The sequence below is a fragment of the Kogia breviceps genome, chromosome 12 (genome assembly GCF_026419965.1).
Source record: "Kogia breviceps isolate mKogBre1 chromosome 12, mKogBre1 haplotype 1, whole genome shotgun sequence".
NCBI classification, from domain to species: Eukaryota; Metazoa; Chordata; class Mammalia; order Artiodactyla; family Physeteridae; genus Kogia; species Kogia breviceps.
In genome coordinates this window covers 62,341,565-62,463,460 of record NC_081321.1, presented here as the reverse complement: position 1 = coordinate 62,463,460, position 121,896 = coordinate 62,341,565, and the positions used below count along the sequence as shown (strand labels likewise).

Below are 121,896 nucleotides of genomic sequence, written 5' to 3'. Positions count from 1 at the left end.
TTTGTAAAGTAGAATAAAAGGATGTTATCTGCAGTGTAAGTACAGCACACTGTCAAATTCTTTTCCTTAAGGTGCATAGTAAATGTACAGATAGTCATAGGCAACTGTTTTGTAATGTATTACCTTTCTAATCCGTTATTCCTAACCTATTATAAACGTTTGCAGAGACAAAAGATTTGAATTTTTCTAATCTGTAAAATGATGCTAACTACAAGTAGGCATTCTAAATAAAATTTTCTAAAAGAGCAAACTGATCAAACGACTGAATATAACATGGCGACTAGATTATTTAGTCTTAATTATTTAATTAAAAATAATTTTGTGTGGGGGGTAGTTGGAAAGGATGGTGAAGGGCTTGGAAGGGATTTAACAGCTAGAATCCTTAATGTATGCTTTACGTGATGCTTCATATTCATTCCTGAATACTCATAATAACCTTCAGATGAGTGGAAGTTACATTTTATAGATGAAGATTCTGAGGCTCAGAGAAGTTAAACGATTCTAAAAGCTACATAGTAAGAGTGACAGAGAGCCCAAGTTTGAATCCATGTCTGACTTCAATGTCCATTATCTTTCCACTGTACACTTAAATAGAACTCTGACTTTACTTTAAATGTTTGTAATAATCCACTACTTGAATCGAGTAACCCCTTTGTGATGGGTAAGAACGAAAGAACCTTGGGAATTCCCTGGTGTCTAGTGGTTAGGACTCGGTTCTTTCACTGCTGGGGCCCTGGTTCAATCCCTGGTCGGGGAACTAAGATCCCACAAGCCGCGTGGTGCTGCCTGAAAAAAGAAAAAGAAACTTGCCATTACATAAGCATATGTACAAAACCCACATGAAAAAGTTTTTCCCCCCGCAAATCACCTATTAGTCCATACTGAGTCAAAATCACATGTCCCAATAAATCATTCCTCTTTAGTTTTCCTCTTTTCCTCCATCATCCTCCCCTCCCATATTTGCACCCCTCAGGATCCAGTTCCTTCTGGTTAATAGTGAGTTGGTTCTGTCTTACTGGGGGGAAGGGGAGGGCTGACAGGCTTCTTCTGTCCTGTGCATAGGAATAAGGGGTAGGGAAAACAGGCCCTCACTGTTCAACCTCAATGAAACATCTACAAGGTAAATAATTTTCTTACTAATGTTGACCACACTCTAATAGGTGTCCTGTATTGTTATGATAATCAACTCCTTTGCGTCTTACAAAATATCCCTTTCTTGTGGAGATAGTGGGCCCCTACAGTGGTGACACGTCACAGTAATTTGTTGAGTATGTTGTACTTGTTGAGTGCTTAGTATCTACGAGGCACCATGCAAAAACAAAAAAAAACAGCTTGTAAACATTCTCACCTTCCTTAAAACCTTGATTTTTTTTTTTTACATCTCTATTATCACCATTTTTTTTCAAGATGAGAAAAGCGGAGACAAACGAATGTCACATGGCACAGCAAACCCAGGTCTAAATATTAATCCTATGCTCTTAACCATTTCATCTTTAAGAGAGAGAGGGTATGTGTGTGTCAATGTATGAAACAGTATGTTGTTTCTGCTTAACAGTATGTTCTTTTTCTGCCGTCGGATTGTGTCCAATAATCTTGGGTCACTGTGTTTTTAAAGCATCCTATTGATTACCAGTGTGATTAAGTGTTCACATCTATCACCTCTAATAAAGAAAAATTAAACTGTGGTGATACCTAAGCCCAGGAAATGGGGCAAAGCCCCCAGCAGAAAGCATAAAGCCTGCAGCTCGTGACCGTGGCCAGGGCCTCCTCATCTGTCCTGCATCCCGAAAGAGAATCGCTGATGCAGAGTGTGGGCAGGATATGCACGAGTCCAAGGCAGAGGTTTTTGTCACGAAACTGAACTTTTGACGGCGGTCGGGAACGAACCGAGCTTTAGCCGCGGTGCCCAGTCCCTCCGCTCTCGTGCCGAGTTCCTGGGAGACGGAGGGATCTGGTGGCAGCTGAAGCCTCCAAGAGAGAGGAATGAATTCACCTAGGAGGGGGAGAAGGGCTTGCGGTTTCCTGTCCGGGGACAGCTCCCGAGAAGCCCCGACCTTTTTCCCATCTTCGCGGGCTTTCGGACCGCTAGCTCCTACTGGCAGAACTGCTGGGCTCTCCCGCTGAGCGGGCGGGAAGGCAGACCCTCGCCCAACCAAGAAACCGAGCAGCACCGACTTCCGGCCTCCTCCCCGCCTCTTCCGCTTCCGCCTGCGCCCCGCTCCTGGTCGGCGACCCGAAGCCGTCGGAAGCTGAAGGGCTATGGCCGCTGCGGGATCTGTGAGGGCGGCGTTGCAGGTGGCGGAAGTGCTAGAAACCGTCGTGAGCTGCAGCTTGGGGCCCGAAGGGCGGCAAGTTCTGTGTACCAAGCCCACTGGCGAGGTGCTGCTCAGCCGGGATGGCGGCCGCCTCCTGAAGGCGCTACACTTAGAGCATCCCATAGCCAGGTACTTGCGTGTCACGCTCCAGATCGTTGGAGCATCCTATAACCAGGTACTCAGGTCCCGCACTCCAGCCCTCAGGCCATCTCCCTGAACTTCTTGTCCCTGAGGTTATGCTCCTGGAAGAACTGACCTTGGACGAGACCAGTGTACGCTCAGTTAGAGCGCTGCCCGCTGCCCGAGGGAACATTCCCAGACATCGAATCATTAACAGCTGCCGAGAGCATGCCTCACTCCTTTCCTTCCTGCTCACCCCAACCCCTAGAATCTTGAAGTAGAACAAAGTAACTTAAAAAAGGAAGAAACTAAAACTAAGGGTATCACAGAGACAATATTCTCGTTTTATGCCTGTAGCTGTAAAAACATGGTTTCAACTTGATTTAGGCAGCCCTCTGAGAATCTGAGTTGCTTTATTTCTTTCTTGTACAGGATGATGGTGGCATGTGTTTCCAGTCATATAAGAAAAACAGGAGATGGTGCTAAAACATTTATTATCTATCTTTGCCATTTACTCAGAGAACTTCATGCAATCACAGACAAGGAAAAGGATTCTTTCTTTTCTGAAAATATTCAAACCCATGGAAGGCACTGGAAAAATTGTTGTCAGTGGAAATTTATTTCCCAAGCTCTTCTAACATTTCAGACACAAATATTAGACTACGTTATGGACCATTACTTAAGTAGACACTTTTTGTCCATCTTTTCTTCATCCACCAAAGAGAGACCATTGTGTAGGAGCTCTTTAGAGATGCTCTTAGGAGCATACTTTTGTGGAAGAGTGGGAAGAAATAATCACAACTTTGTATCACAGTTGATGTGTGACTACTTTTTCAAGTGTACAGCTTGTGAAAGTGGGTTTGAAGAAGTACTTGAGTTAGTGGATGACTGTTTTGTCGAGCTGAAAGTTGGTGTCACCGGCCTTCCTGTTTCCGATTCCAGAATCATAGCTGGGCTTGTGCTTCCCAGAGACTTTTCTGTGTACTGTCCAGCAGACGGTGACATAAGAATAGTGATAGTAATAGAAACCATTCAGCCTCTTTTTTCAACTTTTGGATCAGAGTTTATTCTAAATTCAGAAGCACAGTTTAGGACATCTCAGTTTTGGATTACAGAAAGGACAAAAGCAATAATGAAATATTTACAGAAGCAGAATGTAAAATTGCTCCTATCTGCTGTGAAACAACCAGACTTAGTAATTTATTGTGCAAGACTGAATGGCATATCGGTGGTGGAGTGTTTATCATCTGAAGAACTTTCTCTTATCCAGAGAGTCACTGGTCTCGCTCCCTTTGTTCTACCACAGGCCTCTTCTCAGTATGAACTCTCTAACACTGCTATGGTGAAATTTTGTAAGCCCTTTATTCTTAGATCCAAAAGGTATGTTCATCTTGGCTTGATTAGCACATGTTCGTTTATACCGCACTGTATAGTTCTTTGTGGTCCAGTGCAGGGTCTTGTTGAACAACATGAGGATGCTTTACATGGAGCATTTAAAATGCTTCGGCAATTATTTAAAGACCTTGATCTAAATTATGTGACACAAGCCGGTGACCAAAATTGTACTTCAAGTCCTCTTATTTATAAGAATAGAGAAAGTAATGACTTACCAGAAATTGTTAATGGCTCGATACAAAGGCCATATCAGGACACAGTTGTAAAGAACAAAGATGAACTGGCAAAAACTCAAACATATTTAAAAGCATATTCAAATTTGGTAGTTCCATGTGTAGAATTAGAAACAAATATATTGTGTTCAACACCAACAGTGACTCTAACCAGTGTGACATACCAGACAGATGCAACACTGAGATGTTTTTCTCCAGACAAAGCCAGGATAATGGATGACCACGAACCATTTATTGACAGTAATTCTGCTAACTCAACAACAGAAAATACTAGAAGAGAAATTTCTTATGAAAATTTACAGGTCACAAAAAATGCTAGAAAGGGGAGCATATTACCAGTGAGATATAAGTCACTAGAGATGTGTACTTCCCAGAGTTACTGTTTCTCGTCTGTACCAGCTGGTTGTGTTTTGCCAGTGGGTGGTAATTTTGAGATCTTGTTGCATTACTATCTTCTCAGCTATGCCAAAAAATGCCGGCAATCAGAAGAAACCATGGTTAGTATGATAATAGCTAATGCACTTTTAGGCGTTCCCAAAATCTTGTATAAGTCTAAGAAAGGAAATTACAGCTTTCCACAAATATATATAAGAGCTCTCCATGCACTGCAAACCAATCAACCCATGATAAGCAACCAGACAGGTTTGGAATCAGTTGCTGGTAAATACCAGTTACTAACTTCAGTTCTTCAGTGTTTGACAAACATTTTAACCATTGACTTGGTAATCAATATTAAGAGACAACCTCAGGAAATTTATGATCAAGATTCAGAAGAGGAACTATAAAATTGGAACCTTTTTATTAACCAAAGTTTTAATCCAACTCAAGCCATGAAGCAAGGCAGGCATGTGACCACTGATTTTCAAGTTAATTCAGTCTAGTTAGGAAAACAGCATAACTTAAAAAGTCTTTAGAAGTACACACGGGCTTCCCTGGTGGCGCAGTGGTTGAGAATCCGCCTGCCGATGCAGGAGACACGGGTTCGTGCCCTGGTCCGGGAGGATCCCACATGCCGCGAAGCAACTAAGCCCGTGAGCCATGGCCGCCGGGCCTGCGCATCCGGAGCCTGTGCTCCGCAATGGGAGAGGCCACAACAGTGAGAGGCCCCGCATACCGCAAAAAAAAAAAAAAAAAAAAAGAAGTACACAGGCCAGCACACATTAAGACACAAATATTAGAGGCTACATTATGGCACAGTTCTGAGGAGGAATCCTTCTGGATGGGTGAAGCCAAGATCTGAGTAAGTGTTATCTTATTTCCCCCCCAGTATCCCTTTGTCTCTGCTGTGTGTTAGTCTGTGCGTTTGGGGGAAGGTATTTCCTTATAGCTCCTTTTTACTTTTCTGTATCTTTTTTCACTCTTTATCCCTTCTCCCTTGCCTTTCTGTATCTAGTTAATAGAGTAATTTAATCTCAGATTTGGATGTGGTCTTCAAATGCCATCCTACTTTAATTGTTTATAATATAAAACATTATTTGCTTTATTTAAAATGATTTATTTTCCCTACTCATAATTTCTATAGCAATGAGTAAAAGGCTCATTTTCTTTTTCTCAAACAGTGTGTGAGTAAAATTAGTTTTTACTTTTTTGTGGCCCCTTGTTTAGAGCCTGGATAGATTTTTTTCCCCATTCATACACCAATGAGTATGTCACCATAAATATGGCTTTGTGCATTGTAAACTTATTTTCATTTCTTTAGTTGAAAGTTAATTCCAGAAAGTATATGAAATTCATACTATCATTTTCCCCTGTCCTCTAAGAGCTTGCAAAACTAATTCATGTATTTGCTGAGTTTTCTTGTATTTGGTGTATAGCCAGAGTTCAGTAGTAATGCAAGAAGGAGGGGATATGGGGATATACATATGCATATAGCTGATTCACTTTGTTATACAACAGAAACTAACACAACACTGTAAAGCAGTTATACTCCAATAAAGATGTTAAATAATAATAATAATAATTTGAGAATTACAGTTGGCTCTCCAATCCTTGGGTTCTCCATCTGTGGGTTCAACCAACTGTGGATTGAATATATCCAGGAAAAAAAATTCCAGAAAGTTCCAAAAAGCAAAACTTTAATTTGCCAGGTGCACTGGCAACTATTTATATAACATTTACATTGTATTAGGTATTATAAGTAATCTAGAGATGATTTAAAGTACACAAGACAATGTGCACAGGTTACATGCAAACACTGTGCCATTTTATATAAGGGGCTTGAGCACCCACAGATTTTGGTATCCTCAGGAGGGGGGGGGATGTTCTGGAACCAGTCCCCCTTGGATCCTGAGAGACGACTGTATTTATTTCTAATATGAATTTTTTAATGTTTATATTTTACCTTAAAGGTTTATAAATGCAAATAATACTGTGCACCTTGCTGTGAATAGGACAGTATCTTCTACTTTCAGTAGTTCTCTGTAACACCCCAGGCAGTGCTATGTTCATACCAAGTATTCGAAAGTGCTTGTTGAATAAAACTGTTATCTTTTTTTTTTTTTTTTTTTTTTTGCGGTACGCGGGCCTCTCACTGTTGTGGCCCCTCCCGCTGCGGAGCCCAGGCTCCGGACGCGCAGGCCCAGCGGCCATGGCTCACGGGCCCAGCCGCTCCGCGGCATGCGGGATCCTCCCGGACCAGGGCACGAACCCGTGTCCCCCGCATCGGCAGGCGGACTCCCAACCACTGCGCCACCAGGGAAGCCCTAAAACTGTTATCTTTAATCTGATCTAATTATGTGTTTCCAGTTTACTAATTCAGCAGATTCTTATTGAGTGCCTACTTATGTGCCAGATGCTGAATATACCATGATAAACAAATAGATATGGTTCCTACCTTCATGCACCTTTCCTCAAAGGTTAATGGGTAGTAGATAGTGACACCACTTGGATCAAGATTAAATTTAGGAAAACTGATTAAAATTTCGTTACAGTTAAACTTGAAAAAGCAATGACTAATAATGTATTTAAGAACTGTAGTATTCCATCATGCAGATCTCATGATCTTTTATATTAAATATATTTTCATTTTTGTAAGGTTTATGCCATATGTGATAATATTATTTCACTTCTGTGACTATGGAGAGAATGTATTAGCTCTATTTCTTTTACGGATTTCATATATAAACATACTGTAAAATTGTTGTATAATTTTTTCCATTCACTTTTTTAAATTGCCTGTCAGGTCACTTGATAGCTTTGCTTTATTTTGTTTTTGTTGTTTTAAATACTTCATCACTGAAGGCATTCAAAGACTTTTCCACGTATGCCTGTGCCTTGCATATGGTAGACATTTTATAACTGTAAATAATCACTAGCCCAGGAGCCACTTAGTAATCTGGGAGTGGGTCTTTTTGTGTTTGGCACCTCATCTAATATCTGGCACACGGTAGTAGCCAACAAATGTCTGTTGAGAAACTCTGGTCCTCATGGATGAGGTCCTAATTATTTCTATCAAACTTTCATGGAAAAGGATCTGTTTGCTGGGGAAAGAAGCAAAAATGTGGAAACAAATCTGCACAAAGCAGTCGTTTTTCTTTTAATTAAAAAAATCCTCAAAAATGGTGATAAAGCTTTCATGGGTCATCCTTGTCATTTACAGAATAACACTAGGGAGTTTATATTACTGGGTTAGATAAAAGAGCACTTCAAAAATGTAATTACGTTATACTTAAACCCACTTACACAAAGGATTTGAGGTGACCTGCAACAAAAAATAGATGAAATTAAAGTAAAATCTAAATAAAAATTAAAGAACTAAGAGCAAAAAAAATGTAAAAATGATTAAAAGTCAAGACCATGTTCCTGTTTTTATTCTGCATAATGAATAACCTCAAAATTTACTTGATTGGAATCACTGTATTATTACCGCTCATGGTTCTGAGAGTTGCCTGGATTTAGCTGAACGACCTTCCCTGTATTCTGTCGGGTGAGGCAGTCATGCAGGTCAGCTGAAGTTCAAGGGGAGGGAACACAGGCCCCACCGCTCAATGGAAAGTGTCAATGACACATTATAAGAAGAGCTTGTGGGATGAGATATATTGAGGCAGCTATCTTTGGAAAACAATCTGCAACACCATGGGAGAGAAAAGAGGACAGCTTCTCAGCTGAGGTTTTTATTATTGTTTTCTGAAGTTACATGTCAGTCCACCTCCCACAAACACATTTTCCCCAATAACTTTTATGAACTCCTTATTTATTTCTCACTGGGCCAGCACAAACCATTTTTATTCCCAAAACAATAGGCATTGAATAGTTGAATATCTCTGAACTGCTTTAGCCGGGGAGCTGTTTAACCATGTTACACTGGAAATGTTAGGGTATGCATGTTTTAGACTAAAAGGGACGGGGAAGAGGAATGCAATTTGAGCCTGAACTTTTTTTAAAAAATAAATTTACTTATTTATTTATTTATTTTTGGCTGCATTGGGTCTTTGTTGCTGTGCACGGGCTTTCTCTAGTTGCAGTGAGCAGGGGCTGCTCTTCGTTGCAGTGCATGGGCTTCGCATTGCGGTGGCTTCTCTTGTTGCAGAGCATGGGCTCTAGGCGCGCGGGCTTCAGTAGTTGTGACACGCAGGCTCAGTAGTTGTGGCTCGCGGGCTCTAGAGTGCAGGCTCAGTAGTTGTGGCGTCTGGGCTTAGTTGCTCTGCCCGTGGGATGCATGTGGGATCTTCCCGGACCAGGGCTCGAACCCATGTCTCCTGCATTGGCAGGCGATTCTTAACCACTGAGCCATCAAGGAAGTCCCGAGCCTGAACTTTTTTTTTTTTTTTTTGCGGTACGCAGTCCTCTCACTGTTGTGGCCTCTCTCGTTGCGGAGCACAGGCTCCGGACGCACAGGCCCCGGACTCATAGGCTCAGCGGCCATGCCCCACGGGCCCAGCCGCTCCACTGCGTGCGGGATCCTCCCGGAGAAGGACACGAACCCGTGTCCCCTGCATTGGCAGGCTGACTCTCAACCACTGTGCCACCAGGGAAGCCCTGAACTTTTATCAGAAATTACTCATCTCCTCCCAAAAGGAATAGAGTATGTTTTTCTTATCATCACAGCAGACAAAACAAAAACTACAGTTGGAGGAGGATATATATATATATGTATATCCTCCTCCAACTGTAGTTGGAAAATGTGTATATATATATATATATATATATATATATATATATATATACACTTTGCAGTTTTGTAAACAGCAAGAGATTGGTAGCAGCCTAAACTCTAGATGGATCCACAAACTGAATGGGATAGGGGTAGTGACTGGGGGGGAAACATGCATAGGGAAGAGGTGAAAAGGTGATTTCTCAGTGTATACCTTATGGCATTTTGATTTTTGAACCATTTGAATACTACTTATTCAAATGAGATAAAATTTTTTAAAATAGATTTAGAGCAAACACATAGAATGCACCCCAAATAGTAATAAAGTAGTAAGGATCCTTGCCTAAGGAAACACAAGATCAGAATGGAAGAAAAATGATGTGAGATACACAGTGATGGATCAGTACTTTTACAGTGGAAGAAAGGATACAGTCAAAAGAGGGAATATTCTCTTAACTATAATTGGCTAGGGGTTTTCTCAACAATTCTGGAAACATTCTCCCTTAGCAGGCTACTATGAGCCAAGGAAGTGCCAGCAAGCAGTGTGGCATTCATTTCCTCATGGAATTTTCAGTCCTGGGTCTGGCTTCCTCTTACACAGACTCACCGTCAGATTTTGTCAGCACATTGAGAATGGCTCTGTCTCAGGGTCTGAGTCAAACCAAACTTGTGAGCGTGATCAATTTATTTACAATAAGAACTGTTCCAGGAACTAGAATATTCCAAGTCCATCTGACCAGTCTTTCCTTTATGTATGGACCTGTTTTATTACTTCCTGTGGGAAGTAATAATCAGGTGGCTGCTCAGTAAGCATGGAATCAGAACAAGAGAAATCAAATTAACTCCTCCCAGCCAGTTATGCTCCAGTTCCCCAGTGCTCGGTCCTGGCCTTCTCTACACCTGCACTTGCTTCCTGTGGGATTCTATCCAGGTCTATAACTTGGGTGCCACTACATGCTGATGATTCCAAATTTTGTATTTCCAGCCAACCTCTTCTCTCAACTCCCAACTCATTTATCCAACTCCCAACCCAGTCTCCATGTGGATGCTTACCCTTAACATGTCCAAAACAGGATCTCTATTTCCCATCCCCTAAACCTGGCCTTTCCCCTGCTGTCCCATCTTACTTAATGGTATCACCAGTCTTCCACTCATTCAAAACAAAAACCTGGGCTTCCCTGGTGGCACAGTGGTTGAGAATCCGCCTGCCGATGCAGGGGACACGGGTTCGTGCCCCGGTCCGGGAAGATCCCACATGCCGCGGAGCGGCTGGGCCCGTGAGCCATGGCCGCTAGGCCTGCACGTCTGGAGCCTGTGCTCCGCAACGGGAGAGGCCACAGCAGTGACAACAGTGAGAGGCCCGCGTACCACAAAAAAAAAAAAAAAAAAACCTGAGAGACATCTTGCCTCCAGTCTTTCCTTCACATCCCACAGCCAATCAGCAAATCCTGCTGGCCCCACAAATAAAGTGGATTTCAAATCCACCCATTGCGCACAGTTGCCTTTCCAGCCCATGTCCCTTCATCTCTTACCTGCAGCAGCCACCTAATGGTCTTCTTCTCTGTCTTACCTTGTACTTTATCCTAGAGTGATTTTCTCCCAACTTCTTATTTCAAATGTTTAAACTCCACAAAAAAGTTGGGAAAAAAAGCACAACAAACGCCCACAAATCCTTCATCTAGATTCACCAATTACCATTTTACCCTTTGTGCATGCATGCATGTGCGTGCGTGTGTGCGCGCGCGCGCGCGCACACACACACACACACACACACACACACACTTTACTGAACCATTTGAAAGCAAGTTGTATCCCTAAATACCTCAGTAAGTATTTACCATGAAAAAGGACTTCCCCTACATGATTGATTCTTTTAAAAATGCAAATCCTGTCATGTCATTCCTCTGCTCAAAGTCTTCCAAAGGTTTTTCCTTCACACAGAATGAAATCCAAATTTATCATAGTCTACAGGGCTGTACATGATCTGTTCCCCTGCTTATCCCTAAAATCTCATCTGATACTCTCCCTCTAGCTTTCTCCCCACCAGTTACACTATCAGTCAGGACAAGTTATGCCATACTGAGGTAACAAATAACTCCAGATCTCAAGAGCCTCGACACAGTACAAATTGATTTCTTGCTCACATTCATGCCTATTTAAAGGTCAGACTTCTTGGGCTTCTGATCCCACACTGTTTTCTTCCTCACTCCTAATTCAGGGCTGCTGGAGCAGTCACTGTCTTGAGCGTTACCAATCATCACGCCAAAGAGAGAGAAAAAAGAGATCTAGAGGGTCTTGCGTTGGCTCTGTTCAGAACTGGCATGTGTCATTTTTGCTCATGACTCACTGTCCAGAATTCGTCACATTGTCCTACCCATCCACAAAAGAACCAGGTAGTGCAATTCTACCTTGTGCCTGGAATGAGAGAGAACCTAAACATTTGGCAAACAGCACTAATGAGTACCCAACTGGCCTTCTTTCTTTCCCTTGAACGCACAAGTTCATTCCATCCTCTGAGTTTTCCATTTCCTGTTCTGTCTGCATAAAAATCTTCCTCTGATCTTCATATGGCTCACTTCCTCACTTTATTCAGGTACTTCTGCTTTAATGTCACGTCCTTAGAGATAACTTTTCTTGACCTTTCAATCTAAAATAATACCATATTCCTTCCCCATGACCTCCCTTGTGTTCTATCTTCCTACCTTCTTAAGCTCTTTTTGAAGCACATATCTGATGTTATTAGTATGTGCGTTTATTTTTTGTATTGACTGCTTTCCCCACAAGAATGTAAACTCCATGAGGACTTTGACTTTTTCACTTCCATATTTCCAGCATGTGGGATAGTGCCTGGCCAAGTAGGCACTCGGTGAATGAATGAATGAGTGAATGAATGAATGAATAGGAATGGACCAATGGAAAGACTGACTAAGGCTCCCTTCTCCTGAGAGGTGATCACATAGATCCAACCAAAATTTGCCTCAGTGACTCCATTTTTGTTTGTTTCCAACACTACCTAAGCTCCAATGAACCCAGTTTTTTCTTAAAATACTAAATCACTGCAGAGTCCTACCAGCCTGGAAGCCATTCTGTTTCCTTCAGGTGACTTAGCATGTCCCTGTTCTAAACAATCATTTGTTCATTTTAAAGAGTAGCTCTCAGTAGGAAATTTCATTCCCAAGTCTGTGCCGAAAGCCTCCCTGTAGCCTTATGTAGACATGCTGTATTATGGTTGAATCGCATTTATGCTTAGGTTAATAATATGGTAAATATGCATAGTTCTTGCAGTCCCTGTCATTTACAACTCATTTTGATGTTTGTATTGATATTTAGCCCCAAGTAAAATCACCAATCACCAATGCCAGATCTTATTACAAATAAGATCTGGGTGAAAACCTCCCTGATTATAGCAACCAAGGTTCTTGTGCCCAGATTAAACACACCTAGTTAGTAATTGGCTGTGCTCCTTGAACTACTCGGGGAGGTTTCCATTATCTGTCCCCCACTATAGGGAAGTCCCTGCTGCAGCAACAGAAATGTCCATTTTCTTTAAAAAAGGGACCCCATGGTATATTTAGCCTTAATACATATTTCAAACGTACATTTGTGCAAAACTTCCTGGGCTTCACTTGTGTTTCTGTCACAATTTATACATCATTTTGTACTTAATAAACTCCCATACTGATCTCTTCTAATTTGTACTGTATGTCTTAAAATTTACATTAACTTGCAATATAATTAGTCTTAATAATTAGTTAGGGTTTCGTATACAATCCTCCAGATGGTAATGCCTACAAGATCATTATCAGATGATAACTTGGGCATAACTTGATAAGGAAGTTATTTAATGTGCTCTTTGAGAAGACTTTGTTGGTTATTGAGGGGGAAAAAGTGCATTTATATATTTCTCTTATTTGCAATATTTTACTCTAACCCTTTTGAGAAGTGAAAAAGGAGATATCATATATGTATCAGAAGAAACGAAATTAACTATATAGTGAAGACAAAATTGGGACAGTTTGAAGATTGTATTTCTGTTCTAAACTTTGAGGCATAGTGTAATAGAAAGAACATAGTATTTGAAGTCAAGCAGACCAGTATTGCCATCCTGGCTCTACCAGTTACTATTTGTGTAACTTTGGACAAGTTGCTAAATACCTCTTCTACCTCAATGTCCTCATCTATGAAGTAGTAATGACAGAACCTACCTCATATAACTTGTGGTGAAGATCAGTAAAGATATCTGATGAGAAGTGCCTTGCACAATGCCTGCCACATTATTAAGTAGGAGCTTAATAAATATTAGCTTTATTTCTTCCTTTGATTGCCATAAATTTTTTAAAAATATTTATTTATTTGGCCGCACTGGGTCTTAGTTACGGTACGCAGGATCTTTGTTGACACGTGCAGGATCTTTAGTTGTGGTATGCAGGATCTTTTAATTGCAGCATACAGAAATCTTTTATTTGCGGCATGCAGCCTCTTAGTTGTAGCAAGTGGGATCTAGTTCCCTGACCAGGGATCGAACCCAGGCCCCCTGTATTGGGAGCGCGGAGCCTTAACCACTGGACACCAGGGACGTCCCACCCATAAATTTTAAACTTTTCCCTCCTTCCTCCAGTTCTTCAGTTATACTTGATAACCTGTTCCCTACATGGAAAAACAGCAGAAACCTTTGGGACTCATGCCAGCATGGACCATGGATATCACAGATATAGTAGAAATTCACTGTGGCAGATTGTATTTTCTCCCATATTTCCCTTGCCATATTCTCTAAGTATATGACCTTGACGTTCCTCTGATGGAATGATAGAATCTAAGTCTCCTCTCCTTAAACCTGGATGAGGCCTTGTGACTGCCCTGCCCAGAAGACTATAATGAGTGACACTGTGTATGACCTCTTAGATTATAAAAGGCAACCTCCTGGTTCTCTTGAAACTCTTGCTCTTCGAACCCAACCACCAATGCTGTAAGGAAGCTCAAGCAGCCTGAGAAGAGCCAAGGCCCTAACCCACAGCTTTGGTGACGTTTCCAGCCAACAGTCAAGCATCAACTTTCGTCATATGAGTGAGCCTTTAAAAAAAAAAAAAAAAAAGAAAAATTATTATTTATTTATTTATTTAGGCTCCGGGTCTTAGTTGCAGCACATGGGATCTTCATTGCAGCATGCAGGATCTTTAGTTGTGACATGCGGACTTCTTAGTTGTGGCATGCAGATTCTTAGTTGCGGCACGCATGCAGAATCTAGTTCCCTGCAGGGATCAAACCCAGGCCCCCTGCGTTGGGAGCACGGAGTCTTAACCACTGGACCACCAAGGAAGTCCCCTGAGTGAGCCTTTGAAGTGGATCCTTCAGTATCCAGGGTTTGTTTACAGGTTTTCTTCATGTGAATCGTGCCTATTGCCAGCTGAGTTAGATAACATACCACAGGAAGAAAACTTTCCTGTTATATTTTAAGAATTTTATCTCAATTTACGAGTAAGTATATTATCAACTGGAAAGCACTGATAGAGCTACACATGTTGTCAACACTTTGACATTCTTCTGAATTGGTTTGTTAAATAGCTACTGTCTTCAGCCTCCCAAGTCTGCTACCCTCTCTCCCAAATCCCACCCTACCACCCTGGTCTCCTAATCCCTATCCTAGGCGCCCTTGGATTCAGGTTAATATCTGGTTCAGCAGGGGAGTTTGGTGGGATCTTGCCCCAGTTTTATGGTGTCCACTCTAATTGATTGGTAAAGTATTAACCATGCCACAGAGGTTGAAGTATTTTGAATATCACTCCTTAATGCAATAATATATATTAATGTGATCACACCATACATACTATTTTTTTTATTGGAGTATAGTTGATTTACAATGTTATATTAATTTCTGCTGTACAGCCAAGTGATTCAGTTATACATATATATACATTCTTTTTTTATATTCTTTTCCATTATGGTTTATCACAGGATATTGAATATAGTTCCCTGTGCTATACAGTACGACCTTGTTGTTTATCCATTCTATATATAATAGTCTGCTAACACCGAACTCCCACTCTGTCCCTCCCCCACCTGCCTCCCCCTTGGCAACCACGGGTCTGGTCTTTATGTTTGTAAGTCTGTTTCTATTTCGTAGATAGGTTCATTTGTGTCATGTTTTAGATTCCACATTTAAGTGATATCATATGATGTTTGTCTTTCTCTTTCTGGCTGACTTCACTCAGTATGATCATCTCTAGTTGCATTCCATGTTTCTGTAAGTAGAATTATTTCATTCTTTTTTATGGCTGAGTAGTATTCCATTGTATACATGTACCACATCTTCTTTATCCATTCATCTGTCAATGGACATTTGGGTTGTTTCCATGTCTTGGCTATTGTGAATTGTGCTGCTATGAGCACAGGGGTGTATACCTTTTTGAATTATAGTTTTGTCCGGATATATGCTGAGGTGTGGGATTGCTGGATCATATGGCAGCTCTATTTTTAGTTTTCTGAGGACCCTCCATACTGTTTTCCATAGTGGCTGTACCAGCTTACATTCCCACCAACAGTGTAGGAGGGTTCCCTTTTCTCCACACCCTCTCTAGCACTTCTTATTTGTAGACTTTTTAATGATGGCCATTCTGACCATTGTGAGGCAGTAGTTTTGATTTTCATTTCTCTAATAATTAGCCATGTTGAACATCTTTTCATGTGCTTGTTGACCATCTGTATACATACTATATTTAGTGGTTAGTTTTCTTTCCCTGTTTTACTTATCTCCCTGCTCTCTTCTCTACTTCTTTCACATTGTCTCCCAGATGCTTCCCCCCAAACCAGGTAATCCTATGAATCACCTACCAGGTATCCTTCCATATTTTTATATGCTGCTTATAATATCAAATAAAAATATATTCCTATTCATATCTGTACATTTGGATTGTTCTTGACCTTGGTTGAGATTTCTCGTGGCTTCTTGTCTCACTCACTACCCCTCCAGGGAGGCAAAGGGACTTACCTGATTGGTGAGTTTGGGTGGAGGAACTGCGTGTGCCTGGCTCAGCACTCCCTTTCTTTCTCTTCGTTAAGAGAAAGGAAGCAGGCTCAATAGCTCCCCACAGGCCCGGAACAGGAATCAGCACTGTTAGGAACCATGCCTGGGTCCATCTGTCTGATTCAAAGGTGGAGCATTCACCTGCCTGTTCCATTTAGCACTGTAGGCCCTAGGGTCCAGTATAGGCATCATAGGGAGTTACTGTGGTGTTTCTGTCTCCTTCAGCCTGACTCCCATGTATGCCTCCCAATGGGAGGGGAGTTATTAATTGGGTCTCCTAAAACTTGTTCCCTACCACAGACATTGCCAGCTTTTTATTGCCAGTGTCAGGTAAAGTAGCAACAATGACCAATTGAAACTGCCTGGTATCTTTATCGTTACCACCAGTGTACCAGTGCTTGCATGCTCACATGACTGAACCCTCTTCCCAGGATCCACTCATCCCATGAAGAAAGAAGCAGGCCCACAAAGAGAAATGGAAAGGCCAATGGCTCCACATCACAAACAGCTAAACTGTCCTTGGAAAGAAGGTATGTGAACTGGACAGGAGACTGAGATTTTAGTAATCAGCTCTCAAAGCAGTCACTGGAATGGGTTAATTTATCCAGAGAGACCCAAGTGCTGTTACTTGACATTATTAGATTTTTTCCTACTTCCAGGGTAAACTGAAGACTCTAAAAAAGTTATTTGGAGAACCAAAGTGTTCCATGTTCTTTGCCACTGAATAGAGATTCTTCCATTAAACCTACTCCACAGACATGAAGTTGGAATCATAGACAAGAGATGGAGAGAGAGCTATTCAGTTAGAGCTTGCCAAGGCCCAGCAATATTCCTGCTTTTGGGTGCTAGGAGACTCCCCTACTTAAATTAGCTCAAGGAGTCTAATATTCCTGAGGAGGGAACTAATGATAATGCTTAGTGGAGTGACTAGATGAAAGGACTGTTTTATTAATTTGATTAGGAAAATGGAAGGAACAGAAAGAGAAAGGGAATTGAGTCATTCCAGGGTGATGGGATGAAGATATTAGGTCTTATCGGCATAGACTGGAAGACTTCTGGGCACCAGGCATGTAAATAGCTTACGATAGCTAATTAAGGTTGTGTTTTTAAGATTGGTGCATTCTGTGTCCTGTTGAAGAAATCTTTGCCTACTCCAAGATTTTGGCCTTTGGAATAGTAACTAAGAAATCTCAGAGAAATAATGTGTTTCAGTAATTCCTTCATAAATATTAAATATAAATATTTGAATATATACATATATTAAAGATGTATAATATGTAATATTAAACACAAAAATATACTGAATATATTTTAAAATTGAGCAATCTAGTATAATGCATTCACACTCTGAAAACTCTTTTATAATACTATAATAATGAGCTAAAGAAAAAAGTTTTTGATCTCTAAAAAGTTACTTTTTTATCTCTTTTCTGCTTTATAACAAACTTGCTTCAATCTACTCTTCCAACAAAATGTCTTCACAGAAATTCTTTAAATAGTACAGACACTTCTTCATTAGAATTGCCTTTTTACCCAGCATTCTTTCAGAAATTCTTCCAGTCAGCAGCTTCTTTGGAAATCCAGAAAGCAACCTCCTGAAACTGTAACATGAACCAATCTGCAAAGATTTTATAATAGCACAGTCAAACGATTTTGCATTTGCCACACTAAGCATCTTTAGGAGGCAGCATGGTGTGGTACAGAGATCAGGGGCTTTAGAGCCCCACCACCTGTGTTTGGATCCTGGATCTGCCACTTACTAGTTACATCACCTTGAACAAATTACTTAAACTTGCTGTACTTTACTTCCCTCTTTTCTTTCAGTTATCTATTGTTGTGTGACAACCATATTATCCTCAAACTTAGTAACTTGAAACAGCATTTATTCTCTCATGTTGTTCCTTTGGGTCAGGAATCTGGGAGTGGGTTAGCTGGGTGCCTCTGGCTCAGGGTCTTTCATAAGGTTGTAGTGAAGATGTTGGCCAGGGCTGCAGTCACCTGAAGACTCACTGACTGGGGCTGAAGGGTCCACTTCACTCACTGACATGGCTGTTGGCAGAAGGCCTCAGTTCCTCACTGTGTGGGCCTCTCCATAGGGCTGCTGATGTGTCTGAATGACATGGCAGCTGGCTTCCCCCAGAGGGAGTGACTCCAGAGAGAGCATGGAGAAAGTGAAATGCCTTTTATGACACTGTCACTTCTGCTGTATTCTATTCATTAGAAGTGAGCCACTGAGTCAGCTTATGTTTAGTGGGAGAGGAATTAGGTTCCACCCTTTGGAGGGAAGAAAGTCAAAGACTTTTTGATTTAAGGTCATCACATTAGTAAAACAAATAATAATATTGATTTTATGGTACCTTTGAAAGAATCAAAAGTGAACGTCTAGAAGAGTGCTGGCTTCAAAGTGTGTACTCATTTACTTAGTCTTTATTGAGTATTTACTAATGTGCTGTATGCTCAGCATATGGTCATGAGCAAAACCCAGTCCCTGCCCTCATGGACTCACAGTTTAATGGGAAGATAGACATTAATCAAATAATACATAAACAAATGTAAAATCACTGCTTCACATGTGCACAATGCAATGCAGAGGGATTGAAACTAGATAGGAAAGACTTCTCTGAAGAAATGATGTTGAAGCTGAGATCTCAAGGATGAGTAGGAGTTGACTAGGTGCAGAAGAAAGAGAAGAGGGTTCTAGATAAAAGGAACGACGGGGTAAGATTAGTGGGTGGAAGCATGGAGAGGACAAGGCACTTGATGAGGTGGTGTGGCTGGGGCAGGGGAAGGGCTGTGTGCCAAGACGGGAGGTGACAGGGAGCCAGCCCCTACTCTGCTTATCTGTGTCTGACAAAAGAGGGGAAAATAAGTGTTTTATATATTTTTATGAGATCAGTGAGTGCCAGGGAGTAGAGCTAGGTGTAGGAGTTGAGTACAAAGGGGCATGAAGGAACTTTGGGGGATGATGGGCTGCTCTGTATCTTGATTGTGGTGCTGGTTGGAACTTACACAACTGTAGACTAAAGAGGGTAAATTTTACTGTATGTAAGTTATACCTCAGTATCCCTGAGTTTTAAAAAATGTCCTTTTTATTCAAGCACTGTTATGAAGGGATACCATAACATCGTGAATTTTCCTATAATATGGGTTTTGGATTTCTTCCAAACAGTATTAATTCCTGCAATATCAACAGAAGACTGCCACAATGAAGTTTAACCTACCTAGTGGTGCTGTAGCTAAAACCCCGCAGTCAGAATGAGGGGTGTGTGTGTTTTGGTGGAGGGGGACTGAACACATATCAAAGTAAACTAAATCTAGTACACTTTTTGACATTAAAAGTAACATGTTTTCACAGCTGTGTAAAGCATGAAGAGAAGAAAAATTTCAGAGGTAATAAATCAAGTTACTTTAATGTAAATGCTGATGTTTTTGTTTGCTCCGTTTTTATTTGAAAAAATGTTGCCGTATGAATACAGGTCTAAGATCAGCAATGATGCTTAACAATGGAATTTAAGAGACTGTTATTTTGTCACAAAGCTAATAACAGATATGAAGCAAAGCAAGTTTTCCTGGCTCAGAAGCTGATCTAGTGCCTATAATATTATCCTTATGCAAGACACTGAGGCCATTAAGCTTTTGTGAATTTTAAGATTCAAGAGTCTTGACATACACAATAACACTGTGTTCATTGCAGCACTGGACTTCACTTTCAACAGCTGAGCTCTTGAGATTTCCAGTGTAAACTATTGTTAATGAAAATGAAATGGGTAGAATTCCATTGTATAAATATACCCCAATTGATTTATTCATTGCAAAGCAATGGGAAGGCACAGCCTACCACATGCACACGACACTGTGGATGAATCACAGACAAAAGAAGCCAGCTACCAAATTGCATCCAGTGTGATTCCATTTATATAAAGTACAAAACCTGGCAAAACCAGTCAAGGCTGTTACAAGTCAGTACAGCAGTCCCCTTGCAGAGGAGTTGGGGGAACAACTGAAAGAGAACATGCTGTAGATTTCTTGGGAAGGATGATGTTTTTTTTTTTCTTTCTTTTTTTGAAGTATAGTTGATTACAATGTTGTATTAATTTCTGCTATACAGCAAAGTGATTCAGTTATACATATATATATATATACACACACACACATTCTTTTTTTAATATTCTTTTCCATTATGGTTTATCATAGGATACTGAATATAGTTCTCTGCGCTCTGCAGTGTAACCTTATTTATCCATTCCATATATAACACCTCACATCTGCTGACCCCAACCGCCCACTCCATCCCTCCCCTAACCTCCCCACCCTTGGCAACCACCAGTCTGTGGCCTCTCCCATTGCGGAGCACAGGCTCCAGACGCACAGGCTCAGCAGCCATGGCCCACGGGCCCAGCTGCTCCGCAGCATGTGGGATCCTACCGGACCGGGGCACGAACCCGTGTCCCCTGCATCAGCAGGCGGATTCTCAACCACTGCGCCACCAGGGAAGCCCCATTTGTGTCATATTTTAGATTCCACATATAAATGATATCTTATGTCATTTGTCTTTCTCTTTCTGTCTGACTTCACTCAGTATGATAATCTCTAGTTGCATCCATGTTTCTGCAAGTAGAATTATTTCATTCTTTTTATGGCTGAGTAGTATTCCATTGTATATATGTACCAAATCTTTTGTATCCATCATCTCTCGATGGACATTTAGGTTGTTTCCATATTTTGGCTTTTGTAAATAGTGCTGCTATGAACATAGTGATGCATGTATCTTTCTGAATTATAGTTTTGTCCAAATATATGCTGAGGTGTGGGACTGCTGGATCATATGGCAACTCTATTTTTAATTTTCTGAGGAACCTCCATACTGTTTTCCACCGTGGCTGCACCAACTTACATTCCCACCAACAGTGTAGGAAGGTTTGCTTTTCTCCACACCCTCTCCAGCATTTATTTGTAGACTTTTAAATGATAGCCATTCTGACTGGTGTGAAGTGGTACCTCACTGTAGTTTTCATTTGCATTTCTCTAATAATTAGTGATGTTGAGCATCTTTTCATGTGCCTGTTGTCCATCTGTATGCCTTCTTTGGAGAAATATCTGTTTTAGGTCTTCTGCCCATTTTTTGATTGGGTTGTTTGTTTTGTTGAGTTGTATGAGCTGTTTGTATATTTTGGAAATTAAGCCCTTGTGAGTCGCATTGTTTGCAAATATTTTCTCCCATTCTGTAGGTTGTCTTTTTGTTTTGTTTATGATTTCCTTTGCTGTGCAAAAGCTTGTAAGTTTGATTAGGTCCCATCTGTTTATTTTCATTTTTATTTCTATTGCCTTGGGAGACTGACCTAAGAAAACTTTGGTACAATTTATATCAGAGAATGTTTTGCCTCTTCTCTTCTAGGAGATTTATGGTGTCGTGCCTTATGTTTAAATCTTTAAGCCATTTTGAGTTTATTTTTGTGTATGCTGAAAGGGTATGTTCTAACTTCATTGATTCACATGCAGCTGTCCAACTTTCCCAACACCATTTGCTGAAGAGAGTGTCTTTTGGGGATGGATAATGTTCTATTTCTTGATCTGGGAGCTGGTTACACAGGCTGTTCAGTGTGATAGTCACTGAGCTGTACATTTATGATATGTGCATATTTATACATTGTTTTACTTCAATAAGAAAGATTTTTAAATTAAAAAAAAATATGGAACAACTATAGGAGATGTGTGCCCTAACACAGAAAATTAGAACATTAGACCACACTCACCATGATCATAGATTGTTGTAATAGAAGGCTGCAACACATGTGACCATGGAACCATCCTCCTGTCTGAGAAAACCCCCCTCGTTGAGCAGGTGGCTTCAGGAGGTGATGCTTAGGTAGGGGTTAAGAAGCAAAGGAGCACCAGATCAAGCCTAGGAATCAGTGAGGTGTCGCTCATAGCCCAGTCACCCTCACGTTCTCATTACAAGGTCTGGGATTTTACATACTAAATCCAGTTAAAACTTTTGAAATGACCCAGACATTAATGTGTGAAAATATTTGGGCACAGCATTTCTGTAGGACTTGGAAGTTGGAAAATCTGTTTTCTGGTATTTCTCATGACTTCACTACTTATAAGCAAATTTATCAAACAACTTTATTCAAGTCCCTTTTCCAGAAGTTGTGAGGGATAGAATGATATATGAGACACAGTCCATGACTTCAATAAGCTATTGATTTAATATGGAGATAGCCCAACCACGAAAAGATTAACCGAAAGTACACAGGCGTATACTGTAAGGATTGAATTGGGGGGAGCATTAATCAAAGGCAGCTATTGGCGTGTGAGGTAAATTTACTGTGTTCAGTGAAGGACAGAGAAAGCTTTTCAAAGGAGACAGAACTTGAGTTGGAATTTGAAGGAAGGAATTAAAGGAATAAAGTAGACCTGGAAATGTGGGGAGGAATTTCAGGAGAGAGATTAACAGTGTAAACAAAGATTCCAAGGAATCAGTACACAAAGGGGATTTAATTGGGATTGTCTTGTGGCTCAGTCTCTGAGAAGACATTCAAAAAAGAAATCCAGTGTTAAAAGTCATTCAAATTTTTACTGGAATCTTTCAGAGACTGTCCACAGAGATTCATCCAATTGGTAATCCTTAGCATCACTTCTTAAAATATCCCTTTCTACATTCCTTGAGGTCTAAAACCCCTCACATATTGCAGCTGTAACTAGACTAGGGGTTGGCAAACTTTTTCTATAAAAGGCCAGATAGTCTTTGTCACAACTACTCAACTCTGCAGTTGTTACACAAAAACAGCCATAGACAATGCGTAAATGATGGATGTGGCTGTGTTCTAATAAAATTTTATTATAACAGGTGGCAGGCTGGATTTGGCCCACAGGTCATACATACCTTGCTTACCCCTGAGCAAGACATCCAATACCCCACAAAGATGATTCCTCCTCACCTGTGTCCTTTTCATTTTTCTCACTCCCTCTATCCTTTTGCTTCTTCTTTCTACAATTAACTTTTATTCCTTCTGACACCAATTCCTGTTCCTGTGATGAGAATCCCAGAGCAATGGGTAGAGAGAACAGGAATCTCAGACATCCTGGGGAACTATGGACGGTTTCTAACCAGTGAGAGTGAGTCAATCCAAGTGATATTTTAAGAAAATTAATCTAGCAGCACTGTGTAGGATGGATTGTCATGGGTATAACAGAAAGCAGAGACCAATTAGGAGGTTATTGCAAAGAATGTGTGCAGTAGATGTGGAGTCTAAACTAGAACGTCAGCTAGGAGTGGGAAAAAAATGGATGGGTGTGGGACAAAGTACGATTCAAAGATTAACTGGAATTGGGACTTTCCTGGCCGTCCAGTGGTTAAGACTCTGCTTCCACTGCAGGGGGCACAGGTTTGATCCCGGGTTGGGGGAACTAAGATCCCGCATGCCACCCAGCACGGCCAAAAAAAAAAAATCTAATTGAAATTGACAACAGAGTAGATGCAGAGGAAGGAGTCAAAGATAAGTAAACAATTACTAAGATACAGAGGCTGAGTAAGTAGGAAGATATTTGTATCATTTTTGTCTACTTTTTAAATTTTCCTTCTCCTTGTCCCATAAATGTCAGTGTTCTTCAGGTTTCTTTCCTTTCCTTCTGTTCTCATCCCTTCACCTCCTACCTCATAAAATTTTCCTGGGTGGCTTGATTCAAATTTATAGCTTTGACCAAGACATCTCAGCTAATGATTTCCAAATCTGTTATCTGTAGTGTAAGTGTCTTTGGTGAAATGCAGACCCCCATTTGACGTTTCCAGGAAGACTCACAGACCCGCAGCTCGGGCTCCGGTTGAGGCTGGTTTTACCCTACTTTCAAGCCAGTAAATTAGCCTATTACTGTTGCATGGATGCAGGCAAAAGAAGTAAGGCTCTTGGTTCAGCGACAGAAGTTCTTATTCCTCACAGCACAACAAGCAGCATAAGCATCAGCATGTTGACGTCAGTTGCCCTTGGCACCCCAAGGCCCATAGGGTGAAACGGAGGGCCAGATGGAGGCTTGCACACACAGCGGATTGCGCTACAGGAAAGGGACACTGAGCTTGAGGAACCTGCTGTTTTATTGCAGGCGGTGAGCAAACCTGCTCCTTGTCCTGGAAAGAGTCCCTCAAGGTTACTCAGGGCAAAAACAAGCCTGAAAAATGACTCGGGTAAAGAGCAGTCAGGGCCTTGCATTCTTAGCATACTCTGCAAAACGTGTAGGAGTGGAAGAGACCCCATTGAAGATTGTTCTAGCAGTCTGAATGTCCAAAACGGAATTCACCAACTTCCTTAAGACTGCTTTTCTGTTTCCAGTCTAGGTGAAGGATACCATCTTCTACCACAGTCACCCAAAGCAAAACCTGACAGCTATCTCAGGCTTTACCCTATTACTTGCTCCCCTCATCCCAATTAACCACTGAATTAGTCTCCTGTAGCTGCTGTAACAAATTACCATAAACTGGGTGGCTTAGAACAACAGAAATGTGTCCTCTCACAGCTTTGGAGATCAGAAAGAAGTCTGAAATCCAGATATTGGCAGGGCTGTGCTCCCTCTGAAAACTCTAGGGGAGAATCTGTCATTTGCCTCTTCCAGCTGCTGGTGGCTCCAGGAGTTTCCTGGTTTGTGGCCATGTTACTCCAGTCTCTGCCTCCAGGCTCACATTGCCGCCTCCTCCTCTTCTATCTGCCAGATATCTGTCTGCCTCACTCAGCGAGGGCATTTGTCAGTGGATGTGGAGCCCATCCAGATAACCCAGGATAAATGCCACCTTGCAAAATCCTTAACTTAATTACAGTGTTTGCCTTGATACGATAATACTCACAGGTTCCGGGGATTAGAATGTGGACATATCTTCCTGGCTCAGTCCCTACAGTTACCATGTTCTCTAAAGGTTCTAGCTTAGTCATTTTTACATAATAATACAAGTTGGATTTAGGAGTTATTTGCATAGAAGTAATGGCTAAGCCATGAACATGCAGCTAGTAAATAGTTATTCCAGGTTCAAAGCCAGGCTGTATGACTCCGAAGTTCATGCTTTTAATCAGTAACAGGCACTGTCACCTTCTTGCCCTTTTTAAATGTTAATTTTGTCAAGTTGCAGAAGTCAACAGCTACGAAAGGAAGCATGGGCTCAAGTTGTACCCATATCCCCTCCGTCCCTGGGTCGGCAAGTGTTCTATGGACATAAGAAGGCTTTTGCACCACCACTGGCCCCCAAAGATTCCCCTACTGAAAAATCAATGTGGCACATGGATACCCTGCAACTGAGTAACCAAGAAGCCAAGTTCCCTTTCTTGCCAGTTGCCTTTGATTTGCACTTCAGTGCTCAGAGTTTCAGTCTGCGAAGTAAAAATGACCCTGACAATCATCTGCCTACCCGATGAGTTCTCTGATGGGGGTTGGTGCAATTTAGTGAGAATCAGCCCTGATGAGGGACATTCATAATCAGCTTCTCATTTTGCAGAGACTTTCTGCCCTACAGGCCTAATGAGAACATGGGAGCATAAATCCGTAAAACTTTGAAGCACTTTATATTTCATAAGCCCTTCGCTAAAATTAATTATCCAGTTAATCTCCAAGGATGATAACCAAATGATTTCTTTTAAAAATTATCATTACTTATTAACAGATTAGAAAGCTGGAAGCTGATGGAGATATTTTGCATACGTTTCCACAGGGGAAATTGGAGTCACTGAGGGACCAAATTCCAGTCCCTTCAAGGTCTTCCAGTAAAGCAACAGAATCCAAATGTACGGAGGTGGGACACTGGAATCTGCCCCGTCCCACTGTATGGAAATCACGAAGTCACTAAATCCCTGGAGGCTTCTATTTCTCTGTCAGCCACAACACTAGAGTTCTGCCCTTGCTTCTCTTGCTGAACTGAGAAAATGTTGAAGTCTTCATGGAAATTAAAACATTTTATTCTGGGAATGTTGATTGACTTGCATATGAAGTGAATTTAAAATAAATTTTAATTAAACAAGAATGCTTTTAAGTCAGGGATCCCTAAACTATGATTTATTATGTAACTGGCTTTGCTGGTGTTATGTTGTGGTTGAGAACAAAGGATGTGGAGCCAGATGGCAGGATTTGAGTCTCACTCACTACCCAGGTGACTCTGGGCAAGTTACCTGCCTCAGCTTCCGTTTCCATAACATGGCATCACGATGGTGTCATTTTGAGGACTGAATGTGTCAATACAGGTAAAAGTTCTTAGCCAGGTTCCAGTTACATGGTAGATGCCCAGTTAATGATTATATCTGCACAGCTCATTAAGGACTTGAGAATTTTATCACAACAAAAAGAGGACATGAGTGTGTCCCCTGTGTTTCTCTGTCTCCACAGCCTTTGACCAGATGGGTACTGACTGACTGTCCCGCAGACTTACAACCCCTTACATCCATTTTGCCCTTCTCCCACTCCTCTAAGTCTGTCTTTCCCCATCTCTCTGTTACTTTATCTCCCTCTCTTCTCTCTGCCTCCCCTTTTCATTCCGTCCCCCTCTTCCTGCATCTTCACCATCCAGGGCAATGAAAGATCCCACAATTGGCTGGGTCTGCTTGTGGGAACTATTTTTTTCCCATGAAGTATCAGAGAAAAACAGCCTGCCCTGTGAAGGTCTCTGAATCCACTCTCCTCACTGAACAGACTGTGTTTGTACCTCTGCCCCACTTTTTATATCTGCCTCTCTCTGACTCTCTTCTTGTCTTGGTCTGCATGTCTTTGTTTCTCTCTGTATCTGTCGACTCTTGCCGTGTGTGTGTGTGTGTGTGTGTGTGTGTGTGTGTGTGTGTGTGTGTGTGTCTCTGTCAGTTGTGTGGATCCCCTCAGCTGTGAGAGGTGAGCTCCCTGGGCCCTCTGAAGACCTGCTGGTGGGGAAGAAGAGGGGAAAAGATCTCATCCCTCCTCCTGCACTGGGACCTGATTGAGAGAACTGTTTTCTCCAATGAGAGTAACTATCAATACGACCTGGCAGGAGGTTCTGGAGCTCCAGGGAGTCGGGTCGCTCTGGATAGCCCCTGAAGTAGCAGGACTTTAAACAGTGTATCTCCAAACAGATGTCTAAGTAGAGCAGAGATGATGATTCTAATCAAGACAACTTACATGAAAGTTAACTGGGCACATATTTAATGATGCACATAATTATGATTGTGTTGCATGATAATTCATATAAATGGTAAGGGGCTCATGTAAATGACTGTAATTAGCATTGCTTTTTCCCAGCTAAGCCAAATTTTATTTCCCATTTCTACATTGCTAATTCACCAGCATCTGTAATCAGTGTCAATGTTGATAATTTCTTGATGTTACATACTGTGTACTCATCACATCCCATGAACATACTTAGATCCAGACACACAGATGCACATGGAAACACACACACACACGCACACACACAGACAAAGAGCGAGCCTAGACCCAACTCTCTAAAATGAGGATTCCCTTATCCCTAGTTCACTTACCCTCCTCTGCAGGGCAGAGGTTCGCTCTGTTCCACCCATGAATCCCACCCCTTTCCCCTCCTTCTGGGATCCTTGCGATCTCTTTGGAGAGGCCTGACCACTGGCTGAGGTGACCTGTGAGTTCCCTTCTAATCCTAAAATTCTATTTTAAAAATAGTAATGGGGGGGCGTTTAAAACATATGAGTAGGTTTTGGTACCTTCCTAGTATCACCATCATCTCCATCACAAAAAATTATAATTATTGAACATATTCCAGATACAATGATGTGCTCTTCATATGCACATTCCGTTTAAATTTTGAAGTAGATGTTCTTCATTTCCTGAATGAGAAAACTGGGGCTTATTGAGGTTAAGTATTTGCCCAAGGTCATGGAGCAAGTCAGTGGGAAGTCAGGGTTCAAACTCTGGGGATTTTGACTTTAAAGCTCATGGTGTGTAACCAACTTGTTCTAGCAAAATATAAATGATAAGGACAGATATTTCCTTCCCCTAAATCTTTATTTTTTTCATCAGTAACTATGTTCATAGGGCAGATCTGTCTTACTTTTATAGGAAAAAAAAGGCGCTCTGAAGAACTGAAAAGTTCCTTCCGTGGCCCTCAATGTCCTTGTCAACTGTAGCTTGTACCCCTGCTTGCACATGACCTCAGCCCCTCACCGTTCTCCCACTCCTCTTGGTAAAATCCAAATTGTCCAGACAATGGCTGCTAATTAGAATAATTCCTCCCTTTCCTGAGAACCATCTTTGAACAAATATTCTTGAAAATAGCTGAACTTCAGCTGACCCTGCCTGCTGAAGCCCTGTAAAAAATTCCACCCTCCTTCCCAAGTTAGAAGCTCCTTCTCCTGCCGGCAGTTTTGCAAAAAGACTTATGCTAATGCACTCTTGTTTTTTTCCACAAAGGGTATGAATAAGGGATGCTGAGATGCTAGCAGCCAGTCCACAACTTGTGGAGAAGCCAGCCTAACAGTGAAATTAACATAGGAACAGGTAAAGACATACGTTCTGGGAGAAGAGAGAGAGTGGTGGAGGCAGAGAAAGAGAGATATCCAGTGGTGTTCAGTTTTCCATTCTATTTCTCTGAGGCCAGCACAACATCTGTCATTTACCATTGTTTTTCTTTTATATAAGTGAATTAAACATATAGGGTCAAAAAACAAAACCAAAAAAAAAAAAAAAAAAAGAAGGATAATCACAGCAGTCCTCAAATTTAGCTGTGCAAACATATGATTTTATAACTATACTGAAATAAACTCAAATCTAGAGCCTCTCTGTCCAGGAATGAGGGTAAACATTATTTTTCCCTTTTTATTAGCTCATTCACCTAGTCTCTTCTGGGTAAATGCTCAGTCAGAAACTCAGGGTTCTCCCCTCACCCCTTGCCAGCCCCACTTTTGGAGATGAACTCAGTTGCTAGAGAATCAGGGTGCTAAAAGATAATTTTCAAAAATTATGACTCTCATACAAATATAAAATGTGTCAAAGATTTTATTTCACTCATTTTAATGAGGAAACCAGTGAGAAGCAAAAACTGGTTCAAAGGAAAAGCATGTATATAGGCAATCAGGAACACTGAGTTGAATTTGCTGATAGATACAAAACTGACATCTTCCATAGAGTGGAAATTGATTCACCTTCATTGGATAAAGTTCACTGGTATTTCTAAAAATTTAATTATTTGCATCACCATCAGCCTTTCACAATTTAACTTCAATTTCTACAGACTTGCAAAATAGGGTCAGTAAAAGACACAGATCCCTGTAGAATCTGATAATCCTGAAACGGTCCTTTCTCCAGAGATTTTTACCGATAATTCTGTGTGTATAGTCTGATCTGCCACCCAGGATCTACAGACTGGTTTAAATAGAAGTGAGATTTGAATAACTGAGCTTGAGAAACTTCCTGCCAAATATGACCTATAAATTGCTGCCGGACTAAAATTATTCTATTTTCATACAGTCCCCCAACCCAATTCATGGACATTGTGACAACACAATATCCATCTAAATTTTTAGTTTCTACCCTTAATTTTAATTAGGGCCGTTTATCTCACACATTAGGAAACCCTATCACAAGCCTTTGGCATCCCCACCTTGAGATGCATACGCAGATGGAGTGCTATCTCAGAAACTAGGGTTTCTGTAAGAGGAGGAAATAGGTTTAAGATTTCAAAATCAGATAAAACAGACCATTTGAGTATGGACTTGTAGCCCCAATTAGGAAAGCTTGAAAATCATGATGAAAAAACTTAAAAACCAGGTTTTTAAGGGTTTCCAGATAACCCTTGTTATCTGGCCTCCACTTGCCTCTTGGACACATTGTACTTCATTTGGATATTTCATCCTGGCTTTTTGCGTCAGGAGACAAGATGCACACTTTGGGTTTGGTAAGTGATCAAGAAATAAAAACACTCATGGTCTGGTGGGATTGCTTCTCAGAGCTAATAGTAGATTTATTTACTCCTCATTGGGAAAAAAAATATGGTTAAATAAGGCAAATTGAACACCTCACAAGCAAGTGGAATATCAGCCTCCTGGATATCTTCCCCCCTTTTTAATTGTGAGAGGGATGGAGACAAGAGCTGAGAGTCAGTGATTGCAAAGGCAAAGACAAAGGAAGGTTCATTTCAGGCCCAGATAATGGAGCACCAGATAAAATTCTGATCAAGGGAGTGAAGACTAGAGAAGTCATACAGATCTGCCCCGTGTTTTTCCTTTCATCTTGGTCTGAAATGGCCCTCTACAGTTTAAATACCAAAGTTAGTATTGTACCCACTAGTCCACTCTCTAGTTCATATACTAGGTACATTCTCTCATTCATCTCTTCATGTATATACTAAGCATATGCCAATTGTCATCTTGGTGTCCCTAAGTCCTCTAGTCTATGTATTTAGTTGCTTTCGTATTTACTGTTTAAACAAAAATGACTTGAGTACCTATCCAACATACTATGGAGAGTTCAGTGCCTTTCCCAAGATTTCTGCAAACCCCAAGGGGCTTCACTGCTGTGCTTGCTCCTTGCTCAGATTTCCTAGTCCTGCTAAACTGTCAGTCCACCTCACATTCCACTTCCTCTGGTTCTTGACCTTTCTCCATCCATTGGCACCTTACAAGGGAAAAAGCCACACATTTTTCTTTGATTTCCTCACTGATAAAACAAGTTCTTGTGGAGCAAACACTTACAAAAGTTTGAATTAACTTTTTAAATAGTTTTACAATGCTGGACAGTACAGCAAAAAATTTAAAACGAACCATGACTCTTCTTAAAACCCTTTGGACAAAAATAGATGAAGTAAATGTGGCAAAAAGTTGATAAAGTCTAAAACTAGATGGATCCATAGGGTTAATTTTTCCATTTTTGCTATTTTTTTTAATCTGTTACAAAGTTTTCATAACAAGAGTTTAAAAAAATACACTGGTCATGGGGCCACGGAAGATATTTTGCTGTCTGTGTCACTTAGGGTAAAGGCAGAGCTGCCATATCATTCTCCAAAGTACAGAGGCTGACGATGTAGACGTTTGTTTCACTCTTATGTAACAGATGACTCCTCACAGTCACACAGGGTTCCAGGCTCTTGTTTCATCTGTTTCCCTGCCTTCCCTTAGGGGCGACTTGTCCTTGACTGCACAGTCAAAGCTGGGCTGTAGACAAGTCTGTGTTACCATTCATAGATAAGACAGAGTAGAAATGCAGGGCAGTCACATTCTTTCTAAACAAGTGAACAAAAGCTGCATATGTCACTTCTACTCTCATTCCATAGTCAGAGGACCACACCTAGCCACAGGGGTGACTAGGAAGCACAGCTTCTAGCCAGGCAGTCATATGCACAGCTAAACTCTGTTCCTCCGGAAGAAGGGAAGATGGCTTTTGGCAGACACCTAGCAGACTCCCCAACACCATCTGCCTCCTTCTGCAGGATCCCTGGCCTCCCTCCATGGGATGCGGTTTCTCTGTTCCCTCATCCCTCTCTCATTCCCAGCTTTCCAACCTCTATGTTCTACCTGTTTGTTGTGGCTGAATTGTGTCCCCCACCAAAATTCATATGTTGAAGTCCTAACCCTGAGTAATCAATATATATTAAAAAAATCTGCACATATTTAATGTATATAATTTGATGGGTTTGAACATAAGCAAATATGCATGAAAGCATCACCACAATCCAGGTAATAAACATATCCATCACCTCCCAAAGTTTCCTCCTGTCTCTTTCCTTTTGTATGTGTATGTAGAACACTTAATCTGAGATCTACCCTCTCAACAAATTTTTCAGTGTGCATTACAGTATTGTTAACTACAGGCCCTATGTTGTACAGCAGATCTCTAGAATTTATTCATCTTGCATGACTGAAACTTTATACCCATTGAGCAACAACTCCCCATTTCCTCCTCCCCCCAACCCCTGGTACCATTCTATTCTCTGCTGCTATGAGCTTGAGATCATAATGAGATATCACTTCACACCTATTAGGATGGATATTATCAGAAACACAAAAGACAACAAGTGTTGATGAGGATGTGGAGAAGTTGAAACCCTTGTATGTTGTTGGTGGGAATGTAAAATGGTGCAGCTGTTATGGAAAACAACATGGAACCTCCTCAAAAAAATTAAAAATAGAACTACCATATGATCCAGCAATCTCACTTCTGAGTATATATCCAAAAGAATTAGCATCTGAATCTCAAAGAGATATCTGCACTCCCATGTTTATTGCAACATTATTCACAATATCCGAAATATAGAAACAATCTAAATGTCTATTGATGGATGAATAGATAAAATGTAGTGTACATGTACAATGGAATATTATTCAGCCTTTAAAAAGAAGGAAATTCTGGGAATTCCCTGGTGATCCAATGGTTAGGACTCTGTGCTTTCACTGCCGAGGGCCTGGCTTCAATCCCTGGTTGGGGAACTAAGATTCCACAAGCCGCGAGGTGCAGCCAAAAATTTTTTTTAGATAAATAAATAAGTAAATAAATAAAAAGAAGGAAATCCTATCACATGCAACAACCAAATCCAGGTTCATATGGATGAAACTGAAAGACCTCATGCAAGTGAAATAAGCCAGTCTCAGAAGGAGATAGGGTCTTTAAAGAGGTAATTAAGTTAAAATGAGGTCATTAAAGTGGGCCTGAACCCAATATGACTAGTGTCCTTATAAGAAGAGGAGATTAGGACACAAACACAAAGGAAAGACCGTGTGATGACAGAGGGAGAAAATGGCCATCTACAAGCCAAAGAGAGGCTTCAGAAGAAACCAACCCTGCTAACGTCTTGATCTTGAACTCCTAGCCTTCAGAATTGTGAGAAATTTAATTTCTGTTGTTTAAGGCACCGGGTCTCTTTTACTTTGTTATGACAGCCCTAGGAAACTAATACTCTGCTCCTTTTAATGTAAACAGTTTTATTCTCCACTTCACTGCTCTGAACCCACGAAAGCCTCCCTTGGTAAATCCTTACCCTCATTAAGGCTCTCTGCTCAACAAAAGGCCATTCTCTCGGGATATCTGCCTGTTAGTAGCACAGAATACCCATAGAAGCTGGGGAATTAGCCTTTCCTTGAACAAGATCAAACTCTTTGGCATATCGGTCTCCTTAAGTTGGAAGGGAGCAATATACAAGTCTATTCTTCCCTCATAAGAAATACGCTACCTCATAAGCTGGAGGCATCTACAGCGAGATTTTCTTTTGTTTGCTTGAAGCAACCGGTCTCCCCTTCCCACTTCATTCACATGCATTCATTCACCTAGTCTTAAGAGCCTCTGGGGTGCAGGCCACTGTGTGCAGACCAGCTCCAGCCCTCATGGGGCTTATTTCCTAGCAGAGAGACAGACATTAAAAGAGTAAACAGACCAATAAAATATAAGTTGCTCAGGGATGCATGTTGGATGTGAGAGGGAAAAAGGGATTCACGATGATTTCAAGGTTTGACCTGAGCAACTAAAAGGATGGAGTTGCCATTTATGGAGCTGAATAGGGGTGTGGGTCTCCATGCATTCTTCTGTGTGGAATTCAGTGCTCTCTACCGGGGGTCCTCATCTCTATTAGGAATTACTGCTGACAGGTGCAGGGCAGAAGAGAAGGGAACTAACATTTGTTGAGGCTTTAATATTTACCAGTCACTCTATCTGGTGCTTTATTCTACATTATCTCATTTCTTCTCTACCAAAAAACCTACTAATTTGTATTTTTCTATTTAAAAAAATTGGGGGTAGGAGATAAAGCAAATTGAGACCAAGTGGGATTAAGAAATGCTCCCCAGGTCCACCAAGTTGAAAGTAGCAGAGCCTCTCCAAACTTAGGAAGTCTGTTTGGCTCTCAGATATATGTATATTTATCCTATTTTTTGAGAAAAGTCCATGGGCCAGAAAGCTTGAAAGGCGCTGGGAAAGACAAAGGGGCCCAGAGGTAAAAAGATCATTGGGGAAAATGGGAGAAAGTCTCCAGTAAACCAAAAAAATTCTTCAAAACCAGTTCTTCTCAGGTTCAGTATCTGGACTGAGCCACATTCTTTGCCCAGCTCTGTATTTCAGTTTTCTGTGCCTTCATTGCCACAGCCCACCCCTCCCCCTCCCTCCTGCAAATCATTCTGAGACATCCACGAAGGGAAGTCCCAGCTACGGAGATAGGCAACTTTGCTACGAAGGCACCATTAACTCTTCATCTCTAAACCCTTCTACACTCCTAACATCTCTACCTAATTGTAAATTCAGTTTTCAGGTTAAACTCAGGTTCAGAACTTGTCAATTGTAAATTACCTCTCCTACTATTTCCCACTTCTACCATGGCATTATGATTTTTCCTATCAGCTGGGCTTGAAGCTTAGAAATCTTTTGTCTCACACCCATGCAGGTCTAAGATCTACCTCCTCAATATCTTACACAGCCCTTCCTATAATTGAAGGTTACTACCATCTTCTGTGACACGGGCCTTCATGACCTCCCGCTTGGATTTCATCAATAACCTCCTGTTTCCCATCCCATCTCGATCACTTTCTCTTTCAATCCACCCCATATCTCTCTGCCAGATTGATTTTTTTCTAAAGCTCAGCTCTGAAACTGTCAGTGTTTCCCTGTTGCTGCCAAAATAAATACAAATCCTCAGGTTCCCATTCAAGCCGCACCCAATTCCATTTCTCATCCCTGATCTTCCTATGAAGCATCTTCTATGGATAACTGCAGTAAAGTGCTTCTACACACTATTTCCCTCTGACTTTTCCATCTTCATCCCTTTGCCTCTGCTGTCATTTGAATCCTACATATCATCCAAGGCTTATTTCAAATCTTATCTGCTCCATAAAGTAACTTGCTGGTGACCCTTTCCTCGAGGGATCTCTTCTCAGCCTCTTATCATATAACTCTTTTGTGGCATTTATCTAGATACTTACAGGTTGGTTTTTTTTTTTTTTTTTCTCATGTAGTGGATATGAATTTACAACTTCAAATACTGATGATCAATAAATGGCAATTCAAAGATCATATTATATCTGACTGTAAAGTGCCAATACCTCCAGATTAGCAGAGAATTCCATCTTCCCTAGGTATGAATGAGAATTTGTGAAGCTCACATGGTATCCCACTGAGCTCATCATTTGGTTTCATTATCCAAGTCTTCACTCTTCCTTGAATGGAGCCTGCTGGCTGGGACATACCCTCTCTCCATGGTCTACTCTTCCCTTCTAAGCTCTGTCCTCCCATTTATGATGTGGTTGGAAGGAGCAGCAGTCTCCTGCTACCTATGGATCCAGCTGAATTCTATTTCCTTTCCACTTGAGGGATATTTTTCCCCTCTCTTGACCCTCAAAGACACTCCTTTTGTTCTGCCTCTCCTTAATGGATACCGAATATTTTCACAAGTCATACCACCTTTTACAAAAGACCGAAGGACAGATTGCCTTCCTGTATTTCAGCTTTCTGCCCTGAAACACAAACCTCCCTGAGGCAAAGGAGCACTCCTCTTAGCCTGGGGGAGGCTGCAAAGTCACACAAGTTCTTATCTCAATCAGGAATCCAGCTGCACTTGTCCACGTTTTCTGGTGACAGCAGTAGTCTTACTCATGTTTCTATCCTTTATAGCCTGTGCACATTGCAAAGGTATCTGGCTTAATAAACAGGCAGGACTCAAGAAAATTCAATCAGGAAATGTCCATTTTTTGTTTGTCTTGTATTTCCTCTCTTACTACCATCAAACATCCTATTGGTTCTCCTTTCTCTGCCTTTGGACAATATCTCAGGCAGATCCCTTAGCTTTACCTGTCACTTCCAAGTATTAGGACACTATTATTTCAGTAATTAGGAAATCCAGATCAATCTAATGTCAAACTTCTGCTCTCTGGGACTTCCCTGGTGGCGCAGTGGTTAAGAATCCTCCTGCCAATGCAGGGGACACGGGTTTGAGCCCTGGTCCGGGAGGATCCCACATGCCACAGAGCAACTAAGCCCATGCACCCCAATTACTGAGCCTGCGCTCTAGAGCCCATGCTCTGCAATGAGAGGCCACCTCAATGAGAAGTCCATGCACCGCGATGAAGAGTAGCCCCTTCTCGCAGCAACTAGAGAAAGCCCATGCACAGCAATGAAGACCCAAAGTAGCCAAAAATAAATAAATAAATAATTTATTTTTTAAAAAAAACAAAAAAAACCCTTCTGCTCTCTTCATCTAGTTCAAAGCTTCTTCCCTTTCCCCTGCCCATGCCCAGCCTATGCTCAGAACCCTGGATTTAGGGAAGGGACTGTGGTCTGTCCTTGCTTCATGTCCTCCCCAGGATGCTATTGACTCATCTGCATTTGGAGCAAAGGGTGGAGGGGACGAAGGATGATAGGAAAAGGGGCAAAATATTATTTCTCCAGCGCTGTTTGAATATCTCTCTTGGCTGTTGAATGCCTTTCCTCTCGTGGCAAAAAGCCCAAATGCTGGCTCAGTTTTCTTGTGAGGAACGTTTGTCAGTTCTTTGAAGGACACTCCCCATATGCCCACTTCCATAATCCCACTCTGCTCGATTCTCTGCTGCGTGTCATGCACTCGTTGGGTAGTTCCCACTCAGCTCTTCTGCTCCGCTGCTTTTCCTAGTATCCACTTGGCCCTCTAGAAAACATCATTCAGTCTTTCCTCACTTGTCCCCCTCCCCCTTGCTCCCACGGAAGCCTTGAAGATCAGGCCACTCTCCTCTCCCTGCCATCAGAGGCCAACAGGGGCCACCTCTTTCTTCATCAGGCACACGCCCAAACTCCTGTAGTCACATACAGGTTCTCAGCTCTGGTAGGAGAACTGGGGCACCTCATTGCGCATCTAGCTGGGGACTAGGTGAGCTGTCCCTTTCCCTTTGTGGCAGACACCATACTCTTGGTTCTGAGAGGTTCTCTGACTGCCTCCTTCACCTCACTGGAGGTAGAGGACTATTCCAGAGCCTATCCTCCTGACAAATCTATTCAAAGAAAGCCTCTTTCCTCCAACAAATCCCTAGCCTTCTCTTAGACAAGCCGGAGGTGGGTGTTAGGCTAAGGGCCACAAAAATCACATTTGGTCACTCTTAACAAATCCTGAATTTTTAGAACTTGTAGTACTCCTTAGCTATCGGTCTCAGCTCTGGATTTCAGCTGCAATTCTGAGGCAACAGAAATACCCGTTGAATTAAATAACCTTCAGACCCATTCATTTCTCTGGGTATATAAATGCAAAATAGTAATTTAAGAAAATGACTTGACAAAAAAAGGAAATGGCTTCATCCTTATAAACACATTCTGAGCACCAGTTGGATTAGGCAGGTTGTCTGTCTCCCATCCCCTTAGGATTGGAAAGGGGCCATTTGGGTGTCCTGCAGCCTCTTGAATAGCCTTTCTTTATCAATCATGGTAGACCTTTTCTCGATCATTTTAATTTACTACATGGAAAATGTTGGTATAAGTAATTACATTTTAACTACTTGGGGAACTTTTTCTTTTAATGTTTTTTAAAAGTTGCAGTCCTTGCACAAAAATTAAGCTGCTTCTTATATTCAAGTACTGGTCCACTGGTTTCTGCCTTTCTGAACCTAGAAAAATGACCATCACATTCACTGATTTCCTACCCCTCCATGGAAAAAAAATAGTAACACAGTGTTCTCAAAAAACTGTTTGCATGAGAGAAAATAGTCTTCAGATTCAGGGAGAGCCTTCCTTACCATCCAAGCAGCTTTTAGGCTTGGGGAGCCCATAAAAGGAGAGGTCACAGGGATGGGTGGACAGTTGGGGTAGGACCCAGAGACAGGCCCCGAAGGGGCTTGGAATTTCACCCTGTGACCTGGAGGAAGTGCTTGTGTTTGCATTTGTAACTTGTTTTTTTTTTTAATCATTAAAAAAGAATCTTAACTTTGTCTGTATTTCCTGGAACGTGACCTATGGACCATCTATATCAGAATCAGCTTGGAGAGCATGTTTAAATGCAGATGCCTGGATCCCACATAAGACTACAAATGAGGACCACAGCCTTGGGACCCTAGAATTTACATTTTCAATAAGCCACCTACCTCTCAAGTTTGAGACTCCCTGTAGGCTCTACTGCGCTCGTTGGCACAGACACTCTGAAGCAGCGTCAGGCTCAGGGCTATTCATTGTCTTGAAGCAGAACCACCAAAGCCCCCAGTTTCAACTTCCTCTCCTTCCTGACAACCTGTCTTCCCAAAATACAGTGTGCTTTGTCCCCTACTAGTCCCTGATTCTTTTTCTCTTTTTTCTTCATTTTCGTTTGTCTTCTACTTTGCCATTCTTATTCATTGAGATCGTTTTATTCCGTTAACCAGAGTCTTTAAGTTTCCATTTTTTAGGGAAATTTTGCAGTTTGTCTCTCATGTCTCTCTCTGAATGAGTTACACTCTGACCAAGGTTAACCTAAGATGTACTACACATCTGCAAAATTTAAGAATACTTTTGGCCCCAAACTTGAGATACAGTTTCCAAGTCCTACAACATCTTCTGGGAAATACCATCGCTTTATTTCAATGATTCCTTCCCCACTAGTTAGATAGACTTTTTGCTCTGCCTGCCTTCTTTCTCGGGAATAACATGATCATGGAAGAGACTTTGCTCTGCCTGCCTTCTTTCTCGGGAATAACATGATCATGGAAGAGCAGAACTAATGGGTAAGCTACCCCAAGTGTGTGTGTGTGAGGGGGCCCTGTCCATACAAAAAATTGGAGCCTTCCCAAATCAGCTTGTTGGCATCATTCTGTTGGACCAGTCTCTTGTGATCCCGTGAAAGAAGCATTTGCTCACCAAGCTGCCCTTCTGGCATTGAAGCCTAGTGAGAGCATTCCAGGACGTCCCCACAGACCTGAATCCAGGCTTACTGCCCAGATGGCATTGTACTTCAGCCTCCACCAGCTGAAACCCTGCAGGGCAAAGGAACCCAGAGCACCAAGACTGGGTGTGGTCCTCACTCAAATGTTACGGCCTGCTGCTTCTATGCTAATGCCAGATACTATAGAAATTATGTCTCTTCCCTTCCCTTCTTCCTTCTTTCCTTTCTTTCTGTTTCTGTCTTCATCTCTCACACACGGTCAGTTTCTGTTGTTCTCATGCAAAAAAGGTGCCTCATGCAGTTGCTAGCTCACATCACTCTTCTCTTTCTCACACACCCTCACATTTGCTTTTATGCTAGGTTTCATGAAGACCGGAGAGTGGTGGAAAAATGTGACAGAATAAAAAAGTTATGAGCTAATGAATGTAGTAAACTTGGGGAAACAGCAAGGCCTGTTCGTTCAGATTCCACTTAGTGTCTTAGAGATAAGGATGTTCCTTTCTTCTGGATTTAGGGATGGCACCTCTCATGTAGAGTTTTATGTCCTGCTTCAAGGGAAGGTCAAAAATCTTTCTTGCACATGCCGTATCTCAAATTCCTTCAGCTTAAAAATAGATGATATGTCAAGGTGTTATACGTTGAACCCAGTCGCAAGGGAGGAGGGAGTTTGTCTAGGGTCCTTAGGCTGTGAAAGGTAATTAGAGCTTCCTGGCTATGGAATTATATAGAATTTATTTGGGGGCAATTGTATAAGAAACAGGACACCTAAATGGAGGCAATTGTTCCATCAGGAAATGTAGATGCTGATGCAGGAATGCTGCCGGCAGCAGTGCACAGGAGTCGCGGCAGTGGGGACATTGCCAAACATACGGAGTGCGCTGGAGGACAAGATCATTCCAGTTTTCTATAGAAGCCCCCAGATTGGGGTATGCAAATTACAAAACTATGGAAAGAAGGATTTGAGTTCTCTTTTTCCCGGCTGAAAATTTCTTGTTTCAATGCTGATGACATAGGTCATCAGCTAGATCATTCCATAGAATAGCCAAAACCATCTGGACACAATCAGGGTGTTCCCCAAACTGCACTCTTGCAGCACGGACAGTATTCATGAGTCTTCTAATTGGCCGACCCTGCCTAAGGTGCAAATGCATATGAAATTATTAGCAATGGAAAAGCATAGATTACAGAGAATGTTTCCTTCTGAAGGGAATCGCTGATGGCACATCAATTTCTGATATCAGAGGCATGGAAATATGTCTCAGAATTTTTGAGTTAGTAGACTGAGGTCATTAGTTTTCGCCTCTCAGTCAGTGAAGTATTTTCTAGAGCATGTCAATAATAATAATAACCACTAAATAATAAGGAGGTGGGCTTCCCTGGTGGCGCAGTGGTTGAGAGTCCGCCTGCCGATGCAGGGGACACGGGTTCATGCCCCGGTCCGGGAGGATCCCACGTGCCGCGGAGTGGCTGGGCCCGTGAGCCATGCCCGCTGGGCCTGCGCGTCTGGAGCCTGTGCTCCGCAGGGGGAGAGGCCACAACAGCAAGAGGCCTGCGTACCGCAAAAAAAATAATAATAATAATAAGGAGGAGGTGATGGTACCTCATCTTTATGGAGCCCTTACTCTTAATTTACACTCTCTTATTTAATCCTCATATCATATCGGCAAGCTAGGTGGTATTTTCATCCCTCATTTCACCAAGAAGGAAACTGAAGCTGTTAAGTAAAGCAGTTTATCTCCAAGTCAATACCGTGAGTGAGTGGGAGAGCCACGGTTGATATTAAAATATTTAACCACAGGTGTGGCCAAGGCATGAGCCAATGAGAACAGACAGTGGTCCCTGGAGGTCCCCTACTGGGCCAGGAATTAACTCTTTAAGTAATTGGACCTGGGGGAGTGGGGCTGGGGGAAGGTTTCTGGGACACCCAGGTTTGCTGGGAGTGAGGATGGAGGGCACTTGGGTACTCAGGGAAGGAGTTATTTACCAGCCTTTTCACTAACTCTAAATGTCTTGGGAGATTACCTAGGATGGAGGAACAATGCTGGCAAGAAATCTCATTCCGTTCTTTGTTTATATCTGCTAGAGTAGTGATTCTTAAGTTTTTTTTTTTTTTTTTTGAGTCTGAGGGTCTGAGATCCTTCTAAGAATCTAACAAAAGGAACAGACTATCTTTCTAGAAAACACACATTGGTACGTGCACACATGCATGAAACACACATGAAACATAATTTTGAATTCAAAGAGCCCTAGAGTTAAGAATCAACCCTCCACATAGGTGCACCCATATATACTGACCCTCTTTTTGCCATTTTGCCACTCTACCCAGCCCCAGCCTGGGTGGAACAGCCTCAGGTCTATGTGACATAACAGCTAAGGAAGGCAGGAACAAAGGAGGAATGACAGGAAATCTGTTCTTCCTATCCCAAGTTGAATAACTGAACACAGTTTTCCATAGAAATATGTTTCTCTCTGTTGATCACTTTCTAGATTATCGTTAGGTCCATATTGCTGGTATCTTGTGAGTTAACAGGTTGTGAGTTTGCATGGGGACAGAACCACTCATTTTCTTTCTCTGGGAAAATGTATTTAATCTGTCCCAACCAAACAACCTCTGAATGAAACTTTGGAACTTCTACGTTGGGTTCTTAGTAAGTTGGGGTCAGACTGTGCTCCATTTGTGAAAGAGGAGAAAATATCTTATTAGCCGTGTAATTGGGCTGCAAGCCCAAAGACTTAAAAGGATGCACGTTATGGAAAGTACTATTTTTAATTTAAAAAATTGAAATATATACCACATGACGTTAGGACTCTGTGTTTTTAAACCCCTTCATGTCCTCTGTGACCTAATGCATCACCGTGGTGTTGGTAAGTGTAGGGAAGGCTGTGCTTTTTCCAGCTGGTAAGAATTTTTACATAGACACAGATTTTTTCTTAAAAAATCTTTTTGCAAGGCTGAATAACCAGCTATTTTAATGATCTAAACCACCTAAAATTTCAGTACTTTGGATTCGATTTTGATGCATAGTGTTCTGTAGAAATCACAAGCAAAAATGTATAATTCATGAATGATGTGGTACATTCATGATTTATTTACAGCCCAGAACTCCTGGTAATTCAGAGAACATCAAATACCCTACACCCCGGTCTCGCATTTAAAGCAGCATCTAGGGGGCTTCCCTGGTGGCGCAGTGGTTGAGAATCCGCCTGCCGATGCAGGGGACACGGGTTTGTGCCCCGGTCCAGGAAGATCCCACATGCCGCGGAGCGGCTGGGCCCGTGAGCCATGGCCGCTGAGCCTGCGCGTCCAGAGCCTGTGCTCCGCAACGGGAGAGGCCACAGCAGTGAGAGGCCCGCGTACCGCAAAAAAAAAAAAAAACAAAAAAACAAATAAAGCAGCATCTAGGAAAAAAAAGGACAAGACAGAACATAGGAGATGTACTGTTAACTTTATATAAGGCAATGAGTAAAACACCTAAATATTTGCCAAGAAATAAATTGAACAATGATAGAAATAAAACATGGCTTTGAGAAAACTAGAAGTATCAGGAGATTGACTATTGGTGCCATGAAAGAAGTTGTATATGCTATTATTTGTCACGGCCTTCTCTGTCTGCTTTTTCCTAATTAATTCTTTTTTTTAAAAATTAATTAATTTATTTATTTTGGCTGTGTTGGGTCTTCGTGGGCTTTCTCTAGTCGCCGTGAGCTGGGGCCACTCTTCATTGCGGTGTGCGGGCCTCTCACTATCGCGGCCTCTCTTGTTGCGGAGCACAAGGTCCAGACGCACAGGCTCAGCAGTTGTGGCTCACGGGCCTAGTTGCTCTGCGGCATGTGGGATCTTCCCAGACCAGGGCTCGAACCTGTGTCCCCTGCATTAGCAGGCAGATTCTCAACCACTGCGCCACCAGGGAAGCCCCCCTAATTAATTCTTCATCATATCTTGTGATTTTTTTCAGTCTTCCTGAGTATTCCTATTTCCTAATAAAATTTTAACTGCGGAAAAACCCTAAAATCCTTAGGACAGTTAGGAGAGGGACATAATTTTGTCAGTTTTCCAGCACAGTTACTAGTTCATTGTTTTGTGAAACATTCTGTTACATATCACAGGTCCCTGTCACCCCTTACCAGCACTGGCATCATCCTTAGCCCACAGATTCTCAGCTGGGAGGCTATTTCAGGCATGACTCCTCACTGGGTGGTGCGTTACATTAATCTGGAGTTACCCCGTTGATGATCAAACAAAGAGTTGTGGGGGTGGCTAGGTGGGAGTAAGGATGACAAAGTGTCCTCTTTTGGTAAAATTATATTTTCCTCTCCACAAAAAAGCGACTCTATTAAACTGGTAAAATGGTTAATAAAAAATTATTTTTAAATCCTCCGTGAGTTTTCATAAAATGCAACTCCACGTGCACTGGAGACCTCAAGGCTGAAGGACACTCTCCACCTGGCCCCAGGCCCAGGGGACAGTGTATGTCCCCTGAGCTGGGGCAGGGATCAGATGGGAGGCCTAGCTACCCAGGCCTGGACTGACCCTTTCGTCACAGTTGAGGCGAATTCTCAGTGGTGGACAAGTTTTGGTGAAAACGTGAGTGGTTATGAGGGTTCATTTTCCTAGGGGTCATCAAGTTCTACCTTCTCCAGAAACCCCCACCCCACCCTGTTACAGCACCTTTGTCTTTATTAACAATAAAACCCCAACTTTGACAAATCCCTGTTCCAGGGGGCGTTGTGGGGTTGGAATCCTCACCATGGGTCACCTCCTTCCACCTTTTGTACAGGTGGGATAGATGGAAATAATCACTCTCCCTGGGGGAGATACTTTGGCAGGTGGTCCTTGGCATGGATTTTAACTCTTTTTCTTCTCTTCAAATATAACTAATTCTTGTGGGAGTTTGTCTTAGTCAGCTCAGGCTGCTATAAAAGTTGCCATAGATTGAGTGGCTTATAAACAACAGACATTTATTTCTCACAGTTCTGAAGGCTGGGAAGTCCAAGATGAAGGTGCCAGCAGATTCAGTGTCTCATGAAGGCGACTCATCCTGCCTTGCAGGTGGTTGTCTTCATACTGTGTCCTCACATGGCAGAAAGAGGGATCGTCTCTCTCGTGGTGTCTCTTGTAAGGGCACTAATCCCATTCCTGAGGGCTCCACCCACATGACCTAGTACCTCCCAAAGGCCCCGCCTCCAATTACTACCGCATTGAGGATCAGGGCGTCAACATATGGACAGGGGAGGGGGCAGGGGGGATGCAAACATTCAATCCGTATCAGAGTTTATTCCTAAGTAAAAAACAAACAAAAGAAAAGAATAAAACAGGAACTTTGAAGAGCATAAGACACTCAGTGGGTTAAGGCCATGGGGAGAATGGGGGTCCTGGCTCCCCATTGCAATTTGACCACCCTACACATTCACCTTCAAACCTGCTGCATTGTTAGCTGTGGTTGCCCCAGGGACCTAATAATTTTAAGGCTTTGCAGGAGGCATATTAGCCCATATGGGCAAGCAGAGTAGCATTTAGGGTGACATGTGAGGCAGGACTCCTTTTTTATGTCCAATTTTGCTATTTCCAAGCCTGTTGTTAGAGCACGATAGGTGTGATGTCCACTACAGCAGGTACCAGGCTGAAGGCCTCTCAAGAGGATCATAAATGAAGACAGACTAGCTCCATTAAGTATGTTGGAAAATAAATTGTTCTTCTCCTACTTTTCCTCCCTTGGGTTTTTGAGTTAGTCTGTGTGATATTATTAGCATCTGTCTTACTTTCTCCTTTAGGACAAAGAATAAAGTCAGTTGCGTTAGAAGAAAGTATAAACATCTTGTCAAACAAAGAGGAAAGTCGGGTTATTTGGAATGTGCAGGCCCCAATTAAATAGGCAAAGGGGAAGCAGACCCCAAATCATAGAAGCAAGGGTTACAGAATAGAATAAATTTTTCAGTGGGGAAATCTTGGACTCTGTATGGACACTGTCCCATAAACATCTCCCACAACCCACACATACCACTGATCTAAATCCAATGGGCAACCTAGATTATGATGCTTCTAGGGAGACTGAATCTATAGACACAACATTAACAAATGACCTATGAACAGACAAAATCCTGTGGACCAGCTTTGCTGTGAGTAAGTCCATCTGAAACAGCAGTATCAGCAGGGATGGGGTCTCTGAGATCAACTGCCACTGCAAGGCTAGAAGTAGGGCATGGGGATGGGAGACTTTCTAAGAAATCTGCTTTTGCTAAGAAGGGGTCCTCATCTAAACCTCTCTCTAGAGCAAACTACCAGGATCAGAACCCATCTCCTGCCATGACCTGTAGTGACCAGTGGGCACTGGGATTGAGCCTAGAGCATATCAGCCTCTGAGGTAACCCAGAGTGTGGGCCAGAGAAAAACAGCTAAACAGGCTGTTTATTTCAAAATTATCAAATTGTCTAGTCTGCGTGATAAGTACGGTACAGTGAACAAGGGGATTCAGCCGGAGCTGGAATTGATCAGACATGATTTGCACACAATGGCATATAGGTTTTAACTGGCACAGTAAGCCCTCCTGGCTCATAGTTGCTCTCTGGAGTGTTGTGTTAAGGAGGATCCTGAGCCTGAATCTGAGCCCAGCAGGAAAGAGGACCATGATCAGTGGCAATATCTACCATGGACCAGGATTGGAAGAATAACGGTCATGCGCCATATATGTACCATCTCTTAACTACACACTGACAGTAATGCTCTGGGCCTAGAAAAGTAGGTTGGAATCTAGTCATGGAAAGCTTCAAATATCAGACTAAAGAGTCTGCCCTTTATTTTGCAGAACTTTGTGGTTCGTTTGGTCAGAGCAGTAGTTCTAAAAATATGGAATGTAAATGTCTTTAGCAGGATCCATTCTCTCCACCTGGCAGCAAGCCGCCACAGCTCCCTGTCATCCTAAACGTTCAGTCACATCTTACACTTAAATCACCTGAAGGTGTTTGAGTTTGCAGCCCTGTTGCAGGAATTAGAGAATCATCGATGGATTGTGAGCTGGACTGTGAGCTGAAAAATGACATGCACAGAACAGACTTTAGGAAGATTATTCTTGCAAAGATATAAAAAACGGATTGGAGGGAAGGAAAAAGTAGAAGTTGCAATACCAGTTAAGAAGTTCCTGGAACCCTTCACGTAAGTTACATAGACCTAAACTAGGACTATGGGAATAAAAAGAGTGAGCTAAGAGTTGTGCAGAAGTGATACCAAGGTGTAGACTGGGTATAGTAGGTGGAAAGAAGAGAGACTTCAAAATAATGTCAGAGTTTAAACCTGAAGGCCTGGGTGAAGACTGGTGATCCCATTAATAGATATAGGGAATTCAAATAGAGGAACAGCTTTAGGCTGGGATGTAGGAAGGAGATGAGCAGATGAATTGTAGAACCCAGTTTTTTTTCTGATGATGCTACTGTTATATGGACTCACAACACAGCCTTTTCCTGAGAAAACCTGTGAGTTAAACATGGTGTCTTGGGCTTCCCTGGTGGTGCAGTGGTTAAGAATACGCCTGCCAATGCAGGGGACACGGGTTTGAGCCCTGGTCCGGGAAGATCCCACATGCCGTGAAGCAACTAAGCCCATGCGCCACAACTACTGAGCCCGCGTGCCACAACTACTGAAGCCCATGTGCCTAGAGCCCGAGCTCTGCAACAAGAGAAGCCACCACAATGAGAAGCCCACGCACCGCAACCAAGAGTAGCCCCCGCTCACCTCAACTAGAGAAAGCTGCGCACAGCAACGAAGACCCAATGCAGCCAAAAATAAATTTATAAAAAACAAAACAAAAAAATGTGATGTCTTGTCCTATTTTTTCTAAGACTAATGGAGGGAGTCCAATTTGGACAGCTGGCTGGGATTAAAGGTTTAGCCAGCAGCCATGGAATAGAGCCAAATTAGCTGGGACAGAATCTGTGCCCTTGACCAGAGGAGCAAAGGACTAACTGGTAATCAGCTTCAGCCATTTCTGTTATACCATATAATCAGGTATCGGCTTCCTGTCCTCAGCTTCTTGCCAGCTGGATGGTCGCCTTGCTTTACTGCCTGGTACAGCTTTGGGTAGATGTCACACTGAACTTGTTTGATGCCTCACCTCTCTCGGTCAAGTGTTGGATTGATGGGGTGAGCACGATAGGGAGTGGTAAAGTATGGCTAGGCCAACAACAAGTGTGCGTACAGTTTTGCTGGATGCCTAGAATTGCACCTTGCCTGTCCATTGGGTCCAAGAGTCCTGCTTCATGATGCCAGATGTGGGGCTTGCTAGTGACACTTGCCGCACAGCCCCCACCCAACATCTTGTCATCGATATTTGATACCAAGACCCGTTCTCACCTGTTGAGTCCCGGTTCAGTTACCAATTAATTTCGTGGCTTGGTATAACCTTTTTGTTGTTTTTTCATGCTTGTATAGATTGACTGGGGCTCAAGTGAATGTCTCACAGGACCTTCACACGTCTGTGGATGGGGCTAGAATATCCAAGATGCTTCATTCACATGTCTGGTTCCTTGGCAGGGACAGCTGGAAGCTGGTCTCAGCTGGGCTACTGATGACTGGGTCTCTTCCTCTCACCATACAGTCTCCGGCCTCTCCACTTTTCATATGGCCTGCTCACATGGTCCCTCCAGCAGGTAGCTGAACATCTTACACGGTGCCCAGGGATTTCCAAAGCACAAAAGCAAAAGCTTCCATGCTTTCTGGTGACTTAAGCTCAGAACTGGCACAGTGTCACTTCTGCCTTGTTGTGTTAAACTGAATCATACAGCCAGCCTACGTTTAGAATGGGAAGGGACTTCTTAAGGATGTGAATATTGGGAGGTGCAATTCACTGCGGGGGGCGGACATCTGATGGCTTCACATCTGTCTCTGAATAAAATCCTCTACAGAGCTCTGGGAACTGTACCCAACACCCTCGGATCTCAACTCATCCTCTCTCCCTCTCTCCCCCACTTCTCTCTAGCTACACTGGCCCCTTGCTTTCCTTCAGCCTGGGAGAGGTGGGGGGAAAGGAGACATCAGGGAGGTGGTGGTGAGAACCTGAGTGGGTCTTGCCAGACATGTAGGAATCATTTAGGAAGACAATTAATGGTAAGGGAATCCCAAGAAAGGGTAGAACATTTAAGAGCACGGAGGATTTTGAAAATTGCCAATTGTGTGATTAGAACATAGAGTACAGGGAGATCAGCTAGGTGGTTTGTGACCACCTAGAGGGGTGGGATAGGGAGGGTGGGAGGGAGGGAGACGCAAGAGGGAAGAGATATGGAAACATATGTATAACTGATTAACTTTGTTGTAAAGCAGAAACTAACACACCATTGTAAAGCAATTATACAGCAATAAAGATGTTTAAAAAAAAAAGAACATAGAGTAGCTATTGGGGTATTACAGAAGATGAGGCCAAGAGACAAATTATGAAGGAAATTATGTGCCAAGCCAAAAAATTTCAGTTCAGTTCCCTAGATATTGAAGGGTTGTAAGCAGGAAAAGATTAGATTTGCATTTTAGAAAGATCACTCTTTGGCAGTTTGGAAGATGCAAAGTTCATGGGCCCATGAAAGATGATTAACTGACGATTTAGAAAATGGGTGGAGTAGAGATACTCATAATTGTCTTCTATCCAATCAGTGAATGAAAGATTCTTCGTAATATCCAGGCCCCATCTGCTCCTGTTGAGGTCCAGGAACTATCTCTTCATGCTCTTTCTCGTTAAATATGCTGTTCCCAGCTAATTTATATCTTCCACTGCAAGAAAAGCAACACAGTTATTACTCAAATGTGGCTTTCGTAAGCTATTTCTGTAGAAACAATATAGATCGTTTTGCTCCTGCAGTTCCCTAAAATCAGTTATTTCGCAGTGGTTGTGTCATTACTTCTGATGTGGCAACATCCATCATGCTGCCTGGCATACTGGCTTCCAGTGATCCTCTCGGAGGTGGTTATTCTCTCAGAGATCATTATCATTGATCATGATCACAAATGCAAGTCTTGTCCAGGGGATGCAGGAAAATGTGAACAATAATTCATTTTCTGCTCATGGTAAATTTATTGTTCAGGATTTTATACCTTAAATGTAAGATAGCTCATATTCCAACCGTGACTTCTTTTGAACTCTTTAGGCCATAATCACTGCATTCCTAGAATGTTATCTCTTTTAACATTGAACACACTCTCAACTTCCACACCATCACCTTCAGTGAGGATGGGAGAGGAGCCTGTGGATCTAATGGGAAGAGCACAGATCCATTTACTCAAGGAATGTCCATCCCTCATCTGGCAGGCCTGAAGACCTACCTGGGAGAACACGATGTCACCATATCAATCAGAGGAAAGACAGGGCATTTATCAGAAGGCCTGCTGCTGCTGCACAGCAATGATCTCAAAGGCCTTGGAGGAGACAGGTGTGGTCACTCCTGAGGACTCCCTGGTATGTGGTACGTTGCCTGCAGAAGGAGTGGGGTGACTGCCCTGGGTGCCAGCAGCAAAGGTTAGAGGTAAAGGATTCCTGCTACCACTGTCAATACCCTTGGGTGCTCGAGACCAGAGATGGCACTGTAGTTGGAGCATGGACACTCAAGAGCCAATGCACAGGCCTGCAGATGCAGCTCAAGTCCAAAGATGGGCAGTGGACTATCAGTTGTCCAAAGCCCTGATTTTTTCTTATGTCTTTTGTGAGTGTCAGTAACCCCAAATCAGAATGTCAGCACTACTCTGACAACCCAATCTTAAACTATCTTGTGAAATAAATACTGCATTGGCCAGTAGGAACAATCTGCTTGTCAGTCTGCACTCCTGGAACTGGGGCTTGGCTATGTGGTCCCAGAAAAACCCCATAGGGGCAAGCTCCAGAGTTCCTTGGGACAACTGGTTGACCACCCATACCAGGTAGAGTTTCAGAGAGCACTCTGAAGAGGAGAAACGGGCACCAGGAACCATGCAGGCTAGGAAGTAACTTGCCTGGATGGCACTGCTGGACCCAGCCAGTCCATGGCACTGAAGGGGACTTAGAAATGTTTTTTAAAAACTTATTTATTTTATTTATTTATTTATTGCTGTGTTGGGTCTTCGTTGCTGTGTGCGGGCTCTCTCCAACTGCAGGGAGCAGGGGCCACTCTTTGCTGCAGTGCGCAGGCCTCTCCTTGCAGCAGCCTCTCTTGTTGCGGAGCACGGGTTCTAGGCGTGCGGGCTTCAGTAGTTGTGGCACATGGGCTCTAGAGCACAGGCTCAGTAGTTGTGGCTCACGGGCTTAGTTGCTCTGTGGCATGTGGGATCCTCCCGGACCAGGGCTCGAACCCGTGTCCCCTGCATTGGCAGGCGGACTCTCACCCACTGCGCCACCAGGGAAGCCCTGGGACTTAGAAATTTTTGAGGAAAGCCCTCTAAAACATGAGGCCCACTTTGTGACAAGGTGCCCTGCTTGCCCATGTCTAAGGGTGGTGCTCACAGTTTAAGGGGCACTGGATTGAGTTGCTAGGGATTCATTTGAGAGACTCTTAGAAGAAGCTAAGGGAAATGATCCATAATAATGATTTCCAAACTCTTGTCCCCCCCTTCCCCTTCTCCTGAACATATATATATATATATATATATATATTTTTTTTTTTTTTTTTTTTTTTTTTTTCAAACAGCTCTTACACACCAGTATGTAAACAGATACAAGCCCACATCATGGTGGTTGAAGTGGGTCATAAGGGCTCAGAATCAGGGGTACTGAACTCAGGGCTGATGGCTGAGTTCAGTACCCCTACCCCAGAGACACCTCTGTCTCTATGGAACACTAGGAAAACGATAGGCCTCCATGGAACATAGTTTGAAAACCACACATCTAAAGACTGTGCACACAGCCTGGTGGTTTAAGTCTGAATTGCTGCTCACTCTACTGTTAGTATTGTAGCCATCCACTAATATTTCCCACGTGGTGTTTTCTAACTGGCTTTGGAAGTTTGTTGAACTCAAAGCCACTTTAACTTTTTCAGTTTTCCTTTTTCCTCAGGAATTCAGTTCAAATCTTTGTTAAATCTTATAGTTCTCCCCTGTTTCCAACTGCCCTACATAAGACTATAAGGAGATTTTAGGTAAGGGAGTTGTTGTTATTTATAGACAATTTATAATAACTCTCCCCAAAAGGAAATACCAAAAGGGTAAAATAATCTACCCAAATCTTTACAACCGAATGAATTGGAGTGAAACATAACGGTGAGTATCCATACTTGTGCTTGGTTCTATGTGAAGGACGGTGTCCTTGCAATTTCATTTAAGGCCCACTTGGAAATGATTTATTTTCACTGGAAAGTCATCCAATTTTTTTCTTCCAAAATCCCTTTATCAAATAGCTCCAGGAGGGTTTCACTGTTTTCTGGAGAAGAACAGTAAAGCTATTGTGCCTTAAACTGGAATGACTGACAGCAAAAGAGGCCGACCTTAGTGCCTTTGCACCACAGATAAAAGGGCTGCTTTGAAATTCTTGCCGACCAGTTGACAGTATTTTCATTATTTCTGGAAGCCTAACACTGGAAACCTTTTAAAGGAGCAGGACTTTGTGTCCCACACCCAGGGCAAGTTAGCTGAAATAGTGCACATTCTACCTCTCCTGAAGCTTCCAGAGGCTAAAGGCTGACGACCTACAAAAGTGACTTCACTGAAGATGTAGAAATGAAACCCAAACTGGTTGTAGGGATATCAGATCAAACCTGACCACTGAAGAAAATGTGGAACAACCGAGAGGAATCTCGATTTCAGGGGCCTGCAAGCTGAAGCCTGGCTAGAAATCGGGCAGAGGGTTGCAGTGAGTAGGAACCAGAGCAGGGGCAGGGTCTCTTCCACTGGTGGATGGAGTAAGTTAATGAAAGAGAAACTGCCTTTTGAACACTTTTCTCTTTGAGTGCTTGCAAAGTGAGCTCTGTTGTTTTAGTCCCACGTCTTACCGATCCTTGAAGTGGCGCCACTATGGAAGAATTGCTCAGACTTGCTGCTATTGTGCTCCTTCTCCCTCTACTGTCAACAGTGCCACCCGCAAGGTGCCTTCAAGTGGGGAAGGACACTTTATCAACCCACACATCTGAGCATCCATCAGGGCACAGCTCAGTGTCACCTCCTCTGAAGCCTCCTTGTTCCTTTTATTCAGAATTAAGCTATGCTACCACCATGAGCTTTAAATTTTAGCTTTACGCAGGATGCCTTGCACTTTATTATGTTGTGTAATTTAATGAGGTAATCCCAGTAGACACGAATCCTGTCTTATTTACACTCTGTTCTCTGTCACCATCCACATCACACTTATCTTTTCTGTATTTTCAGATCCTTGGATGTTAGTTGAGAATGCCACATGCTTGGTGGATTTAAAAACAAATAAACATCAGTTTATTGGCCATTGTGATGACACTTTTTGTTGAGTACCTCTCTATGTCTATTCCTCACTTTTCTATTGAGTCACCTGGCTTTTTCATATTGGTTTGTAGGGTTACATATTCCGGATAACAATCCTTTGTCAGTTGTGAGTATTGCAAATATCTTCTCCCACTCTGTGGCTTCTCTTTTCATTCTCTCAATGGTGTCTTTTGATGAAAAGAAATTCCTAATTTTATATAGTCCACTTCATCATTTTATTTACAGCTAGTGTGTCTCAAGAAATCTTTGCCTAGTCCCAAATCATAAGGGTAGTCTCCTAAATTTTCTTCTAGAAGCATTACTTTCCTTTTCATGTTAACTAGTCAATCAGTCGTGATCAACTTTTTCTAGACAGGTGTGTAAATATCTACAGCTCTCAAGGTCACCATCACTCAGCCTAGTTCTATCAATACTTACAAACACATAATAATGCCCTGTGTAAGTTCTCAAACATTTACCTCTAATACCTTAAAAGAGAATGTTAGTCAAGTTCATAAAGTTTTCTACACTTCACTTACTTCACTGGGGCCTTTCGAATACAGAGCTAGACTAAGAGAGGCAGAAAAGATGGTTTGTCAAAAAAAAAAAATTTGCTGTTAAACAGAGCCAGGTTTAAATCCCAGTGCAACTTCTTAGCTGTTTGTGACCTTGGGCAAATTACTTAATTGCTTTCAGCCTTGTTTTCCTGATCTGGAAGATGGGGATAGTAATAGCTAAGATGTTGGAATGTTTGCTACGTGCCAGAATCTATGCCAAGTGCTTCACCTGCGTGATCTCACGTAAGCCTCAAGGCAACCCTAATAGTTATGTGCAGTTAATATTGTACTATGTCCTCTTACTGATGATAAAAAAGCCAAACAGCAAGTCAGTGGTGGATCCATGATTTAAATATGGGTAGGCTGACCCCAGGGCTGACATATGTAAACACTGTGCATACTTCAATACTAAAAATCAAAAGCCCTGTTGTGACAATAAAATGAAATAAGCCATGTAGAGTGCTTAATTCAGTGTCTGGACCCTATTAAGTGCTTAATAAATATTAGAGTTTGTGAATACAATGATAATCAAGGAACTAATTTGTATTATCCCCATTCACAGGCACTTTGAAAGTTAGAGCTAGAATCCTCATTTGCTTTGGGAAGTGACACGAAGAAATCTTTTGAGTTACATGTGAGAATATCATGAACATCATATGTTGGTATGATTGAGGTTAGAAATACTTACTGATTACACAACCAGCATCATAATCTTAATGAATTGCTTAGTTTTCCTCCGTTCTGTCTTTCCTTCCTTTATTCTTACACTCAGCAAATATTTATTGAGTGTTTAGTATGTGCCAGGCCCATTCTAGGAGCCAGTAACACAGCAGTGAACACAACAATCAAATTCTCTGCCCTGTGAGCTTACATTCTGACTGGGGAAGATAGACAATAAATAAACAGGTAACTATGTAATATTTAGTAAGTGCTCTGAAGGTACATAATGCAGATTAAAATAATAGAGAGTGAAGAGGCAGGAGGCAAAGGAGATTCATTTATGAAAAGGGAGTCCATGGAAGGCTGCTTTGTTGAGGTAACATTTGAATAGACACCAAATGAAGTGAGGAGGAGAGCCACGAGGCTACTTGGGGACAGAGGATTGCAAGTGGAGGAAAGCAGTAGTTTCAAAGGCCCTGAGGTGGGAGTGTATTAGAAATATTCAAGGAATAGCAAGGAGGCCAGTGTGACTGGAGTAGAGTGAGCATGCGAGTAAATGAGACCAGAGAGGTATATTAGGCCAGATCATGGAAGGCCTTAGGGCCTTGGTAAGGGAGGGTATTAGTGAGGGTAGTTTTACATAATAGTTGAGAACATAGTTTCTGTCAGCAAATTCTCTTAAGTTCAAATGCTAGCTTTACTGTTTATGTGACCTTGAGCATTTTATGGTACCTCTTTGTGTCTCATCTGTACAGTTTCCTCATCTGTAAAACGGGTTTAACAATATTGAATTAAGCAAATTCTGGCAATTTTTTTGCATCTAGGTAAAGAGCTGAAATTAAAGCATTTCTCGGGCTTCCCTGGTGGCGCACTGATTGAGAGTCCGCCTGCCGATGCAGGGGACACAGGTTCGTGCCCCGATCCGGGAGGATCCCACATGCCGCAGAGCGGCTGGGCCCGTGAGCCATGGCCGCTGAGCCTGCGCATCCAGAGCCTGTGCTCCACAATGGGAGAGGCCACGACAGTGAGAGGCCCGCGTACTGCAAAATAAATAAATAAATAATAAAGCATTTCTCTTCTGAACTTGTAATTTGTGGAAGGTGTTAAGCCTTTACTTGCATAAATACCAAAAATGGATTTTGTATTAACTGTATAGAGGGTGGTGTTTCAGACTATTATCGTGAGATAATTGACAAAAGAGTATCAGTGGTAGTATTTCACTAATTGGTGATAGTACTAATCATTAATTACGGTGGCTAATCAATGATAATATTTCAATCAACAAATGACTTTTCATGTTACCAGTGAGTTTCCAGTGAGACTTGAGAATAGGTCTGAGTCTGAACGCCTATGAGACTACATATCAGAATGAACTTTCTCCCAGACTTATTCAGAGCCTTTCATTAAGATGGCTCAAGTAATGGATGTGAAGATGAATCTAGGCCATAAGGATATAGCCTATAAAGGAAGATAGGTTTTGTTAGTGTTCTAATATGCAATATAATTAGATTTCCAGTCTAGACTCTTCTGAAAACAACACAAGCAGCCAAGTACATCAGGTCAAGATTTTAATTCAGAAAGGGGGATGAGAATAAATATTTTGTAGGGTTGTTCTTCCTTATTAAAGAGTGACCTCTATTACAGAGTATGTGTTAAGATCTGATATATATTTGACAGTGCCGATGTCATCAGCGTCTTTGATTCGCTTCCCAAAGTGAAGAGAGAAACACAAGTGGAGAGGAAGTTGGGATTTATTTGGATTCCTTGCTTCCAAATGCAATATCTACTGCATTTACATCTCTTACTGCCTCAGTTAGCCATTAGCCCAAGATTATTTTTTTCCTCCAGGGTGGTAAGTAAGCAAATGGCTTGAGCAGCAACCTCTATGCTAATTCTGAGGTAGAGGCTGACTGTGATTATGAGAAATCTCGTTCCATTTTCATTCATTCAACCATCACTTTGTAAAACATCCACCATGCTGGCCCTGAGAATCTCAGAGTTCCAGCATCACTGCTACCTTTGCTCTTCCCTCAAGAACAAGATCAAGGGCAAGAAGAGTGACTGAGACAGGTTTCTTGAAAGTATAGTCTTTTTGAAAGGGTTTAAATTGGTCTGTTTTGGGGAAAATGTTCTGCTGACACTGATTCTTTAGATACTTTTCATCCCCTAAAGCCGGATAAGGTGGATCTAGGAGTTATGTCTATGGGATAACAGGTCAAAGAATAAAAATCAGGGATGCTGTTGACCAGGAGATATTCACAGCGCCTCTCACTACCCCCACATCCCCTTATTTCACCCCTAATAGTAAAGAGTCTGTTCATGCTGTTGGCTCTGGATATCTTTTCCTTGATAGGACCAGAGGCTAAGACAAAAGACCTAAGGGCTAAGACTAGTCTGGGCAAAAATACATTCAACCAAGTTATATGTGGTCTATGTTAGGTCACAAGGCTGTGCACTTGGGCTTGGGCTTCATTGACCAGCATCATTTTCTGTGCATTTATTTCACTCTAGAGCAGAATTCAGGTATGCAGATTTCCTTGGCCATCAATTGCTCCATCTCCCCGTGTTCCCAACAAGTGGCATAGATTTGATGAACCAAGAAAGCATATTCCCTGGGGACCAGCAGTTGGGGAGTAGAAGCCTGCAGAGAGTGAGGGAAGCTTTTGTAGGATTTGATATTAGCAGAAAAAGGGATTCCTTTGGGGTGCCAGCTTCACCAGGATTTAGAATGCTGGGCCAGCAAAGAACTGTGAGAGCCAAGGCCAAGTCGTCAGTCAGCTCTGCCCGATGGATCTGAAGGCTCTGACTTCCACTGCTCTGGAAACTCAGCCGAGGAAGTCATGCCAGGAGGATGAGATCACCGTCACCTTATTGCTGTCCCATATGTAACAAAATGGGGTGTCAGGGATAGTTCTCTTTCCAGAGAATACTCTGTCTTGTCGCTTAGTCAAACAAGGACAAGAACGTTTCAAAATGTGTGACATTTCACCAGGAGGCAGGTACAGGTCCACCGTTCTTCCTCTGCAATTACAAAATCCAAAGAGCTCTGAAAAACAGAACACTTTTTTATAAGGGCAGAGGCAAAACTGTCTTTGGTGGCAAAGACAGTTCTGATCATTATATGTGTCTCAGAGCTCCCACTCATCACTTATCATATCTGCTGTGTGCATTTTTGTTATTTTGAAATTTGGGTTTAATTTCACTCTTTGAAAAGAGTAGAAGCTGTCCTTGTAAGTAACAGGGAAAAGAAGAAAAGGCAGTACCCATTGTAATCAATAATGTAGTAAGAAAAGTTATTACAGAAGAAAACTTGGTGTCTGTCTTAATGAAAAATAGAATATTGGAATCAAAACAATGTATGACTGAAAACTGAATGGCAAGTTGTGGAAGATTTCCTATGCAGTGATGATCAAGAACTAATTGCAAAGGGAAAATAATGTAGATCATGACTGTGTGTTTATCAAATGGATTTGACAATGCAGAAGTGAACATATACTTCTAGTTTGTTGGTCATGAAGCAAGCTACTTTAATATACTGTAAAAATTGAGCATGACATCATGTGAATATTCAGAAGGCTGCTGTATTAGTCAGAGTTCTCCAGAGAAACAGAAACAATAGGGTATTATTTTTTGTATATTTTTAAACATATGTAAAAAAGATTTATTTTAAGGATTTGGCTCACATGATTATGGGTCTGGCAATTCAAAAATCTCAGATTTTGCACTGAGGCCTTCAACTGCATGAATGAGGCCCACTGACATTACTGAGGGTAATCTTCTTAAAGTCAACTAGCTGTAGATGTTAATCACATCTACATAATATCTTCACAACGACATCTAGACTGGTATTTGACCAAACAACTGGCCACCATAGTCAAGCCAAGTTGACACATAAAATTTGACCATCATAGTTGCCTAGAGAATTTAAGAGCATCATGATGTAAAATATCTAAAACATCTGTAATGAAAGCACTCCTACTGAAGTTGAAGAAACTAAAATCTTGATAAATTTGTTAAAATAATGTCTGATGTAAACTTTAGCCTTGAAAATATTTATAATTTTGATAATAAAGCTTTTTACCAGTACTAAAGTTCCCCCTTCACACCACCTATAAAAGAAAAATCATTAACAATGGCTGAGGAGAGAGTACCTATAGATTTTGACAACACTAAACACAGGTGGACTGTTCTTGCATGTTCAGAACTGCAGGAACACATGAGATACACTTGGTAGTGCCTGGAAAAAGCCTACATCCAAGAAATTTGAAAGGTGCATGCAACTTATCTGTACAATAGTATGCAAACAAGAAAGTATGTGTAATGCTTTACTCGAGAAAAATATTTCTAGAGAAGAGAAATATTTTATGATGATTTAATAGTTACCCTGTACCATGAATGTAGGCTCCTTTCAGGCAAGCTGGACAGGAAGAAAACTGTAAAGTTGTGTTGCTCCTGGACCATGGTTTTGCATACTTTCCTTCTAAACTTTTCGCCTAATGAAAAAGTTTTTCTTTTCCTCTGAAGATGGCATCAGTACTACAGCCTTGGGACCAAAGAATTTTGTACACTACGAAGAGCAAGTATAAACACCCTTTCCAAGCTGTATGCTTACTTTAGTGAACAGAAGCCCAGGAATATAAGACTTCCTGAAAGAGTTTAGTGTTAAGGATAACATTTATGGTGCTCCCAATGCTCAGAATGATATAGTTAAATCAACATTGACAAAAGATGAGCACAGAATTTTGGTTACTCTAATACTGGAAAATAAAGTTGCCGACTTAGAAAAATTGGGGGTTGTAAATGAAAAAGTAATGATATCAATCTCTGTTATTTATTACAAATATTTATTGCCTGAATATGTTAAAAGAAGCTGATAGCAAACAAATACTGGTCATTGACAGCAATGTAATTGTGTTTCTTAAGTGAAGGGAAAATTGCTAAAATTTTGCAAAATATGGCTAAACATGAGAGTAATAGGAATGATAATGATGACATTATGAATATAGGTAAAAAAACATAAATGGTCTGGTGATGTTTAGTTAATGTGAGGTTAATTAATCGCTAGCCTTGAATATCATGCTTTCATCAATGATGAAGGGATCCTTGGCATTCACTCAATTAAAGGGAAATTGCTTAGACAGAAGTCCATATTAATGAAATAAATCACACTGGAGGAATTTTTAGCTTTGTTTAACTTTATTAAAATTTTTTTAAAATTTACATCATTTCTTATGATTCTGTGGTTGCCTGGGAAGTTCTGATGATCTTACGTGGGCTCCCTTATGTCATTGCAGTCAGATGAGAGCTTAAGTGGGACAGAAATGTCCAAGATGGTATCATTCACATGTCAGGGCAGTTGGGCTGCCTCTAAGCTGGAGTGTCTCAGTTTTCAACCATGTAGCCTCTCATTCTCTTGTAGGCAAGGTTGAGCTTCCCACATGATGGTGGTCTCAGGATTCCAAGATGCTGAAGGTGAAAGACCTGTTAAGACGTAGCCTCAGAATACATCATCCATTCTACCACGTTCTATTGGTCAAAGCAAGTCATAAGACCAGCCAAAATTCAAGGGGGTGGAGAAAGAGATTCTACCATGCAATAGGAGGAGAAGCAATGTTACATTGTAAAGGGCCATGAGAGGAGTTATGAGAGGATTGCCTTTATTTGCAGGCAATCTACCACAATGACCTTATTTCCAGGATTCCTCATTCCTTTATGTAGATTCAAGTTTATTTCTGGTACCATTTTTCTTCTTTCTGAAGAACTTTAAATTTTTTGTGGTTCAGCTCCTCTGGTGATAAATTCTCTCAGCCTTTCTTTAAAAAGGTCTTTATTTTGCCTTTTTTTTTTTCTTATTCATTCATTCATTTATTTATTTATTTGGCTTCATGAGGTCTTAGTTGCGGCCTGCAGAATCTTCGTTGTGGCAACAGGATCTTCGTTGTGGCATGTGGGATCTTAGCTCCCCAACCAGGGATCAAACCCGTGTCCCCTGCATTGGAAGGTGGATTCTTAAGCACTGGACCACCAGGGAAGTCCCCTTGCTTTCTTTATTTGAAGGATATTTTTACTGTATATGAAATTCTAGGATGACATTTTTTCTCTTTAAAAATATCATTTCATTATATTTTGCCTAGCACAGTTTCTGACAGGAAGTCTATAGTAATTCTTATCTTGTTCCTCTGTTTGTTTGTTTTTTAATTTAAATTTATTTATTTATCTTTGCTGTGTTGGGTCTTCATTTCTGTGCGAGGGCTTTCTCTAGTTGTGGCAAGCGGGGGCCACTCTTCATCGCGGTGCGCGGGCCTCTCACTATCGCGGCCTCTCCTATTGCGGAGCACAGGCTCCAGACACGCAGGCTCAGCAGTTGTGGCTCACGGGCCCAGTTGCTCCGCGGCATGTGGGATCCTCCCAGATCAGGGCTCGAACCCGTGTTCCCTGCATTAGCAGGCAGATTCTCAACCACTGTGCCACCAGGGAAGCCCCTGTTCCTCTGTTTTTGATGTGTACTTTTTTTTTGACTCATTTTAAGATTTTCTCTTTATTACTTGTTTTCAGCAATTTGATTATTATATGTTTTGGTGAGGCGTGTGTATGTATTCTGCCTGGGATTCACTGAGCTTCTTGGATTCTCATAGTATGGTAGAAACAGTTCTCAGATGGCTCCCATGATTCCTACCCCCTGGTGTAGACATCCTGCATAATCTCTTCCCCTTGAGGTATGAATTGTGAATATGATGGGATAGTCACTCCCATGATTAGACTATGTTCAGTGGCACAGTTGTCTTTAAGAAGCAAAGATTATTCTTAGTGGGCCTGACCTAATGAGGTAAGCTGTTAAAGAGAGAGGCTCTTTCTGATGAGAGAGGTTTGAAGCGTGAGAGGGATTTAACACAAGGGGGATTTTCTGTTCCTGGCTTTGAAGATGGAGGGGGCTACGTGGCGTGGCGAGGACCTTTGAGCAGTCTCTGGAAGCTGAAAGCAGTCCCTAGCCAATAGAAAGAAAATGGTGACTTCAGTCCTATAATCTCAATGAACTGAATCCTTCCAACCTAAATGAGCTTAGAAGATCATTCCCCAAGAGTTCCCCAGCTAAGAATATACCCCAGTCAGCCTCTTGAATGAGAGATGCTAATCCAGCTAATCCATGCCTGGATTTCCGGCCTACAGAAGTTGTGAGAAAATAAATGGGTATTGTTTTAAACTTCTAAGTTTGTGGTAAATTATAACATTGTGATAGAAAATTAATACACATAGATTTACAGGGGTTTTTTGTTTGTTCTTTTTTTTAAAATTTAAACATCTTTATTGGAGTATAATTGCTTTACAATGTTGTGTTAGTTGCTGCTGTATAACAAAGACAGGTTTTTTTTTAGTTTGGAAATTTTTCAAGTATTAATTTCTCAAATATTTTTCTGTTCTTCCCCTCTTCCTTCTGGAATATCAGCTACATGTATAATGGCTTGATTTTGTCCCACAGGCACTGAGGCTCTGTTCATTTCTTTTTTCAGTCTTTTTTCTCTCTGCTTCACTTTGGATGGTTTTTATTACTATGTCTTTAAGCTCAATGATTTTCTCTTCTGTAGTGTCTGATCTTCTATCAAACCCATCCAGTGAATTTTTCATGTCTTTCATTGCCCTCCTCATTATGCTGATGATTTCTTTTAAATTCTTGAACATATTGAAAATAGCTACTTTAAAATGCCATATGCCAATTCCCTCATCTCTGTCATTTCTAGATCTGTTTCTATTGATTAATTTTTTTTTAGGTGTGAATCACATTTCCCTGCTTCTTCAAATGTCTAGTAACTTTTAGTGGCTCTTGGAATGTAAAATTGCATATTTTATTTTGTTGGACTTATTCTTTGGAGAGGGAGGTGAAGTAGAAAAGAATAGCTTTATTGCTTTACCAGGCAAAGGGGGCCGCAGCGGGCTAATGCCCTCAAAACTGTGTGTCCCCTGTTGGACTTATTCATAAAAGAGTGTTGGATGTTGTTGCTGTAGGCCTGATTATTTCAAGGCTTGAAGGTTTCAAGGCTTATTTTTTTAAGCCTTGTTAGTGTAGGTTTAAGAGTAACCTTTACTTCAGGGCTAGTTTAGTGTTTCTGCTAATGTGTGGTCCTTTTAGGGTATACTGAATGCCCTAGATGTTCAACAAGGACTCTTCACTCTGAATGATCAGAACTTGAAAGTCTTTCAGTTCTGTGTGCACTCTGGGAATTGTTTAGCTTACAGCTTGCTGGTCATTCAACATATGAGTTTTAGGGGGACACATTTGGTCCATAGTATCTGCAGACAACTCTGGGATATTATGTAAAATATAGTATATGAATGCATAACCTTTCTAAAAATCTTTAAAATCCTAAATTATGAAATACCCAGCTGCAAAGGTTTCTGACAAGAGATTGTTGACCTATACGAAAATATCCTATAACTTCTTTTTTCTCTAAATTAATTAATTAATTTATTTTTGGCTGCACTGGGTCTTTGTTGCTGCACATGGGCTTTCTCTAGTTGCAGCGAGCAGGGGCTACTCTTCATTGTGGTGCGTGGACTTTTCATTGCAGTGGCTTCTCTTGTTGCAGAGCACAGGCTGTAGGGTGTGGGGGCTTCAGTAGTTGTGGCATGCGGGCTCAGTAGTTGTGGCTCGCGGGCTCTAGAGCACAGGCTCAGTAGCTGTGGCGCACGGGCTTAGTTGCTCCACAGCATGTGGGATCTTCCCAGACCAGGGCTCGAACCCATGTGTCCTGCGTTGGCAGGTGGATTCTTTTTTTTTACATCTTTATTGGAGTATAAATGCTTTACAATGTTATGTTAGTTTCTGCTGTACAACAAAGTGAATCAGTTATATGTATACATATATCTCCATGTCTCCTCCCTCTTGCGTCTCCCTCCCACCCTCCCTATCCCACCCCTCTAGGTGGTCACAAAGCACCAAGCTGATCTCCCTGTGCTATGCAGCTGCTTCCCACTAGCTATCCATTTTACATTTGTTAGTGTATATACGTCAGTGCTACTCTATCACTTCATCCCAGCTTACCCTTCCCACCCCGTGCCCTCAAGTCCTTTCTGTACACCTGCATCTTTATTTCTGCTCTGCCACTAGATTCATCAGTACCGCTTTTTAAAATTACATGTATATGCGTTAGCATAAAGTATTTGTTTTTCTCTTTCTGACTTACTTCACCTTGTATGACAGATTCTAGGTCCATCCACCTCACTACAAATAACTCAATTTCGTTCCGCTTTATGGCTGAGTAATATTCCATTGTCTATATGTGCCACATCTTCTTTATCCATTCATCTGTTGATGGACATTTAGGTTGCTTCCATATCCTGGCTATTGTAAATAGTGCTGCAGTGAACATTGTGGTACATGTATCTTTTTGAATTAGGGTTTTCTCTGGGTATATGGACAGGTGGATTCTTAACCACTGCACCACCAGGGAAGGCCAATCCTATAACTTCTTTCCTTAAAAGAGTTGGGATTATAGAACTATTAATCCAGAAAATTGTATTACAGAAATAAAAGGATATTTCAGGTTTCGTTTCTCCCTCTGAGCTTCCTTCTTTCTAAAGAGGATTGGGGCTATTAAGATGAACAGGGTCTAGAAATCTCAGCTATTTTTACATTTCAGCCTCAGTCTACTCTGACTTTGGTGTAAAGTGATGCAGGTCCTCAGAGTCTCTGCTTACTAGTCAGGAACAAGGCAGGATTATGGGCTCCTATCACGAGCACGCATTTTTCCAGGTACAGCATTCCTCTCTACTCTAGCTCTGCCACTTCCTGGCCGAGTGTCCTTCGGTGAACCTCGTCTCCAAAATGACAGTGATAACAGTGCTTACCTCAAAGGCTATTGTGAGGATTTGATGTAATGATCCTCAGAAAGTGCTTGGCTTAGCGCCTGCCATGGAATGGGCTCTTAGTGGATGTCTAGCTTTTGCTACCACTGTTTTTTCTTTTTTTTTTTTTTTTTTGCGGTAGGCGGGCCTCTCGCTGTTGTGGCCTCTCCCGTTGCGGAGCACAGGCTCCGGATGCGCAGGCTCAGCGGCCATGGCTCACGGGCCCAGCCGCTCCGCGGCATGTGGGATCTTCCCCGACCGGGGCACGAACCCGCGTCCCCTGCATCAACAGGCAGACTCTCAACCACTGCGCCACCAGGGAAGCACACCACTGCTTTTTTTATACCTATTAAAGGTGGAAAAGAGGAGAAATTACTTTGGTGGTTTCCATTAAGGTGTAAGTAGATCTGAGAAGAAGGAAACTCTCTCAACAAAAGTCCCCCTCCCTGCCCCCCTCACAGCTACTTTGCTTGGTCTATGGACCTCTGCTTGTGCCTCTCAGAGGGGAATGGGCCCTTTCTCCTTCCAGCTTCTGCTGCATCTGTAGAGCTTAAGGGACTTAACATTCACCAGCTCCAGGAAGGAAAGCAGGGGAATAAAGAGCAATGCTTCTCAGAGACAACTTTTTAAAACATTGCTCTTCTGATGATGACGATCCTTCTCTCTTTTCCCAGAGATGATGCCTAGAGAACCTCCAGAATATTCACCATCTACGCCGTCACTTTGCCCAGCACCACACTGCTTCCCTGTGCCTCTTCATTGTTTTCCTAAAGCTAAACAAATCATGTGGGCCCCTGAAGTTAGTGTTTACCTTATGGGATTTTAAGCAGGATTAAATAGAAGGAACTGTGCTGTGGAAATACAATATTAAAATTAATTTCACTGGTTTCTTTTTACTTGTTTTAATGTGATTACTAGAACTTTAAAATTATATATGTGGTTCGTATTATATTTCTATTGGACAGAGCTGCCTTAGAGAATTCTATTTTTTTTTTTTTCCAATGAAACTTACACGCACAATTAAAAAATACTTAAATTTGGGGCAGGGTGCGGGGAGGTTACTAACAACCTACATGCTTTCCCCTAAACATCAAGTTCTCTTTGCAAGCAGCTTAAATCACCTCTTCATTTACTGAAGCCCAAAATGCAAATGTTTTGAGGATTAAAGCAAAGAAAAGAGGGCCAGAGAAAGGGAGACCGTCCCTGCTGGCAGTGTCCTTGTCATATTTTGGGACGTGAGTTGGCCAAATGGTACTTACAGTTTGACATGTGAAAGGGAAGAAAAAAAGCCACTTCTCAACCCTAAAGTTCTAATATCTCTCTTCAGATCTCTCTCCAGCTTCTAGAAGAGCAGGTGACTTTGGGCTGGGAAGTTAAGTGGCCTTCAGGAGGAACTGCAGTGGGGTCTTGGGAAGCTGACTCCTCAGAATAAACAGGTAAAGATAAAAACAGGTAGCTGAAGAGTAAGCGTTTGCTTATATTCGGTGGCCTGCAGTAGTAGGAGCCAGTGATCTTAGTCTGAGTCAGTAAGATCTAGAGAATGTCAAGGTAGCGACAAGGAACCTCCATATATAGAGATTAAAGAGCACACGATGACCACAGCAATCTTCTGATGGGTGACATGTAGGCTATCCACTAAGACTCGTCCCCGGTGGCAAAGTTACTGTATCAAAGTTATTTTCCTTGAAGCAGTGAGTCTTCAATTTTCTCTCTTGCTGTTCATGTGTTGTCATTTTGCCATTAAGAAGTAAATGATATGCAAAGTACAGGGAGATCAGCTCGGTACTTGGTGACCACCTAGAGGGGTGAGGTAGGGAGGGTGGGAGGGAGAGGCAAGAGGGAGGGGATATGGGGATAAATGTACACGTATAGCTGATTCACTTTGTTATACAGCAGCAACTAACACAACAATGTGAAGCAGTTATATTCCAATAAAGATGTTGAAAAAAAAATGATGTACGAAGTAGAGAGTACAGAGACTCCCCTTGTCCTCCCACAGATAATATGCAGATAGCAACATCTAAGAATGTGTCACTCATTCATTTCTGCAGGAGCAATATTCTTAGTATTGTACCAGTAACATCTCTTGAGAGTTATTATTACTAACTGTTTGTATTAAGAATTCTTCCTAGTTAAACTAGATTCTGAGTTAATAAACATCTTATATAATATCTTGGAACATTTTGGGGGTGGTGGAAAGTTTTTAAATATCTTGCTTTGAGTATAGATTCTGTACTTTACAATTGATTAATCTAAGCACAATATAAATGTGGAATCAGAAATCAAGAGAAAATTTCTGGAATGTTTTAACTTCACAGATTATTGAAAAGTTATCGTATTAAGATTTTAAGACTATATTATTTTCCTGGCATATGATTTACTCTCTCTTTCTGTGGTTTCTATTACTTTAGGGTAAGAAAATTGTGGGGTTTTTTCTGACACCAAATACATCATTCCAACACCAACCAATTCTCCAATTCTCTGACACCAACTGGTTGTCCAACAATTCAGTTCAATTCTGACACTACCCAGAGTTGGCACAAACCCCACAAGTTAAGGGCTCAGTCCCATAGACTGCCCCAGCTTCAGACACAGCTGCAAATGAGGTCCGCAGGCCAGCCACACTTCTGCCTGGCAGGGTACCAATTTAGAAGTTCCCATGAAGTCTGCCCTCAGATTCAATAATTCACTAGTGTGACTTACAGAACTCAGGAAAGTGCTTTGCTTAGTATTCCTGGTTTATAATAAAGGATATAACTCAGGAACAGCGAAATGGAAGAGATGCATAGGGCAAGATATGGGGAGGGGATGTATGGTGGTTCTATGCCCTCTCCTGGCATACCACCCTCCCAGCACCTTGATGTGTTCACCAACCAGGAAGCTCTCCAAACCTCATCATTTAGGGGTTTTATGGAGGTTTCATTATAGGGCCATAACTGATTAAATCAATAGTCATTCATGATTAACCTCAATTTCCATCTCCTTTCCCCTCCCGGTGGTAGGGGTGGAGGTGGGGCTAAATATTCTAACCCTCTAATCACATAGATGTTTTTTTTGTGGCAACCAGCCCCCATCCTAAAGCTACCTAGGGTCCCTCCATGAGTCATCTCATTAACATACAAAAGACAGCAAATTCCAAGAGTTTTAGGAGCTCTGTGCCAGGAATCAGGGATAAAGACCTGATTTATTATACCCCCAAATGATTATGACAAATAATATCAATCATTCACACGCATTGGATGTCAGTCTTCTGAGAGCTACATAGCTGTTTGATCGTTGCTGTGTGGTGGGGGAGGACAGGGGTGAAGGTGGGGACATAATCCTCAGAGATTCTGGCTAGTAGACAAGAGGGAGAATAGGAAATGGCATTTTAAATAAGGGCTCTAGATGATTCTAGTTCAGGTGGCCCACAGATTACTACGTCAAGAGACAAAACATACCCTTTAATCAAGCAGTTTTGACATTGTTCTACCTTGTTTAGTCCAGCGTTGCAATAAGACCAAAATGAATTGTTTTTATTCAGATTCAGAAATATCTAGTTTATATTCTCTGGTATGTCTAACGTTTGCCAAAGATTTTATTCTAACTCAATTTGGTGTCATAAACTCAATAGATACTCAGGCCAATTTGGTTTCTGAAACGGAGAGGAGAGCAAAGAAGTACGACATACAGATGGCTAAGAGGCACATGAAAAGCTGCTCAACATCACTAATCATTAGAGAAATGCAGATCAAAACTACAGTGAGGTATCACCTCACACTGGTCAGAATGGCCATCATCAAAAAATCTACAAACAATAAATGCTGGAGAGGGAGTGGAGAAAAGGGAACCCTCTTGCACTGTTGGTGGGAATGTAAATTGATACAGCCACTACGGAGAACAGTATGGAGGTTCCTTAAAAAACTACAAATAGAACTACCATACGACCCAGTAATCCCCACTACTGGGCATATACCCTGAGAAAGCCATAATTCCAAAAAAGATATGTACTACAATGTTCATTGAAGCACTATTTACAATAGCCAGGACATGGAAGCAGCATAAGTGTCCATCAACAGATAAGTGGATAAAGAAGATGTGGCACATATATACAATGGAATATTACTCAGCCATAAAAAGAAACAAAACTGAGTTATTTGTAGTGAGGTGGATGGACCTAGAGTCTGTCATACAGAGTGAAGTAAGTCAGAAAGAGAAAAACAAATACCGTATGCTAACACATATATATGGAATCTAAGAAAAAAAAAAAAAGGTCATGAATAACCTAGGGGCAAGAAGGGAATAAAGACACAGACCTACTAGAGAATGGACTTGAAGATATGGGGAGGGGGAAGGATAAGCTGTGACGAAGTGAGAGAGTGACATGGACATATATACACTACCAAATGTAAAATAGATAGCTAGTGGGAAGCAGCTGCGCAGCACAGGGAGATCAGCTCAGTGCTTTGTGACCACCTAGAGGGGTGGGATAGGGAGGGTGGGAGGGAGACTCAAGAGGGAAGAAATATGGGAATATATGTATAAGTATAGCTGATTCACTTTGTTATACAGCAGAAACTAACACACCATTGTAAAGCAATTTTACTCCAATAAAGATGTTAAAAAAAAAAGGAACAAAATTGGGTCACTTGTAGAGATGTGGATGGATCAAGAGTCTGTCAGAGTGAAGTAAGCCAGAAAGAGAAAAACAAATATCGTATATTAACGCATATATGTGGAATCTAGAAAAATGGTACAGATGAACCTATTTGCAGGGCAGGAATAGAGACATAGACATAGACGTAGGGAACGGACATGTGGACACGGGGAAGGGGAGGGTGGGACGAATTGGGAGATTAGGTTTAACATAAATACACTACCATGTATGAAATAGATAGCTAGTGGGAACGTGCTGTATAGCACAGGAAGCTCAGCTCGGTGCTCTGCAATGACCTAGATGGGTGGGATGGGGTGGATGGGAAGAAAGTCCAAGAGAGAGGGGATATGTGTATACATAGAGCTGATTCACTTCATTGTACAGCAGAGACTAACACAACATTGTAAAGCACTTATACTCAAAAAAAAAGGAAAAAGAAAAGTTCCCCCATAGACTTCATAAAAAGTTACACAGTTGCAATAGATCAAGTACTGAAAGCAGTGCTTCTCAGCTTCATTACTATTGACATTTGGGATTGGAAAATTCTTAGTAGGGAGTTATCTGTGCATTGGAGGGTGTGAAGCAGAATCTCTGGCCTCTACTCACTAGATGCCAGTAGCATTCACCCCTTCCCCGCCTCCAATTGTGACAACCAAAAATGTCTCCAGATGTCGCCAGATATTCTCTGGGGGGACAAAATCCACTCTAGCTGAGAATCACTGCTCTAGAGGAAGTCAATTAAGTGTCCTGAGGTAACCTCTCTTTTTGTTCCTCTCCCTTTAATTAAATGGTTTTATATTGTGGGGAGATGTGCAAAGCAGCGGAGAGCTAGTTAAAGGCAACTTTGAGCTCAAAGTAAATGAGAACAAACACTGGACCCTCCTCTGGCCCGCCAGGTACCTTTTGGACCTCAAGTGAGAGTCCCAGTGGAATGGGTGGGGTGAGAGATCTTTGCTGGCTGCACTTTTCTCCCAGCATTTAAAGAGATCGTGAAATGTAGACTGACTCATTCTCACCCACTTTCACCACAACTAAAATCCCCCAAATTGGACCGTTGAAAACATCATCTTGTCAACAGGAACACTTCCAGGAGGAGTTCTTAGGTGTTGTGAATGCACATGTGCTTCTACACACACCTGGAACCCTTGTTACCATCAGAAGCAGGACCCGGGATTTCAGGGGCCTCAGGGGGCTCCACTGTGAGAGGAATGACAGCCTAGGAGACACTGCCAATGTTATTAATAGTTTGCCTCAGGTTTTTGAGGTTGGTCCGAGCAATTCTGTCCTTGCAGGATAAATCCAGGTGACCAGTCCACTTGGAGAAAAATAAATAACGGATCATTGATTTCTCTGTAGATTCAGGAACTTTATGTGTAGCAAGAAGGAAGAAAACAGAAATAAAATCCTCTCCTCACCTCTGCTCTCCAGAAAATGAATATGTCTTCTTAGGATCTGTTTGGATGATTCAATTTCCACAGGATGCTGTAACTGTGGAAACTTTTTTCAGTTTTTCAGTATAAAAGGACAAGGGCCTTCCTGAAACTGTAACCTTAAGGAGCTGTACAGAGATATTGTCCCCTAACTGAGCCTGGGCACATATAGTTGGAGTAAATGGTCTGTGGTGCGTCCAGAAGTGAGGGCCACCAGAAAGACTTCTTTGCCAAAAGCCTGCAGTCATCCACTCTTGTCTGAAACTGAGAGGAATAAAAGCACTGAGAGGAATGAAGCTACAGCTTACAGCCCATCCACAGCTCTTTAAAAAATTCAAACATCCCTGGGAAGAGTAACAGTTAAGATGACATCAATCATTCACACTTTAGTGTGAATTAGGTTATTATCTGGCACAAAAATGAGGAATTAGCATAGACACTGAGACTTTGAGGGACATTTCTGAGAGAGATGGGAAAGGAGGGATTGTTTGGGAGATAGCAGATCATCTAGAAAAAAGAGTCTAAAGCAAATATCAAGTGCTAACAATTTCATTTTTGTTGTTGTTCCTTTTAGTGCTTTATTATTGTTGCTGTCTTAAACTCTAAAAGTAACATGCTAAATCAAACAATATAGAACCATATAAAATAAAAATGTATCGTCTCTTCCTCCCCCACTCATCTGGTTCCACTACCATGTAAATCAGTCAGTGTTAACATTTTGTTTATTGGGTATCTTTTCACTGGGTTTTTAGGGTATGTTTTTCCATGTTTATATAAACTCACATATGCATATATTATACATATAGAGTTTTTTAAGTTTTTTTAACAAAAGCAAGATTATTCTTTATGCTTGATAATTTATCACGGACATCTTTCCAAATTAATGCCTTTCTCTCAATCTTTATAGTGGCTGCGTATATTCTATGATATAGGTATATCATTATTTATTCAAAAATGTTTGCAGGTGTACATTTTATTTCTAGTTTTTTATTATTAAAGATAATGCTCTGTAATATGGGAATCAATAAATAAACTGATGTAGTTATAGAATATCATAGTTAAAATAAATGGACTAGATGCATATGTAACAACATGTTTAGATCTTAAAAACAATCTTGAGTGGAAAAAATATGTGGAGCTATATACTGATTATGGATATGTATAGATGTAATTTTAAAAATTTAACAGAAGAAAAAGTAATGCTTAAAAAAATATTCTGGTACATATATCTGCATGTGCTGATGCATTTGTTTCTCTAGGAAAGATTTATAGGATATCCCACCTAGGACAAAGTCAGCAAATTTCTGTTCCCTTTTCACATGACATGGCTTGGAGTGAATTCACTATTCTGTTTACGAGCTTTTAAATATGTTTACTAAGTCCTATTTGGAAAAAAAGAGAAATATAAGAAAAATAATAATTTAAAATTCTTCTTCAACTGGACACAAAATTCCTGGGGACTTTGAACAGAACGTACCTAACCTGACTATTCACTTTCCTTGCTCTAAAGCTTGTCCTTTTATTTAGGGATGGCAAAAAAATTGTGTTCACTTTGAGGGCATCGATCTTATTAATAATTTGATCCTGACTCTTAAAATAATAAATATTCCAAAAAGGATCTGAGAGAAATGTTTTTTAATGGTCCAAATATCAATACAAAGCTTTATCCACCCCAGTTTATCCACCCCAAAGGGATACAGAATAAAAACAATCAAAACTAGCAAGTCTCTGACCTTGAATTTTAAGTTGAAGGGCTGACCCAATTTTTATATGGTATAGATATCAGGGATGGAAATGTGGCGTGCAAGAGACATGAGTGAGTATGCAGACACGCGATCCAGCCCTGCTCCCATGTCTGACACTGTTCCTTTGAAGGTGTTCTACCTGTTCATGAATGGGCTTCAACAGCCTAGCAGGTCCAGGACTGGTGGCCTTGCAGGTGGCCACTCTAGGAAACTGCCTTGGGTGCAGTTAATTCCTTCCTTCCTCCCTTCTTTCCTTCCTTCCTTTCTGTTGAAATATAGTTGACATACAACATTGTGTAAGTTTAAGGTGTACAACTGCCTTGATTTACTACATTCGTATATTTCAAATTGATTACCCCCTTAGCTTAGCTAACACCTCCATAGTCACATGATTAACATATTGAGAACATTTAAAATCTAGTCTCTTAGCAACTTTGAAGTATGTAATGTAGCACTGCTGACTGTAATTACAATATTGTGCATTAAATCTCCAGAACTTATTCATCTTCTAGTTGCAAGTTTGTCCCCTTAAACAACATCTCACCATTTCCCCCACCCTCAGCCCCTGGTAACATCCCTTCTACTCTCTGTTTGTATGATTTTGGCTTCTTTGGAATCCACATTTTAGTGATATACAGTATTTATCTTTCTCTGTCTGACTTAGCTCACTTAGCATAATGCCCCCAAGGTCCATCCATGTTGCTGAAAAATGACAAAATTTCCTTCTTTCTCATAGCTGAATAATATTTCATTATATGTATACCACATTTTTGTTTGTTTGTTTGTTTTGGCTGCGTGCACAGCTTATGAGATTTTTGTTCCCTGACCAGGGATTGAACCCAGGCCCTCGGCAGTGAGAGCACAGAGTCCTAACCACTGGACTAGGGAAGTCCCCACATCTTCTTTATCCATTCATCCATTGACAGACTCTTAGTTTGTTTCTATATCTTGCCTATTGTGAATAATGCTGCAATAAACATGGGAGGGCAGATATCTTTTCAATATCCTGTTTTCATTTCCTTTGAATATATACCCAAAAGGGGGGCTGCTGGTCCATATGGTGGTTCTATGTTTAATTTTTTGAGGAACCTCCATACTGCTTTCTGTAGTGGCTCAACCAGTTTACATTTCCACCAACAGTGCCCATTTTCTCCATATCCTTCTTATCTCTTGTCTTGTTGACTAGCCATTCTAACAGATGTGAGATGATATCTCATTGTAGTTTTCATTGGCATTTCCATGATGATCAGTAATATTGAGCATTTTTCTGTGTACTTGTTGGCCATTTGGATGTTCTTTGGAAGAAATGTCTATTAAATTTCTCTGCCCATTTTTTAATCAAATTGTTTACTTGTTATAAGTTGTGTGAGTTCTTTATATATTTTGGATATTAATCTCTTTTAAGAAATATGGTTTGCAAATCTTTCCCCTCATTACTTAGGTTGTCTTTCCATTTTGTTGATTTTTTTTTTCCTTTGCTGTGCAGAAACATTTTAGTTTAATGTAGTCCCACTTGTTGATTTTTGCTTTTGTTGCTTGTGCTTTTGGTGTCAGAGTTTCTTCAATATATATTTAGAAAACTTCTAATCCCATCTACTTTTCAGAATTCCCCCCTTAAGGCACGTTATCTTAAACATTATCTAGTTGCAGAATTCACAAATTGAAGCCACTCTCTAAACACCTACTGAGAGGAAGTAGGGTTTGGGTGGGGGGGCACAAGGGCACAATGAGGAGACCACTAACCTGAGTATTACCTACAGACCCTAAGTTCTGGGGAGGATGTCTTCATATCTCCCTGCCCTATCGCCTCAACACCCTTATAATTTTCTACGATGTTATTTGTAAATAACCAAAAATGGGTCAGATGTCCACTCTCTTTGATCCTATAGCTCACTGTGCTTACTATCTCAGAATTATCATATATTCTAAGATTTTTAAATGAAAGTATTAGTGAAGGCATGTTCCAACTGACACTAAGACTCCTTAGGTATTTAATCCTCCTATACAAAGCCAAATTTACTATATATTGTCACTGAGGCAGAGGCAATGTGATTTTGCTCCCAAAGTACACGCCAGCCTTTAGGTACTAGAGAAATAATTTTCAAACTACACACGTGGACAACCCTACTTCCCCACAGAAATCAAGTAGAATGTCCTACTCTAATTTGGGAGTCCTTTACATATTTCTAACCCAGCTTTGTAAAAGAATGCACACAGATCAATCTCAGCCTACTAGGTTGTTAGTTTCTAGGATTCAGGGACTGTGTTTTATTCATCTTTTTTTTTTTTTGCTGTACGCGGGCCTCTCACTGTTGTGGCCTCTCCCGTTGTGGAGCACAGGCTCCGGACGCGCAGGCTCAGCGGCCATGGCTCACGGGCCCAGCCGCTCCTCGGCATGTGGGATCTTCCCGGACCAGGGCACGAACTCTTGTCCCCTGCATCGGCAGGCGGACTCTCAACCACTGCGCCACCAGGGAAGCCCTATTCATCTTTTTATTGTTGGCTCCCAGTAGAGTGCCTGACACATAGTAGGCACTCAACAAATGTTGTCAAATAGTTGTTCAATTTAAAAATGGAGCAGAGAGGGACTTCCCTAGTGGTCAGAGGTTAAGAATACACCTTCCAATGCAGGAGACTTGGGTTCAATCCCTGGTTGGGGAACTAAGATCCCACATGCCGGGGGATGGGGCGGTGGGCAACTAAGCCCACGAGCTGCAACTACTGAGCCCACACACTCTGGAGCCCATGTGCCACAACTAAAGAGAAGTCCCGCACCACAACAAAAGAGCCTGCGTGCCACAACTGAGACCCGACGCAGCCAAAAACTGAAATAAAATAAATAAATATTATTTAAAAATTAAATAAAAAATAAAAATGGAGCAGAGAAGGAAACCAACACTTACTGAGCACCTACTACATGCCAGGCTGTGGGCTAAGTGCTTTGCAAAATTCATTGCATTATTTGGTATTTGTTAGTGTTCTGTATGGTGTGTGGCTCCAGAAATTGCACTAGGACTAGTGAAGACTATAGGAAGATACATTTCTGTTCAATATTAAGAACTTTCTAATGTTCAGAGCTGACTAAAGATGGAGTTGGCTGCCTCAGGGAGGGTGAATTCCCTATGACTATACATAGATTGAAGAGGTTATTTGAGGACCCAAGCATCAAGTAGGGAGGAGGCTGTCAGCCAGATCAGACTCCCACATTCAGATGCCTACAGAGGCTAGGCCAAAAGAAGAGGCCAGGGCTTCCCTGGTGGCGCAGTGGTTGAGAGTCCGCCTGCCGGTTCAGGGGACACTGGTTCGTGCCCCGGTCCGGGAAGATCCCACATGCCGCGGAGCAGCTGGGCCCGTGAGCCATGGCCGCTGAGCCTGCGCGTCCGGAGTCTGTGCTCCGCAATGGGAGGGGCCCCAACAGTGAGAGGCCCGCGTAGCGCAAAAAAAAAAAGAGGCCAAGTGGAAGAAGTACTTCACTTCTCCCTTACCTCCAGGTGAAATAGTTACAGCATTGTGATAAACAGTAGCAGGCTTTTGGCCCGTAGGTTGGAGATATAATAGGGAGTAATGGGGTCTGTGAATATTCCGTCCAGAGCACAATCAGTTATTATTCAGCACCAAGAGTTTCCATGCAGGAATTTGGGTACTGTGTTGAGAAATTTTTCTATTTTTCAAGAAAGCTGGGAATTCTCATTTGTATGACCTCCTGATTTTTTTTTTTTTTTTTTTTCGCGGAACGCGGGTCTCTCACTGTCGTGGCCCCTCCCATTGCGGAGCACAGACTCCGGACGCGCAGGCTCAGCGGCCATGGCTCATGGGCTCAGCAGCTCCGCGGCATGTGGGATCCTCCTGGACCGGGGCACGAACCCGTGTGCCCTGCATCGGCAGGCGGACTCCCAACCACTGCGCCATCAGGGAAGCCCCCGACCTCCTGATTTTTAAATGTTCTATCCAGTTCCATGGGGGGCAGGGTGGGAAACACTGTGGGACACACAACATGTCTGCACATTTGGCCCATGGTCAGTTTATTATCTCTGCAACTAATAACGTTCAAGATAACTTTAAACCTGAGATTCTTGAAATATTTGCCTTATAGAATGGCTATAATCCAGTGTTCGGGTATAAATGATAAACCCTGATATTTAATGACAATGTCTTAAGTTTACAACTTCTCTAGCTTTAACTTTTACACAGGGGGATTAATTTGTGCCGGCCCTATTTTATTTCACTGCTTTTTTGTCATCATCATCATTGCATCAGAGGCTTATATGATTATTTTATGTAACTTCATCAACCACAGGATTGATTGATAACATAGGGACTGAGAAAGGCAGGTAATCTTATTATGACTTCGAGCACAAAGCTCAGCTCCCAGGGGCACAGGCCGACTACAGTGAATTAAAACCCTGTCCAAAATGATGCACACTTTGGCAGTGATATTTTGACAGTCTCAGTTTTGAATTATCTTTCCAGATGTTCTCTCAGAAACATTAGAGAAACCCCATTTCCAGTGAAAGTCCTTTGAGCATAAGGTGAAAAATGACTTAGAATAGAAACTTATACCCTTCTACAAAGTGAATTTCTTCCCTTCTTGATTTGGTCTGATGGAAGCTATTATTTGGAATTCAGGAAAAGTAGTGCAGAAACCACAAATGTCTTCTCCTGGGATGATAGATTACTGATGGCCATGTCCTAGAAGAATGTAATTGTTGATTTCTAGGGAATGACCTCGAGTGGCTTAGATCAGCTCTGCAGCTCTGGGCTATAGAAGAAAGGTCCAAGTCCATTCCTTTCCTTTCTCTTCTTTCTTGATGTGTTAGTCCATTCAGGCAGCTATAAGAAAATACCATAAATCGGATGGCTTATAAACAACAAACATTTATTTCTCACCGTTCTGGAGGCTGTGAAGTCTTAAGATCAAGGCACCAGCAGATTCAGTGTCTGCTGAGGGCACATGGTAACCTCACATGAAAGGGACAGTATTGCTTCCAGTTGCGAAGTGGTGTCTCCTGAGTGTCCATGTATAGGCTAGAGTGGAAATTTCTGCATAGTAAATGTGAGGTAAATGTTCTCCCCTGGGGAGAACTAGCCCAGGGTAAGGACCTTGGGGGTCCACAGGAACTGAGGGTTAGAGTGGGTAAGACAAAAAATTTTCAAGATCTACAAAAAGGTGGCTAGAAAGAGAAAGTAGATCTAAGATTCAAGTCCAAGAGTATTAGGCACAGAGTAAATTTGGACTCCTGAATAAATTTCTGGCAACAGAAGACATATGAAGAAGGTAAAGCCAGCAGTGTTCAGAGGTGAAGCTATATGCCAGGGTGGTGCTGAAAAAAAAGTGAGAATGGAGGTAGTTATTAAGGGCACCAGGACTTTTCAGGGTATGAGACTAAATAGATTGGTTCAGTCACAATATTCCTCTAAAAAGTAGAACTATAAAAAATGGAAGAAACCTGTACATGGATGTTTATAGCAGCTTTATTTGTAATAGCTAAAAACTGTAGTCAGTCCAGATGTCCTTCAAAAGGTGAGTAAACAAACTGGTTTATACATACCATAATGTACTACTCAGCAATAAATAAGGGAACAAATTATTAATATAATCAAAAACTTGTATGAATCGCCAGGGAATTACCCTGAGGGAAAAAAAATTAAAACCCCAAAAGGTTATATACTATATGATTCTATTTATATAACATTTTTGAAAGATAAAATTTTATAAATGGAGGACAGATTGGTGGTTGCTAGGGGTTAAGGACCCAGGATGAGGAGAATAGATTGATGGATTGCATTCAAGTCAGTGTCCTTCCTGGCTGTGATTTACACTATAGCTTTGCAAAATGTTACCATTGGGAAAAACTAGGAAGAGTGCACAAGAGACTCTCTGTATTATTACTCACACCTGCATGTGAATCTATAATTATTGCAATAAAAATTTCAATTAAAATGTTACAGAGCCACACAATAAAATGACTTGTCAAACCTGAAAGCAATTCAATCTAGTTTGATCTAACATACATAATATTGGATGCCTGTTAAGTGATGGTTGCTGAGGTGATGATGAGGGAATGCAAAGGGCTTACCCAAGGGTTTTCCTAGCCAGAGAGGACGCTCTGAAATCCACCTGATTTCACTAAGGCTCTCCTTAGGAAGACAATAATGGACTCCTCCATCATGTTTTGGAATTAATGAAGAATTGAGTGAATATGTGACAGTCCTGGAGACATATACAGTGATTCCCACCAAATTGGCTAAAACACTAGGTCTAACGGAACTGATTTCATGAAGTACATTTGGAAGGGATGGGTAGCAGTGCAGACTCCTCAGAAGAGTTTTCCATCTCTTAGGAATGTATGGAGGTTGGAGACTGAAGGAGACTTCTAAGAGATCCGTGGCCACACTGAGCCAAGTTGAGGTTCTTGGAGTTCTCCAGGACACAAAGACCCCTAGAGGCCTCCTGCTTACATCCACTGTCAAGCTGAAACCATAAATTACTTGTACAACCTCCAGATATCTACTCTGTTAGTATATGGAAGAGTTTGGATAGGTTGAGTCATATTATTTCCGTCTTTTCCTGAGCAAACTGTCAGACTGCATTTCTGAGCTCTCTTAGAAGTCAGATGTAACCACATGCCTGAGTTTTGTCAATTGGAAATTCCAAGTAGACACTGACACTGAGTTCAGGACATGCTACCTCAAAATATACCACTTTGGTATATTGATTATTTTGAGCTGTAGACACTGGAAAAACAGTAAATATAAGGAGGGCTTTCTCTGAACTCTCCTTATCTGCCTGAAGATGGAACCTCCAAAGGTAACTCAACTGTCATAGATCCCCTTCCCAGGAGTTTCATCAACCAGGGAAAATTGACTGTTATCACCGAAAATACTAGAAGTCAACACCACCCCCAAACTCTGTCACCAACTATCCTACCTCCCATCTATTCTTCTAAGAATGTATCTTTTCTAAAAATCATTTATTCTCCCATGAGAGGCTTACATTCCTCCTCCCCTTTCCCCATTAGAATGGTAATTAAGCCTGAATTCTAAGCTACCTTGAAGAGTTACTCATTTTCTCCTGGGTATCTCCCATGTATACATGAGGTATACATATTAATAAACTTCTTTGGTTTTTCTCTTGTTAATCTCCCTTTTATTCCAGGAGTCTTGGCTAAAAACTTCTCCCCTATAATTGTTAGAATGATACGTAAAAAGAACAGGATACAAAATTGTTTTTCCCGAATCATCTCAAATGTGTTTTTAGAAAAGTGGGGGGAACATTTGCCACAATGTTAAAAACTGAGAAAATAAGTTCACTGAAAATACATATCCCTTCACCTAGATCCAGTTCTGCCCCACACTTTGGAGGCCTCTTTATTCCCTCAGCCTCACTCCTCACCAAGAGATGAGGAGTGTTCTAGGTCAAAAGGCACCCCATCTGGAGCTCGTCTCCCACCCTCCAGACCCTCACTTTTATTCCATATGCTTCAGGTATCCCAGACCCTGGAATTCCTGCTACTTTCATTTATTTTGGGATATGCTTTCCTGATGTTAGGTCACATCCACTATGCACACCCCTTGGGCCAAGAAACAGCTGTCTGTGGGAGTGAGGAGCTGTGATGTGGATGTAGAGGGGAGGAAAAATAGTTTCCTGCTACCCTTCTAAGTCCTTGGCTATGACCCCCACAACAAAAGACAGATTAATAAGAGAAAATAAAACAAGTTTATTAGTAAGTATACTTCCTGCATACATGGGAGGTATCTAGGGAAAAATGAATAATCCAAAGATTTAGTTAGAACTTGAGTTTATATAGTATCTTAGCAAAGGAACGATAAATTTTTTTTTTTTTTTTTTTTTTTTGTGGTACTCGGGCCTCTCACTGCTATGGCCTCTCCCATTGCGGAGCACAGGCTCCAGACGCGCAGGCTCAGTGGCCATGGCTCACGGGCCCAGCGGCTCCACGGCATGTGGGATCCTCCCAGACCGGGGCACGAACCCGTGTCCCCTGCATCGGCAGGCGGATTCTCAACCACTGCGCCACCAGGGAAGCCCTGGAACGATAAATTTATTTTATTTTATTTTATTTTTTTTTTTAGGAACGATACATTTTTATAGAAGTGATGAGATAAAGGAAAAGGACCTTGAGTCTCTAGGGACAGCAAATAATGGGAAGGCAAATATATAGGAAACTAATGGCAGATAAAAGCTGGTTAGTAAAGTTTGTTATGTAGATTCCTGTGGTGCCATCTCCAGGTATATAGGATCTAAAGTTATCTCTGGTGATTAACTTTTGTTCTTCCTGGTAGAGAGGAGAAGAGGGACACCTTTGAAAATTTATGTCCTGCTTTCAGGCAAATAGAGGAAGGATAGGGAGCTTATTTTCTATCTGCTTCTTCTCAATTGCCTCCAGCTCAAAATAATCCTTATGCCAATGTGGCAAATTTTGGGGGTGGCATATTCTGCCACCTCACAGATGGTGCTTGAATGCATGAACTGAGGTGTCACACATGCATATGCATAAGGCCCCTTATGGTGCAAGATGGACCTGGGGCGTGGTGGGGAGGAAGGGGACTGGCTGCAGGCCAGGAGACTAGGGGTTGGCTCTCTTTACAGTGCCATGTTCTAACTTGTAGGAGTTTGTGAATTCTAAATCTGAACTTGGCTTCTAGGTCATTATGAATACATACTGGTAAAGTAAAAGATAGAACATATTTATTACTTGTGAGTTCGCCTTATAACTTTAAATATCTGCGCACATGGTATAGGAGTCTTCATTTGCACCCAGGCCGTGCAGGGATAGGAAGAGGTCTGCTTAAATATGCACATTATCAACATTTTGCCACATTGGCTTGCCTGCCCTCCTCCCCTACTTCCTCCCTTCCTTCCTTCCTCTCTTTCTTTCCTTTCTATCATCTATCTATCTATTTTTCTATCTGTATCAATGCACTTTTTTTTTTTTTAATGCTGAACTGTGCCCCATAGTGTTAACAGAAGCTGGTGACTAACAGGAATTTTTTTTTTTAATATTTTTTTCCCATGCTGAGGGTTGTCTTTTTTTTTTTTTTTTTTAATTTATTTATTTATTTTTGGCTGCGTTGGGTCTTTGTTGCTGCGTGCGGGCTTTCTCTAGTTGCAGCAAGCGGGGACTACTCTTCATTGTGGTGCACAGGCTTCTCATTGCGATGGCTTCTCTTGTTGCGGGGCGCAGGCTCTAGGCGTGCGGGCTTCAGTAGTTGCAGCACGTGGGCTCAGTAGTTGTGGCACGCGGGCTTAGTTGCTCCGTGACATGTGACATCTTCCTGGACCAGGGATTAAACCTGTGTCCCTTGCATTGGCAGGTGGATTCTTAACCACTGCACCACCAGGAAGTCCCTATTGAGGCATTTTGCTTGCCGTCTTTTTGTTTCTTTGGTTTGTTTTGGCCACACCGTGTGGCATGCGGGATTTTAGTTCCCCAACCAGGGATGGAACTGTGCCCCCTGAAGTGGAAGCATGGAGTCTTAACCACTGGACTGCCAGGGAAGTCCCATTATGCATGTCTTTTTTTCCATTTGTCTAGTTATTCTGTTTTGTTGTAGTTTATAAAATCTGAGTTCATGATGGATTGAGAAAAGAAAAACTGGTTCTTCACCTCAGATAGTTTGAGAAGCACTGTCCTTAAAACAATGTTTGGGGCTTCCCTGGTGGCGCAGTGGTTGAGAGTCCGCCTGCCTATGCAGGCGACGCAGGTTTGTGCCCCGGTCCGGGAAGATCCCACATGCCTCGGAGCAGCTGGGCCCGTGAGCCATGGCCGCTGAGCCTGCGCGTCCGGAGCCTGTGCTCCGCGACGGGAGAGGCCACAACAGTGAGAGGCCCGCGTACCACGAAAAAAAAAAAAACCCAATGTTTGGCAGGAGCACGTGTACGTGTGCATTTGTAGGGTGAAGGTGTCGGGGAGGAAGACATTTTCCTTCTTCCCTTCTATGTTCTTCTGGCTGGTCTAAGAATTAAATTGACATGAGACAGATTAACAGGAGAAAATCGAACAAAGTTTAACAACATGTGTATATGAGAGAGGCCCAGGAAAACTGAGTAACTCCCCCAAATGGCTGAAGGCCTCACCGTAAATACCACCTTCAGCTAAGGACAAAAGTTGTTGAGGGCGGGGAGAGTCAGTTACCAGGAAGTTACCAGGAAAAGCACAGTGAACAAGAATGATTATGATGCAGCTTTAAGTCCTGCCTTTTCCCCTTTTCCACTGATAAGAGTTTCTAGAGCTTTCCTCTTCCAGGTACAAAGAGGGAGACACACTTACAAATAGAGACTTCCCTTACAAATGTAAATATTTCTTACAGAAGGGCGACTCCTACTTTGTTTTCAGAACCCTTCCCACGCCTACTATTTCTCAGAAAATAACCACCTTAAAACAATTAATATGCCAAAGAGATATATTTTAGGGTGGCAAATTCTGCTCCCCTACAAAGGGAGGGATAAAGTCATTAGTTTTTCGGTTTGGGGCTTTTTTCCAATCTAGGAGTCAATCAAGAATCACCCTGTCAAAACAAACTTATGGTTACCAGGCGATGGTGTGGGAGGGATAAACTGGGAGATTGGGATTGACATATACACACTACTATGTATTAGATAACTAATAAGAACCTGCTGTACAGCACAGGGAACTCTACTCAGTACTCTGTAATGGCCTATGTGGGAAAAGAATCTAAAAAAAGAAAAGAGTGGATATATGTATATGTATAACTGATTCAGTTTGCTGTACACCTGAAACTAACAAAACATTGTAAACCAACTATACTTCAAAAAATTTAAAAAGAAAAAAAAAAAAAGGAATCACCCTGTCAACTGAAAGCAAACGTACAACCTAAAAATTGAGGATTATGTTTTATTCGGCAAAATTTCTAAGGACTCAAGCCTGGAAGGCAGCCTCTCAGGTAGTTCTGAGGGACAGCTCTGAAGAGGTAAGGGCAGAGCCAGGATATATAGGAGTTTCTGTCCCAGAAACCAGGTAATCAGAACATCAAACGATTACTGTTAGTTAAAGAAAACCAGACATCTCAAGTTAATGAATTTGGCACTTTTCTGTGTATGGGAAGATGCAAGAGTCTGGGCTCACTGAAATCATTCCTTTGATATGCACTTTAGGTATCTAGGGCCAGTATCCTGTTTTTCGACATCCTGAATCCCCATCAGGGTGCATAGTTGGGGCAGCTGCAGTGCTGATGGCTTGGTGGCCACAACATCCTTTATTTACTGATATGGCAGGCAACATTCCACAACCCATAACATTTTTTTTTCATGTTGTATAGTAATAAAGTTATGAAAACACCAAGAAAGTCTTCCTGTTACATAGAGGTCAAATTAGACTGCTTGGTGTAATTGGTGGAAATGTTAAAACACTAAACACATTTTATGGAAATAGAATGCATAGTCTCCAGAATTCTAAGGGAGTGAGGAGAATAAATGCCTACAGCCTTCGAGCTTTAATTTCACAGTTTTTTCCAAGACTTATTCCTTAATGATATGCACTTGCTTTTCCTTGGGTAGGCTTCTGCTATGATTTTATATTTATCCTAAAATTTAGGTAGAATAAACGCAATGTCAGATGAGGGGATTTTTAAAACAAGTAAAAGTTTGCTCATTGTGCTCACATGTTTTTAATAAATGAATTTGCATTTTGCACATTTGCAGATCCTTGCACTCGTAAGCACTGATTTCTTCACCTCTCTTGGGCATACTTTTTCCATGTCCTCACATGCAGCACTGAGACATAGGTGTTTGAGAAATGCAGTCGTTTCCTGATAGCTCATGCTTTTTTGTGGCAATAAACTGTAATGTCACAGCATCTGTCTTACAAGATTTCATTTAAGAATAAAAATGTTCTTAACGAGAAATGTAAGCATATAGGGTTGCAGGAGGTCCCTGTGTTACTGATCTCAGGTTCAGCCGCTTGCCACTCGAAAGCCAGTATTTGAGAGACAAGGGTTGGTTCGAAAGGAAAGTTTCCTTTATTCAGGAGGCCAGGAACCTGGGGAGAAGGTGGACTTACATCTAAGAGCCAACTCTGAAGATTCTACTTGACCCTGAGAGTTTATTAAGGGAGAAAGGGGAAGCTAATCACAGTTAACCGTATGGGGAGGGTGTCAGAGTCTTTGTTATCTTCCACTGTGTGCAGACTTTCTTCTGATTGGTTGGTGGTGAGGTAACAGGGTGGTCTGCCTGAAGTTACCATCTTCCACCTGGGTGGGGGCCTTATTTCCTGCAGAAGAACTCAAAAGATATTGTTATGTACATCCCTTGAGGAGGAACCAGGACCCTGCTTTATCACTGCACTATTGTTTCTTGATTGCTCATCCTTTGTTTCTGAATTCCCTCACTTTTCTGAGAGCAACTGTTTGAATCTGCCCTTTGGGACTCAGGGAGGGACTAGGAGGCTGAAGCCTCTTTCTTACAAATAAGAGATGGGGGACATGCAAAGGATTGGTACCTGGGAGGACGCTACAGGGTCCTGCCTGGTTTCACCCAGAGGAGAACCAGGCGTTGCTTTCTTGACAGAAGAGAAGTCTTTTTTGGCCTAAGCTATTCTGTGATCTAAGCCTGGCCACAGTGCTTGCCCTTGAATCTGTCTCAGTAATTAATGACCTTAAGGGCAGTGAGGGAATGCAGGAACAAAGGAAAAGTCGTCAGCTAACAATACTTCAGCTTTAAAACAGAGTCCTAGTTCTTCCTTAAGGGATATATATAATCTGATACATATCTTTTAAATTCTGCAAGAACTAAGGTCCCCACCCAGGTGGAGGATGGTAGCTACATGCTATGACCCCAGACGGGTCAGAACCTAAGGAATGAAGATGTTGACCTTTTCTGACCCTTTTCTGAATTCAATCAACTGAGGCTTGGACTCTGGCAACCTTTGCCCCAATTCTATACTGAATTACCTTCTGCTCAAGCCCCTTCACGAATATGCATACACCTCCCAACCCCCTTCATGAATATGCATGTACCCTTAGCGTAAAACTTCCCCAGTTTTGCTGTTCAAGGAGACACTGCTTTGGGAAAGACCCCCAGTGTTCTCTACTTGCTGTAAGTGATCAATCCTTCCTTTCCTGCTCTTCTGCTTGGTTGTGTCTTTTGGCTCAACACCCACCAAGAGGCGAATCCGGTTTTCAGGTAACAGAAACACATTGAAAACACAAACATTGGGTATTAGAGATCAATATTCCCAGGTATTTATTTGGGGTCACCAATATATTTTTATTTGGACCCAAGAGTCCATTGGAAGACTGGCATTTTTTTGAATATTTATGAGTGGAAAAAAATAAGAAGCAAAAAAACCTTTTCAAACAAAAATCTTGACTCCTTAAAGATTATTAATAATGATTTGCTTTATGTTATTTTATTTTATTTTTGGCCACACCACGCAGTATGTGGGATCTTAGTTCCCCAACCAGGGATTGAGCCTGTGCCCCCTGTATTGGAAGTGGGGAGTATTAACCACTGGACTGCCAGGGAAATCCTTTATTTGCTTTATTTTAAAGATACAAGTAATTGAGGATCGGAAGGATAATCTTGTCTGTGTAGTGTGATGTGTATATATAGAAATAATAAATAATAAATTTCTGTATATATGCAACACACTACATAGATGAATCTCTATGCATCTAAGTCAATGCTATTTGAAGTGTGGGCCATGGCCAGTTACCAAATAGCAAAGTATTTGTTACCAGTTGTTGAGATAAATTTCTAGACACAAGATGGAGCCGCCTCCGCCCTGGGGGTCACGTCAGCAAACTAAAACTTAGATAACTTTCATGTCCCTGTAAATGCCCTGCTTCATCAGAAATGCAGGATATCCAGTCAGCCAACCCCAAACGCTAAGCCAAATCTGGGTTCCATACTTATTTCCTTGCTCCTTCTTACCCCAAACAAGGTTGACTATGTGGCTTCAGCCATCAGATATTTTCTATTTTTCTTTTTCTTGTTCTTTATTTCCTATCTTATCAAAACATCCTGCCTTCCACCCTGTTTTGCAGTTCTCCAAGTGGAGACTGTCTGCTTCATGAAGTGTTAAATAAAGGATGTTTGTAACACCTAAATTGTCTTCTTTAATCATTTTTAAACACAGTCCATAAGGAACTAAGTATTGCATTGAGAGGGAGCATTTAGAAACTTTTAAAGCAATATGTCAGAGTAATTTTATATATTTTGAAACTAAGAATAGAAAACTTGGCTTGTATTTTGTGTGTCTTTTTATTCTATTTTACTAGATATTCTTTTGTGTTGTGGTTTATAAAAGTGTGAGTTCACGATGCATAGGGAAAAGAAAAACTGGTTCTTCACTCAGATGGTTTGAGAAGCACTGTACTGAAAATGGTGTTTGTCAGGAGTGTGGAGTGTGTGTGTGTGTGTGTGTGTGTGTGTGTGTGTGTGTGTGTGTGTGTAAGATTAAAGGGAAAGAGAGGTGAAGCAGAAGTCATTCGATCAAATAAAACATCATTTGTGAAAGAGTTGAGGGTTATTTTTTTCCACTATATTTTACCATAGAGTTTTCAGACTCCGTCTTAACAGGGGAGCTGAATACACAGGAAATGCTTTCAGGAGCATTAACTTGTATGTCCAAACAAGAGGTTTGAGCCCTGCAACTGGCTGAGTTTGTGGACAGGATCCTTCCTCATCTGGTGAGCAGCATTCTTGGGTTCTGAGTCCCATCTCTAATTAGGAAACTAGCCATCCCAAGCAGAGAGGCCTTGCACTCCGGGGCTGCATCCCTAGGGACTCCCGATTGATGGCTGCCCTCCAGCACTACGTTGGACTGTCAGGTGCATTTTCTTTATTCCTTTTTCTTTTAAATTGAATGCAGGGATCACAGAATAACAGCTTCTGGAGGATAGGCAAAATGGTTTTGCTCAACAGAATGTAAAGAGTATTTACAGGAAAATGTTGCTATTCCATGTACAAGTGAATAAAGACATAATGAATGTTTTTAGTAGTGTAACTGTAAGCAGCACAGAAAGATTCTCAGAGTTGAAAGAGCATTAAAAATCATTTAACCCAAAGATGAGGAAATGCCTGCTGAGAAGTAGTCCCCAGTCTCTGCTTAGGAAATACATGTACATCAGTGAGTGTCCTAGCAGGAAAGAGATGGCAGACTCCAACTGGGTCACTAGAAAGTGGTGATTTGCAAAATTGTGAGCAGGCTTCATGGAAACCATAAGGCATAGTGCAGCACTTCCAAACCAGCAATATCAGGGGGCCCCTACCTTCCCTGTGCCTGAGGCATTCACAGAGGCCATGGTTCTTGGAACTCTGGGATGATAGCTGTCTTAGACTGCTGGGGCTGCTATAACAAAATACCATGGACTGGGTGGCTTAAACAACAGACATTTGTTTCCCACTGTTCTGGAGGCTGGGAAGTCCAAGATCAAGGTGCTGGCAGATTGGGTTCCTGGTGAGGGCTTGATTCCTGGCTTGCACACAGCTGCCTTCTCACTGTGTCCTCACGTGGCAGAGAGAGAGAGAGCAAGCTCTGGTCTCTCTTCCTTTTCTTATAAGGAAGATAATTCCATCAAGGGCACTCCACCTTCATGACCTCATCTAAACATAATTACTCCCTACGGGCACCACTTCCAAATACTATCACTTTGGGGGTTAGGACTTCAATAAACGAATTTGGGGGGAAACACAGATATTTAGTCCAAAACAGCAGCAAATGGGAAGGGCTGCCTAACAGGGGCCTATCACCTTCACTAGAGGGATTAAGACTATCCATGGCAATATGACATAAAGGGAACCAGGGGAATAAGGACCCCAATCTCACTTTCCACAGCTCTCCTATTGGCCAAACCCACCAAGAAGCAGGAGGTTAAGGTGTCTAGTTGATCTGGTTCATATCAGTCAGCCTCTCTTTCCACAGAGCAAGGGGGGTAAGGATCTGGAGAGGCAAACAGAAAATATACAGCCATCCTCTCAGACTACTCATTTCCCTGGAACGACTAAATGCATTAATGTGTTTCAGGCTCTTTGTGTACTGACAACAATGCTATAGAAACGTAATAAATGCTAATGTGCTGGGTGTAAATTTGATAGTCCCAGACTTATTACTCAGCTGTGTACATATTCAGGTTTTCAAAAAATGCTTAAAAACTGAGTTTGGATCTAAAGTCCCCAATTTCTGTTTAGCAGATTGCAAAAACAGAGTCTTACTAAATCATTATAACTCAGTCATTTTTGAAAATTTGATTTTCTTTAGATAAATTGCCACATTCAGGGTTTTCCTTTCCACTTTCTTCTCCATCTCTCCCCTTCTCACCAGGCCTGATCTAAATTTCTGGAAGGGTCTTATGAATGATCTAGGTATTGGTAGTGTATGTCTTGCTGTCATCCTATGTCCTCCGAGACATTATCATCTATTCTTCCCAGTTCTGTGGTTTCTGCCATGCACTTCTGCTCTGAGTCTTCTGGGCTTTATCCTTAATACAGGCATACCTCAAAGATATTGCAGGTTTGGGTCCAGACCACCACAATAAAGTTAATATTGCAATAAAGTGAGGCACACAAATTTTTTGGTTTCCCACTGCATGTAAAAGTTATGTTTACACTATATCGTAGCCTCTTAAGTGTGCAATAACATTAAGTCTAAATAATGTGCATACCTTAATCTTAAAATACTTTATTGCTAAAGACAGCTAATCATCATCTGAGCCTTCAGAGAGTCGTAATCTTTTTGCAATAGTAACATCAATGATCACTGATCACAGATCACTATAATAGATATAGCAATAATGAAAAATTTTGAAATATTGTGAGAATTACCAAAATGTGACACAGAGACGCAAAGTGAGCAAATGCTGTTGGAAAAATTGTACCAATAAACTTGCTCATTTCGGGGTTGTCACAAACTTTCAATTTGTGAACATCACAGTATCTGCAAAGTGCAATAAAATGAGGTATGCCTGAACTTACAATCAAGCTTTGGAATTAAAAATAAAACCAAATATCTTTCAGCCTCACTTGCCCCCTTAGCTAGATAACCACGTGCAATGAATTATCGGTGCAATCACACACAGCAGTCTTCACAACCCGGTGTTAAAGTGTGTTGTTAAGAGTCAAATGTCATAGAGTTCGGTCTGAAGTAATGGAATTAAATATCAGAGGTAATGTTTAAGAAAGACAGACAGAAAACTATGATCCTATTTATTATAAAACTTATTTTTTGGCTGCTTCATATTTATTTATTAGGGAGTGAATAAGACTGACCGCCCAATAGCCACACATCGGTGATGTTTGACCTACCTTGTCAGGAGAGACTTTAATTTTCATGGATGTGTAAGTTTGAGGTTTGGCTCTACATTGAGTTTCTGCTTCCAGATAATAACTCTTTTCAGCCTCACTGACAAGAAAATGGAGTAAGTTTGCTGCTGGAAACTCTGGGGTTTAGTTTGGTAAGATGCCACAAGGGAATAAAGGAATAAAACCAATTATAATTTTATTTTCTAATGTATTATGGAAGGACATTTGCACAGCTCCAAATGCTCTGAATGCTGGAATATTGACATTTTGAAACAAGATTAATATGGTCTGCAGACTGTGCCAGTATCCAGACTGGGAATGTATGGTGCCAGTTCTAGGCTTGAAGGTCATCACCTAATCCGACTAATGACCAAAGAATGTGGAACCATGGCAGTCAAGAGGATTGAGTTAATCTATGTCAGCTGTTTGTGGTTTGGTCCTTTGTGGTTAGTTCTGAACAGATGAGAGCCTAAAGTGTAATTCCTTTGTCTCTGTTACCATTTATGCACCAAAAGAAAAATAAGAATAATGAACATTCTGTCCTCCATAGAAACACCTAGAGAGTCCAGTAGTAACTAATGCAAGATCCTAACTTGCTGAGGGCTCTGTTAAATTATATAAAAGACCAAGTATTTACATACATCTTCATTGTTAGGACACAATGTATCTCAATGTATTACTGTTGTCAAGTCTTTTTTTTTTAAATTTTATTTATTAATTTTTATTTTTTTCTGGAACTAATTTATTTATTTACATGTTTTTTAACATCTTTATTGGAGTACAATTGCTTTACAATGGTGTGTTAGTTTCTGCTTTATAACAAAGTGAATCAGCTATACATATACATGTATCCCCATATCTCTTCCCTCTTGCATCTCCCTCCCTCCCACCCTCCCTATCCCACCCCTCTAGGTGATCACAAAGCACTGAGCTGATCTCCCTATGCTATGCGTCTGCTTCCCACTAGCTATCTGTTTTACATTTGGTTGTATATATAAGTCCATGCCACTCTCTCACTTCGTCCCAGCTTACCCTTCCCCCTCCCCATGTCCTCAAGTCCATTCTCTATGTCTGCCTCTTTATTTCTGTCCTGCCCCATGTTCTTCAGAACCTTTTTTTTTTTAAGATTCCCTATATATGTGTTAGCATACAGTATTTGTTTTTCTCCTTCTGACTTACTTCACTCTGTATGACAGTCTCTAGGTCCATCAACCTCACTACAAATAACTCAATTTCATTTCTTTTCATGGCTGAGTAATATTCCATTGTATATATGTGCCACATCTTCTTTATCCATTCATCTGTCGATGGACACTTAGGTTGCTTCCATCTCCTGGCTATTGTAAATAGAGCTGCAATGAACATTGTGGTACATGACACTTTTTGAATTATGGTTTTCTCAGGGTATATGCCCAGTAGTGGGATTGCTGGGTTGTAAGGTAGTTCTATTTGTAGTTTTTTAAAGAACCTCCATACTGTTCTCCACAGTGGCTGTATCAATTTACATTTCCACCAACAGTGCAAGAGGGTTCCCTTTCTCCACACCCTCTCCAGCATTTATTGTTTGTAGATTTTTTGATGATGGCCATTCTGACCAGTGTGAGATGATATATCTCATTGTAGTTTTGATTTGCATTTCTCTAATGATTAGTGACGTTGAGCATCCTTTCATGTGTTTGTTGGCAATCTGTATATCTTCTTTGGAGAAATGTCTATTTAGGTCTTCTACCCATTGTTGGATGGGTTGTTTGTTTCTTTGATATTGAGCTGCATGAGCTGCTTGTAAATTTTGGAGATTAATCTTTGGCAGTTGATCATTTGCAAATATTTTCTCCCATTCTGAGGGTTGGCTTTTCATCTTGTTTATGGTTTCCTTTGCTGTGCAAAAGCTTTTAAGTTTCATTAGGTCCCATTTGTTTATTTTTGTTTTTATTTCCATTTCTCTAGGAGGTGGGTCAAAAAGGATCTTGCTGTGATTTATGTCATAGTGTGTTCTGCCTATGTTTTCCTCTAAGAGTTTGATAGTGTCCTGCCTTACATTTAGGTCTTTAATCCATTTTGAGTTTATTTTTGTGTATGGTGTTAGGGAGTGTTCTAATTTCATTTTTTACATGTAGTTGTCCAGTTTTCCCAGCACCACTTATTGAAGAGGCTGTCTTTTCTCCATTGTATATTCTTGCCTCCTTTATCAAAGATAAGGTGACCCTATGTGTGTGGGTTTATCTCTGGGCTTTCTCTCCTGTTCCATTGATCTATATTTCTGTTTTTCTGCCAGTACTATACTGTCTTGATTACTGTGGCTTTGTAGTATAATCTGAAGTAAGGGAGCCTGATTCCTCCAGCTCCATTTTTCTTTCTCAAGATTGCTTTTTCTATTTGGGGTCTTTTGTGTTTCCATAAAAATTGTGAAATTTTTTGTTCTAGTTCTGTGAAAAATGCCATTGGTAGTTTGATAGGGATTGCATTGAATATGTAGATTGCTTTGGGTAGTATCGTCATTTTCACAATGTTGATTCTTCCAATCCAAGAACAAGGTATAAATCTCCATCTGTATCATCTTTAATTTCTTTCATCAGTGTCTTATAGTTTCTGCATAAAGGTCTTTTGTCTCCTTAGGTAGGTTTATTTCTAGGTTTTTATTCTTTTTGTTGCAATGGTAAATGGGAGTGTTTCCTTAATTTCTCTTTCATAATTTTCATCATTAGTGTATAGGAATGCCAGAGATTTCTGTACATTAATTTTGTATCCTGCTACTTTACCAAATTCATTGATTAGCTCTAGTAGTTTTCTGGTAGCATCTTTAGGATCTTCTATGAATAGTATCATGTCATCTGCAAACAATGACAGCTTTACTTTTTCTTTTCTGATTTGGATTCCTTTTGTATGTTTTTCTTCTCTGATTGCTGTGGCTAAAACTTCCAAAACTATGTTGAGTAATAGTGGTGAGAGTGGAGAACCTTGTCTTGTTCCTGATCTTAGAGGAAACGGTTTCAGTTTTTCACCATTGAGGACGATGCTGGCTGTGGGTTTGTCATATATGGCCTTTATTATGTTGAGGTAGGTTCCCTCTATGCCTACTTTCTGGAAGGTTTTTATCATAAATGGGTGTTGAATTTTGTCGAAAGCTTTCTCTGCATCTATTGAGATAATCATATGGTTTTTCTCCTTCGATTTGTTAATATGGTGTATCACATTGATTGATTTGTGTATATTGAAGAATCCTGGCATTCCTGGGATAAACCCCAGTTGATCATGGTGTATAATCCATTTAATGTGCTGTTGGATTCTGATTGCTAGTATTTTGTTGAGGATTTTTGCATCTATGTTCAATATCATCAGTGATATTGGCCTGTAGTTTTCTTTCTTTGTGACATCTTTGTCTGGTTTTGGTATCAGGGTGATGGTGGCCTCATAGAATGAGTTTGGAGTGTTCCTCCCTCTGCTATATTTTGGAAGAGTTGAGAAGGATAGGAATTAGCTGTTCTCTAAATCTTTGATAGAATTCACCTGTGAAGCCATCTGGTCCTGGACTTTAGTTTGTTGGAAGATTTTTAATCACAGTCCCAATTTCAGTTCTTTTGATTGGTCTGTTTATATTTTCTATTTCTTCCTGGTTCAGTCTTGGAATGTTATTCTTTTCTAAGAATTTGTCCATTTTTTCCAGGTTGTCCATTTTATTGGCATAGAGTTGCTTGTAGTAATCTCTCAGGATCCTTTGTATTTCTGCAGTGGCAGTTGTTACTTCTCCTTTTTCATTTCTAATTCTATTGATTTGAGTCTTCTCCCTTTTTTTCTTGATGAGTCTGGCTATTGGTTTATTAATTTTTTTTATCTTCTCAAAGAACCAATTTTTAGTTTTATTGATCTTTGCTCTTGTTTCCTACATTTCTTTTTCATTTATTTCTGATCTGATCTTTATGATTTCTTTCCTTCTGCTAACTTTGGGGGTTTTTTTGTTCTTCTTTCTCTAATTGCTTTAGGTGTAAGGTTAGGTTGTTTATTTGAGATGTTTCTTGTTTCTTAAGGTAGGATTGTATCACTATAAACTTCCCTCTTAGAACTGCTTTTGCTGCATCCCATGGGTTTTGGGTTGTTGTGTCTCCATTGTCATTTGTTTCTAAGTATTTTTTGATTTCCTCTTTGATTTCTTCAGTGATCACTTCGTTATTAAGTAGTGTATTGTTTATCCTCCATGTGTTTGTATTTTTTACAGCTTTTTCCTGTAATTGATATCTAGTCTCATAGTGTTGTGGTCAGAAAAGATACTTGGTATGATTTTAATTTTCTTAAATTTACCAAGGCTTGATTTGTGACCCAAGATATGATCTGTCCTGGAGAGTTTTCCATGAGCACTTGAGAAGAAAGTGTATTCTGTTGTTTTTGGATGGAATGTCCTATAAATATCAATTAAGTCCATCTTGTTAAATGTATCATTTAAAGCTTGTGTTTCCTTATTTATTTTCATTTTGGATGATCTGTCCACTGGTGAAAGTGGGATGTTTAAGTCCCCTACTATGATTGTATTACTGTCGATTTCCCCTTTTATGGCTGTTAGCATTTGTCTTATGTATTGAGGTGCTCCTATGTTGCATGCATAAATATTTACACTTATTATATCTTCTTCTTGGATTGATCCCTTGATCATTATGTAGTGTCCTTCTTTGTCTCTTGTAATAGTCTTTATTTTAAAGTCTATTTTGCCTGATATGAGAATTGCTACTCCAGTTTTCTTTTGATTTCCATTTGCATGGAATATCCTTTTCCATCCCCTCACTTTCAGTCTGTATGTGTCCCTAGGTGTGAAGTGGGTCTCTTGTAGACAGCATATGTATGGGTCTTGTTTTTGTATCCATTCATCCAGTCTATGTCTTTTGGTTAGATCATTTAATCCATTTACATTTAAGGTAATTATCGATATGTATGTTCCTATTACCATTTTCTTTATTGTTTTGGGTTTGTAATTTTAGGTCTTTTCCTTCTCTTGTGTTTCCTGCCTAGAGAAGTTCCTTTAGCATTTGTTGTAAAGCTGGTTTGGTGGGGCTGAATTTTCTAAGCTTTTGCTTGTCTGTAAAGGTTTTAATTTCTCTGTTGAATCTGAATGAGATTCTTGCTGGGTAGAGTAATCTTGGTTGTAGGTTTTTCCTTTTCATCACTTTAAATATGTTCTGCTACTCCCTTCTGGCTTGCAGAGTTTCTGCTGAAAGATCAGCTGTTAACCTTATGGGGATTCCCTTGTATGTTATTTGTTGTTTTTCCCTTGCTGCTTTTAATATGTTTTCTTTGTATTTAATTTTTGATAGTTTGATTAATATGTGTCTTGGCATGTTTCTCCTTGGATGTATCCTGCATGGGACTCTCTGTACTTCCTGGACTTGATTAACTATTTCCTTTCCCATATTAGGGAAGTTTTCAACTATAATCTCTTCAAATATTTTCTCAGTCCCTTTATTTTTTTCTTCTTCTTCTGGGACCCCTATAATTCAAATTGGTGTGTTTAATGTTGTCCCAGAGGTCTCCAAGACTGTCCTGAGTTCTTTTCATTCTTTTCTCTTTATTCTGCTCTGCAGTAGTTATTTCTACTATTTTATCTTACAGGTCACTTATCCGTTCTTTTGCCTCAGTTATTCTGCTATTGATTCCTTGTAGAGAATTTAAAATTTCATTTATTGTGTTGTTCATCATAGTTTGTTTGCTCTTTAATTCTTCTAGGTTCTTGTTAAACGTTTCTTGTGCTTTCTCCATTCTATTTCCAAGATTTTGGATTAACTTTACTATCATTACTCTGAATTCTTTTTCAGATAGACTGCCTATTTCTTCTTCATTTGTTTTGTCTGCTGGGTTTTTACCTTGCTCCTTCATCTGCTGTGTCTTTTCTGTCTTTTCATTTTGCTTAACTTACTGTGTTTGGGGTTTCCTTTTCACAGGCTGCAGGTTCATAGTTCCTGTTGTTTTTGGTGTCTGCCTCCAGTGCCTAAGGTTGGTTCAATGGGTTGTGTAGGCTTCCTGGTGGAGGGGACTGCTGCCCATGTTCTGGTGGATGAGGCTGGATATTGTCTTTCTGGTGGGCAGGACCGCATCCGGTGGTGTGTTTTGGGATGCCTGTGACCTTATTATGATTTTAGGCAGCCTCTCTGCTAATGGGTGAGGTTGTGTTCCTGTCTTGCTAGTTGATTGGCATAGGGTGTCCTGCATTGTAGCTTGCTTGTTGTTGAGTGGATGCTGGGTCTTAGCATTGAGATGGAGATCTCTAGGAGAGCTTTCGCCATTTTATATTACATGGAGCCAGGAGTTCTGTGGTGGACAAATGTCCTGAACTCGGCTCTCCCACCTCACAGGCACAGGGTTGACACATGGCCAGAGCACCAAGACCCTCCTGTAGACATGGGAGATATCCAGGAAAACTGAGAAACTCCTTTGTTGTCATGTCTTGAGTGATAGTGTTTGGTTGCTCATTGAATAACAAAAGAAGAACCAGTATAAACTGTAGAGAGATTATAAGATAAACACATATTTAGTGCTTTCTCTGTGCCAGGCTCTGGGATAAGCACTTTTCATATATTAACTTATTTAATTCTCCTAATAACCCTATGATGTAGTTACTATTCCCATCGTTTCCATTTTACTGATAAAGAAACTAAGGCAGAGTCATTTATTCAACTAATATTTATTGAGTCTCTACTATGATCTGATACTGGCTTAAGAATTAGGAATACATCAAAGCATCCCTGACTTCATGGAATTTACCATCTAGTGGTAAGAGGAAAAAAAAACCACTATAAATGTATAAATTATATAGTAAGTTAGAAAGTGGTAAGTGATACCAAAAAAAAGTAAAGCATTAAAGAAGGAAAGGGTTCTGTGTATGTTTGTGTGCATGTGTGGATGTGCAGCTTAAAGTTAAGGATGATGGACAGTGAAAGCCTCACTGAGAAGGTGACTTTTGAACAAAAGATTGAGGGAGATAAAGAGAGACCCGGTAAACCCCTGGGAGAAGATCATGCCACAAAGAGTAAATTGCCAAGTGCAAAAGCCCCAAGGAGGTACCTGGAGTGTAGCAGACAAAGCAGGGAGGCCCTCGTGGATGGAGTGAAGCGAGTATTCTGAGGAGGAATAGAAGAGGTCAGAAAAATAGCTGGATTCCGTGGGCTTTGCAGACATTAAATTTTATGGAGCTGAGAAGCCTTTGGAAGGTTTTGAGCAGAGAAATTATATGATCTGACTTGTGCTGTAAAAATATCATCTGGATGTTATATTAAGAATAGACTGTGTGTGGGCAGGCAGTAGATGGGGTGCTGGTAGGTTAGGGCAGGAACCAGAGAGATGAGATAGGAGACAATTATAATAAGCTGGGGGTTCTGGAGACTATTAACAATAACATGGAGAGTAATGAGAGGGGGTTGAACCAGTGTAGCTGCACTGGAGGTGGTGAGAATCATCAGATTCTGAGAATATTCTGAAGGTGGAATCCCTAGGATTTGCTAATAGATTGGATATGAGATAGAAAGAAGAGTAAGAATGACTCCAAACTTTTTGGCCTGACTTACTGGAAGGGTGAGGTTGGTATTGACTGACATTGGGGGAGACTTAGAGAAGAGCAGGATTGCTACAATCAGGAGTTCAGTTTCTATATGTTAGGTTTGACATGATGACAAGACATCTGTGGCAGGCAGGACAATGGCTCCCCCAAAGGGGTCATCCAGATCCTAATTCATGGAACCCGTGACTATGTTTGGTTACATGGCAAAGAGGAGTTAAGGTAGCAGATGGAATTAATGTTGCTAATTAGCTGACCTTAAGCTAGCATTATCCAGGTGGACTCAATGTAATCACAAGTCCTTAAATGTGGAAGAGGAAGGCAGAGGAGTCAGTGTCAGAGTGATACAATGTGAGAAAGATTTGACTGGCCATTGTTGGCTTTGAAGACAGAAATGGCCATGGGCAAAGGAATGCGAGCAGCCTCTAAAAGTTGGAAAATGCAAGATAATGGATTCTCTCCTTACAGCCTCTAGAAAGAACTGCCACCCTGCTGACACCTTGACTGTAGACCAGCGAGACCCATGTTGGACTTCTGACCTCCAGAAATGTAAGGTAATGAATTTGTGTTGTTTCAAGCCACTGGGTTTGTGATAATTTGTTGCAACAACAAAAGGATTATATAACATCCAAGTGGAGATATCTGGTAGGCAGCTGGATATAAATGTCTGAATTTTGGGTAGAGGTCCAGGATGAAGATATAAATTTGGAGTTATTGATGATACTTAAAACTAGGAGACCTGATGGGATCAAGGAAGTCAGTACAGACAAGAGAAGAGGGGAGGGAAGATGAAGGGGAGGGGAAAAGGCAAGGACTGAGCTTGGAGGAACTCTGATATTAAGAGATCAGGAAGAGGGCTTCCCTGGTGGCGCAGTGGTTGGGAGTCTGCCTGCCGATGCAGGCGACCCGGGTTCGTGCTCCGGTCCGGGAGGATCCCACGTGCTGCGGAGCGGCTGGGCCCGTGAGCCGTGGCCACTGAGCCTGCGCGTCAGGAGCCTGTGCTCCGCAGCGGGAGAGGCCACGGCAGTGAGAGGCCCGCGTACCGCAAAAAAAAAAAAAAAAGAGAGAGATCAGGAAGATGAGAAGGAGCCAGCAAAGGAGACCTGGAAGGAGAAACTAGTGAGGTAGGAGGACAACCAGGTGTACATGCTGCCTGGAAGCCAGATAAAGGAAGTGTTTCTAGGAGAAAGGGGTGATGATACATGTCAAATGCTGCTGATGGGTCAGGTAAGATGAGGATGGGGAATGAATGGATCGTTGGATTGAGCAATGCAAAGGTTACTGGTGACCTTGACAAGAGCAGTTTGAGCAGAGTGGCATGGGCTAAAGCCCTTTGCAGTAGATTTTAGCAAGAACAGGAAGATTGGAATTGAAGACAGTGAGTATAGACTCCTTTTTGAAAGAGTTTTGTTATAAAAATGAGCTGAGAGTGGGATAGCTGGAAATGAAAGTGCAGTGTTTGGGAGTGAGAGAAATAACAACGTATTTGTGTTTTAATGAGAATGATCCAGCAGAGAGGATCAGAGAGGTTAGGTCACTAGCTCAAGGTCATGTGACCGTGTAGAGCAGAGATGAATTGTCCCAGCTGAGGGACAAGCCCATCCCCAGAAGCAGAGCCACTTACCTAACCCAGCAGCTGACCACACACTCATGAGTGAGCCCAGCCAAGACCAGCTTAATAATGCTTGTGGTTTTAATCTACTAAGTTTATGGGTGGCTGTTATGGTTAAAAAAAAAAAAAAAAAAAAAAAAAAACAAAACCTGGTATTGGGTCAAATCAGTTACATGTGTTTGGGGTACACGTGACCACCTAAGTTCAAGATCATAGCTGACTAATATATGCCAAGGGCATTATTAGTTTCATTATAATGAGATTGTAAGAGATCTTTTGCTCTCAAAGGTCTGACCAGGTACAATAATGTATATTTTATGCTAAATTTCTTTTTTAAAAAATTTATTTAATTAATTAATTTATTTATGGCTGCATTGGGTCTTCGTTGCTGCCCACGGGCTTTCTCTAGTTGCGGCTAGTGGGGGTTACTCTTCATTGTGGTGCATGGGCTTCTCATTGCGGTGGTTTCTCTTGTTGTGGAGCACAGGCTCTAGGTGCATGGGCTTCAGTAGTTGTGGCTCACGGGCTCTAGAGCGCAGGCTTAGTAGTTGTGGCACACGGGCTTAGTTGCTCCACAGCATGTGGGACCTTCCCGGACCAGGGCTCAAACCAGTGTCCCCTGCATTGGCAGGTGGATTCTTAACCACTGTGCCACCAGGGGAGCCCTATGCTAAATTTCTAATTTCCTTTTTCACTTGAAAAAATATAAGAACATAATCACCTTCAGCAACTTATTTACAATATGAAAATTGATATATCTTTTTCTCAATAGGTGGCAAAATAATAAATAACACTATCACTGTTCTCTGAATGCTTGTCTAGACAATACCAAGTAACTGCTTTTTCTTGTCCTAATATGCCATAATTTAAATTTTTTACACTTTGCTTTCATTTCTTTTATAAAATCATGGGGGGGGGAATAGTTTGTAACTCAAATGTATTTTATTTGAAAAGATCATTTTCCTATGTTAGCTTGATTGTGATGATTATTTCACAATGTATACATATGTTGAAACATCAAGTTGTATGTCTTAAATACATACAATTTTTATTTGACAGTTATACCTCAATAAAGACATGGGGAAAAGAGAAAATAAATTTTGGTTCTTCAAAATGAATTCACCAGAAAGAAAAAAAAAGGAAGAAGGAAAATGAAAGCATCATTTTCCAAAGCCTTCATTGGCCTTAGCACTGACCCACAAGTAATTGTCTGCACAATTACTTTTAGGGTATTATGACTTTGGTGCAAGAAAAATTGCGATGGCTATAAACTCATCAGCTTTTAGCTTTAGCTGTTAAGATCTAGGAATAGAAGCTAGGAATAAATTTCTTCTTGATGAATCCATTCCTTTTCTCAAAAAGTCTAGATCGAGGAGACCAGAAGTATAAATGAGTTAGGAGCAAAACCTTCTTTTGCAGCACTTAGGCCCTTTAGTGAGTCTCTAAGCACAGAACATCTGGCCTTGTATTCATTCCTCTTTTCCCTCTTTCCTGTGGAGTAAGGATATTGTGGTTCTCCTTAGGGTCATGATCCCCACAGTCTCCCTTCTCTCTCCTCCCCCATTACCCTCACAATCCCATATCAGAGGAATAGGAAGCACTATGCCTTTGCTGGTGCTTTCTTTGTGTAAGTCTAGTAATTCCTAGTTATCAGAATTTATATTCTTCACCAGACTGCATCGCCAGTCTATGTGTACCTTTGATGTAAGATACTATTTGAGGCCTTATTTGCAGATTAGGTAAGATGTATACCTGGTTTCCTACAGACATGGGACAGAAATTTGCAAGTTTGAAATCTAAGAAATGCGTTTGCCCAAAAGCATAGTAATGCGTTAATAACTGTTCCTGTCCACAGAGGTTTTTGAGTCACTTTGGCTCTATCATTATACAATGAATTTTCTCTGGCATATCAGGAAGCATTTAAGAGAGAGCAACTTTGTTCATGACTCTATATGGCAGATGATGGAGAAATCATTGCTGTGGAGGGGTCTTGATTAGAATTAAGGGAGCTATTCTGAACTTGACATCCACTGTAGAGCCTAACTGGATATCTCTTCCACATTTGGTCTCCAGGTATTAAGCACTTTCTTACATTAAGCATTTCCTTGTCTATATCATAGGGTGTCAACCAGCACTTCTATATACATAATAGTTGGATTGAACACATATGCCAGGCAATATTCAAAGACGTTTGTATACATTACCTCCTAAGATGGGAATTTGAATGCACGAAGCAGTTGAATTTCACACATATTAATTTTTTAAATTTCTTAGACATAAAAACAGTCTTCAAAGTTCTGAAAGGTCATTTTGTCATAGAATAAAAAGCAAATATATGACTTGGAGAAGTACTGAAAGAGAAACAAGCACTCTGAAATGTGTTTCTGTTAAAGCAATCAATTGGTTCATAGGAAGACCAAACAAGAAAGCATGACAGGAAGTAATGCAGCAATTGGACAGCCATGAAAGAAGGGCATTTTTGGCAAAGGCAAGGTGAGATCTTGAAACAGAAGAGATGGAAATCATAATGAAACCACAGCTACATGCAATAATGTAGCTTTTTTTCTTTTTCTTTTTAAGTTGTGGCTTGAGTGTAGCTGAGTTTTAAAACCAGGTGGCTAAGAAAATGCTCGTGCTAACTTATATCTTTCTTATGAAGTGTGTGACGCCAAACAAACTGCATAGTTTCCAGGAATGGTGGAATTAGCATACTCATGTGCCCCAGGACAGGGGGAGAAGTTTGGGATGAAAAAGTGTATGAAATATCTATCGCTGCATAACAGATTACCCCAAAATTTAGCAACTTAAGACAACAGAAATATTTACATTATCTCATATAATTTCTAAGGGTTCAGAACCCAAGAAGAGCTTAGCCAAATGGTTCTGGCTCTTGAAGTTGCAGTCAAGCTGCCATCTTCTGAAAGCTTGACTGAGGCTTTGAGGAGAATCCACTTCGAGATGCATTCACATTGCTTTTGGCACAAGGCTTCAATTTCTCACCTTTTATTTTTATAACCTAATCTAGATAATGACAGTTACTTCTGCTGTATGCTTATGATCAAACAGACCAACTGTAGTAAGATCTGACTGGTGACTACACAGCATGTGAATATCAGGAGATGGACTGTGGGAGGCCATCTTGGAGCTGGCTTTGTTTATGGTTTATTTTCATAAAAAGTCATTTGGCCCTTCCAGTTAATGAGCCAACATCTGCTTATACACCTGCATCCTTTTGGGTTATACAAATCGTAATCACAGGAATTTGGAGCTGGAAGAGACTGTAGAGATGCTCTTCTAACCCAATCTTTGTTTTCTTCTAAGATTCATCAGGATGGAGTAGGGAAAATAAAGCTCAGTGGACTTCTCTGGTGGCGCAGTGGTTAAGACTCCACGCTCCCACTGCAGGGGGCCTAGGTTCAATCCTTGGTCAGGGAAGTAGATCCCACATGCATGCCACAACTAAGAGTTTGCATGCCACAACTAAGAGTTCTCATGCCACAACTAAGGAGCCAGGTGAGCCACAACTAAGGAGCCCGTGAGCCTCAACTAAGGAGCCTGCCTGCCGCAATTAAGACCCAGCACAACCAAATAAATAAATATTTCAAAAAGTAAATAAATAAAGCTGGGAATACATAAATGACTTGCCCCAAACCACCCTCCCCTCCAAGAGCTGATTCAAAATTTTATCTTTAGACCTGTCAGTAACTTTTTATAAAGTATCTGAATCCACAATTTTTTGTTTATGATTTATTTTACTGATAAATCACAAGAACCCAAATGTTTAATTTTTACGAGTCCAGATCCATTCAAGTCAATGTTCTTTCTTTTTATAAATTTTAATTTCTAAAAAAAAAATGTATTGAATGTTATTTTTTGCCCAATACATGTTAGAAACTGGGTACACTGTTTAAAATAAGAGAAAAAAAAATCCCTTTTCTAATGAAGCCTACAGTCTATTGGAGGGAGAAGATATATTTAACAAATATTGAAATAGGTGCTATATAGGACACAAAAATGAGAAAAATATTATCCTTGTTCTAAGAGGCTTAAAATCTAGTACAATTAATATTAGAATTATGTATATAAGACGTTAATTGGCATAATTTAACTTTTCATATGACTGATCTCATGGCACTAGTGTTAAGCTAAAGGGCTTTGTGGCTCTGGTGGTGGTAGCTGGATTTGCTGGCAGTCAAGCTGGGTGTCTGTTACTTTAATGTGTTTACATTTGTTCACTGAACTACAATCGATTTACAAGATTATACTAGTTTTGTTACCGACCAGGGTTCTTGGCTTTCTTAATCAATAAAAATTGATAAGAGGCCAGACAAATACAGGCAAGGCTTTATTGTAACTGGTGCTACAGCAGGAGGGAATGAAAACAAGTAACAGGTTCCCTTATTCCTCTCCTGCTGAGGGGGCAGCGAGCTGTTTCCTTATATGGGGTGAGGGTAGGGGTGGGTCCAGGGGTCGGGTTGGAAGGGTGACTTAGGGGGTCTGCCCACCCGCTTGGTGGTGCTGTGTGCAGGGTGCGTGTGCAGCACCCTGCTTTTGCTGGGTTTTTGGTCTTTTTGTATCTTGTTCGTAATTTGCCCCAGCTGCGCATGCAGGCAGTTATTTTTAGTCCCTTATAGTTTCTCTGTATTTTGTTGCTGGAAGAGACGTTTGTCCAGGTGCAAGCAGTGTAGCAAAGGGTCCCAGGTCCCAACCTGTCTCAGTTTCAGGTGTAGAGCATAGTGATTCAGTGCTTTTACAGATTATACTTCATTAAAAGTTATTACAAGATAATGGCTATAATTCCCTGTACTATACAACATATCCTTGTTGCTTATCTGTTTTATACATGATAATTTGTATCTCTTAATCCCATACCCCTAATTTGCCCTCCTCCCTTCTCTCTCCCCTTTGGTAACCACTAGTTTGTTTTCTATATCTGTGAATCTGTTCCTGTTTTGTATAAACACTCATTTGTAGCATTTTTAAGATTCCACATAGAAGTGATATTGTACAGTATTTATCTTCCTCTGTCTGACTTAGTTCACTAAGCATAATATTCTGTAGGTCCATCTATGTTGCTGCAAATGGCATAATTTCAGCATATTGCATCTTCTTTATCTTCTTTATCCATTTGTCTGTGATGGGCATTTAGGTTGCTTCCATATCTTAGCTATTGTAAATAGTGCTGCTATGATCATTGGAGTACATGTATCTTTTCAAATTAGTGTTTTCATTTTTTCCCCTGATATATACTTATGAGTGGGATTGCAGGATCATATATGGTAGTTCTATTTTTAGTTTTTTAAGGAACCTCCATACTGTTTTCCATGGTGGCTGTACCAATTTACATTCCCACCAAGAGTGTAGGAGGATTCCTTTTTCTCCATATCCTTACCAACATTTGTTATTTGCAAACTTCTGGCTGATAACCATTTTGACAGGTGTGAGGTGATATTTCATTGTTGTTTTGATTTACAATTCTCGAATAATTAGTACTATGGAACATCTTTTCACGTGCCTATTGGCCATCTGTATGTCTTCTTTGGAAAAATGTCTATCAGAGCTTCTGCCTATTTTTTGACTGGGTTGTTTGTTTGTTTGTTTGTTTTTTAATATTGAGTTGTATGAGCTGTTTATATTTTTGAATATTAACCCTTTATCTGTCATATCATTTGCAAATATTTTCTCCCATTCTGTAGGTTCTTTTTGGTTTTGTTGATGGTTTCCTTTGCTATGCAAAGGTTTTAAGTTTAATTAGATCCCATTTGTTTATTTTAAAATTTTATTTCTGGACTTCCCTGGTGGTGCAATGGTTAAGAATCCACCTGCCAATGCAGGACACAGGTTCGAGCTCTGGTCCAGGAAAATCCCACATGCCACAGAGCAACTAAGCCCGTGAGCCACAACTACTGAAGCCCGCATGCCTAGAGCCCGTGCTCCGCAACAAGAGAAGCCACCGCAGTGAGAAACCTGCGCACCACAACGAAGAGTAGCCCCTGCTCGCCACAACTAGAGAAAGCCGTGTGCAGCAACGAAGACCTAACGCAGCCAAAAATAAATAAATAAATTTATAAAATAAATAAATAAACAAATAAATAAAATAAAATTTTATTTCTTTTGCCTTAGGAGACAGAGCCAAAAAAATATTGCTATGGATTATGTCAAAGAGTATTCTGCCTGTGTTCTTTTCTAGGAGTTTTATGGTTTCAGGTCTTAAATTTAGGTCTTCAATCCATTTGGGTTTATTTTTGTATATGGTGTGTGATAATGTTCTAATTTCATAGTTTTACATGTAGCTGTCCAGTTTTCCCAGCACCACTCATTGAGGAGACTGTCTTTTCTCCACTGTATATTCTTGCCTCCATTGTCATAGATTAATTGACCATAGGCACATGGATTTATTCCTGGGCTCTCTGTTCTGTTCCGTTGATCTATGTGTCTGTTTTGTGCCAGTACCATACTGTTTTGATTACTGTTGTTTACATCTTAATGTTTTTATAACATAGTCTTGTTATATACAGACTTGGAGTATATGCATGGCAGAGAAAAGTAATTAACAGAGTAGATGCAGTTAAAAATCTCTAGTTTCATGCTTCCTTGGGGTGCTTAAATAATGCTATATGATGGCTATCTTCCCAATTACCAGCATCACATGTCATTAGGAAATGAGTTTTAAAATAGAGTTGGCATCAGGCTCGAGATCTGCATGGCATCATAAAAACTGGGTTCTCAAAGACAGGGGATGACAAAAGTTCTTCTTCCAGCTTTATGGTCATTGTACTTTATCCGTCAAATGTTTGTGTCCAGGAACCAAATCATAAAGTTTTAGAGCAAGCTGTGTATAAAATAAACAGTTTCTCGGTGATATCCCCTTGAGAAAGACTTTTGGATGGAAAAGTTCTCTTTGGATGATTTCTGCAAACCTCATTCTGTCTCCTAATGAAACTCCTGTGGCTTTTCTTCTGACTGCGCTGCAAATACTGGCTGCTAACGATTTGTGATTCAGGTCTGTATTGTAAGTGCAGCATGTCCTCCATTTGTTCCCCTGCACCAGGGCTGGCTCTCCCGGTAAGCAGCCAATTGAAGGGAGAGATGAAGCCAGATGTAAACATTGAGGTTTAATTTTTTCTTCCTAGTACAGAGCAGAGCGTCAAACACAGGAAGATACATAATAAATGTTCTTGGATAAAGCAAGGGCTGCTATTAGCACAGTTTCCTGGCTCAGGATAGAATGGGCTTGTTTTTGCTTTTCCTAGCTGATACTGCATTTAGGCATTTCTTTAAAAAAATTCTTTAGCGTTATAAAGTATCCCAGAGGCAAAAAGAAGCTATGATGGATGTGAAGGATCTGAGTACATTGGTGAAAGGGAATGGGATTTGGAATTAGACAGAGATTTATTCATCCATCCATTCACTCAACACATATTTATCTAGACAGTGCACGTACTAGTGAATAAAACTGACAGTCCTGCCATCTTGGAACTTGCATTTGAGTAATGAAAATATGTGGTATGTTGGAAAGTGCAAGTGCTATGGAGAAAAAGAAAGTGAGGAAGGGGTGAGAGACAACAGTGAGTGGCGTGTACTTATAATAGGAGGGTTAGAAGGCCTCACTGAGAAAGTGACATTTCGACATGTGAAATACATGGAGGAGGTGAGGGTGCTACATGGATAAGGGGGAAGAGCTAGGACAAAAGTCCTGAAGTGGGTGCAGCAAGCAGACCAGTATCACTTGAGAGGAGGCTTGCGTATAAATCTAGTCTTGCTTCATAGGGTGCCCAACCTCCCTAAGCTTCAGGTTCTTCTTCTGAAAAAGTAGAGATGAAAATACTTAGATAACTTGCAGGACTGTAGTGAAGGCCAAACGAAAGAGTAAAGGTAGGGCTTCCCTGGTGGCGCAGTGGTTAAGAATCAGCCTGCCAATTCAGGGGGCACGGATTCGAGCCCTGGTCCGGGAAGATCCCACGTGCCGCGGAGCAACTAAGCTTGTGCGCCACAACTACTGAGCCCACACGCCATAACTGCTGAAAGCCCGCATGCCTAGAGCCCGTGCTCTGCTGCAAGAGAAGCCACCGCAACGAGAGGCCCGCGCACCACAACGAAGAGTAGCACCCAGTTGCCGCAACTAGAGAAAACCGCGCACAGGAACGAAGACCCAATGCAGCCAAAAATAAATAAAATAAAATAAAATACATTTTTTTTAAAAAAAAGAGTAAAGGTAAAGAACCAGCGTAATGCCAGGTATCCAGATAAGAGTTTTAATTACAATATAAAGGATGTTTCATAACACTGATTACTGCTTCTGTTTCTTCTTCCTGGAAAATGAAGGAAATAAAAATACACTGTAGGTTTCTCATGAGAAATAAAGGGTGGCAGAATATGCCACCCCAAAATATGCCTCTTTGGCATAAGGATTATCTTGAGAAACAGCAGACATAAGAGAAGCTCTGAAAACACAGAAGCTACCCTTTGGTGAGGGAAATTTACATCTATGAGGAAATCTCCATTTGTAAGGTTATCTCCTCTGTAGCAGAAGAGAAAGATGACTAAATCACAAGAAACTCATCAATGGAGAAGGCACCAATTTAAATCTGCATAGCAAACCTTACTTTTGTTTCCTATACTTTTCCTGGTCACCTCCCTATAACTGGTCTCTCCCATACCCTTCTCTCATTTGTCTTTAGCTGAAGATGATATTTAAGCCTGAATTCTAAACCACCTCTGAGAGTTATTCATTTTTGTCTTGGGCATCTCCCATGTGTACATGAAGTATACATGTTAATAAACTTCTGTTTGTTTTTCTTTTGTTAATCTGTCTCTTTTTACACGGTTCCAAGGAGAGAACTTAGAAGAGTAGAGAGAAAATTATTTTTCCTCCTCTACAGGAGGTAATGCAATAATCCATGTAAAGTACTTAGTCCAGAGGCTGACACATAGTAGATACATAAGTTATGGCAATTCTCATTATCCGATGTTTCAGTAAAGCATTCATTAGTATAGACATAGATAGGAATGGGAGAGCAACTGCAAGCCACCAACCAAGAAGGCTGGGAGGAAAACAGGAACTAGGTCCAGGGCCCAAAGAACTAGGAAATAATAAGGGCAATGGATCTGGCAATCAGCACAGTGAAGATGAATTCCATCGAGGTTTTACTCAAAGCCATGGCAGACTTGGTGGGTAATCTGACTTATTTGAAGGGGCTGGAGTGGGAGAGACAGCAGAGCAGAGGCAAAAACTAGGTGAATCTGAGGCTTCAATATAGGAAAGGAAATATACCCGATAGGTATCATGAAGTTGAATAGAATCATCATAAGCAGACTTGGCCATAAATGGGCATAATTTGTCAAAGGAAACAGGCTAGGATGGAATGGAGGGGAGAGAGATTAATGCAGTATGTCAAGATGATATCCACATATGTGGAAGCCCATAACTGTTAGGTGGGAGTACAGTGGAGAACATTTGGATAAGGATAAAAGTAGAGAGAAAGCAAAAATGATATAGTTGTGGGAGGATACTAAAGACAGTTCCATAAGGAGTAGGAAATAGAAGTTGTATTCTGGAATCAGACAGCAAATGCTGGCCAAGCTATCCAGAAGAATTGCTAGATCCCAGGTTCAATTAAGAACAATGCATCAAATCCTTGAAAGTCAGAGCATCATGGTAGTTAACTTAATGGACCATAAAGGTGAGCAGATTTAATTTCAGATGTATTGTGTGACATTTGATAAATTAACCTCTATTAACCTTGATTTTCTAGCAAGTAAAATAAAGATGATGAAATTCTTTTGAGGGTAATATATGAGAAGTTTTTGAAAATGGTTAAACATTTTCCTAGAATTTCATCTTCCCATTAATGTAGAAATGACAAAGGGAGTTGCTATTTTGGATTTAATTTTGACCAACAGTGAAGAAGCCATGAGCTGAGTTAGGAACTTCAGAAGAAAGGGGAGAAAACACAAAACAATTACCTACATTAGAGCCCTGTATAAAGAGAGGGGCCCTCAAGGCAGGAGCCTGAGATCGCATCATTTCTTTCCGTTTCTCCAAGAGCTTCCCAAAGTACAACTTGACAAGAACTTTGTTTTTCCTCTTTCAACTGGGCCACCCAGATGGCCACACATTTCCCACCTCTTTGAAGTGTTCCCTTTCCCTTTGTCTTTCTGTGACATTTTTGTACAAACATTAATGATTTTTTTTTCCGCCTAAGTGGTTCTGAAAGTGCAGAAGTCAGAGTCAGGAGCACTCAAGCTCTCTTTTATTTCCTTTGTCCTGTCACTTCTCTACGAAATTTATTGTTCCTTTACTAAGACACCATATAAGCCCAGGTTTTAACCACTCCTTTGAGTTACTCACCTCTGAGAGCTCTCAGGTATAGGTATGCATGATACACATGTTAATAAACTTCTGTTCGTTTTTCTCCTGTTAATCTGTCTTTTATCAGACAGAGTGCTTCCTGCTGAGGTAAAGAAAATGTAGGAGGGTAGAAGGAAAGAGATTTTTTTCCCCCACTACAATAGGTATGTGATGACACAGCATCTAAAAATTATAAGCTGCCAGGCTTTTTAAGACTTAGGTCCGGATGGGCACAGCATCACTACCACCACATTCTCTTGGTTAAAGCAGTCACAGGGCCAGACCAAATCTGAGATTGTGGGAAATAAAAGCCATTTCTCAACGTGGGGAGTGACAAAGAGTAAGTGGTCATTTTTAATCTACCACACTCATATTTAACCTAAAAAACTCAAGCCCTTCATATAGACTTGAAGTACCCAGATTGGGGTTGGAAGTAGGGAAGATATCTGTCCTAGTTGTAGCCTATCGGATCTCACGCCAAACTCCCAGATTCTTCTCAATTGCTTCTGGTCACTTTATTACCAACTCTCCATTCCTTTTGGGTCTCCTTCTTCCCCAAACAGGCCCATAGCTGTCACAAGGGTGATAATGGGGAGCAAAAGGAGGGGAAGGCAGACATCAGACACCCCTATTCCTCCAGTCTTGAGCCTCCACTCCCACCCGGCGTGCCCAGCAGGCAGCCACCCCTCTCCCCCTGGCCAGTCCTCCTGCCAACTAATTGAGGATTGTCCTAACTCTCTAGTTTCCTTTCATTTCCTCTCTTACACACATTTCACGTTTTCTCTCTCTCCAGATGAGTCCAGAAGTCATTTTCAATGAGAAAAATCTCCCTATCCCAGAGAGAAGTGTGTTGACTTTATCGTGCTGAACCTTATCTCATCCTCTGCACACCACAGTACTGACCCTGGACCTTGTCTTTCACACCTAAAGGCCCGTTAATGTGTGACATGGAAATAACAAGAATTGATTTCATGCTTTTCCTTATTAATGTAATAACTTGCACTTTTCTCTCTTATGATTTTTATACATGGCCTCGCCTCTGTTCTGCCAGAGCTGTCTCCTTGCCTTGGGGAGGATGAGGATTGTAGCAGTAGGAAGGCACAGAGCAAGGGGGAAATAATATTCAGCTTTTGACTTCCAGAGCTGTCAGAAATGCAGCGATAGTCTTAAAAACCAGTCTTTGTCAAGAGAGGAAATGATTTCTAAATTCCATAAGCTATCATTAACATATCAAGAGCAGAATCCAGTGAGCTAAAATGAAAGTATTATTCCAGGGAGAGAGAACTGAAGGTAAGAAAAGTACCTGCTACAAAGGGGTAGGAGGATTGGGAAGGGATGTTGTGGGAAGCCCACCTCCTGACCCTTAAGGATTATGGGAAGAAGAGAGGAGATCAAGTTTGTGGGACGGGTGGTAAAAGGAAGTTGTGAGATGCTTGTGTTCTTTCCAGGCTAAAGTCCTAGAGGAGGGAGGTCATCAAATCAGTACGAGAGAGCAGATAGCAAAACGGGTTTTGTCCTTTTCTTCACTGGAGCCCTTGAGGGAGACTGCCATGCAGGGCAGTATCCAGTTCCCTGGGGGTGGATGGAATGGGATGCCCAGGTGTTTTGCAGAACAGGGAGATGTGCAGAGACAGCTGAGGTAGAGAACTTGACTCCTTGGGGTCTGTGTATGGCTTGTGAGGAATCTAGAGGTTCTCAAATGCCCTCAGGGAGCTGCTGAAAGTAGATGAGATTCAGGCTGGGGAACTTGCTACCAGATGTCACTGTGTGGAGTTGGGAAACCCTGACGCTGGGAACTCAAGGTGGGATGGGGAACAACTGAGATTAGTGGCTAGACTTCCAGTGGCTCTGTAGCAACCAGCAAAGGTGTGAGGTAGGCCGAGTGCCAAGGGTGACCTTAACCAAGCTAAGAGAAAAGACAGAGATGAGTTTCTCAGTTACAGATGTTAGCAGCCACCACCTGTACGATGCTCAGAAGGACCCTGACTCACACCCACCTTAGTGGGTACCAACCAGCACACACCCAAGGACAGCGCCGAGTGGCCTGTAATAGAGACAGCAGAAAGACAGACACCACTCCAGCCCCAGCCCCGTCTCCCCAGTGCTGACAAGATGTGAGTCTTGTCTATACCTTAGAGCCATAATGGGGAAAGGGAAAGGAACAATCCAGCTCTGATAGGGAGTTAAATTTTAATTGATAGAATGTTTAGTCCTCACAGAATATTTTCAGTCAAATGTACCATTAATTTAAAACAAAATTACCATTAATTAGAAAAGTTGATGTGTTCACGGCACCCCCAAATTGGCTGCTACCCAGCAGGGTGGGCACTCATGAGGATTACATCTGTGACAGAAAATTTTAAAGTTACATGATCTTTGTACATTTCAGTTTTAGTTTGTGTTCATTTTGCAACTTCATTCCTCATATATTTCTCAATAAATGACCAAGTTTCCTACAGAGATGAATTCTGCAGTTCCTCAGTTCCCCTAGGATGCAGAAGTAGCTGTAATTAATTTTTGTTTTTTTTTTTTTTTTTTTGGCTGTGTTGGGTCTTCGTTGCTGAGTGCGGGCTTTTCTCTAGTTGCTGAGAGCAGGTGCTACTCTTCGTTGTGGTGCACGGGCTTCTCATGGTGGTGGCTTCTCTTGTTGCAGGGCACGGGCTCTAGGCGCGCGGGCTTCAGTAGTTGTGGCACATGGGCTCAGTAGTTGTGGCTTGCAGGCTCTAGAGCACAGGCTTCAGTAGTTATGGCACGTGGGCTCAGTAGTTGTGGCTCGCAGGCTCTAGAGCGCAGGCTCAGTAATTGTGGCGCATGGGCTTAGTTGCTCCGTGGCATTTGGGATCTTCCTGGACCAGGGCTCGAACCCGTGTCCCCTGCGTTGGCAAGCAGATTCTTAACCACTATGCCACCAGGGAAGCCCGTGTAATTAATTTTTAAAGCAAAAATATTTCTTCCCTTTTCATCAGAAACCATTATTCCTTCTAAACTCCCCATTTCTCATGTTTTATTTAGAAAGACCCAGAACTGGGAAAACACAAAACTCAGATCATGAAGCAATTTCTGACACCTCCCCTCTGAAAAACTTGACCCTTAGTAGATCCTGCCACCTTTCCATGTGCTTTGCTGCTTGTCTGGAGGGAGCTGTCAGAAGCTCTGTGTGTGGAGTGGCCCAGGTGTATCGGGAGCCACATCCCAGCTGACCCACTTCTGTGATCTTTTCTAGGTTCCCATCTGTCTCAGCCTCAGGTAACTGTCCAGCTGAATTACAAAAATAAAATAAAATAAAATTCCTCTTTTTCTTAGTTTGAGATAAAGTTGGAATTTTTCAAAAGGTATTGTCAGTCAGAAACCGAGAGATAATAAAAGAGAAACACAGTGAAGTATAAAAACCAAGGGGTTTTTGGATTACAGATTTATTGCAGTCAATGGAGGAGGGTGGGGTGATGCCCAGGCCAATATCATCTCAGATGCGCACCTTTTAGGGCGTTCAGCCATGGCCTCCTTTTCCTCCTCTTTATCCTGCCAGAGGACTCTTGTCCCAGATACAGGACTACGGCTCGTGATTTTCTTCTTCCTTTAAGCAGTGGTTTTCACCTGGAATGGGGCTGGGGGCGGTTTTAGCCCTAGGAGACATGTGGCAATGTCTGGAAACACTTTTGGTGCTCACAGTTTAGGGAGGGCAGTGCTATTGGCATCCAGTAGGGAGAGGCCAGTGAGGCTGCCAAACATCCCACAGTGCACAGGACAGCCCTCACAGCAAAGAATGATCCTGCCCCAAACGTTGGTTTTGCTGAGGTTGAGAGAACCGATTTTGCGAGTCTTATCCTGTATGACAATTAACTGCTATGGTTAAAGAATGGTTCTCATTGGAAAAAGAACAAAACCACAATTCTATATTAATTAACTAATTAATTGATCCATTCGTGTATCAAATATCTTTTTGGTATCGATTATGTGCATGACCTTACTAAGCAATGAGCAAGACAGCCTTTTCCCTTGCAGAGCTTATGGGCAAATGCAAAAGAGTCATTAAACATAAAAGTATACAAATGTTATATTTAATTGTAATTGTGATAATGCCACAAAAAATATGGGCAGATAGGAGTGTACATATTTGAAGGGAAAACTAGCTTTTTAAAAAAGAAATCAATAGAATATTGTTATATTTTCTTTTTCAATATATTTTTTAATAAACTTATTTATTTTTGGCTGCGTTGGGTCTTCGTTGCTGTGCGCGGGCTTTCTCTAGTTGCAGCGAGCGTGGGCTACTCTGTGTTGCGGTGCCCGAGCTTCTCATTGCGGAGGCTTCTCTTTTTTTTGGACCACAGGCTCTAGGCGCACGGGCTTCAGTAGTTGTGGCACGCGGGCTCAGTAGTTTTGGCACACGGGCTCAGTAGTTGTGGCGCATGGGCTTAGTTGCTCAACGGCATGTGGGATCTTCCTGGACCAGGGCTCGAACCAATGTCCCCTGCATTGGCAGGTGGCTCCTTAACCACCGCACCACCAGGCAAGCCCCTGTTATATTTTCTAAAAATTAAAAAATTCATTGAAAAAAATTTTAATGTTTTATTCCCTTGAACTTTCATCATAACTGTTTTCATCATAACCAAGGACATAGTCTCCTTTGTCATCTTTGGTTTTCCAAAGGAGAACTGTGACTCTCCTTGTTTTTAAAACGTTCATTTAAATCTCTTTTCCAAAATGTAATAGCCTATTGAAGCTTGTTTGCTGCTGAGCACAAGCCCTACCCTCCCTGTGGATACCAAAACAATTCTGGGAAAGGCCGGGGTTGGAGGGCAACGTTGGGTTAATCCAAGAATTTGGACCGAAGTGACAGCGACCAGTTTCCAGCTAGTGGTCAATTCTCCTTCCTGCATAAAGATTCTCAGTAAGCAACAGGATCCATATTTCACAATGTGAGCCTATGGTCTTTTCCCAGGGGTGTTAATCATGGAAGCCTTCTCTGGGGAAAGAAACAGTTAAATTGAGACCTGAAGGATGAATTAGGCAAAGTTGGGAAAGATGAAGGCAAGCATTCCAAAAACGTGAAGGTCTAGTAGGTGCAGGCTGGCATATCAAAATAACGCTTAGACACAGAAAAAGTACTCACTATGGCCTCTTCCTTACTTGTTCAAAGAGGTCAAAACTTTACTTTTACACTTGATCCTGAACGTGTACCCCTATTTAGCAGGAAGCGAGTAGTGGCCGAATCTGTTTCACAGTGACTCACTGAACAATAAGCCCCAACCAGCTCTCCTGCAAATCTGTGACATCAAAATTATGACAGATGCATACAAAAACCAAGCGGCGTGTATTCTCTACTGAGAATGCATAAGGCTCTGCAGCAAATGTTTATGTAGACCTGGCTGAGGGTCACACCAGGGCAGACTTCCATTTCCCTTTTGAGATCAAATATTCCGTGGAGAAGCTGTTGAAGACTAGGGAATCCTCTCCCGAAAAAGGCACAGATGCGTATATATCCAAACATTTGCATACAGTTCATGGTGTTTCCAGTTCTGAAGCTTATCCGTCTCAGGTAAACACAGCTGCTTTCAAACTATAACAATGGAACACACACAAGATTGTAAGTCAACTATACTTCAATTAAAAAACAAAACAAAACTATGACAATGGTTAAGGAAGATCATGCTGGGGGTGGGAGGCATCTGTGCCCTGTCTTGGACGTAATGAGTTTCAGGTGCATGTGACAGGATATTCAGGTAGAAATGTCCCAGGACTGGTTTTGTATGATTTTATAAGTGTGTTTAAATTGAGAGGAAGTGGGTGGGTATGTATCAGTACAATGGGCCCCATCCCAGGAGTCCAGATTCTCCTGTGTCCATATTTAGAAATATTTTTTTCCTTGGAAAAATGTTCATTGTAGAAAAATTTCCTGGGTTTCTGTCTATTTAAAATATGACCCACCCTTTGCATTTTTAAGGTCCTTTTCATAATCACTGTCTCCTGCAGAGGCTGATTAAAGAAAAGGTCAGCCCTGTGGCTGTCTGGGGAGCCAATCTATGAGGAGAGGCTGAAATATTAGATGTGGTTGAAAGAAATACTGCGTAAATCTGCTCCCCACCCTACCACCCTGCTCAAGGAGCTGCCCAAACTGCACTCTGAGGAAGCTGAGTGTATGAGCTGCACTACTTTTCTTTGTTATTGGGGATAAAGTTGGGGGCTGTAGAGTGCTGAAATGTGGCCCCCCAAAAGACATCCACATCCTAATCCCAGGAGCCTGTGAATGTTACCTTATATGGCCTTTGGCCTTGTAGGGCCAAAAAGTCTCTGCAAATGTGATTAAGGATTTTGAGATGGGGAGATTATCCTGGATTATTTGCATAGGTCTTTGTAAAATGGAGGCAGAGGGAGATTTGACACAGATAGAAGAGGGGAAGGCAGATGGAAGAGGAGGTAGTGTGACTGCAAAGGCAGAGGTTGCAGTGATGTGACCACGAGTCGAGGAACACCATTAGCCACCAGAACGGAAAGAGGCAAGGAACAGACTCTCCCCTAGAGCCTCTGAAGGGAGGACATCCCTGCTGACACCTTGATTTCAGTCCAGTGATACTCATTTCAGACTTCTGGCCTTCAGAACTGGGAGAGAATAAATTCCTGTTGTCTTAAATCACCAAGATTGTGGTGGTTTGTTACAGCAGCCATGGAAAACTAACTATGGGCTAAACTAGTCAGTAGAGAGGGGGCAAATGGTCCACATCAGAGCCTATTTGTCTCAGGTTTTTCATGAAGTTTTCTGGTTTCCTTTCCATTTTCAACCCCAATATTTCTTTCTGAATCCAAGTAAATCTTCTCTCACCTTGGGCTTCCCTGGTGGCGCAGTGGTTAAGAATCTGCCTGCCAATGCAGGGTACATGGGTTCGAGCCCTGGTCCGGGAAGAGCCCACATACCGTGGAGCAACTAAACCCATGAGCCACAACTACTGAGCCTGCAATCTAGAGCCCACGAGCCACAACTGCTGAAGCCCGGATGCCACAACTACTGAAGCCCACCTGCCTAGAGCCTGTGCTCCGCAAGAAGAGAGGCCACCGCAATGAGAAGCCCGCACACTGCAACGAAGAGTAGCCCCCACTCGCTGCAACTAGAGAAAGCCCACATGCAGCAACGAAGACCCAACGCAGCCAAAAACAAATAAATAAATTAATTAAATTTTTAAAAAAATCTTCTCTCACCTCGACACTTGTAGCATAAAGCTCCACTGTCCTATACAAACTAACTGATTTTGATTTACTAGTACAAAATTCTATTCTGTTTGTTTTGCCTCCTTCCCCCTCAGCTTGTTTCCTGCCTCCTGTAAATAATCATTTATTGTTTGGGAAGAATCAGTCTGTCTTTGTCTCTTTCCCCTTCCCTATCCCCTCCTATTGTGCTTGATCTTAAAATAAAAGTTACATGCAGTAAACAGCTTCTTCTTTCTTTTCCTGTGATTTCCTACATTTGACAGTGTAGAACTGTAAGGCTGCTTGCCCCCAAGTGTCTGAAGCCACCCACAGACTTCGAAGCACTCTCTCTAGCAGCTGACAACACGCAACACAATCAAATGACAGTCACAATGCCGCCATCATTAGTTTCACAAATCCACTATGAAAATGGGTCTGTAGGAAGTAAGAAAAAAGGTAAAATGGTATTCCATGACTGGAATTTTTAAAACTGAGAAGTGGGAAATAAATTGGACCATATGATTATTTTAAACTAACCAGTGGTGAGAGTGGGAACTAAAAGCAGATCTACATCAGAGAATTTGGGGAATCAGAACAATTCACGTGAAGTCTTTTTGCCTGAAGACCTCCTAGTGCTTCTGGGAGAAATGGCATAGAGAGGACTCCAGGAGGACAGCCAAGAGATAAGGCCCCAGGATCTCAGGTGAGAACATCATATAACGCAGGGATGAGCAAACGATGGTATGGACCAAATCTGGCCCATTATCTGCTTTTGTAAACAAAGTTTTATTGGAACACAGTCATGTCCATCCATTTACATAGTGTCTATGGCTAGTTTTGAACTGCAATGGCAGAGCTGAGTAGCTGTGATAGAGACTGTATGTCACATGAAGCCTAATATATTCACTGTTTTGCTCTTAACAGAAAAATATGCCAACTCCTGTTATAATGAAATTGTAGCAGCAGTTCTGGGTGTAGAAAATAAGCTCAAACAACGAGAAATAACAAGAATTACCAAGTGTATTAGTTTCTTAGGGCTGCGGTAACAAATTATTGCAAACTGGACAACTTAAACAACAGAAATTTGTTCTCTCATAGTTTAGGAGGCCAGAAGTCCAAAATCAAGGTGTGGGCAGGGCTGTTTCTTTTGGAGATTCTGAAGGAGAGTGTACTCCATGCCTCTCTCTCTCTGGCAGCTTCTGGTAGCTGCCAGTGATGTTTGGCTTGTAGGCACATGATTTCAGTCTCTGCCTCTGTCTTCACATGGTCTTCTCCCCATGCCTCCCTGTGTCTTCCTCATTTCTGTCTCTTATAAGGACACGTCATTGAATTTAGGGCCCATCCTCAATCCAGGGTGATCTCATCTCGAGATCCAGAACCTAATTAATTATAAATGCAAAGACCCTTTTTCCACATAAAGTCATATTCACAGGTACCGTGGGTCAGGACTTGTTTGGAGGGGACACAGTTCAATTCCCTGCGCCATCAAGATTAGGTTAGTCACATTGGGGATAAAGGAGGCAGCTTGAGGGCCTTGAAAATTGCACACATATCGTCCACCCACTCTTGAATGTAGCCTTAGGAGACAGTAATTACATAAATATTTTATCAATTTTGACAAAATGTTAAAAGTTTTTACATTTTCAAGAATATATTGAATCCACAGACCACCCTGAACTTTCATCTCATAATCTGGTTTTTACTTTCTTTCCTTATTCAGTTTTGTGTCACTCAGCTTTATGGTCTACACGTAGAAATCTGGGGAATTTAAGCGATTGTGGCCCTAAAAACAGCAAAGTAAACAAAAGACAGACAGTAAGAAGAGGAGAAGAGGCTCAGGACCAGGAAAATTGGCTCCTGCAACCTCCGTTATTGAGAAGCATCAGGTTGGGAAGCCCTTGGATAGCAGCAGGGAGGGAATCCAGTTGAGTCCTTTTAAGTCTGCAGGAATCTCTTTTGTCAGAGAGGTTTTTTTGTTTATCTTTCTTTTAAATCTGTGACTTGAAAACAAAGAAGTGCAGCTGCGCTCTGCATGTCTCATCTCGTTCTTTGTTTTATTCTCTTTACCAGATTTCAGACTAACATTTAGCAGACAAAACTTGGGGGGAGAAGGAATGCAGCCCATATTTCTGCTAGGATCCCTTCTTTTTACCCCCATCAAACTATGTACCATTCTGACCAGAATTCACAAGCAGGGGTGGAAAGAGGGTGGGGAGAACCCGCAGTCAGGCTGGCACTCTTTTGAGAATGTCTGAGTAGACGTGACCGTTTTCTCATGTGGATTGTCCTTGACTGGCAATAAAACCAAGCTGTAGAGAAAGAATCAGGGAATCAGGACTCCTCTCCCAAGAATGGGAAAGGACAGCACCTGGAGGATGAGTCAGGGGAGCCCCAGGGCAGGAGAAAGGAGACAGTCACAGTAGGTACCATACTGGAAAAACCCTGTGCTAATGTCTTTCTGCTTGAAAAACCTCCTCCTTTCTCCTGTGTGAACCTCCAGGAGTTGGGACACATCAAGGCTCCACGATCTCTTGTAATTTTAAGATATTTTCTAAGAATTCACACCCATGGCACACTGGTTTCTTTATTCTTCACTCATTTGTTGCAAAGTTTCCTGCATTCATTAAATGTGACTTGCATTTTCTAAGCTGCACAAGCCTAGTGAAAAGGACATCTATAACAGTGATTAAGAACAAACACTTTTCTAAATGCTCTGGAGGGGAGATACAGTTTTTCCTTTACTATCTTAGAGTTGCTGGCTGGTATTGACATTAGACAGAATTAACAGGAGAAAAGCATACAAACTTTATTAACATGTACATGGGAGCCCTCTCAAGAAAAATGAAGACCTAAAGAAGTGACTAGGCCTAGATGTTTACATATTGGGTTGAACAAAGAGTAACACTTGTGGAAAGGTAACTAAAATATGCGAGGTTTACTATATTAGGCATTAAAACTGAGAAGTTTAAAAATGTTTATTAAATCACTTTAAAACAACAATGAGAAAGCTGTTACGTGTTAACAAATACATTTTTATGCAGGGTATATATTTCAAAAAAATTTTTTGAAAAGAAGAGAAGAAAATCCAGCCAATAATCCATAAAAGCAGAGATATGTGCTTCTAACAAATCAACCTCAGTGGGCTCCGCCGGCCAGCCCTACTCTCTTCCCCATAAGGAGAACTAAAAGATAAATGAATATGCTAATTAATTCCATTTGTGGCCTTCCCACTCATCAGAAACACAGGCATCTCTTCCCTAAAGCTAAAGGAATCTTCATCATGCTATATCAATTTCCAAATGAACAAATGAATAAAAATCTTTGAGGAGATTAAAGAGTTATTTTAACAAGGTCTGTTTGGACAGCTTTCTCTCAGCCTCGACACCATCTCTGGTGATAAGGATGTTTCTTCCTCCTGGCACAGAGAGGGTACATTTCATGTGGAAATTTTGTCTCTTGCTTTTTAGGGGAAAAAAAGGAAGGTCAGATTCTGACATCTGCTGTTTTTCAAGATTTTAGATTCCAAATCTACCACTTGCAAGCTAAGTAATCACAGTTGAGGTTAGGGGCGCCAACTCCCATGAAGTTGAAAATTCGAGCATAACTTTACAGACAGGTCTTCATATCCATGGTTCTGCATCCTTGGATTCAGCCAACCCCTTTTCATTTGACCCTGTAGTACCTATTTATTGGGAAAAAAAAAAAAATCCATATGTAAGAGGACCTGCACATTTCAAAACCCCTGTTATTCAAGGGTCAACTGTAGTTGACTTCTCTAAGCCTCCTTCCCCTCATATGTAAAGTGGGGATAAAAACATACCTACTGTGTAGAAAGGAGTTATATAGAAAGCCTGGGGCTACTCTCATCAGAAAGCCTTGATCGCAAGGTTGGCCCTTGGCTGGTGTCTGAGAATTTGGATTTAGGGAGGGTTCCCACCATTTCCTAAATGATAATAATGGTTCTCTGAGCCTTAAACTGTTTGTAAAACAATGTGGTTTGTGCTGAACGCCTGCTTTCCTTTGGGGAGTCTGGATTTTGGTACATGCTCGGCAGAGAGTGCCTATGTCACCAGCTCCCAATAAAAATCCTGGGCCCTGAGACTCTAAAGAGCTTCCCCAGTGGACAGCACTTCTCCTGTGTTGTCACAACAAGCAGCTGGAAGAATTAAGCACATTCTGTGTGATTTAGGTCTCTTGGAAGCTTGTGCTTGGTTTCCTCTAGACTTTGCCCCATGTGCCTTTTCTCTTTGCTGATTTTGTCTTGTGTCCTTTTACTGTAATCTCAGCCTTGAGTAAGACGGTGTCCTGAGTCCTGTGTGTCCTCCTAGTGAATCATTGAAACAGGGTTGGTGGGGAGAGAGGTTGTTTTGAGGACTCTTGTCTTGGTTTGTTCCAGCTGCTATAACAAAATGCTACAGATTAGGTAGCTTATAAACAACAGAAATTTATTTCTCACAGCTCTGGAGTTGGGAAGTCAAAGATCAAGCTGCTAACATACAGTGACTCTCTGGAGGCGCTCTTCCTGGTTCAAAGCTGGTACCTTCTTGGGACTTTCCCAGTGGTCTAGTGGTTAAGACTCTGCCTTCCAAGGCAGGAGGTATGGATTTGATCCCTGGTTGGGAAACTAAGATCCCACATTCTGTGAGGTGTGGCCAAAATTTTTTTTTAAAAGCTGTTACCTTCTCACTATGTCCTCACATGATGGAAGGGGCAAGGGATATCTGTGGGTCTTTTATGGGGTACTCATCCCATTCATGAGGGTTCCTGCATGATGGACGGAAGCACCGAAGGCCCCACCTAATCTTTTACCTTTGGGGGTTAGGATTGCATTTTAGTAAACTCTCAGGAAAACTCCTCCCTGGGTTCCTATTTCTCTTCTCCTTTCTCCCCTTATCTCCCTGTTCTTCATCAGAAAGTTCCAGGACCCACCTGACAGGAGGGGCAGGCAGCCATATTGATCAAGTCAGAATTCTCTTTGGCACACGGGGAAAAGGAAATGACAGGGAACCTCCAAACAGGATTTTTTTTTTTTTTTTTTTTGGCTGCGTTGGGTCTTTGTTGCTGCACAAGGGCTTTCTCTAGTTGCAGCGAGCAGGGGCTGCTCTTCATTGCGGTGCGCGGGCTTCTCATTGCAGAGGCTTCTCTTGTTGCAGAGCATGGGCTCTAGGCATGCTGGCTTCAGGAGTTGTGGCTCGCGGGCTCTAGAGTGCAGGCTCAGTAGTCGTGGCACACGGGCTTAGTTGCTCCGCGGCATGTGGGATCTTCCCGGACCAGGGATCGAACCGTGTCCCCCGCATTGGCAGGAGAATTCTTAACCACTGCGCTACCAGGGAAGTCCCAGGAATTATTTTTTGTTCTGACAAACATCTGAATTAGTGTTGTCTATTTCAAAGAAGTCGCCTTGAGCGGCTCCACCCTTTATTACCAATGATCCAAACATTTGGGAATATTTATTCTTGTAACTGGCTTACAAACCACTGTAAAAAAAATCCACTGCATCCCTTTGCAGTCATACTCCATAGAATATAGCTTCCACCAGGCACCCCTGTGACTTTCAGGATTTACCTCTTTAATTGTCACAGCCCTCCATTGTTCTGAGCTGAGAGAGGACTAGCTTAGAGCCTCTCAGAGGGCACTGGGGCCAGCTGTAGGGCTACTGGTGATGATCAACAATGACTAGGGACCCATAGCCTTGACATAGGTAGGTACAGGAGAAGGTGAAAGAGGAAGGAAGAAAATTAAATATATATATAGAAGAGCCAAACAATAAGAGTAAAAAGAAGGCAAAACAGAAGAGAGGAAGGAATTTTTTTTAAAAATGAAGTACTTTTGAAAGCAGAGGAACAGTTTATGACTCAGATTCTCCAACCTCTGAATGTAGTGAAGTCTGTTACTCTGGTTTATAGCTGGTTCCCAGCCACCAGGTGAAAGCGGGTGCAGTGGGGGTGGGAGGAGGAGGTGGAAGTGTGTGAAGAGGGGCTGCCCAGAGACACTAGTTTTGGGATTTGTTATCCATTAAGAAGTTTCTCTCTTGGTGATTAAACTTTGCTCAAAGAAAGTTGGGCTATGAAGCAAGCTACCCAATCTATCAATAAAAAAATCGTGTCCTTTCTTTTCAAAGTTCTGAAGCCATTATCTGTGGTGTGACAGCTGACTACAATAGAATTAATTATCATATCACAAATGGTGGATTAAGGTATGAATGAGTGAAGTAAGTAGGTGGACAGGCCTATTATAACTGAGAATACAGTTTGGCTAATAGAAGGAAAGGCTGGGGAACAAAAAAGAAAAATCAAAGGGAAAAGACTACTTTAAAAAAAGAGATAGGTGTATAACTGATTCACTTTGCTGTACAGCAGAAACTAACACAACATTGTAAAGCAAGGATATGTCAATAAAAATTAATTTTTAAAAAGGGAGAGGGAGAAAATTGATGTAGAGAACTTTAAAAAAATAGGTTATAGGTTGTAAACAATATATCAATACATAATGATATAAAAAGGAAAAAAATCTGCGTTCCTTTCCTATCCCACCCCACTTCTAATTAATTAATTTTTTTGCTGTGTTGGGTCTATCATTTCTGTGCGAGGGCCCTCCCTAGTTGCGGCGATCGGGAGCCACTCTTCATCGCGGTGCGCGGGCCTCTCACTGTTGCTGCCTCTCCTGTTGCGGAGCACAGGCTCCAGACGCGCAGGCTCAGTAGCTGTGGCTCACGGGCCCAGCCGCTCCGCGGCACGTGGGATCCTCCCGGACCGGGGCTCGAACCCGTGTCC

General features: G+C 41.5%; 1 protein-coding gene across 6 annotated transcripts; it reads left to right on the top strand.

The window, feature by feature from the left end:
• Window positions 1-1,851: 1,851 nt before the first annotated feature.
• On the top strand, window positions 1,852-96,529 carry BBS10 (Bardet-Biedl syndrome 10). Of its 6 annotated transcripts, none has more exons than XR_010835678.1 (4): window positions 1,852-2,444; window positions 2,868-5,303; window positions 16,608-16,706; window positions 96,450-96,529. XR_010835678.1 is itself a non-coding variant. In XM_067008313.1 (3 exons), the coding sequence occupies exons 1-3, from the start codon at window positions 2,260-2,262 to the stop codon at window positions 96,454-96,456; spliced, it is 291 nt and encodes a 96-aa protein (XP_066864414.1). In that variant the 5' UTR covers window positions 1,852-2,259; the 3' UTR covers window positions 96,457-96,529. The 6 variants fall into 6 exon arrangements, 3 of the variants coding, with proteins under 3 accessions (XP_066864414.1, XP_066864413.1, XP_058937687.1); XR_010835679.1 differs by lacking the exon at window positions 96,450-96,529 and adding an exon at window positions 42,026-42,098; XR_010835677.1 differs by lacking the exon at window positions 96,450-96,529 and adding an exon at window positions 25,868-26,061.
• The last annotated feature ends 25,367 nt before the right edge of the window (window positions 96,530-121,896 follow it).

Bases quoted from the DNA above. Each gene is read 5' to 3' on its own strand.
- BBS10 (XM_059081704.2), top strand. From the start codon at position 2,260: ATGGCCGCTGCGGGATCTGTGAGGGCGGCGTTGCAGGTGGCGGAAGTG. The intron at 2,445-2,867 runs GTACTTGCGTGT...TTTCTTGTACAG, and splicing joins TTAGAGCATCCCATAGCCAG to GATGATGGTGGCATGTGTTT.